Below are 144,179 nucleotides of genomic sequence, written 5' to 3' on the forward strand. Positions count from 1 at the left end.
ATCTAAGATTATATGCTCACTTAATTTGGCTAATATATTTCATATAATATCCGATTTATAAGCTTTTAAGCCAATCGAATTTTTGAAAATCCTATATTTAGCTATATGAGAGCTAGGGGAAGTTATGACCCGATTTTAACCATTTCTTTCCTCTGAATTAAATTGTTTTCGGTGAAAAATTACCATAAGGCAATGAGTTCTTCATATTCGATATCCGGGGCATTGAAAAGTTATAGTCCGATTTCGAAAATTTTTTCACAAGTGATGCCACAGATCATTTGCAGTTTTTCAAAGATTTATTCCGCTATCTTCTTTGGTACCTTATGTATATATTGTAAAGTGAAGGAATAAGATGGAATTCAAAATTGAGTTATATGGGAAGTTGTCGTGGTTGTGAAGCGATTTCATCCATTTTCCATACGTGTCATTAGGGTGTCAAGAAAATATTATATGCCGAATTTCATTGAAATCTGTCGAGTAGTTCCTGAGATATGGTTTTTGACCCATAAGTGGGTCCATTTTTCCATTTTGTAAAAATATCTGAGTGTTGCTTCTTTCTGGTTTTTTCTGCAAAGTGGTCCCAAGGAACATGTGTACCAAGTTTTGTAAAGATAACTCAGTTTATACTCAAGTTATCCGTTGCACGGACGGACGGACAGATATTCGGATTTTGACTCGTCTCGTCACCCTGACTTACAAACAAACGTTGTGTGAACACAACTATAATACTTTGTTAAGAGAGTATAAAAATGTACTTCAGGTTAGTGTTTATCCTGTAAAGAAGAAATTTAACATTTGTTTGTTTTGCAGCGTTGCTCCCGCTCGAGCTTTTTGTTACAGGTGCATACTGGGAAAAGTATTTGCTCTAAATATGAGTGAAAGCGAGGACAGATTTTTTTTTTCAAAACAAAAAAAATTAAAGACTGACTACACTTTTAAAATCACATCACATTAATCCTTTTAAATGTAGAGAAAGCATTTTAGAGTCAGCAAAAAGTTTTTCGAAAAGTTGCATCAATTACTAAATATAAGCAAAGCAAAACGAAAAATAACATTTCTCTCTAATTTATTTCCGTCAGAGTTCTGTCGAATATATAGAAGTTTAGATGAAATCAGCAATTGGAAAGCGACAGAGTTTAGACATTTCTTTTTGTATATAGGCAGTTGTTATTTGTCCGAAAGGATTACAGTGGTGACCAATATTACCATTTCCTCTTATTGCACGCAAGTATAAAGCTACTATCATGTAAGAAGCCTAAATATGCTAAGTATAGCATTGCAGCAAACGTTGCCCAATCTTGGAATAGTTCGTTGATTTGCTCGGAAATATATACGGATATATATACGGATATTTAGTTAGTTACAATATATGTACTTGTTTTACTTCATTTAACTGATTGAACTAAACAACATGGTCCTATAGATAAATTTTTCGCTTATAAGTTTGAAAATCACATGCAGTATTTAAAAAAAGACTTAAACCACGATAAGACGTCATTTGTTGTAGTTATCCGTACTTTGATACTAGTTACACGTCACAGAACGACATATACTAAAGACTAGTTTTTGTCATACTTCCTTGAGATGAGTGTATTTATATTGACGACAGAAGCACAAACTAATGGTATATGTGATCATTTCGCATGAATTATTATGTTATTATGGAGGGGTATTTTAGCGGCTCTTCTACGGATCAGTACCAATGTTTAACTAATTTGATTTACGTTTGCAAAATGTTGATGAATTCGAAAACTCTAACCATGCGATCGTAACTTCACCTATAACATTGCAATCAATGTGCACTAGTTCACTGCACCGTTTGCTCAACCATTTGTTACATCAATATTTGTTGTTATCATATAAAACGCATATTTGACAAACCGAGTGTCTGACGTTCCAAATCTTAGGACTATTACGAAGTGGTTCAACGAAATCTGCATTATTCATACAAATATGCATCAAGATTTGCTAAAAAAGGTGAAAAGGTGTGTTTATTTGTGTAAACTCATTCTTGCCATACTGTACACAGCTGTGAAAACTGACGTTGGAGAATACCAGATGCTCGATTAGAATTGGGAAGAACCGCTTCGAGCCGTTCAGTCAGCTATAATCGCGTAAGCTATGCCCACGTCATACATGGATTTAGGTTTGCGTATGTGTGTACACAAGTATTTATGTATACAGTAATTCCCGCTTAAGTGCCTCTTATTAACACGCAAGATTTTTGAGACACTTAAGCGGGAAAGCACTTAAATGAATCTCGCCTAAGTGCCTAGAGGTACTTACCAAGCTTTTTCTCCAATACTTCGATTTAATATTTTTTTCTTTTAGAATGAAAGTCACATTTAATACATAAATAACAAAAATACTTATTAGTAACAATAAATATGGAAACAACATAACAAAACTATGTATATGTTTTCCATAAGGCAATACTTAATCACTTAAGCGGGAAAAGCAATTAAAGCGGGAATCACTGTATCTGCATTCCATGTACATTATTGATAGCGAAATCAATCAGTGTGCATTTAAATCCCGTTGAAAGTCGACGCTTTTGAAATACGGTGCTCTCAATATCTACATCTTTTGATTGTAATCGAAGTTGCATGCATATAGAGATATACTAAGTATTTGGTTGTAACGAAAATGAACTCCTTAAGGAATATCACAGTTCTACTTGCATTCACTTTGAGTGTTTTCGGTGCAGTTTCTGGGGGTAAGATTTGTGAATTTCCGAACCGTGACTCTTTGAGCAATCTTAAAGCCATTAATGTCGTATCACCAATTTGTGTATATATGTATGTGAAATTTAAATAAAGTGTAAATTTATAAAGTGTTCATACAGTGCATTTGGAAATTGTGTAATGTAGTTACAAGGGAATGTTCTCTTTCTTAAATAAACATTAAAATATATAAAGGCACAATAGTTTAGTTTACCTAAAGGTTCTAATGATCAATGGGAGAAGACGAATCGAAATTGAGATACATATGTACAGTTGTAAGGAGGGCATGACCTATTCGTATCTATGCATATCTTATAGCAGTGACAGATAAGCAAAATTAATGCGCCTTAAAAAATGCTAATACGGATTGAAATTTTGTGGTGACAGACCGCAGATTTGTGCATTTATACAGCTGATTAATTGAAGCTGATCTTTTTAAAAAAGTAAAAAAATCAGCACATTTTTGTCGCTGGTTGTTGTTGAAACTGTTCGCTGTTTGCTTTCTGCCATTTCCAAACATTAAAATTTATTATTGTAAATACATATGTATATGTATATTTGCAGATAATTTAATTTGCAAATCAAATTCGGTAAATTCAGCTAAATGCTCGAAATTTTTGTGCATTACTAATTACAATAAAATGACTCAAATCCGCAAGCAAATCAAGCTCAGCAGATCTATCTAATTGCGAAGTAGGATTTACAATTTAATAAACTATAGGTAGTTAAATTTGCTTGTGTGAAGGCAAAGTATATAACGTTGCTAATTTACTAATTTATTAATTTTCATAAAAAGTCAGGACCTCTACACCCCTTGACAACAATTCTAATAAGTGGACTTTGGCGGGGTTTAGCGTTTTAAACAATAGCGCCCAATTTTATTATGGATACAAGTTGCTTTGGTACATGCTGTAATTTAATATAACTTAATTTTAATTAAAAAAAAACATTTAGATAACAATATCAGTTTTAGCAACCCAAAATTACCAAGAAATAGCCTCTAACATCACAGTTGCAAAATTACTGTAAACTAGTGTTATTTCCTGATACATACATACATATGTATGCACATACATATACGTATTACTTAGAAGGCGTCTATATATGTATATATAAAACTACAAATAGTTTTCTATATTAATTTATCACTTAAACATAAGAGAGTTATGGAGCTTGCCTAACACCAAACGGCGCACTAGGTGAATGCATGTTAATCCAAAAATGCACTGAACTATATAACACGGCCATAAAACCCAATTTAGAAGAAGCGGAAATGATATTTTTAAGACGGAGCAGATGTGGTGCCCTTGGCAAAAGTGTTCTGGTAAGTACAATACATTAATGCTCCAATGAGAAAACTTTGACGGTCGATTTTCTCGAGCTTCTCTAAAGGGGAAATTTTTCCCAGCAAAATCATTCGCCATGTTATTCAGTTATTGACCTAAAAAATCATATAGAATCATAGTCCAAACTTAGTTTGATAGGATGTGATGTCGAGTGGTACGTGGCACTTTATGTTATGAACTGTGCACGTAGTCATTCAGTATGCGTTCTCCGCAGAGTGGAATTGTCAAAATCGGTTTCGTGAAAACAGTTATTCTAAAGTGGGTATACAAAAAGTGTTCAAAAACATAAAAATAATTGTTTTATGTTAAAACAAAGTGAATTATATAAATAAATATAGATAAGAAAGTTATTTAAAAAATACAGTCATGAGAAAAGTGTTTAGTTTATTTATAATAATTTAATTTGTGCCTAAAAGCAACATCCTGTAACTAATGAACCAGGGTACAAAGGACTTTGAAATTTTTAACACTTCATATTTGAGTTAAGGCTAATATATGTATATCTGTATTAAAAAAATGTTACCTCCGCCCATTTTAATTTGGGCTTGAGAGGGTTAAGATGAATGCACTGCGACTTGTGGTCTATTGCGTCCGCACAATGCCTTGGATATGCAACACAGATATTGAGAGTAATTTGTCTTCTACTTTATAAAAAATAATATACATATCGCTCATTTACTTGAATAGTGTCACAACTCAAAAAAATCGATTTTTCAGGACAGCGATTTAAAGTTTTCAATTGTCTCTAATTTAGCAAACATAGAAAAATGCATATATTATATATATATACATATATTAAATACAATGTTGAGTATAAATGGACCAAATAGAGTGTACTAATGTTTTTTCTTGGGCATATAAATCAACAATGTCAAGTGACAATTATATTATTTCTAATATGTTTGCAGAATTCTTCAAATCCAATTATTGGTCAAACTATCCTATGAATGTGCCATATCATCAAGTGTTATGTCCGAGTACTGTAATTAATACACCAATTATTTCTGAAACAGATGTCTTAAATTATTTAGTTACGTTAAAAACTTCGTTTAAATATGGCCCTGATATGATTCCCTCAAGCTTTCTTAAAAATTGTGCAAAATATATCTATCTGCCCTTAACTAAGCTTTTTAACCTATTTCTTAAACAGGTATTTTTCCGTCAATGTGGAAAAACTCTTTTATATTACCTTTGCATAAAAGTGGAGTTAGATCATCTGTTGAGAACTATAGGGGGATAGCTAAAATGTCAGCTATACCCAAACTTTTTGAAGCTATTGTCACTGACCAAATAACTTTCTTAATCTCTCCTTTAATTTAATTTTCTCAGCATGGATTTTGTAAAGGGAAATCTACAGTAACAAACTTGCTTGAATTTGTAAACCATGTGTCATTGGGTTTTAGGGATAATAAGAATACTGATGTTATATATACAGACTTTAGTAAAGCATTCGATAGAGTAACCAATCAATTCTTTTGCAAAAACTGGATCTTTTTGGTTTTCAACCAAGACTTCTTGAATGGGTATCCTCATATGTTACTAACAGAAAACAACAAGTTTTATTTAATAATACATTATCCGATTCAATTAGTGTCACTTCAGGGGTTCCACAGGGTAGTCATCTCGGCCCGATTCTGTTCTTGTTGTTCATCAATGATATACCTTCTATGCGGATGATGTAAAACTTTTTAAATCATATACTTCTCATAACGAAAGGACTGAGTTGCAATCGGATTTAAATAATATAGTTACTTGGTGTCACAAAAATGATATGCCACTGAATCTTAAAAAATGTAAAACGATGTGCTTTTCCCGTAGAACTGTTGATCTTCCCCCCTATGTAATTAATAACTTCAGTTTAGAGCAAGTTTTGATTTAGGAGTTACTATGGACCCTAAACTAAATTTATTTCTCATGTAAATTCAATTGTCTTAAAAGCTAAAGGTGCTCTTAGCTTTGTTAAACGTTGGTCTAAAGAATTTAGTGATCCGTATATTACTAAAATTCTTTTTACAACATTGGAAGGGCCTATATTGGAGTACGGTTCTGTGGTATGGAATCCTAGCTATCAATCCCATTCTGATAAGCTTGAGTCCGTTCAAAAACAATTTTTACTTTTTGCATTAGGCCACTTACATTGGGATTCAAGTTTGAATCTTTTCCCGTATACTAGTCGTTTAAAACTTATAAATCTTCCCACACTCACTAGTCGCAGAGAAATGCTAGGTATAATATTCCTAGTAAAACTTCTGAATGGTTTAGTTCAGAGGTGGGCACAAGTTGATTTTCCTATGCACGCGTGCATAGGGCCTCTGCTGGGACGAGCAGAACAAAATATATCGCTATTTAATACGAATACGAACGATTGGTAGCCCTCGGCACAATGAAGACTGAATGCTATCATACCATTGGCTATGGGAAAGCAAAACAGTCGCATGCAAACACTTGATCAAGCAACACCACGCTGCGCTATTTCAAATATACAGTGAGAGCTAACAATATTTATGCGCGAATGGGAAAAAGATTTTTTCTTTATAGAAAATTTGGATGGAAGAGCACAATGTCTTATTTGTTACGACATTGTTGGTCGCAATTCTAAATTTTGTTTAAGCCGACATTATTTCTCTTGCCATACATAATAACAAGATAATAATATAATATAATAATGAGATAATAAGAATAAAAAGTAATAACAATCAATAATAATCATGAATAGCACATTTGTAGGTTAACTTGCAAGACTCAGTGTACACTGCTGTTGTAATAATGAGATAATAAGAATAGAAAGTAATAACAATCAATAACAATTATGAATAGCACATTTGTAGGTTAACTTGCAAGACTCAGTGTACACTGCTGTTGTGCCGAATGACATGCTCAACTTCGTGCTTTCGCTGCTTCACACACAAATAGTAATAGTATGCGTGTACAAATGTAACAATATGTGTGAGTGTCCACCTCTGGTTTAGTTTGTAGTTCATTCCTATTGTCTGATATTAAGTTTAATATCCCATTATGTTCAACTAGGCAGTTTAGAACATTACCTCTAAAATCTTCTAGAACAAATTTTGAGTTAAACGAACCATTCCGCCGAATATGTCAGGATTTTAATTCTCATTCCAGCACATTTGATCCATACTAATACATACATACAAAAAAACTATTTTGTCTTCTCTTAATAAGTAATATTCAGAAATTTTTAACTTTTTGTTTTTATAAATTTTTAAATCTCAGCTGTTGAAATGTTTCTTTCTGTAGTTGAGCCGTTTTTAGAACTGAACGCTTAAAAATCTCTTGCCTTTCTAGACTCGGCAAATTCCGCTCGTATGCGGACTGCGCCCCACGTGTCGCTTGGGCGGGAGGAGGGTAATCGTTTGGGTTTATTATTATAAATGTGACCCATTTTGAATTATGCCGTTATTTGTGAAAAATATAAATCAATTTCGCCGTCATAACATAACACAAAATGTGTCGTTATTTCGTAACAAAAATATAACTAATTCTGGCACTGAGAAGTGTCGTTATTGTGGTTAATAACTAATGCAACCTAACAAGTTTAATAAGGGCACATTTTTATTTTTCTTTTTTTATGTCATTACCATTTTTCAGTTGTAAATGTTTTGAGGGATACTATGCAAAATGTCGCGAAGGTATACAAATTTTTTTAAATGATATTCATTATTCGACAGAATTTTCAATAGTTTATGATAATAGCTTTATTGAGTTACTTACTTCCTTCCAGTTAGGGTGCCTGCAGGAACAATTTTATAAATACTTTATAATTATATAAAAAAAAATGGCAAATTACGCGATTTTCTCAATATAAAACAGAGCTGAACAATTTAACTAAGCTTCTCAGTATCAAAATAAAACAAATTAAAAATCAAAACATTTCGAGCTATATTAAGAAATTAACGCCAAACCAAAATACAGACTATTCTCTTTGAAAAGCTGTAAAAAATGCTAGAAAACCGATATTGTCAAATACTCCTCTCAGAAAACCCAACGGATCCTGGCCAGAGTTCTGTACACTGATCGGAACGAGTGGAATTGTGACTTCGTAGCTGAGCACGAAAGTAAAGATACCCAGTGAGAACTTTGTCACATTACATGTTTCATTATTTCATTGAACATGCATTTTCGTGCGTCTTTATTAATTTTCAATATATTACTATTAAAAGAAATATATTAGAACCTAGAAGTATTAACTTTACTGTCATTAATTAACTTAAAACATTAAATGTAATACACGACATCAAAGAACAAAACACGTCGTTAGTCATTTTCCGTCAGTTTTACTTTGATCATATTCGTATCACTAATTCATTTAGCTTTACTATTGATGTTTTTTTTGGTCTTATGGCTCATTTTGGTTTGACTTGTCTGATTTATTGGGTCATGAGACAATTGAGCACTTCAACGATACGTATGAAGAGAAATTTACTCCTTATTCATGCTCTCGCTTTGTGTGCTGTGCGTAAATGTGTTTTAGTGGATCTTAGTGTTGATGATTTTTTACTTATATGCACTAATACTACTTTTTGTGTTACTCAACCAATGACTCAAAAAAGGGAATAATTGCAGTTCTCTGATCCTGGCCTAAAAGCGACAAAGAAGAAACGGAAGTTTTTTCAGAGAAACTAACTAAAACGCTGAGTCCATTCACGTTCCAAATGCTTGCTTAAATCTTAAATAAGTCCCAATGTAATGGAAGGAAAAAGTGGTCATGAAGTCATATCGTCCAATTGCATTGTTTCCTATTTTGTCTAAGCTACTCGAAGCTGTCATTATCAGAAGACTTGAGAACATTATTGAAAAAAAGGTTATGCACGTATTCTTTTTTGACCATACTCCCGGACGTTAAAAGTAACTCCTGACAAAATATTGACATCGATGAGTCATCTAATTTACAATCGGATCACTTGTCTTGATTAATGCCATCTAAGGTTGATTGCCATGGAATCAGTAATTCCCAAATGGTTGATATTACAAACATTTTTTTAATTGATTCTGAGTAAGTATTTCTCTTCTCAGAACGTTTGTTTAATGCTGTATTAGTTTAGTGCTTCAGTGTTGTATTTCCTTGAGAAGTGTATGTGTTTTTGCAAGGTTTCAACGTCACAATTCGGACATGACCGTCATCTCTTGGGTGTGTTTCTGCGATTGTTTTTAAGGGACTTATTGTGGTTTGTGTATTCGCTCCTTTTCCAACGGCATACAGTTTGTCAACTAATTCTTTGCAGAATGCAAATTGATGCAAAAAATCAACTTTGACATTAAATTTTTTTAGCAAAGGTTTAGTTTTCTATGATTTTTCTATTACGGTATTATTATAAGATTTATCTAGTATCTGGAGGGTGGAGTCATATGTAGAAGTTCACGTAAGTGAGGAAAGTTTCTGACTGTCATTCACTTGGGAGTGGCCAGGAACGATTCGTTTGCATGGGGCTCAAGCAGCTCACGACTTCCGGTCTTGGTAGCCAACAGACATCCGTTTAGAGGCGAGCTAAAGTGAGAAGGCGAAACCCGCTTATGCGATTGGGTTTGGGACCCACCACATAAAAACAATGATGAGAAGGAAGCAACAGCCTCGGATGAGAGACCCCAATTTTGATGACGACCACTGCAAACTTATAAAGGACTACGAATTAAGGGCATGCACCTGGAATGTTCGGACCCTTAATTGGGAAGGTGCCTTTGCCCAGCTCGTTGATGCACTCGTAAGAGCAAAGGCTGACATCACCGCCATCTCAGAAACGCGATGGATGGGACAAGGCGGAAGAAGGTGGGTCCTTGTGACATCTACTACAGCGGTCATATAAAGGAGCGCCAATTTGGTGTTGGATTTGTGGTGGGAGAGAAACTCCGTCACCGAGTCCTGGCATTCACCCCGGTGGATGAACGTCTAACCACAATCCGCATTAAAGCGAGGTTCTTCAACATATCGCTTATTTGCGCCCACGCCCCAATGGAAGAGAAGGACGATGTGACCAAAGATACTTTCTATGAGCGCCTAGAACGCACCTACGAGCGTTGCCCCGCCACGATGTCAAAATCGTGCTTGGCGATTTCAACGCTAGGGTGGGTAAAGAAGGTGTCTTTGGCACAACAGTCGGAAAATTCCGCCTACATGACGAAACATCGCCAAACGGCCTGAGGCTGATCGACTTCGTTGAGGTCCGAAATATGGTCGTCCCTAGTACTAGATTCCAGCATAAGCAAATACATCAAGCTACTTGGCTGTCCCCCTATCGAATCACACGCAACCAGATCAATCATGTTGTGATAGATGGTCTCCAGTGTTTTTGATGAGCGTACGCTCCGTGGTCCTAACATCGACTCGGACCACTATCTTGTAGCAGCTAAGATACGCACCCGCCTCTGTGTAGAAAAGCGCACACGTCAACAAACACAAGGAAGGTTCCACGTCGAAAAGCTGCAATCGCAACAGACAGCCACGAAATAGCAGTCATCAGCATCTCGGTTAAGGGAACTGTGGAACGGCATCTCAAACGCACTGCGTACCGCTGCAGCCGAAACAATTGGTTTTCGACAACGACAAAAAACGAGTTGGTATGACGAGGATTGCCGTCTCGCAGTGGACAGAAAACAGACTGCCTACCTCGCAATGTTGCAAACGACCTCAACACGTGCGGGATGGGATAGATACCGAGAGCTGAAGAGGGAAGCGAGACGCATCTGCAGACAAAAAAAGAAAGAGGCCGAAATGCGTGAGTATGAAGAGCTTGAGAAGCTGGCTGAGGTAATGCTCGAAAATTTTATGAAAAAATGAAGCGACTTAACGAAGGTTTCAAGACCGGAGCATCCTCATGTAGAGACCAAGGTGGTAATCTGGTAACCGCTGTCCAGGGCGTACTGGGATTATGGAGGGAACACTTTTCGGACATGCTGAATGATAGTGAAAGTACAACACCAGGAGATCGCCATCTCAATCCCGATTCCCCAATCGATGATGATGGAACAGATGTTCCATTACCCGACCATGAAGAAATTCGAATAGCAATTACCCTCCTAAAGAATAACAAAGCGGCGGGGGCCGATAGATTACCGGCCGAGCTATTCAAATATCTCCTGTCATCAAACAAACAGTCAGCGCATTCGCGTCTTGGCTCCCACGTCCCTGTTGACAGTCATAACTTTGAAGTTGTAGATAATTTCGTATACCTGGGCACCAGCATCAACACCGATAATAATATGTAATAATATGTAGGCAATTGAAAAGTAAAGTCCTCTGTCGACGACCAAAAACCAAAATCTACAAGTCGTTTATCATTCCCGTCCTGTTTTATGGTGTAGAAGCTTGGACGATGTCAACATGAGATGAGACGACACTAGGAGTTTACGAGAGGAAAATTTTGCGCAAGACTTATGGTCCTCAGAACATTGGCTACGGCGAATACCACAGACGGTGGAACGATGAGCTGTACAAGCTATACGACGACATTGACATAGTTCAGCGAATAAAAAGACAGAGCCTAGGCTGGCTAGATCATGTTGTTCGAATGGACGAAAGTGCTCCAGCTCTGAAAGTATTCAATGCAGTACCCGCTGGTGAAAGCCGAGGAAGAGGGAGACCTCCACTCCGATGGAAGGACCAAGTGGTATAACCAATTGGCGCCAAAATGCCAGAAGGAGAGATGCGTGGCGCGCTGTTGTGGACTCGGATATAACCGCGTTAGAGTTGTCTGCGCCAGTCAGGAAGAAGAAGAATATCTAGTAATAGAATAGTTAAAAGAACCACAAAAGTAAAAACAAAAACATAAGATGGGCCTCAAATAAGCAAAAACAACAAAAAACCAATTGTCAATGAATTCTTTGCAAAGTGCAAGCACAATACCAAGAAGGAATTCATGAGAAATAACGGGTCATTTAAAAAAAAACAACATGTGTTCTTCTGGGAATATTGTGCCATATATTCATGTTACGAATTGCACAGATCTAATTGGAAATAAGAATTGTCATGAATATGAGTTCACGAGAAATTTAAACAATTGGTACATTTTTCATTATTGCAAAGGAAAAAAATAAAAAATAGGTATATAAAAACACCAAAAATTTTCCTGACAGAGTACGGAAAAATAAAAAAAATACTACAACAGCAACAGTAACCATAAGAGAAGTGGGCCCGCCCTCAAATAGGTTTTTTGTATATAACTCGCAAACCAATAAAGCTATATATACCAAACTTTCTGCAGTCGCCACACTTTTTTCTGCCACTTCTTAATACAGTCCAAAAATGAAAGAAATCGGATAATAACCACGCCCACCTCCCATACAAAGGTTATGTTGAAAATTACTAAAAGTGGGTTAACTCACTAACGAAAAACGTCAGAAACACTAAATTTCACATAAGAAATGGCAGATGGAAGCTGCACTCAGATTTTTTTACAAAATGGAAAATGGTCAAAAACCAGGAACTACTCGACCGATTTCAATGAAACTTGGTTTGTAATAGTTTCCTTGCATCCCAATGATATATTGTGAAAATAGGCCAAATCGGTTCACAACCATGCCTACTTCCTATATACCAGAACTTCGAAGACGATCTGAATCGTTTACTTTACAATATATGTACATATAAAGTAAGCACTAGTGAAGATATCGGTGCAGAACTTTGCACAAATACTACGTTTGTAGTGTGGCAGCCACAGTCTTAAAATCGCCAAAATCAGACCATAGATTTTCAAGGGCCCATATATCGAACATGACGACCTCGGTGCTTCTAACCTAATATCCAACTTTCAATGGGCTTTATACAATATATATGACGAATATGTGGATCAAATTGTGTATTATATAATATTAGTAAAGTTAATTAAATAACTTGCGGGAGTATAAAATGTTCGAGTGCACCCGAACTTAGCTCTTCCTTACTTGTTTTATTTTCTTTGAAATAATGAAAAATATACCAATTGGTTAAATTTCTCGTGAACTCATTTACATGGTAATTCTTATTTCCAATTAGATTGTGTAATTCCAAACAAATCTAAAAACATCGATGCATCGATGTCACTTTCAACGATGTTTTATGTCCATATTTTATATAAAACTTTTACCTGCACAATTTTTCGGGTATTAACTCCAAACCGTCTATTTGGATACGCTTTATTACATTGAATTCGATTTTTGCAAAATACGGAGAATTCGTTAAGGGAATGTGCGCTTGGACAATACTGCGGTTACTTTTATGATTTATTTATACAATTTAATTCTGGCGGAGGCTACTGCGTTAGATCAGAAATTCAAATTACTGCATTTTAAAGATGCTATGGCTAAAAGAAACACATCATAAAAGATTCAAAGAATCGCGCTGATACAACGCTATCTTCGGATGAGTGTGAAACAGAATACTAGTTTGATATTTGGAACCAGAATAAACATTTGGTCCACCAAAAGGTGAAATGTAAGTTGTTAAATTTATCTACAATTACAGGGAAGGAAGGTTGAAGAGAGTGTGTATCTCGGCAGTTATCCCTATCAATCAGAAGCCAATATGAATGAATGAATACTGTGTTTCCGGAGTTGTATAAATAGGCTTATTAATATTTACACATTGTGGCCCCTTCAGTGCCAAGTAAACGACTGTTTTCTAAACCCAGGGCAACTATCACGCAGAAGTAAAGTGAAAAAACTTTCCATGTTGTTGTTTTGAAATTCTGTTATTTATTAAGAAAAAACTTTAACAGACATATGTATAATGCTAAGTGAAATAAAATGTATCAACATAATACGCACTACATTTCATTTAATTATGCTCCTGCTTCTGTATCCCTTAGCTTTTCACACTAAATTTAAAATATGTTAAAAAAGTTCAAAAATACATCGATGTTTCGATGTATTGATGTTTTAATGGCCGATGTTTTTGATTTCGATGAGTTTTGAAGAAACATCGAAACCTTTGTTAAAGAAATTTATCGTCAAATTTGATTTGTGTATCAATTTGCATTGTGCAAAGAATTAGTTGACAAACTGTATATACAGTGGTACCTCGACATGCTAGTTTAATTCGTTCCGCAACCTTGCTCGTATCTTGAATTACTCGTATCTCGAAGCAAATTTCCCCATACAAAACAATTAAACTACCATTAATCCGTTCCAACCTCCAAAATATCACCCCAGTTATTTTTGTTACGTGGTTTTGAATAATAAAAACGTATTTATAAATATCAAATATTTATTACACAAAAACAAAAAAGAGAATGTAAATAAATAAATTAGATATCCTCACTGATCTTTGCCTTTTTCGCTACATTTTTCTCGCTTTCACCTGTAGGCAGTTTAGAAAAAACATGTCCAAGGAGGTTTGTTTCTTCCTCCCTCTCAGAATGTTCCGGAAATGAGTTAGGCAAGTGTCATTAAAAAGGTCAGATGCATAACCTGTTGCAACTTTTTCAGGGTGTTTTTTTTCCACGAACTGTGAAACTCTTTCCCACATTCCTATGATCTCCTTTATCTTACTTGTAGAAATAACCTCCTCCTCTGACTCCTCAAAACCAATTCCTTGCATAACCTCAGTATGCTGCTGTGACTGTAACTCTTGTATCTCCTCAGTCATCAGTTCCTGGGTGTGCTCCTCGATGAGCCCGTTCACGTCTCTCTCTTCCAGAGATACAATCTCCTCCTCTACTGAAACACCAGGTTCCAACTCTTCATAGACCCTTTCAGCTACAGCTTCAGACCACAACTTTTTCCATGCAGAGGTTAAGGTCCTCGTTGTAACTCCCAACCCGGCCTGATCGACAATTTGTAGGCAAATCGCTATATTAAAGTGGTCCTTCCAGAACTCTCGAAGAGTGAGTTTTGTGTTCTCCGTTACTTCTAAGCAGCGCCGAAACAGATGCTTGATGTATAGTTTTTTAAAATTAGAAATCACTTGCTGATCCATGGGCTGCAGGATAGAAGTGGTGTTGTGTGGTAAGCAGAGAACCTTTTGAATTTTAACTCCTCGAGGATGTCATCTTCGAGGTTTGGTGGATGAGCAGGGGCATTGTCGAGGATGAGAAGGGCTTGTACGGGTACGTTATTTTCCTGTAGATATTTCTTAATAGTAGGACCGAAAACCAGGTTTACCCACTCCACAAAGAACTTCCTGTTGACCCATGCCTTCGCGTTCGACCTCCACATAACTTGCAGTTTTCTTTCAAAATCTTGTGTGAATTAAATGCTCTGGGATTTTTTCAAACTAGCCCCTGCTGGCTTTAAATGTCTCTTCCGATGCCTCGTCGATGGAAGTCTGCGGGGTTTGCTTCAGCAAATCTCCGTAGATCGCTCTTGCCTTCTCGCAAATGATGGTCTGCGTCAAGGTATCTCCTTGGGGTTGCTTTTCTGTCACCCACACCATCAACAGTTTCTCCATATTTTCATGAAGGGAGGATCGCAGCTTGGAAATTATCGTAAATCCCTTAGCCGGCGTTACACTCTTTAACACAGAACATATAATGGAGGTACTACGGCCATACTGCCTCGACAAGTCAACAACTCGTACACCTTGCTCATGTTTTTCTATAATTTCACGTTTAAATTCAATACTCATCATCATTTTCTTAGCACTTGACTTTTTACAAACTTTCTTCCGACTACAACTGTAAATGTAAACGCAACACAAAATGCAAACACAGCCGCACAACTTATCACAGCGGAAGTACGCTGCTAACTGATCGTGATGGCGGGACTGCGTGTTACTACCGAACCGGACTCGTATCTCGAATTTCGCTCGTAACTAAAAGCAAAAAATTATTTGCTCGTCGGCTCGTATCTCGAAAAACTCGTATATTGGGGACCTGGAATGTCGAGGTACCACTGTATTTGTGAATTAATTATTTTTTTTATTTCTGTTATGTCAAACGTTTAAGTTCGTTGGTGTTCAGTTGTATCCACATATAGTTCCTTAGCAACTTCATATTTTACTGGGAAGCAATTTTCCTCTCTTGATACTTTATCAGAAACATTTACTGCTGTGACGTTTTTTAGATCTGTTAGAGGTTTAATGGTTTTCAAAAAAAATTATTTCATCATATTCAGGCATGGGCAAAGTCTTAGCAGGTGCTAAAAGATCGTAAGTTATCGTATACGTACACACACCGATTGTCACTAACACGCACAAGCGAAGAGCGTAAAACGAGCACCTACGATGGGACAATACGATAAATAAACGACGATAAAATCCGTCTGCAATCAGCAGTTGACTGAAGGTCGATGCGGTCGAAGTTATATATTTTACGTATGAAATGAAAACATTTTTTTTTATTATAAAATAGCACAAAATTACTTTTTTAAATTATTACACTACCCAATTATACTATTATTTATATTAAATATAAATTATATGTTTTGTTACAAAAAGTTCGCCATTTTGCCAACTTTTTTGTTGGTTGGAAAAGTGAAAAAAATTCTTTATATACGATTTTTTTGTACTATTGTTGTTTAATTCCGCCATTGCGGACTTCTTTTTCAAGTTATTACATTTTTCAGTTAGAATTTTAAATAATAATTAAGCACTAGCCTTGACTTCAGCTGTTTGTTTTGGTTTTATTGTTTTGTACCACCGTGCAATTTGTAAATTCTTCTTTTGCTTTTTGTATTGCTCGCGTGTTCGGGGTCGTGAAAGTTGTCACTCAACAGGAACTCAAAACCCAAAAAAGATAACTGTAAACGCCTGTCGTAATCTTGTCTTCTATCACTCTTGTACCACAGTAAGCGCACTAACACAATCTCATTTTGTGATGCTCGTTAGATTGTGGTGGTGCCCATCCCTGATCATATTGATAAGTTTCATATCTAATATCATTCGCCTCTAATTAGGCTGCAGTTCAGTGCTCGGCACAAGAGGATTTGTGACTGTGTAGGTGAACACGAAAGAAAGAATACCCAGAGAGAACTCTGTAACCTTCCATTTTGAAAATGTTTTTAATTTTTGCATAAAACACGAATTTTCGTACTCGTTTATTCATTTTAGTTATTTTATTAATAAAACAAATATATTTGAGCATAAAAGCATTAACTATACCGCCTTTAAACGGCTTAAAACCATAAATCAAATACATAACATCAAGCAACATTCATAACAGTAAGGCAGTTCGCGCAGGGCTCTTAGGCAAAGTGCCATAGCCATGCGCTGGTTGCTAGTTCGACAACGACTGAATAATAGAGCGTAAAGTTCTGAACAAATAGACGACGACAAGCGACGAGCGATATCTGTCAAATATTAAAATACACGCGTTCTTATGGGCACAGCGTTTTAGACAACAGCACGACTTCGCGACAAAATGGTTGAAGTCTTCGCTGTCGCCAAATTAGAAATTTTTGCATAAATAATTTCACTCTTAACTAAATATGTAAATTTTACTAAAGTGAAAGATTTTAGTACGGCAACAATGAAATTGCTGTTTGATATGTCGCTGCCGTCTTCAAAATGTCCAAGACGTTGGCTTCAAAGCAACATTTGTAGTCGACCGTCGCTACGTCGTGTCGTGTCGTCGTCTTTGTGTTCAGCACTTAAAGCTCCAGTTATGCATGTTTGACTTGACCTAGCCAGACTTGAGAACTGTCACATAAAAGATCTGTTTAATGGGCCTTGCATGTATTTGACTACCGAACGCTTCACTTGACTTGAAAATTACAGTGCACTCGCGGTAACGTGAACTAATTAAAACCAAGGGAGTTCACGTTAGTGAAAATGTTCACGTTAGCGATTGTCGAATTTGAAGACGCAAAATAACGTCAAATTGCTAAATTCAGGATTTTTACACATTTAAATGTAAAAGTATTTTATTATTGCCATTAGTATGTTCATGGGTATGAACATACATATTAAATTGCGAATAAAATTTCACATTAGATTTATTCATTAAAAAAATCCGTTATCTTTTTCTGCTGCTTTTTCCTTTCTAATAGCTGAAATAATGCTTTCTCCCTTAAGCGTCTAAGTACACTCATGTCGCTTTGATCAACCATTGCATCTCCAGCCCATTGCAATGCCTTGTTAAAGCTTTCAACTACCTCACTAATGTATTCAGTGTTGTCCGTATGTTAATAAAAAAAAAAAGTGTAGTGAACAAAAATTTTGTTCACGTTACTGAGCTTTCTAAGTAAGTTTGTTCACGTTACAGAGTAATCAATGTAAAAAAAAAAGTGTTCACGTTAGCCGGTGTTCATGTTAGACGGTGTTCACGTTACCGCGAGTGCACTGTATATGTTTTGTTAGAAAAAGTTTTCCATTTCGCCAACTTTTTTGTTGGTTGGAAAAGTAAAAAAAACTCTTTATATACGACTTTTTTACTATTGTTGTTTAATTCCGCCATTGGGGACTTCTTTTTCAAGTTATTACATTTTTCACTTAGAATTTTAAGTAGTAATTAAGCACTAGCCTTGACTTCAGCTGTTTTTGGTTTTATTGTTTTGAACTACCGTGCATTTTGTCAGTTTTTCTTTCGTTTTTTGTTTTGCTCGCGTGTTTGGGGGTCGTGAGTGCGTCACTCAACAGGAAATTAAAACCCAAAAAAGCTAACTGTTAACGAATGGCGTAATCTTGTCTTCTATCATTCTTGAGCGTGACAAAGGAGCTAGGTGCTACTGGTAAGTAATTGTTATTATTATTTATTAGATTGTAATATATTTTGTATTGTTTATGTTGGTTTATATTAACCCTTTAACCGGCGAGCCTGCATATAGACGGTGTATAATTAATATGTTGCTATGCTGCTCTTATATTTCAAATCTCTGTTCTAACGAAAAAAATCAGCAATTCTCTTATTGAAACAAATTACAGTAAGCATTCGTCATTTGATTGCAACTCGTTGAGTGCTAAAGTCAATTTTTTGACAAAGTGTGTAAAATAATTATTTGTGTATAAAGTGGAGTTTTTAAAATCGTGATTTGCGTGAACAAAAATTTTCTCATATGGGTAAATATAATTTCTTTTAAGTTTTGTGTTTTATTGTTAAGTTTTTAGCAAAACTTTGTTTGTAGCCGGTGAAAATTGAACACCGTCTAAAGGCGAGTCTGCCGGTTAAAAGCAAATTTTGCATACACGTGGCTCTAGTCCATTTTCTTTATCATTTCATTTTTCTTTAAACATTTTTGGGTTTTAAACATTCTGGGAAACAATTAGCAGTTTGAAAATGTTTTCACAAGGAAAAAATTTTAATTTCTCAAAATTAATTGATGAGGAAATTGAAGAACTTATGGCTGAATCGGTGGATGGCGCAGATTCAGAAGATGATTTGAAAGACCCATGATAACGATGATTTGGAAGACCCAGACTTTCAATTACCAAACGTAGACTTTGCTACGTTTCAAGAAGAGTTGGATATGCAGATAACAACGATTTTGAAAATATCTTTAGAAATTCAGAAGAGCATCTGGCGGAAGTGCATAACAATGTTGAGCAGTCTGACGAGTCTTTACCATCAAAACCTGGGAAAGCAAAAACAAAAAGGGCACGATCCCCTCTACCAGAAACTGAAGCTGGTCCAGTAATATTCAATGCGGAGGGGTTTAGCGGAAATATGAAAGATATTTCCCTCCAAAATACAGTTTCAGAAAAATTTTATGAAAAAAAAAAATTCTTGAACTTGAAAAAAAAAAATTTTTTTTTTATTACTTAATTTTTATTTACAATCTATCTACATTAAGATATTCAGTAAATTATATCTAGTAGGTAATGGCAGAGGTAGATTTGTCCTTGAGCAAATCTACATAAAGGATTACTTTTTTTGGTTTTTTACATATCCATAAGTAAAATATAATTAACTTAGGTTATTAAATACATCCATCAAATATTCATTTTCATTTACATTTTCATTTCTTTTTTTTTTTGTTTTTGCCAGTCTTAAATCTAAAAGAGTTTTAGAGAAATGGTAAATCTAAGATATGAGAACGTTTTAGCCGTATAGGTTCATAAGTTGTATCTAACTGACAAACAGCAATTGGGTTTATATGGCTTGAGAGACGTGCAAGATATCTAGCACTGTATTTTGGGATCTCATTTTTTATAAAGGGAATACCTAGGTCGTTATGGATAGCTTCATTGGTAACAAACCATGGGGCGTTAATAAGTGACCGCAATGTTTTTGATTGATAACGTTGCAAAATCTCTACATTGGACTTACTGGCAGTACCCCAAAGCTGTATGCCGTATGCCCATATGGGTTTGAGAATAGCTTTGTAGAGCCGTATTTTATTTTCTATGCTAAGTTGAGTTAGTTTTGATTTTTAATTGTTGTTGTTTAGCCTGAATATGACTTTTCCATGTAAGACGTCGATCCAAATGCATCCCTAAATATTTAACTTTGTCCCTAGTAGGAATCTGCTTATTATTTAAAAATACAGCAGGACACTCCTCTTTTCTTAATGCAAATGTGACATGAGTAGACTTTTCGGATGATGTAGTTTTTCAAGGAGACAAGGAACTGCCGCAACAATTCAAAGAATTAACCACACCATTCCGTTGCTTTAATTATTTTTTCAACGATGACTTGCAAAATGAAATTGTGTATCAGAGCAATTTGTATGCAAAACAGCAAGATGTTCCTACAAACTTTACTTTGACATCGTGTGATTTAAAAAAATATATCGGAATTTTGATTTATATGTCTGTGTACCGATATCCCAGTGTCGAGAGTTACTGGTCCAAACATTCTTTCGGGCCAGTTAGAAACGCAATGACTTCAGTTCTTTTCAATCAGAAAATATCTTCACTTTAATGATACCAAAAAATGAAAAAACCACAGGAAGCAGGATTTGATGAACTGTATAAAATTCGTCCACTTATTGATAGACTCAATATGCAATTTGATTCTGTGCCAAAAACAGCTCGGTTGTGCATTGATGAACAAATGTGTTCAACAAAAATGTTGTCAAAATTTCGACAATATATGCCCGCAAAGCCCCATAAATATGACATAAAACTTTTTGTTCTTTGTGACTAAGTGTAAATTAAATCTGTGCCTCTCAAACAATAACAAATGCTTTCAAATTTATCATCAAAATAATAAAAAGAACTGACTAAAATTTCAAGTAAAATCATCCTCTAATAAAAGTGTTTTATTACGTTACCAGGCAGGTCCGCCTTTTGGCGGTCAACATATTTTCTCACCTGGAAGGTAAGTTTAGATTTTTTTTTACCTTTTAACATTAACGTATGTTTTATTTAGCCAAAAACTACGAAAAAATTATTTTTTTAATCGAAATAAATTGGCCGGTTAGAGGGTTAAGAGGTGGCTGACTCTAAGGGAGAGATTTAGTAGGGAAGTAAGGAAAATGGAGTCACCATCAGGAAGTGGGCCGAGTAACACGGAAACTTGGCCATTGTTCGATAATGTGAGCTTTTTAAAACTATATACATATGTATACAGCCCAGACCGTAAGTTAATCTTTTTTTAATATTTTATACGTATTAAATATTTATTTCCCTTTTACAGAAATCGCTGCACCACAAACATTTTAGAATATATGTTTTCGCAGGAGCTGTTTGAGCCATTTAGTTTTGAATGTTCTCCGACTATTTTATCATCGCCTTCGGAGTTGTCGTCTTTAACTAGCATCCGGAAAAGGGTCATGAAAACAAACAGCGACGACGACAGCTGCTTCAAAGAACCGTGCGAGCTATACAAAAGTATGTGTGTAGAGAGGAGCAATTGTAGCGATGCGGTGAGGTCGTTTGGTGTTAATAATTTTTTAAATAGTTTTAAGAAGGTTCAAAACAGTTTTAAGAATGTTTTTGAAAAAATAAAGTAATTTGTTTTTATAACTCTTTAATTTTGTAAGGCTTTTATTTATTGTGTGCTATGTGGTTATGTTGGTAGTGATTAGTGATTGGAAGGTTGTTGTCATTGTGTAGTTGCAGAAAACATTCACAAAATATTTTTAAAGATTGATGGCGTTTTGATAGGGAAAACTTATCCTATTTTGCCTAAAGTATGTACTTGTGTATATACTGTAAGTTTAGTTGTATGTACATTTATTTGATTATACGGCCTATGTCTTATTTACTAATTACATACCGTCATAATCATGATTTATTGTCGGTAAATAAAATATTTATGTTTTCGTAAAATGCATTACTATACAGAATTCATTTGCCATATGCCTGTGTAATCTTCCTAATATAGATAATTACCATCTTTTTCAGTAAATAAAACAATATTTATAGATATATCCATACAATAATATAATACATAAAATACAAAAACATTGCTATACACTAAATACGATCTTGTTGAAATGAAACCGCTCCCTGATTTATAAAATATTCTGCCAAAAAATCCCTTACACGGAATGCGAAACTAGATGCATTGTGTCGAGTTGTACTTATTGAATTAATGCACCTCCAACAAATTGTGAAGAACCAAGCAGGTTAACACAATTGTTTGACAGTTCTTTGGGCTAAAGTCTATGATATAAGTAAATATTGAAATATTGCAAATCTTTTAATGTACCTCCGTCACTTTGTCCGCCATAGCTACCAATACTGGCAGAGGTGAACGTATACCTAGCGTCGCAGCATGCCATTAAAACTATACTATAAAACTTTTTATAGTTATAAAATAACGAGCCTGAATTTTGTGGACGAATAATAGCTATATGCTTCCCGTCAATTGCTCCGACACAGTTGGGTATATTCCACAGTTTTAAAAAATCTGCAGCAATGTCTTTATATTATGCGGTAGTTGGCTCGCTAAGGTATATCGGGCACAGATGTAACCAAAATATTTCACACGTCTCAAGTACGATATTCCACACTGTTGTTTTCCCTAATTTATGCATCGAGGCTATGATCTCAAAAGGTGTTCCATAAGCGAGGTACCCAAAAAATAAATGAGAATACAATTAAATGAATACGTTTCAAGGATTGTTTTAATTACATTAAAGTTATAACCACTCGCTCCTCGGCGCCAATTTGTTGTTTTGGTATTTAAAAACGGACTAATAATAAAATCGAAGAAAAAAGCCTCGGATCAAACACCCCCCTTTTGATGACGACCCCTGCAAACGTTTTAAGGATAATGATTTAAGGGCATGCACCATGAATGTCCGGACCCTTAATTTGGAAGGTGCCTCTGCCCAGCTGGTTGATGTCCTCATACGACTAAAGGGTGATATCACCGCCATCCAAGAAGTGCGATGGACGGGACAAGGACGGAAAAACGTGGGTCCTTGTGATATCTACTACAGCGGCCATATAAAGGAGCGCAAATTTGGTGTTGGATTTGTGGTGGGAGAGAGACTCCGTCGCCGAGTTCTGGCAGTCATCCCGGTGGATGAACGTCTAGCCACAATCCGCATAAAAGCGAGGTTCTTCAATATATCGCTTATTTGCGCCCACGCCCCATGTGGCTGCCCCGGCCACGATGTCAAAATCGTGCTTGGCGATTTCAACGCTAGGGTGGGTAAAGAAGGTGTCTTTGGCACAATAGTCGGAAAATTCAGCCTCCATGACGAAACATCGCCAAACGGCCTGAGGCGATCAGGCCTCGATGGGGCCCGAAATATGGTCGTCTGTAGAACCAAATACCAGCATAAAAAAATACATCAAGCTACTTGGCTGTCTCCTGATAGAAGCACCCGTCACCAAATCGATCATATTGTGATAGCCGGAAGACACGTCTCCAGTGTTTTAGCCGTGCGTACGCTCCGAGGACCAATTATAGACTCGGACCATTATCTGGTTGCAGCGAAGATACGCACCCGCCTCTGTACCGCAAAGAACGACCGTCAACAAACATAAGGAAAGGTCGACGTCAAAAAGCTGCAATCGCAACAGACAGCCACGAAATACTCCACTCGACTTGCACTCCTGTTCTCAGAGAGCACTCATCAGCATCTCGGTATAAGGAAACTGTGGAACGGCATCTCAAACTCACTGCATACCGCTGCAGCCGAAACAATTGGATTTCAGCAACGACAAAAAACAAACTGGTACGGAGAGGAATGCCGTCTCGCAGCGGACAGAAAACAGACTGCCTACATCGCAACGTTGCAAACGACCTCAACACGTACGGGATGGGAAAGATACCGAGAGCTGAAGAGGGAAGCGAGACGCATCTGCAGACAAAACAGGAAAGAGGCCGAAATGCGTGAGTACGAAGAGCTTGAGAAGCTGCCAGACAGAGGTAATGCTAGAAAATTTTATGAGAAAATGAAGCGACTTAACGAAGGTTTCAAGACCGGAGCATCTTCAAGTAGAGACCAAGGTGGTAATCTGGTAGCCGATGTCCAGGGCATACTTGGATTATGGAGAGAACACTTCTCCGACCTGCTGAATGATAGTGAAAGTACAACACCAGGAGATGGCGAAACCGATTCTCCAATCGTTGACGATGGAACAGAAATTCCATTACCTGACCATGAAGAAATTCGAATACCAATTACCCTCCTAAAGAACAAAAAAGCGGCGGGGGCCGATAGCTTACCGGCCGAGCTATTCAAATACGGCGGCGAAGAGCTGATAAGGTGCATACATCAGCTTCTTTGCAAAATGTGGTCGGAAGAAAGCATGCCTGACGATTGGAATCTCTGTGTGTTCTGCCCAATCCATAAAAAGGGAGAGCCCACAATGTGTTCCAATTACCGTGGGATAAGCCTCCTAAATATCGCCTATAAGGTTCTGTCGAGCGTACTGTGTGAAAGTCTTAAGCCCACCGTCAACAAACTGATTGGACCTTATCTGTGTGGCTTTAGACCTGGAAAATCCACAACTGACCAGATATTCACCATGCGCCAAATCTTGGAGAAGACCCGTGAAAAGAGGATCGACAAACACCACCTTTTTGTCGATTTTAAAGCTGCTTTCGACAGCACGAAAAGGAACTGCCTTTATGCCGCGATGTCTGAATTTGGTATCCCCGCAAAACTAATAAGGCTGTATAAGTTGTCGTTGAGCAACACCAAAGCTCCGTCATAATTGGGGAGAACCTCTCCGAGCCGTTCGATACCAAACGAGGTTTCAGACAAAGTGACTCACTATCGTGTAACTTCTTTAACTTGATGCTGGAAAAAATAATACGAGCTGCAGAGCTAGATAGAGAAGGTACAATCTTCTATAAGAGTGTACAGCTCGTGGCGTATGCCCATGATATTGATATCATCGGATAAGGAAGCGAAGCGAATGGGTCTGGAGGTGAATGAAAACAAGACGAAATATCTCCTGTCATCAAGCAAACAGTCGGCGCACTCGCGTCTTTGCTCCCACGTCACTGTTGACAGTCATAACTTTGAAGTTGTACATAATTTCGTATACCTGGGAACCAGTATCAACAACACCAACAATGTCAGCCTCGAAATCCAGCGCAGAATCACTCTTTCCAACAGTTGCTACTTTGGACTGAGTAGGCAATTGAACAGTAAAGTCCTCTCTTGACGAACCAAAATCAAACTCTACAAGTCGCTTATCATTCCCGTTCTGCTTTATGGTGCAGAAGCTTGGACGATGTCAACATCAGATGAGACGACACTATGAGTTTTCGAGAGGAAAATTTTGCGCAAGATTTATGGTCCTCAGAACATTGGCAACGGCGAATACCGCAGACGATGGAACGATGAGCTGTACGAGTAATACGACGACATTGACATAGTTCAGCGAATAAAAAGACAGTGGCTACGCTGGCTAGGTCATGTTGTCCGAATGGACTAAAACACTCCAGGTCTGAAAGTGTTCGATGCAGTACCCGCCGGAGGAAGCCGAAGAAGGGGAAGGCCTCCACTCCGTTGGTGGGACCAGGTGGAGAGCGACCTGTTTATACTTTACACTTGGGATCTCCAACTGGCGCCGAACTGCGAAGGAGAGAGAGAATTGGCGCGCTCTCATCGATTCGGCTATAACCGGCTAAACGGTTAAACGGTTCAACGCCAATCACACATACATAAACTAATAATATTTAAAAGAAGGTTGTATACTGGCCGATTCATCCGTGTTAAAACAAATAGTTGTTGGTCGTCTTCTTTTAATTTTAAAAAGTTCTTCCAGTAGAAACAATTTGGGTTTTAATCCCGATTCGCTGGATGAACGGACCAGCGGGGTTTACGTCTTCTTAATACTTTTCTTCTTTGAAGGCGAAGAATATTTAAATATAATAGTTCATGGAATAAATCGCTATCCATTATTAAAGTTAATATATTTGGCAAAACAATTTGTTTTAATATTGATTACATTTTCACAAGCTTCACAAATCAAGTAAAATTTCACATTTGTGTGCTCTCTCAACATTCAAAAACAGCTGATTTCTACGCGCAGTGTTTAGTATAATTGCTGAGTTGAGTCAAGCATGCATAACTAGAGCTTAAGCGTACGTGTGATGTGAGTTCGGCACAATTGTGCCAAGCAGTGCCGATCACTGTTCTAATTCCTCTTGAGCAGGTGCTTTATTTTGTAGTAAATATAGTTTAAAAAAAAACTAAAAAACACGCTTTTAAACCACATCAAACTAAAAACTTACAAATAATTCTTAAAATATGCTGACAAAAATAATTAACGAAACTTATTTGTATTTTTGGTTAAAATCGTGAGTTGCTCAATATTCGAAAAATATATTACAAAGCACCCTTTGTTGTATACTTTTAAGCACATCTTTTTGCTGAGTTGCTCACACTTTTCATCGCCTTCTTGCAGTGTCAGTACCACTGGAAAAAGTTACAAACATACGAACAAACATACATACCAGGGAACTGCATGAGTGCCTAATTTCCTTACTGAGAGTAAACATGCTTCAAAAGCGATGGCGGTGTCCACTCACACTCATAGACAAACATTGTGAGCTAACATCTACTCAAAGAACTATGAGTGGAGAAGCTACTGAGCCAGTCGTATACTTGCTTTTGCATATTAATTGTATTTGTTTTACACATTCTTCTTTTTGATTTTCACTGACAAGTGGTGATCTTACTCATGAGTCATGACCAACAAAGGAAAAAGCAAGAAACACTCATCACCAGTAGCGCGTGTACTTGAGTGCTTACTATTGTATTGTTGTTCGTGTATTATTTTTTGTCGTGCCTCAGTTTTTTGTGCGTCGCTTATTAGGAACTGCAAACTTTGTTGTTGCTTTATGTATGCTGACGCAATTGTGTCATTCGTTGTGGAACATTCCCTGCAAGAACAATGTCAACCTTTTGACTGTTCATAAGATAATTTGAATTGAAAAATTTTTTTAGCATGTAGAATTGAAATATTTATATCCCTTTTTAACATAGGCAAAGTTTGCTTTTGGAAAAAAGTGATTATTATTTCTTGTCCATGCATATACACACTAACTATTGTTTTGTTGATCATTTGAGCTTCAGCTGTTTCTTACAGGGCCTTAGCACATGGATGGCAGCGTTTTCGGCTGCTCGATCTGCCACTCGTGTAAATCACATACAAAACACACAAAACGAGCGTGCAAAGAACAACAAAATATTAAATGAACTCAATACTCAGAGAGTTGCTAAATTCTGAGAATGTCATTTACTCAAACCGCTTTATCTGTCTTGTCGCTCAGCTTAAGTAATAACATGAATAAGCAGAAGAGAGTTAACCCTGCAAAAATTTGAGGACCACGTAGTCCAATTAGGTGATGTTTCGTAGTAGTGATTATGAAACCTGGTTACATACCTAACCATATGTTATGCAGCAGTGGACCATGTCCAAAATTGAACATCGGCTTTTTCGTGATTGTTCGGCAATTTGATTCGGTTATAAGCAGCTATTTTAGCAATAGATATCATAAAATTAACGATATTTTTAAATATATTGTATTGGGAAATCGATTTATTTTTCCTAAAAAGTCATTGAATATTAAAATAACATTTCAAAAAACATATATTAATATTCATATTTCTTATTACGTTGAAGAATTTGTTAATGTTTACCACACTTTCTAAACCTTTTTTGTATTTAGTATTTACGGTTGTTTTCGTCAATCACATAATTCTTTTAATAACAAAAAACTAAATTACAAAAATATTTTAAATATAATATATACGTGTCTTCTAAGAATATGGAACAGTTGGTGTCCTGCAAAATAATAAATAAAAATCTAAGTATGTGAATGCGATCTTACTGCTTTTAAAAAAGCGATAAATCGTCTTATTCAAATTGTGTGTATCGCCCACCCCTATATTTACTCATGTGAAAATTGTTTTGGTGAACGCAAGAGCTAAGTGGAAAATTTTATATTCAACGTTTTCGTGGATTTTGGTGAGTATAGTGAGTGAAAAATTATATAATTATTTGAATAATTGTTTAATTAGTGCATTAATAAAATGAGTTGCTCAAAAAGGCACTTGAAGCGTCTTTTTAAAGCAAAAAAAGATTTATATGCACAGCAATTAGCTGTTACAAGGCGTCAATTCAAATTCCACGAAACAATGCCGCTACTGCGAATATTGCGCATTGCAATTCTATGCATAGTAATGATGCCACAATGGAAAAACTTCCATTACAAAAAACTTTTCGTGAAAAACTGAGAGCATGGCAAATTAAAAATAAAATCGGTCACAAAAGTTTACGAGAACTTTTATTTATTTTGAAAGAAGAAAATTTAGACGTGCCGTTAAGTCCGTCAGTTCTTCTGGACTTGAAGAATGAAGACGTGGGAATTGAACAAATTCCCCCGGGAGAATATGTTCATCTCGGCCTTAAAAATCAAATTAAAAAAATTGAAAGTAGTGTGTTAGAATATAATGAAATTGTATTTGACATTAATATTGATGGTTTGCCATTATTCAATAGTTCAAAAACTCAACTTTGGCCTATTTTAATACGAATAGTTAATATTCCAAATATATCTGTATTTCCTGTAGGTATATATAAAGGAAAACAAAAGCCAAGTGATATTGATAAGTTTTTGAGCTACTTTGTCAATGAGTTTCAGTTTCTCAGGGTAAATGGTTTAGAATTAGGCGGTAAAATATATAATTTAAAAATTAGATCGTTAATATGTGATGCACCAGCTAGAGCATTTGCTTGTGGTATTCCCCATCACACATCAGCTCATGGGTGTTCAAAGTGCACAGCAGAAGCAAAAAAAATTAGAAATACTCTAGTGTATCCCACGAAAGTAGGAGAAAGTGTAAGTGATGAAGATTTCGATCTCCGAAGACATATTGATCATCACCAAATAGGATTTCGCACAACTAAAACCCCATTTGAAAGAATAAATTTAAAAATGATAACTCAAGTACCTTTAGATCCAATGCATTTAATCGATCTTGGAGTTATGAAAAAAATTTTAATTAGAATTTGCAAAAATAAGTTAAGTTCTGAAAAGCGACTATCTGTAGCAAACAAAATAAAAATATCCGATCATTTGGAATTACTTAAAATTCACATTCCGAAAGAATTTGTTCGTCTACCTCGAAGTCTTGATGAAGTTGCACACTGGAAAGCTACAGAATTCAGACAATTTTTGCTATACACAGGTATTTTAGTTCTAAAAGATAAAGTCCATGAAGATATATATTATGAGTTCTTGTTATTACATTGCGCTTGTAGATTGCTGTCCTGCTCAAAAAATGTAAATTCAAATTTAAAAAATGCGGAAGACGCCTTGAAATTATTCGTTGAAAATTTTCCCAAAATATTTGGAGACGATAGTGTTTCATACAGTGTTCACAGTCTACTGCACTTAGCTGATAGTGTAAAAGCGTTAGGAGTTATTCAGAATTTTTCTGCGTATGACTTCGAAAATTTTTTACAAAACTTAAAGAAACAAGTTAGAAAACCTACACGAATTTTAAGACAATTAACTAATATAAATACATATTCCGACTTTATAGTTGAATCCAAAAAAACAGGATTTACAGAAAAAAATTCAAAAATTAATGCTTATTCCAATCTGCATTATTTTTTTAGCACAAAAAGTCCAAATAATATCTGTTTAATCTACCCTTTTATTATCATAAATTTCAGGCTTTTGAAAAATCGGAATCCGATTCTGGGATAATAATTGGAAGACGATATGTTAATATTACTAGTTTTTTCAAAGAACCCTTAGACTCTTTTCCCGCATTGGGTATATGCTTGGCTGATGCTGTACCCAGGACTGAAAATGAAGAATTTTCAGTTGAAAATATAAGTTGTAAAATGATATGTTTGCCACATAATGACCAATTGCTTTTTATACCAATATTACATGGCTGCACTAATTAAAATTTGCAATTTTGTTTTTATATACACATTTACATATTTGAAGTTCGTCAAAAAAGCAAAATGTCAAAGGTGGAAACAGCTGGAAAGCTTCGCCGGATGAACGCCGGAATACCACAATCATTTGTAGGTAAGTGAACTAGTGAATTTTAAATTTATACTGTTTGTCTTTGAATTATATTGGTAATTTTTATTATTTAGATAGCTTCAATAACAGTTGCAATAAATGCAACAACATCGAAAAATTATTGACGGATAAAATTTCTGAATTGACAGGTATGTTTAATACATAATATATTAATATAATTGTATTAAAATATAATATCATCAACATACCCACATTATATTTATTTTTCCAGAATTAGTTGAAAAACAAAATACTGTAATTATTGATATTTTGGCGGAGCATACTGTATTGTTAGAAAAGCTGTCTCAAAAAGAGAAGGGAACAAATTCAGCAATTTTGAAATTCCCAATTAAAACTGATGCTGATATAGCCAAGCTGGATGCTGATATAAATGACAACAATAGAGTTTGCTATGTAAGAGTCCTATTATTTTTATATTAAAATAACTGTTTATTTTAAAAGCCTGACACAATTTTATTTTATACTTGTTAGATTTCAGCAATCCAATATTTACTGCAAGGTCAAGTTAAAAAAAATTTTGAAAAGGTTTTGTCACGTCAATTTTGCCTCGAATATAATATTGGTGGAATAGCAAACAAAAAACGTTTAAAGGATTTCGGCAATGTTTATACCGTACTTAAAAGTAAGGACAAATGAAATATTTATTATTAACGAAAATTTTATATGTATACATATATATTTTTATTTATTTCAGAAGCAATTGGAAAAACAGCTGTAGATGCGGAAGCTGAAATAAGGAAGGCTTTTCAGGTGGTGAAAAAGAGGCACTTCCGGCAGGTTTCATTTAATAAAGTTACATAAAAATAATTTAATAACAAAAACCAGATTTAAGTTTTTAATAGTATTTTAAGTTCCAGTAAGAAATGTGAATTAAAATTTTTATAATAAAACAAAAGAATTTTTTTATTGGAAAAAGAGTAGCTATTGGTACTCCAATGTGGTCCATTTAGACCACAATAATAGGTAGTACACTATGCCATGCTCTAGTGTAAGTAGAAAATATGTTGGACTAGACGAAGTAGTTTGGTAGGTGGTCCAAAGTACAATGGTCTTGTGTAAGTATAATATATGTTGGTCTAAAGGGAGTAGTTTGTTGTGTGATCCTATGTTATGCAGCGTGAGACCAGATGTGGTCATGTCCAATGACATAGCAATGTTAATGTAACTATATTTTTCCCATATGTTTGGAACACTTCGGTCGCTAGTGTTGGTTACAACGTAGCGTGGTCTTGTCCTAGTACATACTGTGGTCCTACTTTTTGCAGGGAAGTGTCTTTTTAACCGCTTTGAGCTAAGTGGAAAAATTCTGTGAGTGTTAACCAGGGATGGGCACCACCACAATCAAACGAGCATCACAAAATGAGATTGTGTTAGTGTGCTTATTCAGTCTGCTTGCAGAGGTTGAGCGAGCAGGCCTATCAGGGATAAAGGGATGTACAACTTATTCCAGTGTGAGAGCGCCTCAAAATTTGCGTTTTTTATAACATTTTGCATTATTACCAGATCAGACAAAATACTAATTTTTGGTCATTTAAATTAAAATACTCAACATTTATTATGGTTAAAAATTATTATATACTGAATGTTTAATATAAAATAACTTATTTCAATTTCATTTAGCGATAAAATGGTATATTAAAATAGCCGCTTTTCGAAGTTTCAGTAATAAATAAGTTTAATTATAAAGTGTCAGCTGAAAATAAATCAATTTCTTTTACAATTTTCCATGAAAAATTAGTTTCTCGATGCTGCAATTTACAAAAATATTCTTAAAAATTAATAATAATTTATATTTTATATAAATTATAGTAAAATTGGGTAACATAATAATTTAAAAAAGTAAATTAGTGCTATTTTATAATGAAAAAATTGTTTTCATTTCATACGTAAAATATACAACTTCGTCCGCATCGACCTGCACAGTCAACTGCTGATTGCAGACTGTTTTTATCGTCGTTTATTTATCGTATTGTCCCATCGTAGGTGCTCGTTTTACGCTCTTCGCTTGTGCGTGTTAAGTGCTGAACACAAAGACGACGACACGACGTAGCGACGGCTGATCACAAATGTCGCTTTGAAGCCAGCGTCTTGAACATTTTGAAGACGGCAGCGACATATCAAACAGCAATTTCATTGTTGCCGTACTAACATCTTTCATTTCAATAAAATTTACATATTTAGTTTAAAGTGAAATTATTTACGCAAAAAATGTAAACATTGGCATACATACATATATGTATAAAAACTACAACTTTTCCTGGCAGGTTTCACAAAGAGGCTTAAAGCACTGGAGGCAAATTGGCTTTAAACAATCACAACAGCAATACCTTGTTACCCCTTTTATTTTTTGGGGACAAATTGAACACAATTTTCTTCCACTTGGTGGATTAGATTGAATAATTGGTGGAGGAGAGTGTAGATCTTAGTCCTCGTGGCAACCTTTCATTGTACACCCGGAATTTCATATGGTCTAGCACCAATTCACTTGCCAGATTGATCATAAATGTTTTTCTTTTCATTTTTACATCACTCTCAGTACCAGAGACCTGCAGAAGTGCACCGCAACTCAAAATACACCGCGTGCTTACTCGCATATTTCTCATACTTGTGTATCAAAAACACTTAGCCAAATATGTCGCGGTGGTTTAAACACTCACAGAATTTTTCCACTTAGCTCAAAGCGGTTAAAAAAACACTTAACTCTCTTCTGCTTATTCATGTTATTACTTAAGCTGAGCGACAACACAAAAAAAGCGGTTTGAGTAAATGACATTCTCAAATTTTAGCAACTCTCTGAGTATTGAGTTCATTTAATACTTTGTTGTTCTTTGCACGCTCGTTTTGTGTGTTTTGTATGTGATTTACACGAGTGGCAGATCGAGCAGCCGAAGACGCTGTCATCCGTGTGCTAAACCCCTGTAAGAAACAGCTGAAGGTCAAATGATGAACAAAACAATAATTAGTGTGTATATGCATGGACAAGAAATAATAATCGCTTTTTTCCAAAAGCAAACTTTGACTATATTAAAAAGGGATAAAAATATTTCAATTTTACATGCTAAAAATTTTTTTAATTCTAATTATCGTACGAACAGTCAAAAGGTTGACATTGTTCTTGCAGGGAATGTTCCACAACGAATGACACACTTGTGTCAGCATACATAAAACAACAAAAAAGTTTGCAGTTCTTAATAAGCAACGCACAAAAAACTGAAGCACGACAAAAAAAGAATACACGAACAACAATACAATAGTAAACACTGAAGTACACGCGCTACTGGTGATGAGTGTGTCTTGCTTTTTCCTTTGCTGGTCTTGAGTAAGATCACCACTTGTCAGTGAAAATCAAAAAGAAGAATGTGTAAAACAAATACAATTAATATGCAATAGCAAGTATACGACTGGCTCAGTAGCTTTTCCACTCATAGTTCTTTGAGTAGATGTTAGCTCACAATGCATGTCTATGAGTGTGAGTGGACACCGCCATCGCTTTTGAAACAAGTTTACTCTAAGTACGGAAATTAGGCACTCATGCAGTTCTCTGGTCAGTACACATTTGATATAAGACAAAGGCATTAACACCAACCATATCTGGTACTCTTTGAAATACTGCCATAGGCCATCGACGAGTTTTTCGACTGCATGAATATATCGAAAACTTTTTATCAATTTCGTCAACTCCTCCTTTTGTATGGTTGTAATCTGCTATCATAACAGGTTTTTTTGTATCAGTATCTATTTCTTGACAATGGTGAGAAGACGAGAAAATGTATATTTTTTTTCGGTACGTATGATAATAGGGTAAATTCTTTCGTAAAACCATACATTGAACTCCCGACTTCTCTAGTTTTGCACGGTAAGAAAGAAGATGGTTCTCAACTTTATTTTTTTTAGAGTTCCTAAGTAAGTCAATCCCTTTTTCAGCAGAGCTTCCATAAGAGGTATAGAGCTAAACCAATTGTCAGCCGTCATGTTCCGGTTTGAGTTTTCGACAACATTCACAAGTCTTAACACAGACTGATTTGGTACTGCCAATTTCCTTTCCTGTTCATTTAACCCTATACCGTCAGAATTTTTACCAAGATAAATATAAGCATTGTAAATGTAGTATGTGCGAGCATCGACTAACAACATTATTTTAATGCCATACTTTGCTGGTTTCTGAGGCATGTAAATTATAAACTTGCAGCGACCTTTAAACGGCAGTAACATTTCATCGATGCAAAGTTATGGTCCGGGTGTATATTGAAATTGACTGTTTAGGATAAATTTGTTGAAAAAATTTGAAATTAGTGCAAGTTGATCTTCTTTGAGACGCTCCGCTCTGGTAGTTGAATCGTCAAAACTAAGGCAGTTTACCAAAGAAGAAAAACGTAAATTTGACATCCCACACGGCCACTGCCATCGGTTGCGAATATTGTGCGAAGATCTGCGTCATTACATTTAAAAACTGAAGTGTAGTACAGTAGGCCATTGAATGCTTTCATTTCCGTTACATAAGTATCCGTAAGTTCCACCATTGTAGTATTACTACATTTAGCTCGATAGTTACAGAGTTTTTGATTAGTATATTGTACTGAACATTCCAACATGGATTCGTCAACAATTTTGGACCAAAGCTGTAAATATCCTTCAAAGGTAGAAGTATGCAGACGACCTGGTAGTCTAACTAAGTTATGGGATGCTGTTCTAGATGTTCTTGGTCGCTATCTTGCACTCCACAGAAATCCTTTCTTACCTTTGTAGTAGTTGCTTGTTGGGTGTTGATTCACTTCTTCACAAATATTTTGTGGCTCAGAGGTAGTCGCATGTTGTTCTTCATTGTCTTCATCATTATCCAAAAGTGCCGTTTCTGGCTGAAAATTGGGGTCATTGCATTCATAATCCATATCGCTGAACTCATGCTCTCTCTTCCTCCAGCCACTGTAGTATTACCTCATTTCGGCTTTCCAGATGAGGTTCTCTCAGAATAATGTTTCTCTTGCGATATGTTTGATTGCTCCATAATAACAAAACTAAAAAATAACAATTTTATTGACGCGTTGTTTAGGAGACACTATGGAAATATAACAAAAGAAGTAAGGAAGGGCTAAGTTCGGGTGTAACCGAACATTTTATACTCTCGCAATTTATTGATGTAATTTTATAAAGATAACACAATTCGACCCATATATTCTGAATAAAGTTCAATAGAATAACGAAAATCATCATAAATAGTATATGGGGACTGAGGTAATTCCTAAACCGATTTCACTCGTTTTCACCACCAAGATACAATGTATCGAAGACTATACGCTCACTTAATTTAATATTACTTATAATTAGGTATATGGGATCTGGGGGAAGTTATGACCCGATTTATACCATTACAGGTACAGAGAGAAACTGTTATAAGAAAAAAATTCAGAGGGAATGAATTACATTAAAATATCTGAGCGATTTACCTAAGTATATTTTCGGGAAAAATTACCCTTAGGCACTGAGTTCTTCATGTTCGATATCAGGGACCTTGAAAAGTCATGGTTCGATTTTGACAATTTTTTCACAAGTGATGCAACCGATCATATACAGTGTTTGTGTAAAGTTTTATTTGGCTATCTTCATTGGTTCCTAATGTATATATTATAAAGTGAAGGAATAATATGAAATTCAACAAGTAAGGAAGGGCTAAGTTCGGGTGTAACCGAATATTTTATACTCTCGCAATTTATTTATTTAACTTTGTTGATATTATATAATACACAATTTGACCCACATATTCGTCATATATATTGTATAAAGTCCATTGAAAGTTGGAAACGATAATATTAGGTTAGAAGCACCGAGGTCCTCGTGTTCGATATATGGGGCCTTAAAAACCTATGATCCGATTTCGGCGATTTTTAGAATGGGGCTGCCACACTATAAACATAGTATTTGTGCAAAGTTCTGCACCGATATCATCACTAGTGCTTACTTTATATATTGTAAAGTAAACGATTCAGATCGTCTTCAAAGTTCTGGTATATAGGAAATAGGCGTGGTTGTGAAGCGATTTGGCCTATTTTCACAACATATCATTGGGATGTAAGGAAACTATTACAAACCAAGTTTCATTGAAATCGGTCGAGTAGTTCCTGAGATATGGTTTTTGACACATAAGTGGGCGACGCCACGCCCATTTTCCATTTCGTAAAAAAATCTGAGTGCAGCTTTCATCTGCAATTTCTTATGTAAAATTTAGTGTTTCTGACGTTTTTCGTTAATGAGTTAACCCACTTTTAGTAATTTTCTACCTAACCTTTGCATGGGAGGTGGGCGTGGTTATGATCCGATTTCTTTCATTTTTGGACTGCATAAGGAAATGGCTAAAATAAACGACTGCAGAAAGTTTGGTTTATATAGCTTTATTGGTTTGAGTAAAAATTAAGATATCTTAATGAAACTTGGAACATATGTTCCTTGGCACCCTGATTAGAAGGTGGTACATAAGGAGAGATATTTCTATTTGGTTTTTGTTCAGGCTGTCTGAATCGGGATGAACTGTCAATGTACATCGGTTAAGGTGTAGCCTGTTTTCGAAATGGGCTTCTATTTTCCGATTTTTGTCTAAAGTGCCTTGGAGACGATCAAAAAATTGCGTCAAACACTTTAAGTGTGTTGGTGTCGTCGGCTCTCGTCGGCTCTCGTCGGCTACACGTACGCTACACCGACTTGTTGTCGGCTCTGTTTGATGAAAATCAAAAATTTTTGATATTTCTATTTGACGGACGATAATTTGATCGTCTCCATTCATGTTTGACAAGCATGAGCTCATTTGCAGGGAAAATTTCAAGCTGAGAGGACTAGAAAAGTGAAGTGAAGCGAAACGGAAAAAATAAAATAAAATTAAATAAAATAAAATAAAATAAAATAAAAAAATAAAATAAAATAAAAAAAAATTAAATTAAATTAAATTAAATTAAATAAAAAAATAAGATAAAATAAAAAAATAAAATAAAAAGATAAAATTAAATTAAATTAAATAAAATAAAAAAAATTAAATTAAATAAAGTAAAATCAAATATAATAAAATAAACTAAATAATATAAAATAATACAAAAATGGAGAAATTTTTTTTCATAAGAATTGCAGCACATGCCAATAATAGATAATCATCATCTGACGATGACATGATGACCGTACGTTACGAGCTCAAAACTAAACTGATGTTTGACGTGTTAATTTGAACGTTTGCGGGCAACACACTATTGAACATCACTAACACATATGCACTGTTTGACGAAATTATTTGATCGTCTCCAGGGCACTTAACAAAAAATGGATTTTTAGCCAGTTGCACGTTTTTATAGTCTGAATATAAGCTCTTTGGTTGTCGATGTTTATTTCGATGAGCTCTTTCTTCCAAGCATTTTGCAAAATTATTTGCGAATTAAAAACGTTCATGAATGAAGAATAGCCCTTAAATCTTTTTTCGAGCCTGAATAAATATCCTCAGTGCATCTGTTCTGTACATCTCGCATTGAATGTAGCCTTGGAAAGTCACCGCTATATGTACATACATATATAGCGAAGTTGATATATTTTGTAATATTAATGACAGATAGTGACAGTGTAATATTGAAGAAAAATCTAAAAGTGAAAGGTCTGGAAGTTCTTCAAATGCAGTATATTTTATTTTTTGCCCCTGAATAATATTGTACATATACAGAGGTAGTCAAAATTATTTACACATCGGACGTTTTTTTTACATGTTTCACAGAAAAAGCTTACGCTTGTTGTTGTTGTTGTTGTCGCAGGGTAACAAAATGCTATGGTGTTGTAAACCTTGATCTATTCCCAAGCGAATGAAGTCGGTTTGGCAAGAATAGCTAGAAATATGGCGGAGAAATAAGCAAATGAACTGAAGACTCGGAGTAGTCAAAAGTATTTACACACATTTTTTTTGCGTCAAAAGTATTTACACACAACATGAACTCTATTATCCTGTTCTTATTTAATGATAACTATAACATTTTAATGTTCAGTATAAATTCTTATTCTAAGGCGATAAATTCATAATGGGTTACATTACCATTGGCGTCAATACCAGCCTGCTTTATGGTCCGAATTGATTCAACACAATTGTGCGCTAAGTTAACAGTTAAATTAGACCAAATGTCGGTAATTTCGGCGTTTTCGGTTATTATATGAATTGTCCTTTGATATTTAACCAAAGACCAATCATTTTGACTAAATTTTTGGTCAGGGCTGTGCGGAGGTCAACTTGATTTGCTTCATTTAAAACTTTTGTAGGTAAAGATCCTTCATGAAATGGAGCATTATCCTGTTGTAAAATGTAGTCAATAGTTGGAAAAGACCGACGGACCACTACAATGGCATGGTCATGTGAATTCTGATATATCCGGATGATTTAGGGTCACTAAATTAGTACCAAATCTCCAAAACAGAAGTAAGGAAAATTTCCCCAAAAAATAAAAAAAAAAATCAAAAATCATCACTCCCGACTCTATTTAGCGTCTAAGCTGCATTATTCTTCTTCTCACGTGGTAAATGCATAAAGCGTTTACTAAAGAAGCCCTGGAACAAAAAATCAGCCTTATCTGTCCACGACAGGCTTTAGGATGCATTTTAAGGCAAATGAGAGGCATATCGCTTTTTTGGTTTCGGAAATAAAGCTTTTTTGGTTTCGGAAGTGGTCAACTTTATGCACAACGTATGTATTTATGTTACTATTTTTAAATGTCCTTAGCAGTGTAGCATCATTAGCTGTTCATGCAATATGCTGATTCGATGATGCTGCAATATTAAGAGGACTAATTGTGGGATTTTGTATGACAGTTCCTACTATTCTGCTGCATTCTCTTTGAGTTATCACAGGTTCCCGCCCAATTATCTTTAAATTGTCCTTGCAATACTTCGTGTCCTTCTTTTTAATAACATTATAAACAGTATTCCATCAAATTCTATAAATTTTAACTAACTCCGAAGCCGAAACCGCAGTCTTAAACTTAGTAACAGTCTCCAATCTAGTTATAATCGATAATTCCTTTGTTTTCGACATTTTATTTACCAATTTTTATATTTAAAGGCTGAGTTAGGTAGTTAAGAATGCAATAGAATCAAATTACTACTCTTGCTCAAACCAAATCCAAGGATAAAGGCTGAATCGCCGTGTGTAAATACTTTTGACGCAAAAAAAATGTGTGTAAATACTTTTGACTACTGCGAGTCTTCAGCTCATTTGCTTATTTCTCCGCCATATTTCTAGCTATTCTTGCCAAACCGACTTCATTCGCTTGGGAATAGATCAAGGTTTACAACAACATAGCATTTTGTTACCCTGCGACAACAACAACAACAAGCGAAAGCTCATTTGCATTACAATTCTGATTTCCAACACGAATATATACCATAATATTCCTAGAAGAATATTAGCTCTTCCTTACTTGTATTTTTTTTAAAGAATGTCCCGACTTGTGCTTGCATTTTGCAAAGAATTCATTGATAATTAGTTTTTAGTTGGTTTTGCTTATTCGAGGCCTATCTTATGTTTTTGGTTTTAATTTTGTTGTTTTTTTAACATATTCTATTACTAGATGTATTTTATAATAATACTATAAAAGAAAAATCATAAAAAACTAAACCTTTGCTGTAGAAATTTAATTTCGAAGTTAATTTTTTGTAACTATTTGCATTTTGTGAACAATTATGAAAAATGTAAAACCTGACCACGGTCCCTTTTTATGACATGATATCATATGATGCTTTATGAATTCAATTTCATAAAAGTTATGTATGTATATCTTTTTTAGCGCTTTATATCACTGAAGAATATTATTGATTGTCTTTCATTTACTTGTGTTTTAAGATTTGCTGCCCAAGATCTCTACAACCTCATAGCAATATTTTAAAAGGAAAACCAGGTTAGTGTAATATTATCTATCAATATTTAAATACAGCAATCCCCGCTTAAATGCAAGTCTTTTGAGACACTTAAGCGGGAAATGCACTTAAATGAATCCCAATTAAGTGCCTCGAGGTACTTACGAAGCTTGTCACTTAAGAGGGGATCACTGTATTATTAATATACATATGTAAATCAGTAGTTTCAAAAAAGTCATATTTATTTATTGGTTTTCAGCTGGCGATTCTTACAAACTCATAGAAAACAAGTAAGGAAGGGCTAAGTTCGGGTGTAACCGATCATTTTATACTCTCGCAATTTATTTATTTAACTTTATTTATATTAATAATACACAATTTGACCCACATATTCGTCATATAGTATAGTGCATAAAGTCCATTGAAAGTTGGAAACCATAATATTAGACTAGAAGCACCGAGGTCCTCGTGTTCGATATATGGGGCCTTAAAAACCTATGATCCGATTTCGGCGATTTTTAGAATGGGGCTGCCACACTATAAACATAGTATTTGTGCAAAGTTCTGCACCGATATCTTCACTAGTACTTACTTTATATATTGTAAAGTAAACAACTCAGATCGTCTTCAAAGTTCTGGTATATAGGAAGTAGGCGTGGTTGTGAAGCGATTTGGCCTATTTTCACAACATATCATTGGGATGTAAGGAAACTATTACAAACCAAGTTTCATTGAAATCGGTCGAGTAGTTCCTGAGATATGGTTTTTGACCCATAAGTGGGCGACGCCACGCCCATTTTCCATTTTCTAAAAAAATCTGAGTGTAGCTTCCATCTGCCATTTTTTATGTGAAATTTAGTGTTTCTGACGTTTTTGGTTAGTGAGTTAACCCACTTTCAGTAATTTTCAACCTAACCTTTGTATGGGAGGGGGGCGGAGTTATTATCCGATTTCTATAATTTTTACACTTATTATAAGGAAATGGCTAAAAAAAACAACTGCAGAAAGTTTGGTTTATATAGCTCTATCGGTTTGCGAGATATATACAAAAACCCAATTGGGGGGTGGTGCCACGCCCACTTCCCCAAAAAAATTACATCCAAATATGCCCCTTCATAGTGCGATCCTTCATGCCGAATTTTATTTCCATTGCTTTATTTATGGCTTAGTTATGGCACTTTATGTGTTTTCGATTTTCACCATTTTGTGGGCGTGGCAGTGGTCCGATTTTGCTCATTTATAGATATCTTAATTTTTACTCAAGTTACAGCTTGCACAGATCGACGGACAGACAGACATTCGGATTTGAACTCCATTCTTCACCCTGATCACTTTGGTATATATAACCCAATATCTAACTCGTTTAGTTTTGGGTGTTACAAACAACCGTTATGTGAACAAAACTATAATACTCTCTCCGACTTTGCCAAACATCAACGCTTCCAACAAATCCCAATATATTGAGTTCATTGCCCGCTCCGTAGCTCTCTTACCTTGTAATGTTAATAGTATTTGAATCTAAATTTAATAGTTATTTATCACTGAATAAGTCCTTTGATCATTCTGCGCGCCACTGAATATGGTTTTCGTCAAAGCTCAGGCGTTTGTCGCGTGCCACGTCGTCCTGTTCATTTTGATATGCATACATACATATGAACATATATAACTCCATTTCTACCTCTTTCAGTTTTAGATGTTACAAACAACTTTTAGTTCACAAAACTATTTTACACTGTGCATCATGCTGCGAGAGTATACAAATCCTTTATCCTTAAATACTTTTACACATGCACTTATAAGTGTTTGTACGAGCATCACTTCTAATCGTAATAGATTAATTTAATAATTATTCTTAATGTTGTAACTAACTCCTTTCTGGTAACAATATTAATCACCTCATATTCATTTCTCTTATTCGCCCTATTCCTTTTGATCATCTGACGAGACCACACGTGTTCTACTGCGCTTAACTTTAAATATCTTCGTAACCATATATATTAACATATAATATATTATATTTATAAATAATACTCGTGTGTAAATAAAGTTTATTTAATTAAGTTAGTGGTTAAATAGTGTTTCACTCAATAACACCCCAACCATTACTTTGGTGTGCCCGACGGTCGGAGTATTACCAACGCCTGAGGGCAAAATTTTAACCTATTGTGATTGAAAATATCAAATGCTCACAGCTGTTTTTCAATTAAATGTAAACAAAACGCATGCAATTAAATAGCTAAATTTTGCTGCAGTGGAAGTTCTAATAATAACGTATTTATGTATACTTTGTAGTAATTAGTGATTTTGTACTAATTGTGCGGCCAACAACCGCAATATTTGCTTTCTATCCAATTTTATTTTACCAAAATAAAAATATTATTGCCAATCAGCTGTTTATTGGAGTTATAACTCGCTTTGCTGCCGTCTGTCATCTACATATTTGGAACTGATTAAAAGCGCAGTTAATCGGGGTTAACTCTGCCATCTGTTTAGGCTATTACACAATCTCATCGCACATTGACGACGTTCTCATTGAAACTGATTACCGACGCAGAATCCATAATCGGCTTGATTTATGGACTAACCGTCACTTAGGAGCACACTTGACTCCAATATTTGCACCATAACCTCTACATTGGTGACTCCTTTACACCATAAAATACATTGGTGACACCGATCGTCAAAGTAAATCCGGATTAAGAAGTTGCACTTGCATACTCAAAAAATCACACCACGCGGCCTGAACTACAGAACAGTAAACTCGTCACATAACACCTGTATCAACTAGGTGGTACCTGACCTGATGACCAACGTAAAGCAGGCACAATCGGACAAATTTTACCTCGCGGTTTCAATCCTCGATACGCGACATGCTGCAGAAATTGAAGACTTCATAGTTGATCCTCCAACATCAACACCTTTCACTTCACTTAAAATGGCAATTATTAGACGTTTTTCTAAATCGATGGAAGCGAAGTTACAACAACTCCTCGATGGTGAGGAGATTGACGATCGGACGCCATCGCAATTCCTACGCCATCTCAAAGCGCTGGTTGCAGGTGTCGACGAAGATGCCAAATGGTTATCCGCCTTACCAAAGGACACTCTCGCCATATTAGCATTACAAACAAATACAATGTTGGCAAATCTAGGCGCTAGTGCAGACAAGCTTCACGTGATCGTACAAGGTAAGTACCTTTCATCAGTTTCCAAAAGCACCAACAACAGCACTATCAACCATTATTAACAAAGGGGAATCTAGGTCAACAACAAGACAGCTCAATAAGACGAGGTCACGAAGCCATTCCCAACAACGTCGGCTGAGCTCTGACGGTTTTTGTTACTCACCGTCTTTACATTAGAGATCGAACCTCTAGTACTAAATATTTGGTGAACACAGGTTCCGATCTAACGGTTTTCCCAAAAGAATGGTCGAGAAATACAATACTAACAATTGGTTACACGCTACAGCAGTAAATGGCTCCATCATCCACATGTATGGAAAAAGACTATGTCACTCAATATATGGCTTCGGCGTGATTTTTCATGGCATTTTATAATCGCCGATGTTACAAAACCAATCATTGGGTTTGACTTCCTAGTCGACCTCAAGCGCAAATGTCTACTCGACGGACGCACTGGTTTAACATTACCTGCACTCATTGCTCTCGTAATGGACACGATTTCCATTTGATCCATATATCACAAATTATTACGTAAATTTCCTAAGATTACAAATCCAGATGGTGTAACAAGACGGACGAAACACTTCACTTTCCACCACATACGCACATCCAACGGACCGCACGCCAAGAATTTGATAACATGATCAAACTGGGAATCGCTCGACCTTATAACAGCCCATGGCCCGGAGGATGGCGACCATGTGGGGATTACCACAGTCTAAATGCCCGCACAATTCCGGACAAATACCCCGTACGCTGTCTTGATCACTTTACCGCAACACTACATGGTGTAAACATTTTTTCAACTATTGATTTGGCTTGCGCATTCAACCAAATCCCGGTCGCACCAGAAGACATTTCTAAAACGGCCATTAGAACGCCTCTTGGACTATTTGAGTTTCCATATATGATGGTCTAAGAAACGCTGCTAAAACGTTCCAAAGTTTCTTCAATGAAGTTACACGAGATCTTCCATTTATATTCGTACATATCGAGGACATCCTGGTAGCTTCAGCCAACGAGCACGAACATTTGCAACATCTTAAAATTTTATTTAACCGCCTTCTAAATTATGGATTAGTCATCAATTTCACGAAATCGAATTTTGGTCTAACCGAAGTACAATTTTTGGGCCACACAGTCAACAAAAATGGTATCACGCCATTAAAAGATAAGGTTAACGCTATCCTAAGTATAGAATTTCCTACTACAATCAAATGTTTACGAAGATTTCTGGGCACAATAAATTTTTACAGGAAATTCATCAAACAATAATCTGAAATCCTCGCCCCACTTCAAACATCGTTCAACAAAGCTAAGCAAGCTCTAGCTCAAACAACATCCAGATTTGAGCACACAATGGGCCATTTTTACAGATGCCTCCGAACACGGCATAGGAGCTGTTCTACAGCCATATGTCATTACCACTTGGTAACCAATGACATTCTTCAGCAAAAAGCTGCCATCATCAATACAGAAATTATCTACATACATATGATCGCGACCTACATACAATATTCGAAGCTGTCTTTACAGACCATAAGCCACTACAGCATGCTTTTCAACAACACATTTCGGATATCAGACTCATTTCAGGACACCATAACATCGTTGCAGATACGCTTTCTCGCGTCAACGCGATTTCTGATTCAGTGAATTTAATGTCTAACGATAATTGATCGTTTCACACGCTTTCCGGATCGCACTGGATCGCTCGGTACGGTGTACCAAAACGAATCACATCTGATCAAGGACGACAATTTGAGTCCAAACTTTTTAACTCACTGTCAGAGATACTTGGCATTATACATTTAACGACTTCTCCATATCATCCGCAATCAAATTGGTTAGTCGAACGATTTCACCACCAACTCAAATCTGCACTCCGCTGGCATCGCGAAACTTGGTTGGACGCAGTACCAGTTGTACTACTTGGTCTTCGAACAGCATGGAAAGAGCCGAACTCGTATATGGTGAACCAATACGTTTGCCTGGAGAATTCATTGTTCCTACAAACAAACAAATAACTTCTGCCGAACTGCTACAGAATTTAAAAAATCATTCCAAGAATCTCGCATCTTCAGATATGCAAAGACATGGAAAGAGATCAATATTTTATTTTAAAGACTTAAACACCTGTTCTTATGTTTTGGTAAGAAATGATCATATTGAAATTTCATTCTCATCGCCCTACGAAGGACCATTTAAAGTCATCACACGTCACGACAAATATTTCGTCATAGATTATCGAGGCAACCCGACATCTATTTCGGTGGATAGACTTAAACCATTATACACTGCTGATAATAACGTAAACGAATTGGAATCCTCCACAGCAGCAGAGTAAACTTATCATACTACTCTTAGAGTAAAGTTTGGTAATAATATCATTTATATTTGCAACTACAGTGATCCCCGCTTAAGTGCCCCCCCGTTTAAGTGCCTTTCCCGCTTAAGTGACCATATTTTGCAGCATCGTTGTTTTTCTCTCAATTTACATATAAAATTCCCCGCTTAAGAGCCTCCATTTAAGTGCCTTTCCCGCTTAAATGCCTGCAATATTTAGGACACAAAAAATAATTGTTTGCAAATTTTCTCTTGTAAGTGAATTTTAATATTTTTGGCATTGAATACGCTGAGTATTGTCAAAAATAAAACATCTATTTAGTTTTGTAAGGTTTTTTTTCATATTTATTATTATTAATAAGTATTTTTGTTATTAAAAAGAAATAAATATGATTTTCATTCTAAGAGAAATATATTAGGTCGAAGTATTTGGGAAGAAACTTGGTAAGTACCTCGAGGCACTTCAGCGGAATTCAATGTATCAAAAGTCTTGCATGTTAAGAGGAGACACTTAAACGGGGATTACTGTAATTCACAAAATTTAAATTTATCTTAAAAACTTTAAATTTTTTTAAGAAGTGGAGTACTGTAGCGACTAGCATTACTCCTAATTGTAGTAGATTAATTTAGTAACTATTCTCAATATTGTAAATAACTCCTTTCCGGTAACACTGTATTCAGCAACTAAAATATTTAGTCGCGTTGCAATATTAATCACCTCATATTCACATATCTTATTCGCCCTATTCCTTTTGATCACCAGACGAGGCCACTCGTGTTCTCTGCGCTCAACTTTAAATATCTTCGAAACTATATATGTATATTAACATGTAATATATTATATTTATAAATAATACTCGTGTGTAAATACAGTTTATTTAATTAAGTTAGTGGTTAAATAGTGTTTCACTCAATAACACCCTAACCACTACATATACATATATAAGTGACATATCCTAATGTTGCATTGGAGACTAAAAGTATTTAGCATCAACTTAGGTAGGTTGTCCTTTTTTTGAATTTGTGGATTTGAAATCCACTCCGTGCAAGCTGCAACTTGAGTAAAAATTAAGATATTTTGATGAAACTTAGGAGTGAAATATCCTATTTTGTGTTCGACTCGAAACGATATATGAACTCTTTTGGATTGCATAAATCATGAAACAAGGGCATACAGGCGTCAAGAGCTAAACAAAAGCAAACTGCAAGAAATTTCAGAATTAATGTCCATAAAACTGTATGTCTATGAGTTTATATTTTACAGCATTTGAAAAAGAAAATATGTTTTAATCAACACGTCTACAAGTCGATATCTCTCTAATAGCCTTATCACATAAGAGCTAATTGATCAATTAACCGGTCTTTGCTCGATTAAAAAGAAAAATATATATTTTAATTCACAAATTTTAATGTGCGAAAAACATTATAATTTCACTTATATATGTACATATGTATATACATTTAACTTACAGAAGATGATTGCGAAACTCCGAATGGCAGAAATGGACGATGCATTTCCATCCTTGAAATGCCTTATGGTTCCTTACCACCATTTGTTCCTTATTACCATTAGTGAAAGAAAATTTATCGACAGATGAAAGAGATTTCTTAATCAAAAGCGTGTGTAGACAGTGAACACGACAGGTAAGATGATAAACTACATCTACAAAATTTCATTATAAAATTCATCAAGTTTTAAATTTATACCCCTCAAAGTTATTAGATTTTCAATTTAGTTAATTGATATACAATAATTATACTGGTAAAAGGGTAATACAAATACAATATATTTTCTTCTTGGTTTTTCACATATCGCCATGTCAAATACATCTCTGTTTCGTATTTCCTTAAATACCATATTACTATATTTAGGTGTGCTGCTCCGACCCACCGATGCATAATCGAGAAGAATTGCTTTTGCCCCCCAATTGTGGAAAAACTTCTTTAGCGGGGCGCATTTATGGTCGAACCGAGACCGATATTGATGAATTCCCATGGACTGCTTTGCTTATATACACGAAAGGTGAAAACACTCGTTATATCTTAATATATAAAAATCACGTGTCACGTTGTTTGTTTTCGATGGACTCCTAAACTACTGAACCGATTTTAATGAAATTTTTAACACTGTGTGCAGTTTGGTCCAACTTGAAAGATAGGATAGTTTATAACTCTCCTTATAGTCGCATTATTTATTTATTGCAAATTATTTGTTTATTATTAGCAAAGAGCTATCCACCAGTTGGTGGCGCTAAGTGCGCTATGTTACAGTAGATGGCGCTACATTTCTTTTTAAATTTTCATGGATTTAGGCTGTCATAACAAAAGCTGTCACTTGCTAAAAACATTAAATGAAAATGCGTTGTTTGAAGTTTATATGATTTGGATGTAAGTACATTCATTTGAATATTTGTACGTTAGTTTGTGGTTTGTCTTAGTTTTTTAGCGCTTTTGGATACATATTTATGCATTTGTATATTCATTTATACGTGTGTGTATATATGTGTGTTTTTTTCATAAAAATATTTCATTTTCAATATATGTTCGATTGTGTGTGTAGATAAAATTTGTCAGTACGTGTATACTTTTTCTGTAGTTGGCTTTGTATATTTTTACATTACCGCAAGTGTTTGAATCTGGCAACACGTCAAACTGTGAATCTAGGTCAACAACAAGACAGCTCAATAAGACGAGGTCACGAAGCCATTCCCAACAACGTCGGCTGAGCTCTGACGGTTTTTGTTACTCACCGTCTTTACATTAGAGATCGAACCTCTAGTACTAAATATTTGGTGAACACAGGTTCCGATCTAACGGTTTTCCCAAAAGAATGGTCGAGAAATACAATACTAACAATTGGTTACACGCTACAGCAGTAAATGGCTCCATCATCCACATGTATGGAAAAAGACTATGTCACTCAATATATGGCTTCGGCGTGATTTTTCATGGCATTTTATAATCGCCGATGTTACAAAACCAATCATTGGGTTTGACTTCCTAGTCGACCTCAAGCGCAAATGTCTACTCGACGGACGCACTGGTTTAACATTACCTGCACTCATTGCTCTCGTAATGGACACGATTTCCATTTGATCCATATATCACAAATTATTACGTAAATTTCCTAAGATTACAAATCCAGATGGTGTAACAAGACGGACGAAACACTTCACTTTCCACCACATACGCACATCCAACGGACCGCACGCCAAGAATTTGATAACATGATCAAACTGGGAATCGCTCGACCTTATAACAGCCCATGGCCCGGAGGATGGCGACCATGTGGGGATTACCACAGTCTAAATGCCCGCACAATTCCGGACAAATACCCCGTACGCTGTCTTGATCACTTTACCGCAACACTACATGGTGTAAACATTTTTTCAACTATTGATTTGGCTTGCGCATTCAACCAAATCCCGGTCGCACCAGAAGACATTTCTAAAACGGCCATTAGAACGCCTCTTGGACTATTTGAGTTTCCATATATGATGGTCTAAGAAACGCTGCTAAAACGTTCCAAAGGTTCTTCAATGAAGTTACACGAGATCTTCCATTTATATTCGTACATATCGAGGACATCCTGGTAGCTTCAGCCAACGAGCACGAACATTTGCAACATCTTAAAATTTTATTTAACCGCCTTCTAAATTATGGATTAGTCATCAATTTCACGAAATCGAATTTTGGTCTAACCGAAGTACAATTTTTGGGCCACACAGTCAACAAAAATGGTATCACGCCATTAAAAGATAAGGTTAACGCTATCCTAAGTATAGAATTTCCTACTACAATCAAATGTTTACGAAGATTTCTGGGCACAATAAATTTTTACAGGAAATTCATCAAACAATAATCTGAAATCCTCGCCCCACTTCAAACATCGTTCAACAAAGCTAAGCAAGCTCTAGCTCAAACAACATCCAGATTTGAGCACACAATGGGCCATTTTTACAGATGCCTCCGAACACGGCATAGGAGCTGTTCTACAGCCATATGTCATTACCACTTGGTAACCAATGACATTCTTCAGCAAAAAGCTGCCATCATCAATACAGAAATTATCTACATACATATGATCGCGACCTACATACAATATTCGAAGCTGTCTTTACAGACCATAAGCCACTACAGCATGCTTTTCAACAACACATTTCGGATATCAGACTCATTTCAGGACACCATAACATCGTTGCAGATACGCTTTCTCGCGTCAACGCGATTTCTGATTCAGTGAATTTAATGTCTAACGATAATTGATCGTTTCACACGCTTTCCGGATCGCACTGGATCGCTCGGTACGGTGTACCAAAACGAATCACATCTGATCAAGGACGACAATTTGAGTCCAAACTTTTTAACTCACTGTCAGAGATACTTGGCATTATACATTTAACGACTTCTCCATATCATCCGCAATCAAATTGGTTAGTCGAACGATTTCACCACCAACTCAAATCTGCACTCCGCTGGCATCGCGAAACTTGGTTGGACGCAGTACCAGTTGTACTACTTGGTCTTCGAACAGCATGGAAAGAGCCGAACTCGTATATGGTGAACCAATACGTTTGCCTGGAGAATTCATTGTTCCTACAAACAAACAAATAACTTCTGCCGAACTGCTACAGAATTTAAAAAATCATTCCAAGAATCTCGCATCTTCAGATATGCAAAGACATGGAAAGAGATCAATATTTTATTTTAAAGACTTAAACACCTGTTCTTATGTTTTGGTAAGAAATGATCATATTGAAATTTCATTCTCATCGCCCTACGAAGGACCATTTAAAGTCATCACACGTCACGACAAATATTTCGTCATAGATTATCGAGGCAACCCGACATCTATTTCGGTGGATAGACTTAAACCATTATACACTGCTGATAATAACGTAAACGAATTGGAATCCTCCACAGCAGCAGAGTAAACTTATCATACTACTCTTAGAGTAAAGTTTGGTAATAATATCATTTATATTTGCAACTACAGTGATCCCCGCTTAAGTGCCCCCCCGTTTAAGTGCCTTTCCCGCTTAAGTGACCATATTTTGCAGCATCGTTGTTTTTCTCTCAATTTACATATAAAATTCCCCGCTTAAGAGCCTCCATTTAAGTGCCTTTCCCGCTTAAATGCCTGCAATATTTAGGACACAAAAAATAATTGTTTGCAAATTTTCTCTTGTAAGTGAATTTTAATATTTTTGGCATTGAATACGCTGAGTATTGTCAAAAATAAAACATCTATTTAGTTTTGTAAGGTTTTTTTTCATATTTATTATTATTAATAAGTATTTTTGTTATTAAAAAGAAATAAATATGATTTTCATTCTAAGAGAAATATATTAGGTCGAAGTATTTGGGAAGAAACTTGGTAAGTACCTCGAGGCACTTCAGCGGAATTCAATGTATCAAAAGTCTTGCATGTTAAGAGGAGACACTTAAACGGGGATTACTGTAATTCACAAAATTTAAATTTATCTTAAAAACTTTAAATTTTTTTAAGAAGTGGAGTACTGTAGCGACTAGCATTACTCCTAATTGTAGTAGATTAATTTAGTAACTATTCTCAATATTGTAAATAACTCCTTTCCGGTAACACTGTATTCAGCAACTAAAATATTTAGTCGCGTTGCAATATTAATCACCTCATATTCACATATCTTATTCGCCCTATTCCTTTTGATCACCAGACGAGGCCACTCGTGTTCTCTGCGCTCAACTTTAAATATCTTCGAAACTATATATGTATATTAACATGTAATATATTATATTTATAAATAATACTCGTGTGTAAATACAGTTTATTTAATTAAGTTAGTGGTTAAATAGTGTTTCACTCAATAACACCCTAACCACTACATATACATATATAAGTGACATATCCTAATGTTGCATTGGAGACTAAAAGTATTTAGCATCAACTTAGGTAGGTTGTCCTTTTTTTGAATTTGTGGATTTGAAATCCACTCCGTGCAAGCTGCAACTTGAGTAAAAATTAAGATATTTTGATGAAACTTAGGAGTGAAATATCCTATTTTGTGTTCGACTCGAAACGATATATGAACTCTTTTGGATTGCATAAATCATGAAACAAGGGCATACAGGCGTCAAGAGCTAAACAAAAGCAAACTGCAAGAAATTTCAGAATTAATGTCCATAAAACTGTATGTCTATGAGTTTATATTTTACAGCATTTGAAAAAGAAAATATGTTTTAATCAACACGTCTACAAGTCGATATCTCTCTAATAGCCTTATCACATAAGAGCTAATTGATCAATTAACCGGTCTTTGCTCGATTAAAAAGAAAAATATATATTTTAATTCACAAATTTTAATGTGCGAAAAACATTATAATTTCACTTATATATGTACATATGTATATACATTTAACTTACAGAAGATGATTGCGAAACTCCGAATGGCAGAAATGGACGATGCATTTCCATCCTTGAAATGCCTTATGGTTCCTTACCACCATTTGTTCCTTATTACCATTAGTGAAAGAAAATTTATCGACAGATGAAAGAGATTTCTTAATCAAAAGCGTGTGTAGACAGTGAACACGACAGGTAAGATGATAAACTACATCTACAAAATTTCATTATAAAATTCATCAAGTTTTAAATTTATACCCCTCAAAGTTATTAGATTTTCAATTTAGTTAATTGATATACAATAATTATACTGGTAAAAGGGTAATACAAATACAATATATTTTCTTCTTGGTTTTTCACATATCGCCATGTCAAATACATCTCTGTTTCGTATTTCCTTAAATACCATATTACTATATTTAGGTGTGCTGCTCCGACCCACCGATGCATAATCGAGAAGAATTGCTTTTGCCCCCCAATTGTGGAAAAACTTCTTTAGCGGGGCGCATTTATGGTGGAACCGAGACCGATATTGATGAATTCCCATGGACTGCTTTGCTTATATACACGAAAGGTGAAAACACTCGTTATATCTTAATATATAAAAATCACGTGTCACGTTGTTTGTTTTCGATGGACTCCTAAACTACTGAACCGATTTTAATGAAATTTTTAACACTGTGTGCAGTTTGGTCCAACTTGAAAGATAGGATAGTTTATAACTCTCCTTATAGTCGCATTATTTATTTATTGCAAATTATTTGTTTATTATTAGCAAAGAGCTATCCACCAGTTGGTGGCGCTAAGTGCGCTATGTTACAGTAGATGGCGCTACATTTCTTTTTAAATTTTCATGGATTTAGGCTGTCATAACAAAAGCTGTCACTTGCTAAAAACATTAAATGAAAATGCGTTGTTTGAAGTTTATATGATTTGGATGTAAGTACATTCATTTGAATATTTGTACGTTAGTTTGTGGTTTGTCTTAGTTTTTTAGCGCTTTTGGATACATATTTATGCATTTGTATATTCATTTATACGTGTGTGTATATATGTGTGTTTTTTTCATAAAAATATTTCATTTTCAATATATGTTCGATTGTGTGTGTAGATAAAATTTGTCAGTACGTGTATACTTTTTCTGTAGTTGGCTTTGTATATTTTTACATTACCGCAAGTGTTTGAATCTGGCAACACGTCAAACTGTGAAGTTTAATTTTTTCTCGGTTCTTGAATTTGTGCTTAAATTTATTAATATAATTAAAGAAAGTTTACTTTTAATAAGTGTAATCTAAAGCTAAGTATTTGTGCTAATTTGCTTTTGTGTTATATTTAAATTTTAATTGTATTTTAACTATTTTCTTAAATTCTGGTGCCGAGTCTTTTAAATCATTTGTTGTTGTTATCAATTATCAATTTTATTTCCTACTTTGCAATTGTTTGTGCGATTGCATATTGTTTTTGTTTTAATTTGCTCTTTTTCTTTTGATTCGTCTTTTTTTTTCTTTCATTTTTGCTCACAGCTGTTTGCGTGTTATTTTTAAGTGGCTCAGTGCTTCTCAAACTGCTCACTATTATATTGGTTGTGATCTCGGCTAATTCAGTATAACTATTATTGTTTTTCTATTTACTATTATATCATATTTTAATTTTTATTATTATTTACTATTCTGTTTTTTCCTTCAATTTAAATTTTTTTTTTTTTTTTTTTCATAATGACTTGCAATTTTCCGAATTGTACTATTAAAGGCGATTCTGATCGTTTTGTTTCTTGTTGGCTTTGTGACGGGCTTGCCCATCTTAAATGTGCTGGATTGACAGGTAGAATCTTAGATTCTATTCTCGATGGAAAGGGTCTGCGCTGGTCGTGCTTAAAGTGTAGACCGACAGATATTGAATTATTTAAAGTTTTTAAACAGACGCGCAATAATTTTAAAGAAATCGGTCGAGAACTTCAAAACCTTACAGAAAAATTTAAGCATTATGAAGTGTTGTTTCAATCATTTAAATGCCTGAATGATCAAGATGATAATGCTAAGCCTTCATCAAAACGTAAACGTCCGTCTAATGAGGAACCTGCCACTTTGTCCGTGAAAAGTATGTCACCGGTGAAATTAGACCTTATTAATCTCTCATCTCCTTGCCCTCAAGGAGAGAAGCCTTCCTCTTCAAAAGTGCTTAATCCTCCGAAAACAATTAACGATAACCTTAAGCGGAAAACTATTCAGGATCCGCCTCCTATTAACTCTGAGTTTGTGGCAAAAAATTTGGTAGTAATACCTCAACGAAAATCAATTTTCGTTTCGAGATTCGCTTCGGATACCACAATCGAAGATATAAAGTTTTACATCTCGTCGAAATTAAAAATTAACGATATTGATATTGATGTCAGAAAATTTAACTTTAAATACGAAAGAAACATATCTTCTTTCAAGATTGGCGTTTCAGCTGTTAATTTTCAATTGCTACTTGATGAATCATTTTGGCCACCTGGTGCTTTCGTGCGCGAATTCGAGCAAAAGCAACAAAAACAAACTGTAATTGCTCATATTCCAAAAAATGCCGCGGATTCAAAAAACTAATTATAAAAAATTTCATTACAAATTCACTATCAAAATGTAAGGGGTTTAAATACAAAATTAAAAGAATTGTATTTGAACAGCACTAATTGTAATTTTAAAGTCATCGCTTTTACTGAAACTTGGCTTAAACCTCATATCTTTGATAACGAAATATTAAATAGTGAATTTCAAATCTTTAGATGCGATCGACTGAACAGAGTCGGGGGGGGTGTACTATTTGCTGTGCATTCTTCAATTCCATCTGAAGAAGTAGAAGTTCCTCATGCGGACTTTATTGAATTTAAGTGCATACGAATTTGTATTAATAAATGTTCTATTTATCTAACTTTATCTTATATTCCGCATCAATCGGACTTATCTGTATATACGCAGCATGTTTCTTTAATAAATAATGTTTTTTCAATTGCTAAGAATACTGATTACATAATTGTTCTAGGCGATTTCAATTTACCGTGTGTATCTTGGAAATCTGTTGACGATTGCATTACCCCTTTTTGCACTCGTTTAAGCTTTAATGAGTTTTTGGAAGAAATGTCTGGGATGGGTCTTAACCAAATTAACTTAATTCCGAACAAGTTTGGTAAATTCTTAGATTTGGTCTATGTTGATAAAACTTCAACAGTTTCTGTGGTCCGATCTGATCCTTTAGTTTTGCCAGAGGATTCTTATCACCCTGCCTTGGAAATTAATATCGAAATCATAGACGAATTACTTGTATGCAACAAACAGGACCTTTGTTCTCGGTTCAACTTTGCGAAAGCTAACTTCAAAAAGATTAATTGTGAACTTTCTAAATTGACTTGGCCTGATTATAGTGGTAATATTGAATTAAATGTATCACATTTTAATGAAACAATTTTTAATATTTTTGAAAGATTTGTTCCGAAATGTTTTATTATCAATAGAAAAAGTTTAAATTTGTGGTATTCGAATGAGCTATGTAAATTAAAAAATAAAAAAGCTCGTGCTTTTAAACTTTATAAAAGAACTGGAGCTCTTGTTGACTATTTAAAATATTCTAAATTGCGTCGTCAGTTTGAGAAACTTAACAAAAAATGTTATAAAAACTACATAATCAAAGTAAAAAATAATATTATTCGTAATCCGAAATTGTTTTATGGTTTCGTTAACTCCAAACGCAGGATTTCAAATTTTCCGTCCGCGATGAAATATAAATCAACAATGTCATGTGACAATTATATTATTTCTAATATGTTTGCAGAATTCTTCAAATCCAATTATTGTTCAAACTACCCTATGAATGTGCCATATCAAGTGTTATGTCCGAGTACTGTAATTAATACACCAATTATTTCTGAAACAGATGTCTTAAATTATTTAGTTACGTTAAAAAATTCGTTTAAATATGGCCCTGATATGATTCCCTCAAGCTTTCTTAAAAATTGCGCAAAATATATCTATCTGCCCTTAACTAAGCTTTTTAACCTATCTCTTAAACAAGGTATTTTTCCGTCAATGTGGAAAAACTCTTTTATATTACCTTTGCATAAAAGTGGAGTTAGATCATCTGTTGAGAACTATAGGGGGATAGCTAAAATGTCAGCTATACCCAAACTTTTTGAAGCTATTGTCACTGACCAAATAACTTTCTTAATCTCTCCTTTAATTTCATTCTCTCAGCATGGATTTTGTAAAGGGAAATCTACAGTAACTAACTTGCTTGAATTTGTAAACCATGTGTCATTGGGTTTTAGGGATAATAAGAATACTGATGTTATATATACAGACTTTAGTAAAGCATTCGATAGAGTAAACCACTCAATTCTTTTGCAAAAACTGAATCTTCTTGGTTTTCAACCAAGACTTCTTGAATGGGTATCCTCATATCTTACTAACAGAAAACAACAAGTTTTATTTAATAATACATTATCCGATTCAATTAGTGTCACTTCAGGGGTTCCACAGGGTAGTCATCTCGGCCCGATTCTGTTCTTGTTGTTCATCAATGATATACCTTCAGTAATTAAGTTTTCAGAAATTTTATTATATGCGGATGATGTAAAACTTTTTAAATCATATACTTCTCATAACGAAAGGACTGAGTTGCAATCGGATTTAAATAATTTAGTTACTTGGTGTCACAAAAATGATATGCCACTGAATCTTAAAAAATGTAAAACGATGTGCTTTTCCCGTAGAACTGTTGATCTTTCCCCCTATGTAATAAATAACTTCAGTTTAGAGCAAGTTTTTAGCTTTGTTGATTTAGGAGTTAATATGGACCCTAAACTAAATTTTAATTCTCATGTAAATTCAATTGTCTTAAAAGCTAAAGGTGCTCTTAGCTTTGTTAAACGTTGGTCTAAAGAATTTAGTGATCCGTATATTACTAAAATTCTTTTTACAACATTGGTAAGGCCTATATTGGAGTATGGTTCTGTGGTATGGAATCCTAGCTATCAATCCCATTCTGATAAGCTTGAGTCCGTTCAAAAACAATTTTTACTTTTTGCTTTAGGCCACTTACATTGGGATTCAAGATTGAATCTTCCCCCGTATACTAGTCGTTTAAAACTTATAAATCTTCCCACACTCACTAGTCGCAGAGAAATGCTAGGTATAATTTTTCTAGTAAAACTTCTGAATGGTTTAGTTTGTAGTTCATTCCTTTTGTCTGATATTAAGTTTAATGTCCCATTGCGTTCATCCAGGCAGTTTAGACCATTATTTCTAAATGATTTGTCATGATTTTAATTCGCATTCCAGCACATTTGATCCATCTGACTCAATATTTAGCATCAAAAAAACTATTTTGTCTTCTCTTAATAAATAATATTCAGAAATTTTTAACTTTTTGTTTTAATAAATTTTTAAATCTCAGCTGTTGAAATGTTTCTTTCTGTAGCTGAGCAGTTTGAGAACCGGACGCTTAAAAATCTCTTGCCTTTCTAGACTCGGCAAATTCCGCTCGTATGCGGACTGCGCCCCACGCGTCGGTTGGGCGGGAGGAGGGTAATCGTTTGGGTTAATAATAATATTTACGATTATATGTATATTTTCTCATTTGTTGGTTGGACGTAATTTGTTTCGTTATTATGGGTGGCGATCCTGTTGAAAATCGATCAATAAAAATCACACAGCAGGACAATACTCTCAGCATTATTTCAGATCTACATCGCTCATTTGACACACTTCAATATCCTCTAATATTTTGACAAGGACAGGACGAATATCATATAAATATATGAATTTTAATACAAACTATACATTTTATAACTATATTCTTAGGTAATAATTTAAATATATTAAAAAATAAAAAAATATATATATGTATATAAATTATTCACAGCAAAGCGTGCCCGGGTAGAAGATATTTATTTTTATACAGTATGTCAAGAAAGTGTTTTGGCAAGGGAAGTATGAGAGAAGTATTTATATATGTAGGTATATGATTAAAATTGGTATTGTAGCAACTTAAGCCGTGGTACATACACTGGCTCACAGATTATTTCTTTGCCCATTTATTAAAAATAAATTGTATTATATTTTTTGTATATATAATAGTTTATTTAAAAAAGACTTAAACGGTTATAGCCGAGTCCACAACAGCGTGCCATTTATTCCTCGCTTGAGCAGTTTGGCGCCAATTGGTAATACCAAATGAAGCCAGGTCATTCTCCACCTGGTCCTTCCACCGGAGTGGAGGCCTTCCTCTTCCTTAGCTTCCACCAGCGGATACTGCATCGAACACTTTCAGAGCTGGAGCACTTTCGTCCATTCGAGAAACATGCGTAGCCGCTGCCTTTTTATTCGCTGAACTATGTCAATGTCGTCGTATAACTCGTACAGTTCATCATTTGATCGTCTGCGGTATTCGCCTATGCCAATGTTTAAAGGACCATAAATCTTCCGCAAAATTTTCCTCTCGCAAACTCCTAGTGTCGTCTCATCGGATGTTGACATCGTCCACGCTTCTGCACCATAAAATAGGACGGGAATGATGAGGGACTTGTATAGTTTGGTTTTTGCCTACTCAATCCATAGGTGCTTACATTATTATATTATACGAAATTATCTACAACTTCAAAGTTATAACTGTCCAAAGTGACGTGGAAGCCAAGTTTGCTTGATGACAGGAGATATTTCGCCTTGTTCTCGTTCACCACCAGATCCATACGCTTTGCTTCCTTATCCAGTCTGGAGAAAGCAGAACTAACGGCGCGGGTGCTGTTTCCAATGATATCGATATCATCTGCGGCGTTCGCGGCGTTGTATACTCTTATAGAAGATTGTACATTCTCTGTTTAGCACTGCAGCTCGTATTACTTTCTCCAGCATCAGGTTAAAGAAGTCACACGATAGTGAGTCACCTTGTCTTAAATCTCGTTTGGTATCGAACGGCTCAGAGAGGTCCTTCCCAATCCCGACGGAGTTTTTGGTTTTGCTCAACGTCAACTTACACAACTGTATTAAGCTCCAGTTACCGATGCTTGACTTGACTCAGCTTCGAAAAATTTCGCTTGGAAAACTTAGATGCAGTTATACTTCACACAACTTCAACTTCAGCTGTTATTATTATAGTTTCTGGGTAGAGTTGCCAGATGTGCAGATTTAGCTTTAAAATTAAGTTTTTTAAATTAAAATATCACCAAGATTGAAGATTTCAAAACTAGTATACAAAAAAATCTTCACTATTAGGAAATCTGTGAAGCTCAGTTTTTCGATATGTAGAATTGTTAGAAGATGTAATAAATTGGAGCCAGCCAAGCGTATAAATGATAGGTGAATAAATAATTTATTCAATTTGTATTTGAACATTTACAATCAATTTTTCATTACATAAATTCGCTAAATATTTTTTTCTGAGCAGATCACCACAAATTCTTGCAGAGATTCGCAATAGTTATGTTTCTGTTGTAAAAATTACCCTCATATCGTACCTATTTGATTTTATATGTTTATTGCACTTAAAGTTAAACAAGTATTTGCGTTATAAATAAAATAAACGATTTTTTTATTAAACACTTTAAAAAATAATTGTTGTGAAAAAGGTATTTTCCTCTGAATTATCTAATTTTTTCTTTATTTGAAGATTTATAAATATTAAAGATTAGACTTTTAATATATTTCCCTGCATTAGCAAAAATTAATTTGTATGTTACTTTTGTTCGAAGCGTGGGAAAGAAGTAACACTATGCCCCTACTCGTTCAATGGTCTTCTCACTCTATCCAATTACATTTTGCATAAGTGGTCCCGTTCTACGATAACACTTATACTTGCCTCCTATTGGTCAAGTTTTGACAACTAACAGTCTGTTAATGGCATCATATATTTTCATATTTGGCATGTTATATATATGTTACCTCTGCTGAAGCATATGTTAGCACCTATGTTACCCCTATGTTATTCAGAACAGATGTATTTGTTACCGTACGGGTCATTATTTTGGTTAGCAGTTTGTTACCTATATTTGTTATATCTTTCCGCTAACAGGTAAAAACAATTCTTTTTTTTTTTGTTTTTTAATTTATTTTATTACATTTTCAATCATTACAAAATCAAGTATGTAGATAGTACAATCTTATAAACTTAAACAGTTTAAACTATTATTAATTTTTTACATTTGCAAGTTATTAACATTAAAATTATATTTATATATAAATTATTATAATTATGTAAATTATGTTCTAATTTAACAATTCAAATGATATATAATCTTATTTTATTCTTAATCTAAATATATGTATTTTAACATTGTTGGGTGTGGATAGGGATGGCAAAAAAATTTTTTTAATCGATTAAATAATCAAATGATTAATTGCAAGATATAAAAAAATAATTGCAATTAATTGCAATTAATGTAAAAAAATCGAGTAATCGATTAATTCCAATGTTTTCAAATAATACTAAATTGCATAAAGACCACCACCAAGTTTCAGGGCCGAATTTTGTATTATAATGCTCTATCACAGAGTCCGAGACATATCCTAAAAGAGAAAATGGTCTATATTTGAAGTTAAGTAGCACAATGGTATTAAATTTTTCAAAATATGTACAGCAATCTTAAAGTAAAAGAATTGCCTCTTACTTGAAAGACTATGTTTTGCAACTTTGCGTAAAAATAAAACCAATAAAATATAGGAGACTATATTCTTATTTCAGACATTCAAATTATGTTGGTATATACACAAAAACAAAAACGAAAATAAAATTAAAATATCGTATTAAAAATTCATTTGTCTTAGTATAAAGGAAAATATATTTATTGAAGTCAAGAAAATTTAGAAGTCTGTTCAACCAAGTTTGAAGAAAAAGCAATTTCGATAAACGTTTTGTTGTCAAACGATTGCGTTTTTCGGTCGCAGTTGCACCCGATTTTAAGAAAAACCGCTCAGCAGGTACTGAGGTACCAAGTAGATGACAATACTTTTTTGAAAGTCCGTACGGTTTTCATTTCTTCCCAAGCATCAATAGTGTTTCGAAGCTGAAGGGCTTTCATTAATTGGCTTGCTGCTGCAACTCGGCATTTCAATCATGGTGTCAGTGTCATCATCACTTAGGGGAACATTGTCGTTACTCCTAGATTTCAGAGTCTAATTTGTACACATATATTTATATATAACTAGAAGAAATTTAAAATGTAATACTGATTGCTCCAACTTACCACAATTTGCAGGCTACTGTTGCATGCTTTAATTTAAATTAGAAAATTTTAAATTTTTGCAGCAAAGTTGACATTTAACGTAGTTATTGCTATTTTATTAAAAAAATGTCCACACTTCGCTTTTAACTGACGCCATTGCTCTTCAAGCAACTGAACGTAAAATGCGTTTGACTTAACTGTAAATGCAGTGTTACCAGACATTCATTTGTTGATATTAAACTACGTTGACATATTAGAATTTAACTATGTTTACACCGTTTCCAGTCATTAATGACTGATGCGACCAATTTCGACCCTTGTACGCTAACTTAGATGAACATAAAATGTATTAAATTTCAAAATGCTGTTTGCGATTATTTTGCAATTACTCGAGTAATAGTCGAGTAATTAGAAAAGGTGTTTCGATGCAATTAAGTCGTAAATTGAATGAAAATAATCGATTAATTTAATCAAATGATTAATCGTTGCCATCCCTAGGTGTGGACTGGATACACCTTACGCAAACCTGCTCACGAAATACCAAGAAATTCCATTTCCTCAGACCTACAGGAAAATTTTGAGGCGAAATAAAGCCCTGTCGTCCTGTGCTCCTTGCAGGAATAGCAGGAACAACTATAATATATATATTGTTGCCTGGAAAATAAGAAAAGAATTAGCAGATTTATATATGCAATTAATTATCTCCATCCTATTACCCAAATTTCGATACGTTGCGTATAAATATTATAGCCTCCAAAGTAGCATCCATGCATCCAGGCATCTAACATCTAAAATAGAAAAACAACACGAATAATGAATATATGGAAAATAATACATAATAGAACTACACACTAAAAATTGATTCAGTAATAACAAAATGTTAATTTAAATTTATATTACATAAAATATATAAAAATGAAATTTATTATAGCAAATATATTTGAATATTTAAATTAAAACTAATATATACAACTTACAACTCATATATTCAAATAAATGTTGAATTAAAAATAAAATATATACAACTTATAACTAATATATACAACTAAATATTAAAATTAAAAGTAAAATATATACAACTTATAACTAATATATACAAATAAATATTAAAATTAAAAGTAAATCTAAGTAATTAATTTAGATCTAAGCTTATGTTTTTTTTGTTTAAATCTATTGTGGCTTAAGGCCACATAACGTCGCAGCTCCCCGTTAATTGTGTTTTTTCCTTTCTCTGGAAATACATCTAGAAAGAAAAATTTAATTAATTAATATTTCTATATTTATATTTAAAAAAAAACTTACCAAAAACCAGCCCTATGCTTTTCAGATCCAGCAAGGATTTTTTTTCTTTGCGCCCCTCAAGATTATAGTGGTACATTAAGTCATCTGCAAAGAGGCCACGCATTATGCCATCTACAGTGTCTTTAGCAACTTAAAAGATGGTATAGATTATATTTCAAATTTTAGTCGCAATGTTCATCCGACTGTCCATTCGGTCATGCGATAATTTGAATTGAAATCTTGATGCCCAAATGAAACTTCGTACACGCTACTATTCGCTATATCAGATTCTATTATAGATTGGCAAAACCGCACAAATGCAAAAAAATAAAAAAGAAAGAAAGAAGAAAGTAAAAAATAATACTTGCAACATTTATTCACAGCACGGAAGGGCATTTGGATTTATACACTTTCAGAAGAGATTTCAAAATACATATACTTTATCTACAGCGAAGCGAAAATATAGTTAAATCTCTAAATAAATTGCGAGAGTGTAAAATGTTCGGTTGCACCCGAACTTAGCCTTATATTTAGCACTTTTCTTTTAATATTAAGATTATTTAATTTAGCACTTGAATTTTTGTATATTATTATTTTATATTTAACCATTGAGGTTAATATGTTCAGCATTCTGCAAACGAGCAGATGCTGACATTCAAACGCATATTTAAATGAGTTGGGTACCAACCACTTATATATCCAATTCATTCCATATCCAATTTTTACCTACACACTTGAATATAATAATAATTAATTATGATAATATTAAAATAACTTACATTTTCTTTTGTATAAAATGAAGTCCCGGTCGTTGTATTTGCTTTGATTTTGCCTGCAATTTCATTAAAACTTTATTAGTAAAAACACACAAACTATTAAATAAACACAAATCACACTTACCTTTTAAAATTAATTCTTTTATATATCTCCTATATACAAAAACAAATCAATTAATATTAGCAATAAAATTTAACCAAAAAATAACCTTACCTTTTCAAGCCCAAATTTTTTTTAAAATGGCCAAATTGCCGCTTCAATTTCAGTTTTTCATTTTTTTTTTTTGTAATGTAATACCTGTCTTCTTTTAGCATGTTATTATATCAATATGCTTACAGTGGCAATATTTTTTCTCGTTCTAACTAAAGCTTTCTCCAATTCAATTCCAAATTGTAAACAAATGTAAGTGTGTAATTGTATGTGTAAACAGCTGAAAAAAGTTTGATTGTGTTTGTGCAGTTTGTTACCTCCGTCTTGCAGGGTTAATTTTAAACGAAAACATTCAGGCAACACTGGAATAGTGTCATAATGAGAATGAAAAGAGAAGCAGTGAGAGAGGGAGAGCAGTACAAATGTCAACGTAACTTGAAATTCTAAATTCAACAGACTTTCAAGTCAAGTCATGCGTTCGGTAATCAAATACATGCAAGGCCCATTAAACGGATCTTTTATGTGACAGTTATCAAGTCTCTCTAGGTCAAGTCAAGTATGGGTAACTGGAGCTTTAGTTTTGCAGATATACCAAATTCAGACATAGAGACAACTCCATCGCATGTATCGATCCTATTTTCAATTTGTTGACGGTGGCCTTTAGTCTTTCAAACAGTACGCTCGATAGATCCTTATATGCGATGTTAAGGAGGCTTATTCCACGGTAACTGGCACAGATTGAGGAGTCACTGAGAATTGTTTCCTCCACAAACTCAGTATACTCTGGTCATCAACAACTACATAGATCACCTCTGGGGGTCCTACAAAAAATATTGAGTAATTTGTTCTGAATATTTAATCCTGTTGATTTCTCGAAGTTCATAGATTTGATACCCAAAAATATGATTTTCAAATTGGAAGAAGTTATACTTCTTAGTGATATTCCAAGAAATGCATATCATTTTGTATGAAAGAAAACTAGCGAGAGGGAAAGGATAAAAATATGGTGGAGTGACCAACACATTCTTAAATTCACATTTGATAAATTTATTATGCACATTTTATAAAGCAAAGTCCAAATCAATTATCATTTCTGGGTTCTGACGGATTGATATCTATAATATTTACAATTGGATTATGATAACTAAAATGTGATATATCGCGAATACCGCATCAATAGTCGCTTCTGGCAATGAGAAATATAATGCGCAAGCATACAAACATACATATGCGTACTGTACTTATTATATATATATACTAGGGCAATTCACAATCTGGTGCAAAGGGTCTTGCATATTTGCAATTGCAAATGAGCGAGGCATATTGTTGCTTTTACACTAACAAAATATACAGCGAATTTGCAAATGCAAATATGCAAGACCATTTACATCAGATTGTGAATTGCCCTACTGTACTTATTGACTGCATTATTATATATAATTATTTGTATAAAACCTTGGAATTTATTCATTAAAATCAACACTCAGAAGTCGTTTTATCCGTTGTAACCGAGCGATCATCGAAGAAACATCATTTCTAATATGCCAAAAAAAAAAATTATAAATGAAGTTCATAAACCTCACGCTGTCAGATAAAACGGTATACCTCCTCATCGCGGGTGCTAATACTTTCGATTTGCAAAGAAAGTAAATGAAGACTGACTACAGAAATGATCCTGTGAAGTATAGTCTTAACTTTTCAACGGCCAACGCAGAGTATTTCAACCAAAAGTCACACAAAATTGTTGAGAATTCGCAGAAATGAAACAGAAACGAAAGAAAAATAATGCGCAAGCATACAATCATACATATGCGTACACATGTGAATATGTCACCAACCAAATATTTAAACCAGAGATAAAGAGATGTACAACTCTCATCTCACTGGAAGTGAGAGCGCAATATCAAACGTCAAAACCACCTAAACTTTGACAGTTTGTCGAGATGAGGAGGTTTTGACGTTTCGCAATTGGAAAAGAGGGACGGCCAGATTGAAATGTTGCCAAAAAATAATGCGACGGAGACATTTATAACCGCCGTGCAAGATCACTTATTAGAACTTAAAACAATAAATATAAAAGGAAACGCGAAATTTTAATTTTATTTGAAAAAATGTTTTGTGATCTGCAGCAGCGAGATTTTAGTTTTCCATGGAAAAAAATATTATTTGCCAGTTATTGATTTACTTTATTTACCACTGAAAGTTTGAAAACCGGTTGGTTTAATATACCATAATATCGCTAACCGAGATTTAAATAGTTATTATTTATATTAATCGTTAAGTGTAAAATAATTATTAGCCGTATTAAATGTTGGGTATTTTAATTTAAATGCCCAAAAATTTGTATTTTGTCTGATCTGGTAATAATGCAAAATGTTATAAAAAACGTAAATTTTGAGGCGCTCTCACACTGGAATAAGTTGGACATCCCTTTATCCCTGATTTAAACATTGTTCTACAAAAACAAGAATTGCTCAAATAGCATAAGTATGGCAAGTGCTTTAAGTTCTCTGCTTTACTCTCATTCACTCTCTCTCTCGCGTTAATTTTTCAACGCTATCCCCTCTCCACTGAAGCGTTAAACAATTATCGCAACCTTTTCCGAAGTCGTATAATAAGCATAACTTCAAAAATGAAGCGTTGCACATAAATAATTGCTATTCACATAGTTGGCAATCCAGAGATCAGTGGTTACAGAAGCATTTCCTTCATCAACAACTTTTTTTAAATATGCTTTAACTTTGTGTTTTTTCTCCGCAGCCATTTTACTAATCCTCCGCGATATAATAGCATTAGGAAGTAGATCATGAATATTAACATTTTCACCATATTTTGATCAAATTTTAATAAAAAATTCAGCAAAAAATAAATATGTAGCTGAAATTCCGTACATAATGAATAGCGCAAACATTTACAGAGAGAGAAGCAAGCCAAGTGGAAGCGGTGCGTGATTGTGAAACATATGCACACTCATTATTATACGGTTGCCGTTTTTAACCAAGTTTTGAGTTTGAGTTTTTAACCAAGTTTTCTTGGTCCATTGATCCATAACTTTGTGAAATGGTCTATTTTTAATGCAACATTTTATCCCATAAATGAACAGGGTTTTTCATTATCGCTACAAAACGATTTCAATTTAATCGAAAATCCGACGTATCAATTTTGCATTGACCAATTTCCTTAATTGGTATTGGTGATTGGAATGTAAACGAATCTCAATTTAATGTAGAACTTCTTTGAGAAGAGTAGGTTTCATAAATAATAGATTATTATAGCCGCTGCTTAGCGAAAAATTTTTGAATTAACAGCCGGTTTCACGAAACAAATTTCAGTGAAAAATAATTAATTTCAGTTTCACCATTAGACTTAATTTTTATTTAAGTGGTCATGCTTTGCCATTTAAATATTATTTAAATACTGTCATATGCACCTATATTTACGTTTTTCTACCAGCTGATTTGCAATTAGGAGCATATTTGTATATTTTGAAAAAATGGAAACTAACGATGAAAGTGACATGGAGTGCGAGGTTTTAATAAACATATTTATAAATCGTCGCCCTCGTATTATGAGGGAACGCAAAAATTGTTTCACGTATTACGATGAAGTTGATTTTCGATGCAGATTTCGTTTAACTAAACAGTCTGCATGGATGATCCTGGAGCTTATTAGGAATAAAAGTCAGCACAAAACTAAGAAGTAAGTATATGTAAGTGTACTTCCAATCAAAAATTATGTTATTCTTTTGGAAAACATTGTAGAAACGGTGCAATGTCTCCCGAATTAATGCTTTTATTAACATTGCGTTTCTTTGCAACTGGCTGCATGCAAAGAACAAGCGGTGACCTATGTTTGTTTCAAAAAGTTCTTCCTGTCGCGCAATAAAAAGAGTGTGTCACAATATTTCATTGTTAAGAAAACGCTTTATAACCATCCCCTTGGAATTAGACAGTCAAAGAGAAATTCACAAACAATTTTATAAAATATCAAAATTTCCGCGTGTGCTAGCTGCTATGAACTGCACACATGTAAGAATAATATCACCCGGTTAGTATAATCATTATAAATAATTTAAACTGATAGATTATATAAAATGAATAACTATTTAGGTGGCGATGAAGCAGAACTATTTCGAAACAGAAAAAACTATTTTTCAATAAATGTGCAAACGTTTTGTGATAGTAACCTGAACATAATGGATATCGTAGCCCGTTGGCCAGGCGCAATAATACTGAAAAATTCTCGAATATTTAGCCAATTTGAAGCAGGTAAATTCGGAAATTCCATAGTCGCTGCCGACAGTGGCTATCTTTGTAATCGGTGGATAATGACACCTTTATTAAAAGTGCAAACTCCGGAGGAGGCGCTATACAATGAGTCGCAAATCAAAACCCGTAATTGTGTCGAACGTCAGTATGGTGTGTGGAAACGACGATTTCCAGTTCTTGCGCTGGGAATACGAATGCGCCTTACAGTAGTAGAAAGTATTATTGTAGCAACCGCAGTTTTACATAATATTTGTAACTTAAATGGCGATTACAATGCTCCAGCAGTCTACGGAAATGATATAAATAACATTATAGATACAGTTGTTGAAGTGCCAACAATTTCGTCTTCAGGACGAAATGACAATTTGTATAGAAAAAATCTAATACAAACTTACTTTAAAAACTTGTAAATTCTTCACAAATACATAATTAATAAAATTAACATCTTTAATATAATTTTGTTTAAAATTCAGGAACACATTGTTATATTAATAGTAATACAATTGCACTTTGCATTGTTTAAAATTCAGGAACACATTGTAATATTAATAGTAATACATTTGCACTTTGCATTGTTTAAAATTCAGGAACATATTGTAATATTAATAGAAATACTGATAAGGCACATTGCAAAAGTTCAAAATTTGCGTTTTCACTTTGGTTTTAATTGATCCTCCAGTATCCGCATTTCAAGGACATGCTTCTCAATGATAAATTTTTGTTGTAGTTCATGTGCTTCTTTCATTTGCTGTACACGTAACGTGTGTTCGATTTTCGTAAACTCAATTTCTTCTTTCATCTTCTTTATATCTGCTAATTTAGCCCAGCTTGTATGTTTTTTATTTACACTTTCAGGGCACAACTTCCTGTTTTTTGGCGTTTTCAATTGCATTGGTGTATAGTGTTCCCAAGGTTCAAAATCTACTTGGAAACAATTTAATATTCATTCCGGCAGTTTGTAATAGCTCTTAATAAAAATATACATACCAATTTCTTCTTCCATCATTTGATCTTCCTTTATTGTCTTATTTTGTAGCTCAACTGTTAAAACAAATAACAGACACACATATTTGTAAACGATAATAAATATTTCATAATGTGTAAGTAACTACGTGTATTATCGAAATCCTCAACATTTATTTCTATGCAGTCGTTGTCATATGTGGAGTCCATCCCACGCACTTGTTTTTTTTGGCAATATTTCATTAAATAGTGTGTCAACTTCGGTATCAGCGGGGTCAGGCTCTTTGCTCTTTCATGTCTGCTTTTAAATTTAAATATTTCGTTCGCAGATTTTTTGTTGAACGAGGTGCTCCGGAGCACACCGAGTTGAAACTTTCTGTTATTGTTTCCCACACTTTGTCCTTTTGGTCAGGACGCACTTTTCCTGTTGCCTTGCTTTCCAAAATACTTGAATTTTGCTGCACTAGGCTTAGCAGTACTTCTAGCCGCAGTTTCCATTTTCACAAATAAATACAATTTATTTGTTTACATAAATCAGCTGTTATTCTTACTAACAACCCTGCCTTTTAATTTTTTGGTTGCCAAATGTCAATAATGGTGAAACGCACGAAACTTAAATGCAAAGTTAAATAAAAATTAAAATTAAAATTAAATGGAACTTAATTTTCAATTAAAAGAGTTCGTGAAACCGGCTGTAAGTCTAATAAAAACCAAATTAAGAAACCGGGGCACTCTCATTACATTTGGTCGGCAAAATATTTGTATACTCTCGCAACAAAAGTTGCTAAGAGAGTATTATAGCTTGGTTCACATAGCGGTTGTTTGTAAGTCATAAAACTAAAGGAGTATATCTGGGTTATGTATATCAAAATGACCAGGATGACGAGACGAGTTGAAATCCGGATGTCTGTCTGTTCGTCCGTCTGCCCGTGCAACGTATAACTTGAGTAAAAATTGAGATATCTTAACGAATATCATTGCCGCACAAAGTGGGCGTGGTCCCGCCCCAAAATCAGTTATTTGTATATATCTCGCAAACCAATAAAGCTATAGAAACCACACTTTCTGCAGTCGAACGTCGCGATCATATCTCTAACTATTATAGTTTTGTCACAATAAACGATTTTATATAAAAAAAATTAATTAAAGTACCACTACTTGACAAGGCTCTTTATTTGTACCTTAGGACATTCCATTCAAAAGATATCACGGGTTAAAAATTTTGAAAAGCCGCTCGGCGGCTAACTATGCGTTGTAGAGTTGTAGGCGTCACTCGGGCACTGAGGGATTTAAGATCACTCGCGCGGTCGGCTCCCTACTGAATGGTTGTGTGCGGAATTAAAAGAAATTGTCGCTTGATAATATAATATAAAAATGAATTGCTGTTCGTTTGTGCCGCAAAAAAACGAGAACGGCCAAACCGAGCTGGCTAATTTTAGTCTTGAAATATTCGTGGAAAGCCGGAAAAAGATTAGAAAGTGAGTAAATATGGAAAAATTGGGAGGAAGATAATAATAACAGAATTTTATTCGAGTTGACAAGAAAAATATAAAAAGAGAAAACAAAAAAATAATATTTTGAAGGTAATCATTGTTGCTTTGCAATTGTATAAGGTTGTGTCGATAGCCCAAAACAACTTGTAACAAATAAGGAAAGGCTAAGTTCGGGTCCAACCGAACATTTTATACTCTCGCAATTTATTGATGTAATTTTATTAAGATAACACACGAGGTTTTAATAAACATATTTATAAATCGTCGCCCTCGTATTATGAGGGAACGCAAAAATTGTTTCACGTATTACGATGAAGTTGATTTTCGATGCAGATTTCGTTTAACTAAACAGTCTGCATGGATGATCCTGGAGCTTATTAGGAATAAAAGTCAGCACAAAACTAAGAAGTAAGTATATGTAAGTGTACTTCCAATCAAAAATTATGTTATTCTTTTGGAAAACATTGTAGAAACGGTGCAATGTCTCCCGAATTAATGCTTTTATTAACATTGCGTTTCTTTGCAACTGGCTGCATGCAAAGAACAAGCGGTGACCTATGTTTGTTTCAAAAAGTTCTTCCTGTCGCGCAATAAAAAGAGTGTGTGAGTGTGTGTGAGAGTAAAAATGGAGATATCTCAATGAAACTTGCTATACGTGTTTCTTAGCACCATAAGAAGGTTAATTTCGGACCACTGACACGCCCACAAAATGGCGAAAACCCAAAACACATAAAGAGCTATGTTATAACTAAGCCATAAATTTAGCTATGAAATTTGGTACGAAGGATCGTACTGGGAAGGGGCATATTTTGATGTATTTTTGGAAAATTGGGCGAGACCCCGTCCCCTACTAACCTTTTTGTACATATCTCGTAAACTACAAAAGCTATATCAACTAAACTCTTAGGAATCATTTTCGTTAAGCATTTCCTTATACAGTCCAAAAATGGAAGAAATCGGATTATAACCACGCCCACCTCCCATACAAAGGTTATCTTGAAAACTACTAAAAATGCTTTAAATCAGTAAGGAAAACCGCTAGAAACCTTAAATTTCATTATTTCATCATCATTGGCGGTTAATGCCGCCACGCTTAATACAAATAAGCCAGGAAATTTAAATGGCAACAGATTTGCCATACTAAGCAATGGTTTGGACGACGATGCAATATATTTACGTGAGCGTAGCTCAAATGCACTTGTTGATAAACTCAGTGAAATTGTAGGTACCAACAATTTTCATATCGTGCCTTTGAAAAAAGGCAAGATAGATGAAACTAAAATACAATCATACACTGAGAAAAGTTTTATGGATATAGTGAAATTTTTGTCAAATAACAACAAGAATTATTATTCTTATCAACTGAAGAGCTCTAAAGGCCTAGTTGTTGTTGTAAAAGGCATTGAGTCTTCGGTAGAATCTAATGATATCAAAGAAGCCCTTGAAGAATGCGGCTTTGGAATTAAAAATGTGGTAAATATCTTCAATAGAAATAAAGTACCACAACCAATGTTTAAAATTGAATTGTTGCCAAACTCTAATCCATTAAAAAAGAATGAAACACACCCAATATACAATTTAAAATATTTACTCCATCGTAGAATTACCGTTGAAGAACCTCATAAAAGAAATGGTCCGGTACAATGCACTAACTGCCAAGAGTATGGGCATACCAAATCATATTGCACTCTACGCAGTGTTTGTGTGGTATGTGGTGATTTGCACCCAACATCAAAATGCACTCTTAAAAAAGAGGATACAAATAAAAAATGCAGTAACTGTGGAGGAAATCATACTGCTAACTACAGGGGCTGCCCTGTATATAAAGATTTGAAATCAAAATTGTCACTGGGAATTCAAGCTCGTCGTAACCAAATGTTGAATATCCCTTGTAACGAAAATGTAGTAATTACGGACCAGAGTTCGAAACCTGGTAATTCTAAGGATATCCTTGTCCAGGGAAGCTATGCAAATGTGGTAAAAGGCAACGCTGTGCAAATGCAACAGCCGCAAAATCCACCAAGTGGAGGTATTGAAAATATGATTCTTAATCTGACTCAATGTATGACACAATTCATGTCTACGATGCAAAACATGATCCAAGATTTGATCAAATCTCAAAATCAAATGTTACAAACCTTATTATCTAAAAAATTAGTATACTAAATATTTGTATATGGAATGCCAACGGTGTAAACCAACACAAACTGGAGTTAATACGATTTCTGACTGAAAAAAACATAGATGTTATGCTGATATCAGAAACTCATTTAACAAATAAAAACAATTTCTTAATAGCGGGATATAGACTTCATGTTACAAATCATCCAGATGGAAAGGCGCACGGTGGAACAGCAGTATTGGTTAGAAATCGGCTAAACCACCACGTTTTAGAACCACATGCTACAGCGCAGATACAAGCTACAACAATATCTCAATCTGACGGCTATATACTGTCCACCTCGTTTTAAAATTACAGACTGCGAATAAATATTAAAATATTGTTCATTTTAACTGCCGGGCACGTTTTTGGTCTTAGAGAAAATGTAACTTGCTTGCACTTCTGTTCGTTTACATTTATACGCCAGTTTGCTAGCCATTCTTCGACAAAAATCAAATGCGCTCCTAATACTTTTGATGCTATAATTGGGCATTTGTTTCGGCTCACTAAAGCTGTGTCATCCGCAAAAGTTGATGTCAAAATAATACTACCTGTTGGAAGGTCTGCTGTATATATTATGTATAGAGTTGGCCCTAAAACACTGCCCTGAGGTCAACCAGCTCTTATTGGTCGTTCTTCAGATATGAAGTCTCCTACTTTGACTGTAAACTTTCTATTTTTTAAATAAGACTCCAAGGTTTTATGCATTTCGAGAGGTAAGCTTTTTTTAATCTTATATAACAGCCCTTCATGCCACACTTTATCGAACGCCTGAGCCACATCTAGAAATATAGCAGAACAGTACTCTCTATACTCGAACGCCCTTCTGATTTCGTTAGTAATTCTATTTACTTGTTCTACAGTGCCATGTTTTGCACGAAAACCGAATTGGTGCGTTGGTATTACATTATTTTCATGGAGGAAAGGAGACATGTTTGATAGTAACACTTTTTCAAATATTTTAGAAAGACAGGGTAGAAGACTGATTGGTCTGTATGAAGACGGCTGTGTCAAGTCTTTACCTGGTTTCTCTATCATGATAATCTGCGACTTTTTCCATGAACTTCGATAGTACCCGAAACTGAGAATAGCGTTAAAGAGCAAGGAGAGTACTGTTAATGCAATATTTGGTAACTCAATTAGCATTTTTGGAGTAATTTTATCGTGTCCTGCCGACTTTTTAGGATTCAGCTCTTTTATGATTTTAATAATTTCAGAAGATGACGTTTGAATAGACCCAAGCGACTCGTTAGCGCTATTGGAGATGATTGGCAGCTGAAAGCTGTTCTTTGGGCAATTAGGTTGAAATACCTTTTCTAGGTGATTTGCGAAAAAATTTGCCTTATCCTCGTCACTTCGTGCCCAGTTTCCACCCAAGCCTCTTATAGGTAAGTTGGAGTCGACTGGAGGCTTCATTGACTTTTGGGCTTTCCAAAGAGAATTTCCTTTGTTTGAATTTGGACACAGTTTCTTTATATAATTGTGAGTGAGGTATTCTTCCTCACGTTTAAGCGCTGTTTTTAGTTTTCGTACAGCATATTTTAGTTGCAGATGAGTAGAAGGGGAGCGATTTAACTGCCATTCACGTCTAGCTCGCCTTTTTTCATTTACAAGCTTTTCTATTTCATTATTAGTGATTTTTCTGCGGATAATCGGTTTATTGCTTATGTTTGGTGTTGCTATGACAGCTGCATTTGATATTACATCATTAAATTCTCTTATACCTTTATCAATATCTCTTTCTGTATCTATTTTTACATAAATATTAATGTGGCTACTCTCATATTTTTTGTATTTTAACCAGTTCGTTTTGTGAGATGTTAGACCCACCTTTGGCTCAATGAATATGGATTCTTCACACAACTTTATTAGTACAGATATTAAGAGTCTCTGATATTAACATTACATCTATATTTTTTTCAGACAGAAATCTAATAATCTCTTGTTTATGTTGGTTAACACCGTTAGCGTTCCATATACAAATGTTTAGTATGCTCATTTTTTACTTAATAAAGTTTGCAGCATTTGGTTTTGTGATTTTATTAAATCTTGGATCATGTTTTGCATTGTAGACATAAATTGTGTCATACATTGCGTAAGATTTATGATCATAGTTTCAATACCACTATTTGGAGGACTTTGCGGTGGTTGCATTTGTACATTGTTGCCTTTTACTACATTGGCATAGCTCCCTTGTACAGTATTATTTTTAATATTACTAGATTTCGGAATATGGTCGGTCTGTGATATCTATAATGTCAGTACGGGGAGTATGTAACATTTGGTTACGTCTTGCTTGAATTCCCTGTGACAACTTTGATTTCAAATCTTTATAAACAGGACAACCCCTGTAGTTGGCAGTGTGACTTCCTCCACAGTTGCTGCATTTTTTGTTTAAATCCTCTTTCTTGAGGATACATTTTGAAGTGGGATGTAAATCCCCACATACCACACAAACACTGCGTAGAGTGCAATAAGATTTGGTATGCCCATACTCTTGGCAGTTGGTGCATTGTACCGGACCGTTTCTTTTGTGTGGTTCTTCTACGGTTACTCTACGGTGCAGCAAATATTTTAAATTATATATTGGAAGCACTTCGTTCTTTTTAAGCTGGTTAGAATTCGGCATCAATTCAATTCTAAACATTGGTTGTGGTACTTTGTTTCTGTTAAAGATTTTTACGACAGTTTTAACTTCGAAGCCACATTCTTCAAGAGCTTCTTTGATTTCACTAGAGTCTACAGATGACTCTATACCTTTAATTACTACAGCTAGGCCCTTTGAGCTCTTCAACTGATAGGAATAATAATTTTTGTTTTTATCCGACAAAAACTTTACAACATCCATAAAACTTTTCTCAGTGTATGTCTGTATTTTCGTTTTATCTATATTGCCTTTTTTTAAAGACACTATATGAAAGTTTTTTGTACCTACAATTTCGCTTAATTTAGCAACAAGAGTATTTGAGCTACGCTCGCGCAAATATATTGGGGGCGGTTTGGCATACGCGACTGTGGTGGTACCCTTCGCATCATCGTCAGAACCATTGCTAAGTACCGCAAATCTGTTGCCACTTAAAACGTCAGGTTTATTCTTGGTTGGCGTGCCGCCTTGAAATTTTTTAGGATTGACCGCTGACTTCACAGGACTTAATTTCCTTTTAATATTGACGTAGCGGTCAATGCCAATCTGAACAGATGGACCTTTTTTGATTTGTGCATTCTCACCCTGCGTTATACTTTTCTTCGCTGTCTGCTCGCTTGCAGGTACCTGCTTATTTGTTGATGCGTTCGTGTTTGTTGCTGGCCGTTGTTGGCTGCCGTTCTCTTTATAAAATAAATAGACTTCAATATTTAAGAACTATAAACTATTCTTTGATATCATGAGCAACAACCGCGTTAGTTCTGCTTTTTCCCGCCTGGATAAGGAAGCGAAGCGAATGGGTCTGGATGTGAATGAGCACAAGACGAAATATCTCCTGTCATCAAACAAACAGTCAGCGCACTCGCGTCTTGGCTCACACGTCACTGTTGACAGTCATAACTTTGAAGTAGATAGTTTTCTATACCTGGGAACCAGCATTCCAGCATTCCAGCGCAGAATCACTCTTGCCAACATGTGCTACTTTGGACTGAGTAGGCATCTTTATTATGTAAGTCCTCTCTAATAACTAACTAACTAACACTAATAATCGCTGGAGATTTTAACATTTGTCAATTTGGGACTACAATAAGATATAGTCTCGAAGAAACATTTTTAAGTTCCCTGCTTGATAAAAAACATTCAGCTGCAACTGCAGGTACACAAATTGTAAAAACCGAAAACACATAACGTGTCATAAATAAAGTTACAACAGTCAAATTTGGAATAAAGGAACGCACTAGGAAGGGGCATATTTGGATGTAATTTTTTTGGGGAATTGGGCGTGGCCCCGCATCCAAATCGGTTATTTGTATATATCTCGCAAACCAATGAAGCTATATAAAACAAACTCTCTGCAGTCGAGATGCAGACGTACCCCCCACACACCATGAAAATAGTTGAAATCGGATATTAACCACGAGCACCTCCCATACAAAGGTTAGGTTTAAAATTACTAAACGTGAGTTAACTCACATAAGAAATGGCAGATGGAAGCTGCGCTTAGATTTTTTTACAAAATGGAAAATGGGCGTTGCATCCCCACTTATGGGTCAAAAACCATAACCCAGGAACTACTCCACCGATTTCAATGAAACTTGGTTTGTAATAGTTTCCTTACATCCCAATGATAAGTTGTGAAAATAGGCCAAATTGGTTCACAACCACGCCTACTTCCTATATACCAGAACTTTGAAGACGATCTGAATCCTTTACTTTACAATATATAAAGTAAGCACTAGTGAAGATATCGGTGCAGAACTTTGCACAAATACTACGTTTATAATGTGGCAGCACCATTCTAAAAATCGCCAAAATCGGAAAATAGGTTTTGAAGGCCCCATATATCGATCCGTGCTTCTAACCTAATATTAGGATTTCCAACTTTCAATGGACTTTATACAATATATATAACGAATATGTGGGTCAAATTGTGTATTATATTATATAAATTAAGTTTAATAAATAAATTGCGAGAGTATAAAACGTAAGGAAGGCTAAGTTCGGAAGTAACCGAACATTTTATACTCTCGCAATTTATAGAAGAAATTTTATTTACATAACACACAAATTTACCCATAAATTAGGCATAAAGGTTAATAAAATAACGAAAATCGTCATATATAGTATATGAGAGCTGAGGTAATTCCTGAACCGAGTTCATTCATTTTCACCAGCAAGGTGCACTATATCCAAGACTATACGCTCACTTAATTTTGCTAAGATATCTCACATATTAACAAATACATATATGCGGAATAGTCCCACCGTATTTTTGAAAAAACTATAATTAGGTGTATGGGAGCTAGGAGATGTTATCACCCGATTTTAATAATTTTTGGAACACAACACTATTAGAAAAAAACAATTTCCTCTGAATTGCATTAAATTATCTAACAGATTTACCCATATTTTCGGTTAAAATTTACCTTTAGGCGGTGAGTTCAACATGTTCGATATCTGGGGCCTTGAAAAGTTATAGTCCGTTTTCGACAATTTTATTCACAAATGAAGCCAGAGATGATATTTGTGTAAAGTTTTATTCTGCTATCTTCATCAGATGGAATTTAAAATTGCGTTATATGGGAAGTAGTCGTGGTTGTGAACCTATTTCGACCATTTTTTGTCATCAGGGTGTCAAGAAAATATTATATACCGAATATATTAATATAGAAATCTGTCGAGTTGTTCCTGAGATATGGTTTTTGACCCATAAGTGGGCGACGCCACGCCCATTTTCCATTTTGTATATAGCTTCATTGGTTTACGAGATATATACAAATAACCGATTAGGGAGCGGGGTCAAGCCCAGGTGGCAGTGGACCGATTTTGCCCATCTTCGAAAGCAACCTCCTCAGGGTGCCAAGGAATGTGTGTTCCAAATTTCATTAAGATATCTTAATGTTTACTCAAGTTATCGCTTGCACGGACAGACTGACGGACAGACCTCCGGATTTCAACTCCACTCGTCATCCTGATCATTTATATATATATAACCCCATATCTAACTCCTTTATTTCTTGGTGACACAAATAACCGTTATGTGAACAAAACTATAATACTCTCTCTAGCAACTTTGTTGCGAGAGTATAAATAGGACATTTCAATATTTTCTACAATTCGAAAGTTTTACAGAGTACCGATTTCCCTTCGCAACGCGATTCTCTTTCGTAACGCATTTCTATTCGTAACGCCTTACAGAGTAATTTCAAGATATTCACCATGCGAATTCAATATTAGAATCCAAAGGAAATTTATACAGAAAAAGTGCAAATATACTTCACACAGCGCACAGAGAGCTCCAACTTCAGCTGTTTATTATTATGGTTTGTGGTAGTGTTGCCAGAAGTGCAGATTTACCTACAAAACCAAGTTTTTATACTCTCGCAACAAAGTTGCTAAGAGAATATTATAGTTTTGTTCACATAATGGTTGTTTGTAATACCCAAAACTAAACGAGTTAGATATAGGGTTATATATACCAAAGTGATCGGGGTTAAGAGTGGAGTTCAAATCCGGATGTCTGTCTGTCCGTCCGTCCGTCTGTGCAAGCTGTAACTTGAGTAAAAATTAAGATATCTTGATGAAACTTGGCACACTTATTTTTTGGCACCATATGAAGGTTGCTCTCGTAGATGGGCAAAATCGGCCCACCGCCACGCCCACAAAATAGAGAAAACTGAAAACACATAAAATGCCATAACTAAGCCATAAATAAAACTATGGAAATATGAAGGGGCATATTTCGTCGTAATTTTTTGGAGAAGTGGGCGTGGCCACTACTAAGTTTTTTGTACATATCTCGTAAACTACTAAAACTATATCAACTAAACTCTCGGGAGTCGTTTTTAGGGTATTTCCTTATATAGTCCAAAAATGGAGGAAATTGGATTATAACCACACCCACCTCCTATACAAAGGTTACGTTGAAAACTACTAAAAATGCCTTAATTCCGTAAGGAAACCCAAAAGAAAACTTAAATTTCATTATAAAGAGGTACAGTAGAGCAGCCCTCAAAATGGTATACAAAATTTTAAATGGGCGTGGTTCCGCCCACTAGGTCAAAAACCATATCTACAAAATTACTCGATCAATTTCAATGAAATTCGGTTTGTAATATTTCCCTTGCATCCCAATGAAATGTTGCGAAAATAGGCCAGGTCGGTTCACAACCACACCTACTTCCTATATACCAGAACTTTGAAGACGATCTGTGTCGTTTACTTTACAATATAGTAAAAGCAATATAGTAAAAGCAAGTAAGCACTAGTGAAGATATCGGAATAGAACTTGGGACAAATACTACATTTATAGTGTGGCATCGCCCCTCTACAAATCGTCGAAATCGACCATAAATTTTCAAGGGCCCATGTGTCGAACCGAAAAATCTCTCAGGTATTTTGAAGAAATTCGAAGGGAATATCTTTCCGTTAATAATATGTCTCAGTACCTAAAATACGTGAAATCGGGTCATAAATTCACCATATATCTAATATTAGGTTTTCTTTCAATGGACTTTTTATCACATATTTGACGAATATATGGGTCAAATGTTGTGTTTATTAATTAAATTAAATAAATAAATTGCGAGAGTATAAAATGTTCGGATACACCCGAACTTAGCCCTTCCTTACGGTTTCAATTAGGGGAAAATTTCCAAGTATCCTCGCGGAATTAATGCAAACAAGATTAAATGAGTTAACTTGATGGGCTAAATCCTGTGGATTAAGCCTAAACGCAAGTAAAACTGAGATAGTGCTGTTTACTAGGAAACACAAGAATCCAGAGTTCACACCTTCAATAAATGACACATCACTAACAATAAGTGAGAAAGCAAGCTATCTGAGACTAATTTTAGATAGGAAGCTATCATGGAAACCAAACTTGGGAGCTAGGGCAAGAAAGGCGGCTTTGGCCTTATACACCTGTAAAAGGATGGTCGGACCAAATGGGGACTAACACCCCGCGTATCGCATTGGCTCTACACAGCTGTGGTAAGGCCGATTATAACATACGGTACATTGGTCTGGTGGCCAATAATCGACAAGAAGTACGCAGTAAAGAGCATGGGAAGCCTACAAAGAGCGGCATGTATATGTATCAGTGGAGCTCTCAGAACAACGCCGACCCAGGCATTAGATGTTATACTGCACCTACTCTATAGACATATTCTGTAAGCAGCAGGCGGCGAAATCGGCAGTTAGACTGAGAGAATCTTCACTACTGCAAAACTGCAATAGGGGACATTCTAGTATACTCGGCAAGTTCCCATTTCTACCAAATAGGACGGATTTTCGCAATCCTATAGAAATGAATCTAAAATCTGAGCTACATATATCATTCCCCTCTAGAGAGGAGTGGGATATGGGAAAAGTGGACAAAGATTCAGTGATAAGTATCTACACGGACGGGTCAAAACTACAAACAAGTTGGAGGTGGGGGTATTCTCAGAGAAACTAGATACTAGAATCGCCTTCCGGCTACCGGATCATTGCAGTGTGTTCCAAGCAGAAATCACTGCAATTAAAGAAAGCCTTCTCGTTCTGTCAAAAAGAGTGTTAGCGACCAGACAAATATTCATATTCTCGGATAGTCAAGCGGCTTTAAAATCATTAAAGTTTGATAGAATATCTTCTAAGATAGTGAAAGAATGCTTGGATTTATTATTGACAATGACGTCATATTTCACGATACACCTGCAATGGGTCCCAGGACATAGTGACATCCCTGGGAACTGTGTGGCAGATGAACAAGCCAGATTGGGCCCCACACTGCAGTTGGAAGCCGATAAAGAGGCAATCTATATACATACCTCTGGCAACCTGCAAATATGTATATATATATATATTTGGCGTAGGAACCGCTTTAAGCGATTATAGCCGAATCCACCAGAGCGCGCCACTCGTTTCTCCCTTTTGCTTTTTGGCGCCAACTGGAAACATCAAGTGAAGCCAGGTCACTTTCCACTTGATCCTTCCATCGGAGTGGTCGTCCTCTTTCGCGGCTTCCTCCAGCGGGTACTACATCGAACACTTTCAGAGCTGGAGTGTCTTCTTCCATCCGTACAACATGACCTAGCCAGCGTAGCCGCTGTCTTTTTATTCGCCGAACTATGTCAATGTCGTCGTATATATCGTACAGCTCATCGTTCCATCGTCTGCGGTATTCGCCGTTGCCAATGTTTAGAGGACCATAAATCTTGCGCATAACTTCTCTCTCGAAAACCCCAAGAGTCGTCTCATCGGATGTTGTCATCGTCCACGCTTCAGCGCCATACATCAGGACGGGAATAATGATCGACTTATAGTGTTTGATTTTGGTTCGTCGATAGTGGACTTTACTTTTCAATTGCCTACTCAGTCTAAAGTAGCACCTGTTCGCAAGAGTGATTCTGCGTTGGATTTCGAGGCTGACATTGTTGGTGTTGTTAATGCTGATTCCCAGATAAACGAAATTATCTACAACTTCAAAGTTATGTTTGTTTGATGACAGGAGATATTTCGTCTTGTCCTCATTCACCACCAGACCCATACGCTTCGCTTCCTTATCAAGTCTCGAAAAAGCAGAACAAACGTCGCGATTGTTGCTTGCGATGATATCAATATCATCGGCGTACGCCAGCAGCTGTACACTCTTATAGAAGATTGTACCTTCTCTATTTAGCTCTGCAGCTCGTATTATTTTTTCCAGCAATAGAGTGAAGAAGTCGCACGATAGTGAGTCACCTTGTCTGAAACCTCGTTTGGTATCGCACTTTCGGTGTTGCTCAACGTCAGTTTACATAACCGTATTAGTTTTGAGGGGATACCGAATTCAGACAACGCGGCATAGAGGCAACTCCTTTTCGTGCTGTCGAAGGCAGCTTTAAAATCGATATCGATGAAAAGTTGGTGAGTATCGATTCTTCTCTCTCGGGTCTTTTCTCGGGTAATTACTATTCGAATTTCTTCATGGTCGGGTAATGGAACATCTATTCCATCGTCATCGATTGGGGAATCGGGTTCGCCATCTCCTGGTGTTGTACTTTCACTGTCATTCAGCAGGTCGGAGAAGTGTTCCCTCCATAATCCCAGTATGCTCTGGACATCCGTTACCAGATTACCTCCTCGGTCCCTACATGATAATGCTCCGGTCTTGAAACCTTCTGTAAATCGCCTCATCTTTTCATAAAATTTTCGAGCGTTACCCATGTCGTCCAGCTTTTCAAGCTTTTCATACTCAGGCATTTCGGCCGTCTGCAAATGCATTCATTGTGTTTATTGACGGGCGTTCTTTGCTGCACAGAGGCGAGTGCGTGTCTTTTCTGCTACTAGATAATGGTAAGAGTCAATGTTTGGTCCTCGGAGCATACGCACATCTAAAACACTGGAGACATGTCTTCCGTCTATTACAACGTGATCGATTTGATTGCGCGTGTTTCGATCAGGGGACAGCCACGTTGCTTGATGAATTTTCTTGTACTGGAATCTGGTACTACATACAACCATTTTTTGGGCCCCAGTGAAGTCGATCAGCCTCAGGCCGTTTGGCGATGTTTTGTCATGGAGGCTAAATTTTCCGACTGTTGTGACAAAGACACCTTCTTTACCCACCCTGGCGTAAAAAGCGCTAAGCACGATCTTGACATCGTGGCGGGGGCAGCGCTCGTAGGTGCGTTATAGGCGCTCATAGAAAGCGTCTTTGATCACATCGTCCTTCTCTTCCGTTGGGGCGTGGGCGCAAATCAACGATATGTTGATGAACCTCGCTTTTATGCGGATTGTGGCAAGACGTTCATTCACCGGGGTGAAGGCCAGAACTCGGCGACGGAGTCTCTCTCCCACCACAAATCCAACACCAAATTTGCGCTCCTTTATCCGAGGCTGCTGCTTCTTATTCATTGGTTATTCGTTTTTATGAGGTGGGTCCCAAACCCTACGCACAACCGCAGATATATATATACAGAGGATACTTGGTCTAAAACCGGCGGTCGTGAGATGCTTGAGTCATATGCAAAAGAATCCATCCTGGCCACTCCCAAGTGAATGACAATCAGAAACTTTCCTCACTTGCTTGAACTTCTATGTACATATGACCCCATCCCAACCTGCAAATACTTAATCGATAAACATGCAGTAGATGCGGCTTAATCACAATGGAAACAAGTAACGACTTGCTCCGTAAGCAGACAAACGTGGCCAGAGTGGAATAGAGCTGTACTTGTCGCTTATTGAAATTTAAGAAGAATGAAATAAGAACCCTTGTAGGGGTGTTAACGGGACAAGGGGGTGGATGCAAGGCTCTGTACAGAAAAAGAATCGGAACTATTGGACGCGGTTTTCTCGAAGATGTGGGCGAAGTTGCTCATGTCAAATTGTGTGAACTTTTTCACTTTATCAGGACCACAGGGTGGTTCAATGATGACTCGATAGTGTGAGGGATCTCAGTCCCAGTGGTATCACAATGGGCCTCCCAAAGGCCTAGGTGCGTAGTTTGACAGCCACTTAACCTAACCTAACATATTTAATTTTTAACGAAAACATTCAGGCAACACTGAATTTTCGCAATGGCGGAATTAAACAACAATAGTACAAAAAAGTCGTATATAAAGGGATTTTTTCACTTTTCCAACCAACAAAAAAGTTGTCAAAATGGCGAACTTTTTGTAACAAAATATATAATTTTAATTGTAAATAATTTTAATAATAAATTATTATATTGGATCATTTTATAGATGTTTTAAATTTCCGTTTTCCATTTGACAATTCTTCTGTTGTCTATTCCCATTCGAGGGTCGTGAGCGCGTCACTATGTCGTAATCTTGTCTTCTATTATTCTTGAGACATACCAATATATGTATGTACATACATAAATGCTTAATATACATAGTACATATGTATATGCAAGTTTAAGTTACGAAATATGTATGTAGTCCATTTTAGTGTTATACGAAATATATTTAATATAAAAATATATACATATTTTTATGAAAGTATGTACATATGTATATTATTATAAAACATTACATAAATATGTGGGACCGTTTGAATATGTTTAAATATGCCTCTGAAATCGCATAATTCATTTGAAATGTTTTCAATTGTGGATGCATGCATAAATATCAGCAAAACGAACTTCATATCAATTGTATATAGTAAGCATATAAATGCATCAACATGTAAACAAAAAGCCTAACATGCGTCTATAATAGCAATGTAAACCTCTGAGCATATTTTTCATTTAATACTCAGCTCTGCTAACGTATCACTGTTAATATTTCTCCTTCCGAGCCAGCCGTGGTGAAACTCGCTTTTGTTCGTTTTTGACAATTCACACGCTGGTCTGCAATTGGACCTTCTCTATATTCTCTGAGAGCAGCTCAAATGTCATCACAACTTACAATTCAAAGATCAATAGACTTCCAAGTCGTGTTATGTGTTCGGTAACCAAATACATGCAAAACCTATTCAACAGATTCTTTATGTGTCAGTACTCATGCAATGCTATGCCAAGTATGCATAATTGGGCCCTTGACGTTTGAAGTGATCCAACTATTGCCCTATAATCACCTATTGGGTAAACATGTTAGAGAGCTATCAGACATGTTTTCTATAATTCTCAAAACCGTGTATAATTGGTAAAATTTAGTAGAAAACAAGTAAGGAAGGGCTAAGTTCGGCTGTAACCGAATAATTTATACTCTCGCAATTTATTTATTTAACTTTATTAATATTATATAATACACAATTTCACCCACATATTCGTCATATATATTGTATTAAGTCCATTGAAAGTTGGACCGAGGTCCTCATGTTCGATACCTATTGAAAACCTATGGTCCGATTTCGGCGATTTTTAGAATGGTAAGTATTTGTGCAAATTTCGGCACCGATCTTCACTAGTGCTTACTTTACATATTGTAAAGTAAACGATTTAGATCGTCTTCAAAGTTCTGGTATATAGGAAGTAGGCGTGGTTGTGAACCGATTTGGCCTATTTTCACAACATATCATTGGGATGTAAGGAAACTATAACAAACCAAGTTTCATTGAAATCGGTCGAGTAGTTCCTGAGATATGGTTTTTGACCCATAAGTGGGCGACGCCACACCCATTTTCCATTTTTTAAAAAAATCTGAAAGCAGCTTCCATCTTCCATTTCTTACGTGAAATTTAGTGTTTCTGACGTTTTTCGTTAGTGAGTTAACTCACTTTTAGTAATTTTCAACCAAACCTTTGTGTGGGAGGTGGGCGTGATTATTATCCGATTTCTTTCATTTTTAGACTGTGTTAAGAAGTGGCTAAAAGAAACGACTGCAGAAAGTTTGGTTTATATAGCTTTATTGGGTTGCGAGATATATACAAAAAACCTATTTGAGGGCGGGGCCACGCCCACTTCTCCAAAAAATTACATCCCAATATGCCCCTTCATAGTGCGATCCTTTGTTCCAAATTTTATTTTCATAGCTTTATTTATGACTTAGTGATGTCACTTCATGTGTTTTCGGTTTTTGCCATTTTGTTGGCGTGCAGTGGTCCGATTTTGCCAAAGCAACCCTTTATATCATCCAGCTTTAAATTTGCGCACGTCAAAATTATTAGATTAACAATTTAATGAATAGTTTTACAGTAATAATATTGGTAATATATTTTCTTCTTGATTTTTCACATATCGTTGTCTTGTCAAACACATCTCTGTTTCCTACTTCCTTAAATACCATATTACTGTATTTAGGTATGCTGTCCCGACCCACTGACGAAAAATCGTGGAGAAAGTAAGTAAGTAAGAAAGAAAGAAAGTAAGGTTAGATAGGACCTCTTTGAGCCGTTCGGTACCAAACAAGATTTCAGACAGGGTGACTCTTTATCGTGTGACATCTAATCTGTTGCTAGAGAAAATAACAAGAGCCGTAGAGCTAAATAGATAGGCTATAAATGTTTACAATACTGTACAAACTGTACTGTGCGCCCTTAGTTCTGCTTTCTGCAGGCTTGACAAAGAAGCGAAATGAATGGGTTTGGTGGAGAATGAGGACAAGACGAAATAGCTCCTATCATTAAATAAACAGTCGGCACATTAACGGTTTGGCACTAACGTCACTGTTGACAGTCATACCTTTGAAGTTGTAAATAATTTCTTCTAGCTTGGAACCACTATCAACAACACCAATAATGTCAGCATCGAAATCAAACGCAGAATTACTCGGACTAAGTAGTCAAGTAGAAAAATACAGTCCTCTCTTGAGATATGAGAGTCTGTTTGGAATTAGCTGCCAATATATAAATCGCAAGGGTGAATATAGTAAGATGACCTCTTGACTTCCTGGAAATTGTGATGGAACATTTACTAAGCATACTATCATACTAGGGATTCCAAATAAATAATAAAGATTATAATTTCAATTTGGTATTTATAAAATGTTTGTGTAAATATACATACATACGTTTGAGTCTACAGTGATCCCCGCTTAAGTATCCCCCTGTTTAAGTGCCTTTCCCGCTTAAGTGCCTTTCCAATCTTTCTTTTTTAAGAGCCTTTTAATATTTTTGACATTGAATGCGCTGAGAATTGTCAAAAGGAAAACATCTATATAGTTTTGTAATGTTTTTTTTTTTCATATTTATTGTTATTAATAAATATTTTTGTTATTAATAAGAAATAAATGTGACTTTCATTCTGAAAGAAAAAATATTGGATCGAAGTATTTGAGAAAAAGCTTGGTAAGTACCCCGAGGCACTTAAACGGGATTAATTTAAATGCCTTTCCCGGTTAAGTGTCCTAAAAATCTTGCATGTTGAGAAGGGACACTTAAGCGGGGATTACAGTATATATATGTAACAATCACAAAGCGATTGCATTCGTGCCAATTTAATTTATTTGATTTAATCAGTGTGCATTTAAATCGCGTGGAGGGTCGACGCTTTTGAAATACAGTGTTCTGAATAAATATATATATTTTTAATTGGAATCGAAGTTACATACATACATACATATAGAGATATACTAAATATTAGGTTGTAACGAAAATGAAATCCTTAAGGAATATAGCTGTTTCACTTGCATTAACTTGGTGTGTTTTCGGTGCAGTTTCTGCGGGTAAGATTTGTGATTTGTGAACCGTGAAGCTCTGAGCACTCTCAAAGCCATTAATGTGTTTATCACCAATTTGTGTGTATATGTATGTGAAATTTAAATAAAGTGTAAATATATAAAGTAGACGGCACGAGAGATATTTTGATTGTGTAGGTGTGGACGAAAATAAGAGATATATATATAATTTTTCATGTTTATACTCTCGCAACAAAGTTGCTAAGAGAGTATTATAGTTTTGTTCACATAACGGCATAAAACTAAACGAGTTGGATATAGGGTTATATATATCAAAATGATCATGGTGACGAGACGAGTCAAAATCCGAATGTCTGTCTGTCCGTCCGTCCGCCCGTGCAACGGATAACTTGAGTAAAAATTGAGATATCGTAATGAAACTTGGAACACATGTTCCTTGGGACCGTGAGAGGGTTGCTTTTGGCAAAATCGGACCACTGCCACGCCAACAAAATGACGAAAACCGAAAACACATAAAGTGTCATCACTAAGCCATAAATAATGCTATGAAAATAAAATTTGGTACAAATGATCGCATTGTCTCAAAATTACTGTGAACTAGTGTTATGAGTTATTTCTTGATACATAGATTTATTACTTAGAATATACCTATATATATATACATAACTACAAATAATGTTCCATATTAATTTATCATTCAAACAAAAGAGAGTTATGGAGCGTGCCAAACGCCAAACGGCGCACTCGGCGAATGTATGTTAATACAGAAATGCCCCGAACTTAATGACATGGTTAAACCCAATTTAGAAGAAGCGGAAATGGTATTTTTAAGACGGAGTAGATGTGGAGACCTTGGCAAAAGTATTCTGGTAAGTAAAAAACAATGATGGCCCAATCAAAAAACTTTGACAGTCGATTTTCATAAACTTCTCTTAAAGCGAAATTTTCAGCAGCAAAAATCATTCCTACAGATTAAAACCGTTAGTAATCACTTGGTGCCAGATCCGAACTTTAAGGTTGGTAAAGAAACTTCCAACCAAGCTCACGTAGCTTCTAGCGCGTCTCTATCGATGTGTGCTACCTGACATAGGACAATGCCTAAAGAACACAATTCCTCCCTTATTGACCAAAGCTAGACGCTTCTGAGCGATCCCTTCATTCAGAGAAGATCCAATTGTCGACAATACAGGTCCGAATTTAAAGTTTTGCCGTATGGTAGCAGATTATAGTACATAGATGATTCTCTGCCAATCTGTCAATAGTATTTTTCATATTTTTGATTCACACGATGTTTTATTTATTCAAATTCTGAAGAGTATTATCTTTATCGCACTCGCGTCTTGGCTCCCAAGTCACTGTTGACAGTCATAACTTTGAAGTTGTAGATAATTTCGTTTATCTGGGAACCAGCATTAACAACACCAACAATGTCAGACTTGAAATCCAACGCAGAATCACTCTTGCCAACAGGTGCTACTTTGGACTGAGTAGGCAATTGAAAAGTAAAGTCCTCTCTCGACGAACCAAAATCAAACTCTATAAGTCGCTCATTATTCCCGTCCTGATGTATGGCGCTGAAGCGTGGACGATGACAACATCCGATGAGACGACTCTTGGGGTTTTCGAGAGAAAGGTTTTGCGCAAGATTTATGGTCCTCTAAACATTGGCAACGGCGAATACCGCAGACGATGGAACGATGAGCTGTACGATTTATACGACGACATTGACATAGTTCAGCGAATAAAAAGACAGCGGCTACGCTGGCTAGGTCATGTTGTACGCATGGAAGAAAACACTCCAGCTCTGAAAGTATTCGATGCAGTACCCGCTGGAGGAAGCCGCGGAAGAGGACGACCTCCACTCCGGTGGAAAGACCAAGTGCAAAGTGACCTGGCTTCACTTGGTGTTTCCAGTTGGCGCCAAAAAGCAAAAAAGAAGGAATGAGTGGCGCGCTCTGGTGGATTCGGCTATAATCGCTTAAAGCGGTTCCTACGCCAAATATATATATATTATCTTTATTTAGCGTTAATATTCACACACAGAAGAATATTATAGATTGGCTTTCATTTACTTTTGTTTTAAGGTTTGCTGCCCAAGGTCTCAACAAGCTCGTATCAATATTTTGGAAGAAAAGCCAGGTTAGTGTAATATTACCATCAATCTTTACCTATTATAACCCTATATATGAACATATATACATATATACATAAGTGCATACATTTATTTTACGGAAGATGACTGCGAAACTCCGAATGGCAAAAAAGGTCGTTGCATTTCTATTCTTGAATGTGGTTCCTTATTATCTTTAGTCAAAGAAGATTTATCGGCAAATGAAAGAGATTTCTTAACCAAAAGCGTATGTAAAGAGGGAAAACGACAGGTAAGATGATAAACTACATCTACAAAACTTCATCCAGCTTTAAATTTGCGCACGTCAAAATTATTAGATTAACAATTTAATGAATAGCTTTACAGTAATAATATTGGTAATATATTTTCTTCTTGGTTTTTCACATATCGTTGTCTTGTCAAACACAACTCTGTTTCCTACTTCCTTAATTACCATATTACTGTATTTAGGTGTGCTGTCCCGACCCACTGACGAAAAATCGTGGAGAATTACATTTGCCCCCGAATTGTGGAAAAACTTCGTTAACTGGGCGCATTTATGGTGGAACCGCGGCGGATATTGATGAATTTCCATGGACGGCTTTACTTATATACACGCAAGGTAAGAAAAGTCGTTCTAGATAAGATATATAGTATATACATATGTAAGTGCATATGTATGTTATCAGTTAATTAACGACGATACCTTTTGATTGGCGCTTGTTTAGAATAATAATAAAATTGTTAAATTTACCGTTAATTTTTCGTTTAAAATTTGGCAGTAAGTTTATACTATTTTTACTACTCAGTGTACCTAATTTTGTAGATGTGCAATTGAAATACTCCTTATATTTTGTCAAACATTAGAAGCGTTACTTAATACAAGGTGAATAAAGTGAATATGGTGCTATTTGAGTAATAATATGTATAATCGATTTTTAGTAGGTATATAATTTATATTGTGGAACATCACAAGCTGCACTCTAGCCCAGCCCCAATTTTGACTTTCACACGCTAAAAAGTCCTACAGTGAAATTTCAAAGCAATTCGAATGTTAAAAAAAGTCTTTGATGTCTTAAAGGACATGCAAAATTTTAAACCACCGTTGTTAATGTTGAACGTAAATAGACCCCGGAAAGTTCAGTAGAGATAGACCTCAAAATAGCTATCTTCTTCCGAAGAGACCCAAAAAAAGTTTAACTGGCATTTAAAGAAAAATTCAAGACGTATTTAAGTCTAGATATCCAAGAGAGCAAATGCCCGGCGTTTGATAGAATATTGTTTGCTTTATAGAGAAAAACGCAGGACGCCCCTTCTAACTAGAATTCAACGAAAACGACGTGTAGATTTTGTAGTGTCCCATTGATTTTGGACTGCAATTCATTTGGAGAGATTAATACACAGGCTTAGTGATCGATATTATTTTTGATTACCAAGAAATTAACAGTACTACTCTCACTATGTTTCACGCGTATATGGTGGTCGATGTGTTTTCTGGTATAGCGTTAGTCCTTACAATCGATGGAATTTTAAATAAGGAAAAATTCGTAAGTATACTAAAGAATGTTATTTTGTCGGGGGTTGAGAAAAATTTGACTGTTTTGAGGAAATTTCAAGGAATAACAACCCAAACCTCATGCCAAAGTCACAGATAATGTTTTGAATGAAAATTTCATCAATGTTTTGTCATAGCAACCATTTTGTTCTGACTTTAACGCACTAGAACATCTCTGAGGAGACATTAAAGAGCCGTCATTGGAGAATATTGATGTCTTTTTTGATAAAATAAGAACGACATGGGAATCAGTATAAGTGAAGCGTTGTGGTAAGTTTATTATATCAAGACGCAATCGATATACGGCAGTGTAAAAGTGTTATACAACCAAATATTAATTAAAAAATTAATGTACATATATTTTCTATTATCATTGTGTTTATCTCAAAATATATCTTCGTTTCCAATTAGTAGTCTCACTCAAATCGAGGATTTCACATGTTTTTGTAAAAAACAAAAATATTGAAACATGAATTTTGAATAATTTGTTTTGTTTTGAAATTGTCCATATGTTTAAACAAAATTAACGAAAAAAAATTTTGGTTATATGAGCGTTTTAGTGTAAAAAGATTATATACAGTAGTTTCCCGAAATAACGAACACATAAATTGTCAGGCCTGTTCGCTATATCGAATTTTTCGTTAATTCGAGTACTCACTTAGAGGTATTTTTATCACTAAAAATGAGTTATATATCCGTAAATTGCAGTTTAATAAATTGTTTTATTAATTATTTGTTAAAAAATTAAAAACCATAACAAAACAATTCAAACCCAATAAATTCTTCCAAAATGGACCAATTCTGACACTCACACTACTATTTGGTGCTGATCAATAATTTACAGTTTTTTATAAAATTCAACCTTTTTTTCAATTTGTACATTTCTTTTGAATTTTTTTCCAGTTTTATTTTTAATTCTGGTTCGATGTTATTTGATTTTTTCCTCTTTCTTCACATGTATGTCTTCTTCATGTTGTTCGTTAAACCGAGTACTTACAAATCCCCGATGTTCGTTATTTAAGGTACTCAATGTAACAAATTTGCTTGTTCGTTATAAGCGGTTTTCGTTAAAACGAATATTCGTTATTTCGGAAAACTACTGTATATTATATTAAGTTTCTTTGCTAATTAGCTGTATAAATTAAGCATCAACATGCACAAATACTGTATTTCTAGTGTGGCATCACCCATCTTAAAATCACTGAAATCGGTCTATAACATTTCAAAGCCCCAGATACCGAACATGAGGACCTCGGTGTTGGTGACCTATTTTGTACCATGTATAGTCGCAGCAGTGCAACTATTCGAATAATCGTAATAGAACGTGGTATTAATCTGTTAATATTCATACGAACAGTTACAAACCGGATATTCGAATAATCGGTTTTAAGGTTATTACAATAATTTTGAGAACCCTACTTTTTATGTGTATATACCGTATATATCAGTTAATATGTAAAATATCTTAGCAAAATTATGTGAACGTATACATATCTCGGATATGATGTAGGTGGTTGGTTAAAATGAGTAAAAACGTCTAGGAATTATCACAGCCCCATATACCATATATAGTGATTCTAGTCAATCCAGTGGACTTTATGCCAAATATATGGGTCGAATTGTGTGTTACTTTAATAACAATAAATATATGTACATATGTCTTGCGAGCGTATAAAATGTTCGAACTTAGGCTTACAAAGATGATAAAGGTTGACCCGATGAAAGTTCTGGTGTAACCGAATATTTTATACTCTCGCAATTACTTTATTTAATTTTATTAATATAAAAAATGGGGATGGGGTCATATGTAGAAGTTCACGCAAGTGAGGAAAGTTTCTGATTGCCATTCACATGGGAGTGGCCAGGAACGATTCTTTTGCATAAGACTCGAGCAGCTCACGACTTCCGGTTTTAGACCAAGTATCCCCTGGGTAGCTAACAGACATCCGTTTGGAGGCGAGCTAAAGTGAGAAGGCGAAGCCCGCTTGTGCGGTTGTGCGTAGGGCTTGGGACCCACCACATAAAAAAATCTCCCCAATGAAAACAAACACCGAGCCTCGGATGAGAAACCCCCCTTTTGATGACGACCCCTGCAAACGTACTAAGGATCGTGATTTGAGGGCATGCACCTGGAATGTCCGGACTCTTAATTGGGAAGGTGCCTCTGCCCAGCTGGTTGATGTCCTCATACAACTAAAGGCTGACATCACCGCCGTCCAAGAAGTGCGATGGACGGGACAAGGACGGAAGAAAGTGGGTCCTTGTGACATCTACTACAGCGGCCATATAAAGGAGCGCAAATTTGGTGTTGGATTTGTGGTGGGAGAGAGACTACGTCGCCGAGTCCTGGCATTCACCCCGGTGGATGAACGTCTTGCCACAATCCGCATCAAAGCGAGGTTCTTCAACATATCGCTGATTTGCGCCCACGCCCCAACGGAAGAGAAGGACGAAGGACGAAGGAGAAAGTCGTGCTTGGCGATTTTAACGCCAGGGTGGGTAAAGAAGGTGTCTTTGGCACAACAGTCGGAAAATTCAGCCTCCATGACGAAACATCGCCAAACGGCCTGAGGCTGATCGACTTCGCTGGGGCCCGAAATATGGTTGTCTGTAGTACCAGATTCCAGCATAAAAAAATTCATCAAGCAACGTGGCTGTCCCCTGATCGAAACACGCGCAATCAAATCGATCACGTTGTGATACACGGAAGACATGTCTCCAGTGTTTTAGACGTGCGTACGCTCCGAGGACCAAACATTGACTCGGACCATTATCTAGTAGCAAAAGATACGCACTCGCCTCTGTGCAGCAAAGAACGCCCGTCAACAAACACAAGGAAGGTTCGACGTCGAAAAGCTGCAATCTGCTGAAGAGGGAAGCGAGACGCATTTGCAGACGTAAAAAGAAAGAGGCCGAAATGCGTGAGTATGAAAAGCTTGAAAAGCTGGCCGACATGGGTAATGCTCGAAAATTTTATGAAAAGATGAGGCGATTAACAGAAGGTTTCAAGACCGGAGCATTATCATGTAGGGACCGAGAAGGTAATCTGGTAGCGGATGTCCAGAGCACACTGGGATTATGGAGGGAACACTTCTCCGACCTGCTCAATGGCAGTGAAAGTACAACACCAGGAGATGGCGAACCCGATTCCCCAACCGATGACGATGGAGAATTCGAATAGCAATTACCCGCTTGAAGAACAACAAACCGGCGGGGGCCGATGGATTACCGGCCGAGCTATTCAAATACGGCGGCGAAGAACTGATAAGGTGCATGCATCAGCTTCTTTGTAGAATATGGTCGGAAGAAAGCATGCCTGACGATTGGAATCTTAGTGTGCTCTGCTCAATCCATAAGAAGGGAGACCCCACAATCTGCGCCAACTACCGTGGTATAAGTCTCCTCAATATCGCATATAAGGTTTTGTCGAGCTTATTGTGTGAAAGACTAAAGCCCACCGTCAACGAACTGATTGGACATTATCAGTGTGGCTTTAGACCTGGAAAATCCACAATGGACCAGATATTCACCATGCGCCAAATCTTGGAAAAGACCCGAGAGAGAAGAATCGATACTCACCATCTTTTTATCGATTTTAAAGCTGCCTTCGATAGCACGAAAAGGAGCTGCCTTTATGCCGCGATGTCTGAATTTGGTATCCCTGCAAAACTAACAAAACTAACTAACGTTGAGCAACACCAAAAGCTCCGTCAGGATCGGGAAGGACCTCTCCGAGCCGTTTGATACCAAACGAGGCTTCATACAGGGTGACTCACTATCGTGCGACTTCTTCAATCTATTGCTGGAAAAAATAATACGAGCTGCAGAACTAAATAGAGAGGGTACAATCTTCTACAAGAGTGTACAGCTCCTGGCGTATGCCGATGATATTGATATCATCGGAAGCAACAACCGCGCCGTTTGTTCTGCGTTTTCCAGACTAGATAAAGAAGCGAAGCGTATGGGTCTGGTGGTGAATGAGGACAAGACGAAATATCTCCTGTCATCAAACAAACAGTCAGCGCACTCGCGCCTTGGCTCCCACGTCACTGTTGACAGTCATAACTTTGAAGTTGTAGATAATTTCGTTTATCTGGGAACCAGCATTAACAACACCAACAATGTCAGCCTTGAAATCCAACGCAGAATCACTCTTGCCAACAGGTGCTACTTTGGACTGGGTAGGCAATTGAAAAGTAAAGTCCTCTCTCGACGAACCAAAATCAAACTCTATAAGTCGCTCATTATTCCCGTCCTGATGTATGGCGCTGAAGCGTGGACGATGACAACATCCGATGAGACGACTCTTGGGGTTTTCGAGAGAAAGGTTTTGCGCAAGATTTTTGGTCCTCTAAACATTGGCAACGGCGAATACCGCAGACGATGGAACGATGAGCTGTACGATTTATACGACGACATTGACATAGTTCAGCGAATAAAAAGACAGCGGCTACGCTGGCTAGGTCATGTTGTACGGATGGAAGAAAACACTCCAGCTCTGAAAGTATTCGATGCAGTACCCGCTGGAGGAAGCCGCGGAAGAGGACGACCTCCACTCCGGTGGAAAGACCAAGTGCAAAGTGACCTGGCTTCACTTGGTGTTTCCAGTTGGCGCCAAAAAGCAAAAAGGAGGAATGAGTGGCGCGCTCTGGTGGATTCGGCTATAATCGCTTAAAGCGGTTCCTAAGCCAAATATATATATATATAATATAAAAAACACAATTTGGTATATACATACAGTGGCGAGCAATACTGGTCGGATTTTTGCCAAATTCCAACATATAGTGCTATAAAAAAGTAAATACCAATACGATTTGTTTAAAATTTTGGATTTTAAATCATTATTTATTTCTTTAAATGTAATGCAATGTAAAATATTAGAAAAGGAAACAAAAACCAATAATTTCATAGGAAAACCATCAAAAACTCATGCGTCCAGTTATGCACGCCAACCTCAGTATACTTTGATTTTTGAATTGCCGTTATTTTTTGGAAAAATTTAATGAGTTTTACAGCCGGTTTCACGAAATTTTTTAATTGAAAATTAAGTTGCATTTAATTTTTATTTTTATTTAACTTTGCACTTAAGTTTCCTACGTTTCACCATTATTGACATTTGGCATCCAAAAAATTAAAAGGCAGGGATGTTAGTAAGAATAACAGCTGATTTATGTAAACAAATAAATTGTATTTCTTTGTCAAAATGGTAAACAAATGGGAATTCAGCTGATAGAAAAGCGTAACCATGGTTACATATGACAGTATTTAAATAATATTTAAATGGCAAAGCGTGACCATTTAAATAAAAATTAAGTGAAATGGTGAAACTGAAATTAATTATTATACTTTCGCAACATGTTGCACAGAGTATCATAGTTTTGTTCACATAACGGTTGTTTGTGTCACCAAGTAATAAAAGAGTTAGATATGGAGTTATATATGTATATATAAATGATGAGGATGACGAGTGGATTTGAAATCCGGATGTCTGTCCGTCCGTCTGTCCGTCTGTCCGTGCAAGCGATAACTTGAGTAAAAATTAAGATATCTTAATGAAACTTGGAACACATATTCCTTGGCACCCTGAGCACCAAAATCGGTCCACCGCCACGCCCACAATATGGTGAAATTTTTTTGGAGAAGTGGGCGTGGCCTTCCCACAAATAGGTTTTTTGTATTTATCTCGCAAATCAATAAAGCTATATAAGGCAAACTTTCTGCGGTCGTTTCTTTTAGCCACTTCTTAATGCAGTCAGTGAAAGAAATCGGATAATAACCACGCCCACCTCCCATACAAAGGTTAGGTTGAAAATTACAAAAAGTGGGTTAACGCGCTAAGGAAAAATGTCAGAAACACTAAATTTCACATAAGCAATGGCAGATAGAAGCTGCACTCAGATTTTTTTACAAAATGGGAAATGGGCGTGGCATCGCCCACTTATGGGTCAAAAACCATATCTCAGGAACTACTCGACCGATTTCAATGAAACTTGGTTTGTAATAGTTTCCTTGCATCCCAATGATATTTTGTAAAACTAGGCCAAATGGGTTCACAACGACGCCTACTTCCTATATACCAGAACTTTGAATACGATCTGAATCGTTTACTTTACAATATATAAAGTAAGCACTAGTGAATATATCGGTGCAGAACTTTGCACAAATACTACGTTTATAGTGCACCGTATATTGAACATGAGGAACTCGGTGCTTCTAACCTAATAATAGGGTTTCCAACTTTCAATGGACTTTATACAATATATATGACAAATATGTGGGAGTATAAAATGTTCGGTTACACCCGAACTTAGCCCTTCCTTACTTGTTAGTTACGAGTAGTTTAACTTGGCATTTTTAAGTATTTTACTAAAGAGTACAATTAGAACGTTGCCAATCTAATTGTAGCATTTTATATAAAAGTTTAATTGAGGGGAAAATTGCACAGAATTTGGAAAACCGTATAATTGTATTATCTTAAACTAAAAAAACAACCTGAGAAATAACAAAAATAACCGGTAATAGTAAAACAATCGACAGAAAAGGAATAAGTTGGTGTTGGTGTATGCTATAAAACCCATTGAAAGTTTCCAAACCCTAACATTAGGTATATGGGAGCTAGTGGAAGTTATGACCCGATTTCACTCATTTTCGGCATGGAGACATATGTGTTATTAGAAGCAAGAAATTCTCTCCGAATTTCTTGAAAATATCTAAGAGACTTACTTATATTTTCGGTAAAAAGTTTATTCGAAACTCTGAGGTCCTCATATTCGATATATGGGTCTTTGAATACTTATGTTCCGATTTTGGCGATTTTTAGAAGGGCGATGGGCGAAGGGCCACACTATAAATGTAGTCTTTGTGCAAAGTTCTGTTCCGACATCTTCACTAGTGCTTACTTTATATATTGTAAAGTAAATGATTCAGATCGACTTCAAAGTTCATGTATATGGGAAGTAGGCATGATTGTGAACCGAGTTGGACTATTTACATAACATATGTATACCGAATAAACCGAATTTCATTGATATTGGTCCTGTAGTTTCGAATATATGGTTTTAGACCCATAAGTGGGCGGAACCGCACCCATTTAAAATTTAGTGTACCATTTTGAGTACAGCTCTTCTGTAACTTCTTTTTAGTAGTTTTCAACATAACCTTTGTATATGAAGTGGGCGTGGTCCGATTTCTCCGATGACTCCTGAAGTTTCGTTTTCGTTTCGCTTTAGTAGTTTACAAGATAAAAAACTTAGCGGGGTAAGTGTAAATACGTTATTTGTGCATATTAAAGCAAACTTTTTGGTTCAGATTAGAAGTCTTCGTCGTCTGGCGTAAGCCCAACACGAAGGGGGATCCGAAGAGTCTGCGATGTACAGTGAAGCATGGTAGAGCTCGTAATGGTTTGGGGCTGTATATCATCAGAAGATGTCGGAAACTTGGCTTCTATAGAACAAACTATGGATATAACTCTTTATTTAAATTTATTGAAACATAATTTATTCCAAAGGGCTTAAAATTGTGCATTCATGGCAGTTTTATGTTTTGCCATAACAATGATCCGAAGCTCAAATCGCAATTAGTGCTATCGTGTGTATGTGGAACTGTCTCTATGTGGTATAATCGCCCGCACAATCACCAGATCTAAATGTAATTGAACATTTGTGGAGTGTTCTCGAGCAAAAAATAAGAAAATATCACATAAGCAACAGACAAGACCTAGAAACAGCATTACAGGTGGAGAGGGAGAAAATGGGCCTAATCATTGAATCCGCAGTGAATTCGATTTCGATACGATACAGATTTTCGATCGAAAATGTTCATGCAATCATTGATTCCGTCGATACACTGCTTTACCACAAAGTGACAACGTAAAACTGTTTTATCGACCTTTATGATAAATGTGACAAATTTGATAAATAGTCTGTTCTTTTTGCTTTGTTCAAAAACATTTAAAACTGAAGTGCTGAACACAAAGACGACTACACGACACGACGTAGCAACGGCTGATCACAAATGTCGCTTTGAAGCCAGCGTCTTGAACATTTTGCAGATGGCAGCGACAAGTCAAACAGTAATTTCATTGCTGCCGTACTGAAACCTTTCACTTCAATCAAATGTACATACTTAGTTTAAAGTGACATTTTTTGTACAAAAAATGTATAAAGGTGTCGATTTATTTGTTTTAAATAATCGATTGCTATTACAAATGATATATCAAATCTATTTTACGGTTCTACTTGCAAAATAACGCCATAATTGTTAGAACTTTAAATAATTTTACATTTCACATATTAGTGGCAGCTCTACAGCGACCATTGTCGTCGGCAAAATTAGAAACATTTCTAATTTGGCGACAACGACAACTACATGCCTGTTGTCGCGTAGTCGCACATGCCCTTTAACTATTATGGAATTTCTTCCAAAAAATATTTAATTCGCCTGAGGCTCTTTGAGAAAATTGTTTCGCTATTTCGAGGGGGCAACTTTATATCCCTTTTAAACATCTTTAATTTATTTTTGTTAGTCTGTTTTTTTCTCTTGTCTCTAAAATACTCATTTAAAATATAATTTAGTCCGGCATCAGTAATTGTTTACATAAAAACTTCCAAACCATGTCTTTTAAATATCCGCAACTCATTCACCAACGGATAGATTTCGACCAAAATTTTCGTTTTTGCGGATTCAATGATTTCGTAATTAGCGACATCTATTAGCCGCGAAATGTATTTTTTCGAGTCGATAAGTGAGTTCAATGTGATCGTAGATTTTATTTTCGATACGATTTTAATGATTCCGACGTAAAATTTTTCGATCGAAACGAATTCAATGATAAGGCCCAATATCTTCCGAAAGCACAAAAAAATGTGTTGGCTCCATTCAATCCCGGCTTATATCTGTTTCAAAGCAAAAAGACTATCTTACGAAATATTAATTGAATTAAAAATTAATTGAATTCTCTGCAGGATTCATATATTTTTAAGTTTAGGTAGTCACACGGAATTATCTGTGAGCCACTGTATATTTTATTTGCAATCTATCAAGTGACAATCAGCAATTTTATAAATGCTATAATAATGGTTCCATTGAGACTAATCGATATGTATATTCGTCAATTACTTTAATTGCTTAAAATTTTCTTAAATCTACTTAAAATCTACATATATGGAAGATTCAAAATATGAGTTCGTTGTAAGCGACCAACATCCATAGTGTTGTCTAGTAAATTTATTACCAGTAAGATTTCGTGGAGGAGGATGGAGTCATATGTAGAAGTTCACGTAAGTGAACATTCACTTAGGAGTGATCAGGAACGATTATTTTGCAAGTGACCCAAGCAGCTCACGATTTCCGGTTACACTAAGTATCCTCTGGGTAGCCAACAGACATCCGTTTGGAGGCGAACTAAAGTGAGAAAGCGAATCCCGCTTATGCGGTTGTGCGAAGGATTTGGGACCCACCACATAAAAACGAATAACCAATGAACAGGAAGCAACAACCTCGGATAAGGAACCCCAATTGCTCAGCCCACGCCACGATGTCAAAATCGTGTTTGGCGATTTCAACGCTATGGTGGATAAAGAAGGTGTCTTTGGCACCACAGTCGGAAAATTCAGCCTTCATGACGAAACATCGCCAAACGGCTTGAGGCTGATCGACTTCGCTGGGACCAGAAATATGGTCGTCTGTAGTACTAGATTCCAGAATTAAAAAATCCATCAAGCTACTTGACTGTCCCCCGATCGAATCACTCGCAACCAGATCGATCATGTTGTGATAGATGGAAGACATGTCTCCAGTATTTTTGATGTGCGTACGCTCCGTGGTCCTAACATCGACTCGGACCACTATCTTGTAGCAGCTAAGATAGCACCAGCCTCTACGTAGAAAAGCGCACTCATCAACAAACACAAGGAAGTTTCGACGTCGAGGAGCTGCAATCACAACCGACAGCCAAACGATTTTCTACTCGACTTGCACTCCTGCTCGAGAGCACTCATCAGTATCTCGATATAAGGGAACTGTGGGACGGCATATCAAGCTCCTTACGTACAGCTGCAACCGAAACTTTTAGCTTTCGTCTCACAGTGGAGAGAAAACATACTGTCTACCTCGCAATGTTGCGATCGTATGCAAAACGTGCGGGATGGGATAAATAGGTAGATGGGAGCTGAATAGAGAAGCGAGATGCATTTGCAGACAAAAAAAGAAAGAGGCCGAAATGCCGACGACTAAATGAAGGTTTCAAGACCGGATCACGCTCCTGTAGGATCCCCAGAGGTGATCTAGTTTTTGCTGACCATAGTATACGGAGTTTGTGGAAGGAACACTTCTCCAGCCTGCTGAATGGCAGTGAAAGTACAACACCAGGAGGTGGTGAACCCGATTCCCCAATCGACGACGATGGAACAGATGTTCCATTGCCCGATCGTGAAGAAATTAGAATAGCAATTACGCGCTTTTTGCGAAATATGTTCGGAAGAAAGCATGCCTAACGATTGGAATCTCAGTGTACTCTGCCCAATCCACTATATGCGCCAACTACCGTGGGATAAGCCTCTTTAACATCACTTATAAGGTTCTATCGATCGTACTGTGTGAAAAATTAAAGCCCACCGTTAACAAACTGATTAGACCTTATCAATGTGGCTTTAGACCTGGAAAATCAACAACTGAGTGTCTTCCAAGTGAGTCGTCTGCCCAAATAAAGGCGATTCATTTTCAGGTAGTGTAGAGCCATTTAATGATACAGGGGTATCTCAGTCCTTAATGTAAACGTTATCTGAACGGATTTCTGTATATTTACATCTATCTTCCAATTCTTTAACAATTTTACGATAATATTAAGGTGTTTTTGTTAGCGAAGTGAGGCATCGCTGGGATTAAAACTTGTGGCAATAAATGACCGATCTTCAGCATAAGTTCTACCTCTAAACCATTAATGATCCCAAGACGCTACTTTGGGGAGCTCCAGCGCCAATCGAATAAAACTCAGAAAAAACACCTTTTTCCACGATCGCGTAAACATTATTTTATATGTAAGTAGATAGTCCATTTAATTATTTTATAAAGTAACTCTATTTAATAGTTAGTGTTTTTACCGAAAAAACAGCTGTCACTATTAAGGAATTATAATATATTAAGTCTTTTTATTTTGTTTTGTTTTTCTGTGGGTTGTAATGGAATTGTGAACGGATCTATGATTGTTCTCAATATGAGTCGTTTTGCAACTGATTCATGCAAATACGAGATATTTAAGGGAAGTGATTGTAATGAATACCAAATTCCTATATCTGCTTTTAGGAAATAAATGTAAGATCCGACTGTCTGACAGAGTTAGCACTATTGCACAGAGTATAATAGATTTGTTCCTTACATACAGCAGCTTACAGCTTATTTGACGCATTTCACATTTACAAGTTTAAAATGACATATGTGCCGGTATTCTGCTTGTCACATTTGTCTCATGTCTTTATTTGTCACAATTGCGAACTGGCGACCCTGTTAGTCAGGAAGTATCATTTTGGTATTCTGGCTGATACAGTCTCAAAAAAGTTCACCAAATAGTGTGGTGAAAAGAAAAGCAAGCTATCAGCTGTTTATTTTAGTTGATTAGAGATGAGTGCATGTTCACAATGATACTTTATGAATTGATTGCACGCAATTAGTTTTTTTTTTACCAAATTTCCGCAGAAAAATTTCTTGTAAATAATTGGATAATACTATTAATGAAAATAATACTGAAATAGTTTATAATAAATGCGTAATATATGCATTTTATCTGAATCAATTGTTAAGTAAATATGAAAAATGTTAACAACCTAACAATCGACTAACACATGTTCTCATCCTTACATTTGAGCATAATGGCAATCGAAGGTAAATAATTGTAAAAAATACAAATTCATTATTTTATGATTATTATATATTTTAGATTTTGGATATATATATACATACATATTTGTGTTTTGGAAATCGAAAGAATTTCCTAAACGTTTTTTCTTCATATAAAAAGTGATCTTCCTTGTTGCGCAAAATAGCCAGATTGCGCCTACGAGTGTAGCTAAAACATAGGTACTTTGTTATCCATTATTGCAAAATTACAAATATTAATACATTACCTCTCTTCTTCTCGTTTTTTTTTCATTATAATATATATTAGGCCAATTGCATCAACCATTATTGTGCTCTTGTTTTTCTGTGACCTGGTTTAAAGCACATCACAAATTAGAGACTGATATTGCTCAAATAGAGATGAGACAAACTCGCCAGAATACCAAAAAGTCACTATAGAGATTACACCACAGATTCGTCTCTATTAGAGACTTGAGACTGCTCGCAGAATACCGGCAATGAAATTCATATGAAAAAATTTGACAAAGGAAACTGTTCAAGGTTATTTTTGAAAGTAACGCAGCAATTTATTTGTTTATTTTTTTATAACATAACAATATTCATTAATTTCTTTATTATTTATGAAAAGAGAACAATTATTATTTAAATTTAAATATGAAAAAACCAATTAAAATAAAAAAAAGTACTGTCCCAAAAATCTTTTCACATTTCACCAATATTAAAGTTCAAATCAGTACTACTTCACATTTTTTATTTTAATATTTAAGAGTAGTTTTGTTGGCAGGACACTTTTTTTCCACCTTTTTTTCAAATGTGCCCATAAGTTTTCAATTGGATTGATATCTGGGCTTTTGGCAGAAGTATCTAACACTTTTGAGCAATTATATAATTTGTATTTAAATTCACCTTTGCTACATATACAACCCCATGCCATTACACCCATCTTCTCAAATTTTACTGTAGGAATAATATTCTTGTTTTGTAATGATGTTAGCGGCTTTCTCCAAACTCAGTTAGAGCAAAAGACAATCGATTTTCAATGTTAATTTGCGATAGTAGTGGCTTTTTCTTTGCACTTCTCGATGAATATTTGTGTTTTAAAAGAACTCTTCGCACTGTTTCCGCACAATATTATGTTCCTTCAACCCCGTGGCTATCATTCTAAGGCTGCAATGTGGTTTATTATTAATTTTATTATCATCCTTTCCATTCTTGATGTAAGCTTTTATGGTCTGCCACTGGGTTGCTTTAATCCTAACCGATTTTCGTTTTCTGCGCGATTTATGATATTGTACACTGTTCTAACATTTAGAGAAAACATTTCAGCCAATTCTTTTGATGATTTACCTTTCTGGTAATTATAATATACTAATGGTCCCCAATCGACGACGATGGAGCAGATGTTCCATTGCCCGACCGTGAAGAAATTCGAATAGCAATTACCCGCTTGAAGAACAATAAGGCGGCGGGGACCGATGGATTACCGGCCGAGCTATTCAAATACGGCGGCGAAGAGCATGCCTGACGATTGGAATCTAAGTGTACTCTGCCCAATACACAAAAAGGGAGACCCCACAATTTGCGCCAATTACCGTGGGATAAGCCTCCTCAACATCGCGTATAAGGTTCTGTTGAGCGTATTGTGTGAAAGACTAAAGCCCACCGTCAACAAACTGATTGGACCTTATCACTGTGGCTTTAGACCTGGAAAATCAACAACAGACCAGATATTCACCATGCGCATGCACAATTTTGGAGAAGACCCGTGAAAATAGGATCGACACATACCATCTCTTTGTCGACTTTAAAGCTGCTTTCGACAGCACGAAAAGGCAACCTTTATGCCGCGATGTCTGAATTTGGTATCCCCGCAAAACTAATACGGCTGTGTAAGCTGACGTTGAGCAACACCAAAAGCTCCGTCAAGATCGGGAAGGACCTCTCCGAGCCGTTCGATACCAGACGAGGTTTCAGACAAGGTGACTCACTATCGTGCGCCTTCTTTAACTTGATGCTGCAAAAAAATTATAAGAGCTGCAGAGCTAAATAGAGAAGGTACAATCTTCTACAAGAGTGTACAGCTACTGGCGTACGCCGATGATATCGATATCATTGAAAACAACACCCGCGCCGTTAGTTCTGCTTTTTCCAGACTAGATAAGGAAGCGAAGCGTATGGGTCTGGTGGTGAACGAGGACAAGACGAAATATCTCCTGTCATCAAACAAACAGTCAGCGCATTCGCGTCTTGGCTCCCACGTCACTGTTGACAGTCATAACTTTGAAGTTGTAGATAATTTCGTCTATCTGGGAACCAGCATTAACAGCAATAACAATGTCAGCCTGGAAATCCAACGCAGAATCACTCTTGCCAACAGGTGCTACTATGGGCTAAGTAGGCAATTGAAAAGTAAAGTCCTCTCTCGACGAACAAAAACTAAACTCTACAAGTCCCTCATCATTCCCGTCCTACTTTATGGTGCAGAAGCGTGGACGGTGTCAACATCCGATGAGACGGCACTAGGAGTTTTCGAGAGAAAGGTTTTGCGGAAGATTTATGGTCCCTTAAACATTGGCAACGGCGAATACCGCAGACGATGGAACGATGAGCTGTATGTGTATTTCGACGACATAGACATAGACCAGCGAATAAAAAAACAGCGGCTACGCTGGCTAGGTCATGTTGTTCGAATGGATGAAAGTGCTCCAGCTCTGAAAGTATTCGATGCAGTACCCGCTGGTGGAAGCCGAGGAAGAGGGAGACCTCCACTCCGATGGAAGAACCAGGTGGAGAGGGACCTGGCTTCGCTTGGTATAACCAATTGGCGCCAAACTGCCAGAAGGAGGGATACGTGGCGCGCTGTTTTGGACTCAGCTATAACCGCGTAAGCGGTGTCTACGCCAGTCAAGAAGAAGAAGAATTGTATTGTATTTTCACTCGTACGATAACCTGGCATTATTTCTAAAACTTTTTCTAATACATGCGATGTGTCTAAGCGCGAGAATAAATTTTAACTAACTGTTTTATGAACTCTAAGAGAAGCAACATTCAGAAATTTAAAAACAAATGAAGTACCGTTAACTGTCTGGTATTTTGTCTTGCGATTCTCCGAATTGTTGAGACAACGCAAAACATGACACATTTTGCTATTCGTCGTTGTTTTTGCATATTGCACATTCAAATAACGGTTTGTTTTCATATGATTAAGTAGCAAGCGCCAAAAATATGTATATTATGCTGTTGAAAAATTAGTTCAACTTAATTTTCAATAATCTAATATGCCAATAAAACAAAAAAATTCGTAAATTTTGTACTGTGAAAAGAATTATGAGACATGCTGTATCTTTTAAAATGAAACAGGAATTGAAACTGAAACGAAAAGTTATAAATAGACTATTAGTTCGGATTCATTAAGAAAGCACTGGTACGGTGATGGCAAGCCGCAAATCTATTGAACAACGAGAATTGTTTCTTCAACATCACAAAGAAGGATCTCGCTGAAAAAAAAAGGTGATATACAGTGATACCCGCTTAAGTGCCTTTCCCGCTTAAGTGCCCTAAAAATCTTGCATGTTAAGGACGAGCACTTAAGCGGGGATTACTGTAGTTAAAATACCAGATGACACCGTAAGGCAATAATCAACGGCTTCGTTTTTTACAATCGTGTGGAGAACAGTGGATAAAATGTTTTTATCTTCAAAATCTTAAGGATAACTTGACCCAAAGTGTTAAGTATAGAGTCCACTTTTCGCTTTTATCAGGATAATGATCCGAAGTACACTTCCGGAATTGTTCAAATGTGCCTCACATATGTCTGTCCCCACGTAATGAAACCACAATCACCAAATTTAAATGTTATTGAAAAACTTTGGGCTATTTTAGATTGCCCGAAAAGCAGGATATCGAATAACTAACGACTTAAAAATGGTCTTAATGGAGGAATAGGCTAAAATACTATCTACAACTACGAAGAAGTTAGTTGAATCTATCCCAAGACTTGTTATTTATGGACCAAATAGTGTAAAGTGGACCAAACCTAATTCGAAACCTAAGAAAGCGGGGGAGTGTCTAAGAAAAAAAAATTATTATTAATTAAATATTGCTCATTTACATGAATAGTGTCATAACTCAAAAACACGATTTTTAACTTGAGTATGTAGAAATTTGCATAAAATCATTGTCCATATAGTGTAAAAAATTCATTCTGATGTGTAGAAAAATAAACAGTTGAGATAAGAATGTGTTGTTATTCCACTTGTTATGTCGCATTGTTTTTAACCACAATAAGAAGACCTTTATACCCAAGAAAAAACTTAAGTACACTCCATTTAGTCCACTTATGCTCAGTAATTTATTTAATATATTACATGTCAATATTTTAGTCAATAAAATTATAGCATTCTTTATATATGCTAAATAAGAGACAATTGAAAACTTTAAACTACTCTCCTGAAAAATCCACTTTTCGAGTTGTGACACTATTCATGTAAATAAGCGATATATTTTTCCAAAAACGAAAGAAATATATATTCACAACACATTATTTAACAAAATGAAAAAAATATCGTTTGCCGACCAAATTTAATGAGGGTGCCCCGTCGAAGAACAGAGTTCCTTGGCCAACATTGTATTATTATATTTAACGCATTAAATTCAACAGAGTCATCACTAAGTAAAATTTCAATGAACAACATATCGGTCATTTACTTGAATAGAGTCACAACTCAAAAAAATCGATTTTTCAGGAGTGCGATTTAAAGTTTTCAATTGTCTCTTATTTAACAAATATAGAAAAATGCCATAAGTTTATTGACAAATCTAGTGACCTGTAATATATTGTAACGGATTTCCAAAATCTGTCGTTAACGCTGAAACTCTACCCTGAGTTCGATCACTGGATTGTCAAATAAAAGTCGCACTTTAATGGCTATACACTAAACTTTATTTCTAATTCCTTATAACTTAACATTTTAGTACTCAATACTCTACTTTACAACTCTAACTTATAACTTGTTTACACTTTGCTCGACAACTCTCTCCTTAGAATTGTCCTCACTCGACAACTCTCTTATCAGAACTGTGTGTTGCTGCCAGTCCGACAGCCCTTATATAGTCGATTGTAAGCGATACATCGTCACTCGAATATTCTGGCAACTACGAATATCGATCTCTAGATACATCTGGCAAGTTATCGATTTCGATTGTAGATTCTAGTTTGTTCTGGTGCCATTTTCGTTACAATATTAAATACAATGTTGAGCATAAATAGACCAAATGGAGTGTACTAATGTTTTTTCTTGGGCATAAACGTGACCCACTTTGAATTATGTGGTTATTTGTGAAAAATATAAATCACTTATGAAATGAAATTTTTATACAATATGGACGATGAAATTGCGCACATTTCTGCATACTCAACTCAAAAATTTTTTGAGTTATGACAATATTCAAGTTAATGAGCGATATGTATATGATTGCTATCTTATCGATCTTTGTTTTCATCTCTGCAGTATGCGAAAATAAATTTAGATTATACATCTAAAAATACATCAGTGAAATTGGTTTACCATTCAATTTCTTTTCCACAACTAAATTGCGTGAAATAGGTGAAAAAATCCAATTATGTTTCATAATGTAATATTATATTGGCGCACCTCGTAGTTTTTCCTAAAATTCATAGTGGTTTAGTGTTACCAGATTCGCTAATTCCAAGAACAGTCTTGAAACCAATTAACAACGCTGCCACTGAATGTTATTGAAGCGATAATGTAAAAACCCTGTTCATTTATTAGATAAAATAAATTGCCTAAAAAATTGCATTCAAAATGGACCATTTCACAAAACGATGACCCAATGGACCAAGACAAAAAAATTTACCAAAATTGGTTCAAATGGACCAAACGGCAACAGTGTTCCCTAGATATACTGTTTTTTTTCTCGCCTTTGATTCTGACATACAGCGATAGTATAAAATGTTCGGTTACACCCAAATGTATGTAGCTCTTACGTACGGGTTTTAATTATTAGTTTCGTTTCTTTTTTTCCAGCAAACGGTGAGAAAGCTTTTCTTTGTGGTGCCAGTCTCATTAATAATCGCTATGTTGTAACGGCTGCACATTGTGTTAACAATGAAATGCTCCCTACAGGCTGGCGCCTAACTGGAGTTCGTTTGGGTGAATGGGATCTAGAGACATCACAAGATTGCCAATTTGATGGAAAGGGCAATAAACTTTGTTCGAGTTCACATATCGATTTTAGTATTGAGGAAGAAATTTATCATCCACTATACAATGATACAATCAAAAGATATGATATAGCCTTACTGCGTCTTCAAGAGAAAGTCAATTACAATGATTTCAGTAGCCCTATTTGCTTACCGGTCAGCACAAGCTCTTCAGAAAGTAATTACGAGGGCGTAACTTTGGGCATTGCAGGTTGGGGACAAACGGAAACATTCAATAATAGCTTAAAGAAATTAAAAGCATTGATACGAGGACTAAAACTTGAAAAATGCAAAGCCAAGTACCATATGGACATAGATAACACTCAAATATGTGCGGGCGGTGAGAAAGGTGTCAACTCGTGCAAGGGTGACTCTGGTGGACCACTAATGTTTCTCCAATCATTCAACGGAAGGGAATCATTTTTTTTGATTGGTGTCCTTTCAATTGGGCCGAGAGTGTGTGGACAAGAAGATTTCCCCGCGATTTACACCCGCGTAGATACTTTCATTAGCTGGATACAAAGTACCGTTAGAAAATAAATTGCTTAATTGTAATATGCGTGTTGCGTCTAGGGATGCAAATATCGTGAAATGAAACATGTTCGATGTATCGATGTTTCTTCAAAACCCATCGAAATCAAAAACATCGGCCATTAAGACATCGATACATCGAAACATCGATGTATTTTTGAACTTTTAAACTTATTTTAAATTTAATGTGAAAAGCTAAGGGATACAGAAGTAGAAGCATAAATAAATGAAATGTAGTGCGTATTATGTTGATACATTTTATTTCACTTAGCATTAGATGTCTGTTAAAATTTTTTCTCAATAAATAATAGAATTTCAAAACAACGACATGGAAAGTTTTTTCACTGTCATTTCTTTTCGATTTTACTTCTGCGTGATAGTTGCCCTGGGTTTAGAAAACGGTCGTTTACTCGGCACTGAAGTGGCCACTATGTGTAAATATTAATAATCCTATTTATAAAACTCCGAAAACACAGTATTCTTGTCAATCCAAACTCTATTGGCTTCTGATTGGTAGGGGTAACTGCAGAGATACATTTATACGGAAGGTTGAAGCCGTCCCCGTAATTGTAGATAAATTTGACAGCTTACATTTCACCTTTTGGTGGACCAAATGTTTATTCTGGTTCCAAATTTTAAAAGAGTATTCTGTTTCACATTCATCCGAAGATTACGTTGTATCAGCGCGATTCTTTGAATTTTTTATGAAAAAAAAAAAAAATCTTTTAACCATAGTATCTTTAAAATGCAGTAATTTGAATCTCTGATCTAACGCAGTAGCCTACGCCAGAATTAAATTGTATAAATAAATTATAAAAGTAACCGCAGTATAGTCCAATATAGGGGTGTAGTGCAGGTCGCCTCCGAGTGGTGCACCCTGGGTAACGCTAAATGACCTGCGGCCTTCACGGCCTTACCAACCCCCCTTGATTGACGACCTTAGGCACGTATTCGGACAACGAGTAGGAACACCTTTTATGAATTGGTTGAACCCTGGGCTGGTGGGTGCGGCATTCTGTCACCTGAGTATGATGTGGTGACACACATCAGAAATGGCTGGCGGGTTAATGTCGCAACCGCCTCCGTCCCGTTAAAACCATGGCAGGCCTCGGAGTACGTTCCCCCCCGTCACCGTTCAGTTGGTGTGGTAGGTGTTGGTTGAGAAGACTCCCTCTTTACGCTGGTCGGCTCTGAACGCATAGCCCCATAAGGGAGTGCGTCAACCCTCGCCTTGGCCTCGTTTACGAGATAACCTTGGGACCATCAAAGGCGACTACCTCTCGGGGGGTGGATAGCGGCTCTGAGTGGGGACAACACACAACTAACGAGAACAAGAACGACAGCAATACATTGGAAGTAAGTCGGAACCGACACCTGGATGCATCCTGGTCTCGGGTGGGAGCTCGGCACCTGAGGTGAGGACGAAATCGTCCCCTCCCAGATTGCTCAACAGGAATAGGGCGGCCTCTGTCTCCGGGGAAACTACTGACGGACGGACGGGAGGTGTCGGCGGAGTCCAGCCGATTGCTGACCACAACAAGGCTGAGTTGCTTGGCGAGATCGCCAGCACTAGCAAAGGAACCTCTGCTAGACTCATGGCAGCTTCCACAGGAGCGAAAGGGCCGAAGAGAAACCAGAAAACTCCGGCTAGGAAATTGAAATCGGACCGACGTCTGTCCACCAAGATTGTGGAGCGTTGCGGGGGCAAGGAGGCCCCGTCGTCAGAGCATCATGCCGGCACGCTCGAATGGGCCAAGAAAGTGCTGAGCGAAGGAGGCGAACAGGAGGCGTCAGGGCAGAAGGCGGCCTCAACAGTAAAGCGACAAAGATCGCCGGAGGGAGAATCCTCTCTTGGAAAAAGGCCGCGAACGGGCGCAGCTCCATCGTTTAGCGAAATCGCTAAACTCGGCGTATTCGAACGAAGTAGGGAAGATGGATCCATCTCCCAGGACGAATGGAAAAGGGTGGCGGCGGCCATCTCCGCCGTTTTTATGAAGGTGGTCAAAGGGAACCCTGGACCACCACCTATGTGTGAAAGTGCCGGCTGGCACCACGGTATGCACAAATTAATAAGGTGCGCCGATGAACGATCGGCAGCGCTTTATAAGGAGGCAGTCTCTCGAGTGGGGGAGGTTTGGAAGGGAGCTAAGCTGGAGGCCGTGGATAAGGCAGATCTGCCGCTACGACCTAAGGCTCGCGTATGGCTACCTGCCGAACCCTCTTCCCCGGGTGAAATCGAGGAGATTATTCGGTACTGTAATCCCTCGCTGCCAACGCACAACTGGAAAGCGCTGATTCTGTTAAATGCGGAGTCTCTCGGTCCTCTAAAAGAAGCCAAGGGTGTCATAACCTATGGGTTTGAGAGAGTGGCACTAAAGATCCTCACTTTGGAACCCAAGGCGGATGGCCTCCAAGTGCGGAGAAGAAGGAGGAAGCGGATGGTCAAACGACCATGGAAGTGGAGCACGCACCTTCAGACCTGGCCAGCATCGGGGGCGGCTCATCGGCTGATGAGTCTGTCTTCGGCCTGGACCGGCTATTCGTCGCGGAGCAGAACGAAATCAGCCCAAGCGCTGAACTAGCGCTCTTGGAGGAGAGTCCGGAGAATGAAGTTTCTCCAGATTAACCTCCAACATGCAAAGGCGGCTTCCGCAGAACTGTTACTCCGTCTGGAACAGGAAGAGTCATAAGCTGCTAGCGGTATATGAACCAGGTAGAATCAGAGCCTGCATGCTAGTACGAAACGAACTAAAAGTGTTCCTCTTGTTCTTCCTAATTACAACAATGGAGACGTTGTGACGGCTAAGCTAGAGAGCGGTGAGGATGGACTTTGGCTGATATCAGCCTATATGTCTCACGAGGATGAGGTGGAACCACCTCCCCTGTTACTAAGAAAGGCCCTAGAGGAGGCCGATAAATCCGGAATCGGGGTCATCACAGGATGTGACGCGAACGCGCGACATCAAATCTGGGGCAGCTCGGTTACGAATAAAAGGGGTGAGTCACTTTTTGAATTCATTGTAGACGTAGATATTTTTGTCTCTAATAGGGGAAACACCCCTTCCTTTGTGACTGCGGGCAGGAAGGAGGTCCTTGACCTCACCCTTGCCTCTAATATGATTGGACCTATGATCTCGGGATGGAGGGTTCTAGAGAACCACTCTTTCTCGGACCATAGATACATCGCGTTTAGTCGTGATGAAGAAATTCCGCCCAGCAAAAGCTACAGCTACGGTAGGAGACTCCGACGTGCTCTACCAGTTGCGCCGAAGCGGGAATCCCTGCTCACAACGGATGCGGTGGATGAATACGTCGGAGTCTTTAGTTCCGCGTGTAATTATGCCCTGGAGAGCTCCTGTCCAATGGTGACACCGAAAGGCAGAGGGGAACCCTTCTGGTGGTCCTCGGAGCTCTCTAAAATTAGGGCATCTAGCCGAAGGTTATTCAACAAAGCTCGCAGAAGCGGGTTTGCAGGCGACTGGATATTGTATAAGAGCGGACTCGCGATTTACAAGTCCGAGATTAGGAAGGCTAAAACGTCCTCCTGGAGAGCCTTTTGTCAAAAGGTCGAAGGTTGCCGGGAATCTTCTAGGTTTAGGACCATTCTCGCAAAGAAACCCGTCCCTTTGGGGTATCTTAAGGACGGCAATGGAAGGTGGACTCTGAGCAGCGAGGAAACCCTCAATCTGCTCTTTGACGCTCACTTTCCGAGCAATCCTTCCCCTGGTGGAGCGCACCTTGGAGTGCTCCTCACTGACCATGCAGCCTTTCCGGACCTTTTGAGTGAACGGAACCATTCAAGTCCCCTGGGCTGGATGGTATCATCCCAGCGCAGCTGCAGCATGCAATCAAAACATCATACAGCTGGTTGGCCCCTATCTATGCGAACTGCATTAGACTGGGTCACATTCCGGGGGCTTGGAGGCAGGTTAGAGTTACGTTCATTTCCAAGGCTGGAAAGAGCTCGCATGTCGCGGCCAAGGATTTCAGGCCTATCAGTCTCTCCTCTTTCTTATTGAAAACTTTGGAGATGGTGATTGATCGGTATATCTGGGTAAGGATACCAGTAGATCTTTTATCTAGCGCGCAGCACGCTTACTGTAAAGGCAGGTCAGTAGACACCGCCCTACACACTGTGGTTACTTGTATAGAAAAGTCTATCGCACACAAACACTTTGCCGTGGGAACCTTTCTTGATATCGAGGGGGCTTTCAATAATGTTCTGCCGGAAGCGGTAATTGGAGCCCTGAATAGGTTCGGGGTTGAATCCAACCTTAAGCATCTCGTTTTCAGTCTGCTCTGCGAAAGAACGATCGTAGCGGACTGGGGCAGCGCGCGTGTAAACCGTGCCGTTAACAGGGGAACCCCCCAATGAGGAGCTCTCTCGCCTCTTCTCTGGATCATGGTCGTTAACGACCTGCTAGAGAAGCTTGCAGAGAGGGGCTGCCGGGTGGTAGCCTACGCTGACGACGTAGCTCTCATGGTCGAGGGGAAATTCCTAGGCACTGTGTACTTCTTCTTCTTCTTCTTAACTGGCGTAGAAACCGCTTACGCGGTTATAGCCGAGTCCACAACAGTGCGCCACGCATCTCTCCTTTTGGCGGTTTGGCGCCAATTAGTAATACCAAGTGAAGACAGGTCCTTTTCCACCTGGTCCTGCCACCGGAGTGGAGGTCTCCCTCTTCCTCGGCTTCCACCAGCGGGTACTGCATCGAAAACTTTCAGAGCTGGGGCACTTTCATCCATTCGAACAACATGACCCAGCCAGCGTAGCCGCTGTCTTTTTATTCGCTGGACTATGTCTATGTCGTCGAACAACACATACAGCTCATCATTCCATCTTCTGCGGTATTCGCCGTTGCCAATGTTTAAGGGACCGTAAATCTTCCGCAAAACCTTTCTCTCGAAAACTCCTAGTGCCGTCTCATCGGATGTTGACACCGTCCACGCTTCTGCACCATAAAGTAGGACGGGAATGATGAGGGACTTGTAGAGTTTAGTTTTTGTTCGTCGAGAGAGGACTTTACTTTTCAATTGCCTACTCAGTCCATAGTATCACCTGTTGGCAAGAGTGATTCTGCGTTGGATTTCAAGGCTGACATTATTATCGGTGTTAATATTGGTTCCTAGGTATACGAAATTATCTACAACTTCAAAGTTATGACTGTCAACAGTGACGTGGGAGCCAAGACGCGAATGCGCTGACTGTTTGTTTGATGACAGGAGATATTTCGTCTTGTCCTCGTTCACCACCAGACCCATTCGCTTCGCTTCCTTATCCAGGCGGGAAAAAGCAGAACTAACTTCGAGGTCGTAGATAATTTCGTATACCTGGGAACCAGCATCAACAACACGAACAATGTCAGCCTCGAAATCCAGCGCAGAATAACTCTTGCCAACAGGTGCTACTTTGGACTGAGTAGGCAATTGAACAGTAAAGTCCTCTCTCGACGAACCAAAATCAAGCTCTACAAGTCGCTTATCATTCCCGTCCTGCTTTACGGTGCAGAAGCTTGGACGATGTCAACATCAGATGAGACGACACTAGGAGTTTTCGAGAGGAAAATTTTGCGCAAGATTTATGGTCCTCAGAACATTGGCAACGGCGAATACCGCAGACGATGGAACGATGAGCTGTACGAGTTATACGACGACATTGACATAGTTCAGCGAATAAAAAGACAGCGGCTACGCTGGCTAGGTCATGTTGTCCGAATGGACGAAAACACTCCAGCCCTGAAAGTGTTCGATGCAGTACCCGCCGGAGGAAGCCGAGGAAGGGGAAGGCCTCCACTCCGTTGGAGGGACCAGGTGAAGAGCGACCTGGTTACACTTGGGATCTCCAACTGGCGCCGAACTGCGAAGGAGAGAGACAGGTGGCGCACTATCGTCGATTCGGCTATAACCGGCTAAACGGTTGCAACGCCAATCACATACATACAACGGCGCGGGTGTTGTTTCCGATGATATCAATATCATCGGCGTACGCCAGGAGCTGTACACTCTTGTAGAAGATTGTACCTTCTCTATTTAGCTCTGCAGCTCTTATAATTTTCTCCAGCATCAAGTTAAAGAAGTCGCACGATAGCGAGGCACCTTGTCTGAAACCTCGTTTGGTATCGAACGGCTAGGAGAGGTCCTTCCCGATCCTGACGGAGCTTTTGGTGTTGCCCAACGTCAACTTACACAGCCGTATTAGTTTTGCGGGGATACCAAATTCAGACATCGCGGCATAAAGGCAGCTCCTTTTCGTGCTGTCGAAAGCAGCTTTAAAGTCGACAAATAGATGGTGTGTGTCGATCCTTTTTTCACGGGTCTTCTCCAAGATTTGGCGCATGGTGAATATCTGGTCAGTTGTTGATTTTCCAGGTCTAAAGCCACACTGATAAGGTCCAATCAGTTTGTTGACGGTGGGCTTTAGTCTTTCACACAGTACGCTCGATAGAACCTTATAAGCGATGTTAAGGAGGCTTATCCCACGATAGTTGGCGCAGATTGTGGGGTCTCCCTTTTTGTGGATTGGGCAGAGTACACTGAGATTCCAATCGTCGGGCATGCTTTCTTCCGACCATATTTCGCAAAGAAGCTGATGCATGCACCTTATCAGCTCTTCGCCGCCGTATTTGAATAGCTCGGCCGGCAATCCATCGGGTTCGCCGCCTTGTTGTTCTTCAAGCGGGTAATTGCTATTCTAATTTCTTCACGGTCGGGCAATGGAACATCTGTTCCATCGTCGTCGATTGGGGAATCGGTTCGCCATCTCCTGGTGTTGTACTTTCACTGCCATTCAGCAGGCTGGAGAAGTGTTCCCTCCACAAACACAGTATACTCTGGTCATCAACCACTAGATCACCGCTGGGGGTCCTACAGGAGTGTACTCCGGTCTTGAAACCTTCAGTTAGTCGCCGGATCTTTTCGTAAAATTTTCGAGCATTACCCCTGTCGGCCAGCTTGTCAAGCTCTTCATACTCACGCATTTCTGCCTCTTTCTTTCTTTTTCTGCAAATGCGTCTCGCTTCCCTCTTCAGCTCTCGGTATCTTTCCCATCCCGCTCGTGTTGCGGTCGATCGCAACATTGCGAGGTAGGCAGTCTGTTTTCTCTCCACTGCCAGACGACAATCCTCATCATACCAGCTGTTTTTTTGGCTTTTCCGAAAGCCAATGGTTTCGGTTGCAGCTGTACGTAAGGAGTTTGATATGCCGTCCCACAGCTCCCTTATACCGAGATGCTGATGAGTGCTCTCAGAGCAGGAGTGCAAGTCGAGTAGAAAATCGTTCGGCTGTCGGTTGTGATTGCAGCTTCTCGATGTCGAACCTTCCTTGTGTTTGTTGACGTGTGCGCTTTTCTACACAGAGGCGGGTGCGTATCTTAGCTGCTACAAGATAGTGGTCCGAGTCGATGTTAGGACCACGGAGCGTACGCTCATCAAAAACACTGGAGACCATCTATCACAACATGATCGATCTGGTTGCGAGTGATTCGATCCGGGGACAGCCAAGTAGCTTGATGGATTTTCTTATGCTGGAATCTAGTACTACAGATGACCATATTTCGGGCCCCGGCGAAGTCGATCAGCCTCAGACCGTTTGGTGATGTTTCGTCATGGAGGCTGAATTTTCCGACTGTTGTGCCAAAGACACCTTCTTTACACACCCTAGCGTGGAAATCGCCTAGCACGATTTTGACATTGTTGCGGGGGCAGCGCTCATAGGTACGTTCTTGGCGCTCATAGAAGGTATCTTTGATCACTTCGTCCTTCTCTTCCGTCGGGGCGTGGGCGCAAATCAGCGATATGTTGAAGAACCTCGCTTTGATGCGGATTGTGGCTAGACGTTCATCCACCGGAGTGAATGCCAGGACGCGACGACGGAGTCTCTCTCCCACCACGAATCCCACACCGAATTTGCGCTCCTTTATATGGCCGCTGTACGAACTTACACAAAGTTATCTTGGCGTGGTATCGAAATGGGCTGCGGAATGTGGCCTTTCAGTAAAGCCAAGCAAAACTGAAGTGGTTCTGTTCACAAGACGGTACAAAATACCGGAAGCGCCCTTGCCATCGATGGGTGGAACTTGTCTCCGTCCAGCGGATAGAGTCAAGTACCTGGGGCTCATCCTGGATAGAAAGCTCTCATGGAAAGCTAATATAGAGGAGAGAGCTAAGAAGGCCTCGGTTGCCTTATATTGCTGCAGAGGCGCCATCGGAAAAATATGGGGTCTCTCACCTAAGGTGGTTGTTTGGCTATATGAAACTATAGTCAAACCAATAATGTTCTATGGATACTCGTGTGGTGGAAGTCTTTGGAAAAGACTTCACTAGTCAAAAGACTAGTAAGTGTTCAACAAGCGGCTCTCGTAAGCATGAGTGGCGGTCTCCGTACGACACCAACCTTGGCACTTAACGCCTTACTGCACATAGTACCCGTGGATATAGCTGGACGGTACTTGGCTGCGAAAGCGGCTGCTAGACTTGGGGAATTCGAGTTTTCAGGCGAGTGCGTGCCTGGGCACTCAAGTATCCTCACACACTTCAGCTTCATTCCGAGATCTTTGGATCACCTCCATGCCACCGAGCTCAGCCCGGGCAACAATTTCACTGCTCTTATTCCCTCAAGGGACGTTTGGGCGGGAAGGAGTCGCTGGAGGCGAGGCGCGGTGAGCTTCTTCACGGATGGGTCGAAATTGGCGGAAAAGGTTGGCGGGGGAGTTCACTGTCGTGAGCTCCGCATCAACCTTAGTTTCAGGCTTCCCGATTACTGCAGCGTTTTTCAAACGGAAGTGGCTGCTATTAAAGCAGCGACGTACATATTGCTTCGAAGTGCAACAACCTTTAGGGAGGTGGTGATCCACTCGGATAGTAGAGCGGCGATACTAGCTCTGAGTTCAGTGAACATGCGCTCAGGGTTGGTTAAGGAATGCCTATCCTCACTATCGGTGGCATCGCTATACTTTTCAATCAGACTAGTCTGGGTTCCTGGCCACTGCGGAATCGCGGGGAATTGTAAAGCTGATGAGCTTGCAAGGTCAGGGACGACGGACTCACTATTGGAAGCATGGAAGCATGTAGGAGCGCCATTGTCCTACTGCGGTCTGCTATTGGACAGATGGGCTTCGGCTGAGCTGGGTAGGCGCTGGTCAGCTGCCAACACATGCTTAGTCGCAAGATCCTTCTGGCCTAAGGTTAACCGCGGTAGGTCTGCTGAATTTTTCGCCCTAAGTAAACCTCACCTCTCCTTAGTCGTAGGGGTTCTCACTGCCCATTGCCCCATTGGGATCCACGCTGTAAGATTAAAAATCTTACCGGATGCTAGCTGTAGAAGCTGCATGGAGGAGGATGAGATGGAATCGTCTCATCACTTTCTTCTGGAATGTCCCGCCTTTGCGAGATCAAGAAAGAGATTTCTTGGCTCACACTTTTTGGAGCATGCTCGCGAAATAGCGAATATAGAGGTTAAGAATCTCTGCAGATTTGTAGTAGGTTCAGGGCGCTTCGTCGACTCCTAATTTTGTTAATCTAAGGGGGATCCAGGCTTCACAAAGGACTACATTTTAAAGTCTACGTGTGTTTTTCCATTTGGGAAACAGCCTTGCAACCTAACCTAACCTAACCTATAGTCCAAGCGCACATTCCCTTAACGAATTCTACGTATTTTACAAAAATCGATTTCGAATGTAATAAAGCGTATCTAAATAGACGGTTTCGAGTTAATACCCGAAAAAGTGTGCAGGTGGGAAGTAAAATTTTTATATAAAACACCGACGTAAAACATCGTTGAAAGTGACATCGATGCATCGATGTTTTTAGATTCGAGACATCGATGTTTCCAAAACATCGATACATCGTTTGCTTCCCTAGTTGCGTCAAGCGACATACATTTAGATGTTTTTAACCTAAAGCTAAATAAATAATAAATAAGAAACATTTAAAATTCAGGGCAAGTGTACCACTTAGCTGGGAGCTTGCTACCACTTCGACCCGATGATCACAAATTTCTGCAAATATATTTTATTGCAGATCCAGACACACAAGCATCTAAGCGGTGTTCAAGTGTTGCACAACCAATTGATAGAGATTTAATTAGATCTCTGCAAGATATGTTACATTCTCATAATTACTATATACAGTCTTTCAAAACTGCGATTGATAGTATTCCAGCAGATACTCCTGTCATTAATGTCGTAATCCATGCAAATAAAGTTCGTGTTGGAGAATACAGAGGACGATATAAGCGCCTGAGGTAGCAGTGGTGATAGCTGGACAGCAATTTGACAAAAGAGATATTATATTGCATAGTCGTGATGATAATTTGCAAACAATTTCAGAGTTACACAGATCTTATGACAGCTTACAATATCATTTGATACTATGTCGTGGAGAAAATGGTTATGCACTTAATATTTCTCAAAATTTCTGCGTTAAAAAGTGTCATGAATGATCTACGTTGAATGAACATGTCAACGGCATTGGTCAGTTAGTTATACTACCTTCATCATTCACAGGTGGACCTCGATATTTACACGAAAAATCGCAAGACGCCATTTATTTATAACTGCAACATGTAACCAAATTGGCCGGAAATTAAAGAAAATATTAACACTAATTTAAGTCCACAAGACAGATATGATATAGTTAACAGAGTCTTCCATTTAAAAGTACAGAAACTCCTGCACCTCATTAACAAGTCTCATATATTCGGTCCCCAGCGCTGTCATATGTACACAATATAATGGCAAAAACGCGGGTTGCCACATGTGCACCTGCTGGTGTGGTTAGTGAACAGAATTAGACCAAACCAAATTGACAAGGTCATTTCAGCTGAGTTGCCGGACTTTATCCGGCGATCCTATCCTGTACGAAATCGTAAAGAAAAATATGGTACACAAGAGAAATATCATACGATCAAACAAGACTTTTACAAAATATAGCTCAAGATGAGCCACGATTAAGGTTAGGTTAGGTTAAACTGGTAGGCCAATACGCCACACATAGACCTATTTAGGTCCTTTGCGATACCAGATGGAGTGCCGTCACGTTGTCCATGAGGAGTAGTCATCCCTTAGGATGCCTGCGCTTGACGCGAATTTTAAAAGCATTTGTGGCTTCACTTTCGATACCTTAGATTCTCATATTGTGAGGCCCCCAAGTAGCGAAGTCTCTGCCTTGACAATGCAGGGCAGGTACACAGAAGATGCTTCATTGTTTCTATTACACCTTGCTCTTGACATTTCCTGCAGTTATCTCGATCTGTAAGTCCCATTTTGTAGGCATGTGCCGCCACCAGACAGTGACCCGTGAGTATTGCCACCAAACTCCTACAGTCCCTTCTATCGAGTGACAGAATGAGTTTGGTGTACTTCTGGTCTACGGTTTTACACATGGCTTTAGCCGTTTTACACCCCGGTATATTTGTCCAACGTGCTAGGATTTTTCTTTTCATGCCCCTGTCCAGATCATCGAACAGATAGTGCATGGGTTTTCCAATGTTATTCGCGTTTCCGGAAGACAGTTTTACACCATTCTTTGCAATTTCGTCCACAATCTCGTTGCCTTCAATGCCTCTATATCCTGGCACCCAATAGAAGCGAAGACACGTGCCACGATTAAACATCGATCAGAAAAAAGTATTCACTGCATTACTATCAACAATTGATAACAATGAAGGGAAATTTTTTTCCTTGATGCCCCAGGAGGTATAGGAAAAACATTTTTAATCAATCTGCTTTTAAAACAAGTAAGGAAGGGCTAAGTTCGGGTGTAACCGAACATTTTATACTCTCGCAATTTATTTATTTAACTTTATTTATATTATATAATACACAATTTGACATTTGACCCACATATTCGTCATATATATTGTATAAAGTCCATTGAAAGTTGGAAACCCTAATATTAGGTTAGAAGCACCGAGGTCCTCATGGTCGATATATGGGGCCTTGAAAACCTATGGTCCGATTTCGTCGATTTTTAGAATGGGGCTGCCACACTATTAACATAGTATTTGTGCAGAGTTCTGCACCGATATTTTCACTAGTACTTACTTTATATATTGTAAAGTAAACGATTCAGATCATCTTCAAAGTTCTGGTATATAGGAAGTAGGCGTGGTTGTGAAGCAATTTGGCCTATTTTCACAACATATCATTGGGATGTAAGGAAACTATTACAAACAGTTTCATTGAAATCGGTGGAGTAGTTCCTGAGATATGGTTTTTGACCCATAAGTGGGCGACGCCACGCCCATTTTCCATTTTGTAAAAAAATCTGAGTGCAGCTTTCATCTGCCATTTCTTATGTGAAATTTAGTGTTTCTGACGTTTTTCGTTAATGAGTTAACCCACTTTTAGTAATTTTCAACCAAACTTTTGTATGGGAGGTGGGCGTGGTTATTATCCGATTTCTTTCATTTTTGGACTGTATTAGGAAGTGGCTAAAAAAACGACTGCAGAAAGTTTGGTTTATATAGCTCTATTGGTTTACGAGATATGTACAAAAAACTTAGTAGGGGGCGGGGCCACGCCCACTTCCCCAAAAAAATTACATCCAAATATGCCCCTTCATAGTACGATCCTTCATACCAAATTTTACTTCCATAGCTTTATATATGGCTTAGTTATGGCACTTTATGTGTTTTCGGTTTTCGCCATTTTGTGGGCGTGGCAGTGGTCCGATTTTGCTCATTTTCGAAAGCAACCTTCCTATGGTGCCAAGAAATAAGTGTGCCATCAAGATATCTTAATTTTTACTCAAGTTACAGCTTGCACAGACAGACAGACGGACGGACGGACAGACAGACATTCGCATTTGAACTCCACTTTTCACCCTGGTCACTTTGGTATATATAACCCTACATCTAACTCGTTTAGTTTTGGGTGTTAAAAACAACCGTTATGTGAACAAAACTATAATACTCTCTTTAGCAACATTTGTTGCGAGAGTATAAAAAAGTGAGATCTACCGGAAAAATTGCGTTAGCTGTTGCGTCATCCGGCATTGCCGCTACGCTTTTAGAAGGAGGTCGAACCGCACACGCTACATTCAAGCTCCCGCTGAAAATCGCCACCGATGACAATATCAGCGTCTGTAGTGTTTCTAAACAGAGAAATACAGGAAAATTGATGCGTGACTGCTTATTAATAGTTTGGGACGAAGCTACCATGTTAAACAAGTCGTCTGTGGAAGCACTGGATAGGGCAATGCGCGATATGCGCAACAAAAATTCACCTATGGGTGGATGTACAATTCTGTTTTCAGGAGATTTTCGACAAATCCTACCAGTTGTGACTCGAGGAACACGTGCTGACGAAATAAATGCTTCCCTAAAAAGATCAAACCTTTGACCACATGTCAATAAATTAGAGCTTAAAACTAATATGGGGGTTTCGTCATCTTCACGTGAGAACAGGCTATTTCCAGAGATGCTGCTTAAAGTTGGCAATGGAGAATTAACACAAAGTGAGGGAAGGATTAACCTTGAAAATATTTGTTTTTTGATAGACAACATCCAAAGTCTATCCTGACATTGATGACATAAGTTTCAAGACAATATCTTGGTTTAAAGAAAGAGCGATTCTGTCACCAACTAATGAACAAGTAGATAAGATAAATAACTTGATTCATTCAAAGATTGATGCGCCGACGAAAATATACTACTCGGTTGATACTGTTCTCGATTTGGAAGAAGCTGTTCATCTTCCTATAGAGTTTCTAAACTCTTTGAACCCGTCTGGACTCCCTCCTCACAAAATGGTGTTGAAAGTAGGTTGTCCTGTTATTTTATTAAGAAACCTGAATCCACCTAAACTTTGCAATGGCACGCGTTTGCTGATAAAATCACTGAAAACTTTCATAATAGAGTGCACAATACTCTCGGGATGTGGTACCGGAGAAGATGTATTGATTCCCCGAATCCCTCTGATACCATCGGATTTACCCTTCCAATTTAAACGTTTACAGTTTCCGGTAAAGACATCTTTTGCAATGACCATTAATAAATCGCAAGGTCAAACCTTCAACGTTGCAGGCTTAGATTTGAGCGTTGACTGTTTTTCACATGGCCAACTGTATGTCGCTCTTTCAAGAGTAACCTCAAGAGAAAACATGTGTTGTCTAATGACAAGGAAGCTGTGAACGTTGTGTATAAAGACATCCTGTAATATATTAATTGTTGTAAAAATAAAATAAATACCTAGGTAAAAATGTAAAAAGTAAATAAGTAAAAATGTGTAATGTAATAAAAATTGTATGAATTTAGATATTCCAAAGATAGCAGGAAATCTTCATAGTAAGTATAGGGAAAGATGAATTGTTTTACTCCAAATTTAATGCGTGCAGGCCAAGGGCAGTAATGAATGAATCAAAAATACTGGATCGATTTTAATCATGTTTTCATTGAGTGACATAGGCATACATATATATTTTATGCCCGTGCAAAGTCGGAGCGGGCCGCTATCTTTTTATATACAACGTTCATAGTTTTTCTGTAGTGTATTTAATTTAGTATCAACATTGCACCCGTGCGAAGCCGGGGCGGGTCGCTAGTATTGTATAAAAATTTCATTCCGATGCGTAGGAAAATAAACCATGATATAAGAATGTGCCGTTCTTAAACTTGTTATGTTACATTAGTTTTCAACCACAATAACGACACTTCTCAGTTGTGCCAGAATTAGGGATGGCAAAAAAAAAAGTTTAATCGATTAAATAATCAAATGATTAATTGCAAGATATAAAAAAATAATTGCAATTAATGTAAAAAAATCGAATAATCGATTAATTCCAATGTTTGCAACTTTGCGCAAAAAAAAAAACCAATAAAATATAGGAGACTATATTCTTATTTCAGACATTCAAATTGTGTTCGTATATACACAAAAACAAAAATGGAAATAAAATTAAAATATCGTATTAAAAATGCACTAGAGTGCACAAAATGGTGTCAGTGTCATCATCACTTAGGGAAACATTGTCTTTACACCTAGATTGCAGAGTCTAATTTGTACACATATATTTATATAACTAGAAGAAATTTAAAATGTAATACTGATTGCTCCAACTTAACACCAATTTGCAGGCTACAGTTGCATGCTTTAATTTTAAATGCTGCAACATATTTGATGTGTTATTAGAAAATTTTAAATTTTTGCAGCGAAGTTGACATTTAACGTAGTTATTGCTTATTTTATTAAAAAAATGTCCACACTTCGCTTTTAACTGGCGCTATTGCTCTTCAGACAACTGAACGTAAAATGCGTTTGACTTAACTGTAAATGCAGTGTTACCAGACATTAGTTGATATTAAACTACGTTGACATATTAGAATTTAACTATGTTTACACCGTTTGCAATTTCGACCCTTGTAGCTAACTTAGATGAACATAAAATGTATTAAATTTCAAAATGCTGTTTGCGATTATTTTGCAATTACTCGAGTAATAGTCGAGTAATTAGTAAAGGTGTTTCGATAAATTAAATCGTAAATTGAATGAAAATAAACGATTAATTTAATCAAATTATTAATCGTTGCCATCCCTAGCCAGAATTAAGGATGGTTTCTTTTCAGAAATAACGACATATTTTGTGTTCCAACAAAGGTGAATTTTATATTCTTTTGAGTAAGAACGACACATTTTGTATTACAACGATATTGTGGCAGCCCCATTCTAAAAATCGCCGAAATCGGACCATAGGTTTTTAAGGCCCCATATATCGAACATGAGGACCTTGGTGCTTCTATGGTTTCCAACTTTCAATGGGCTTTACACAATATATATGACGAATATGTGGGTCAAATTGTGCATTATATAATATAAATAAAGTTAAATAAATAAATTGCGATAGAATAAAATGTTCGGTTATACCCGAACTTAGCCCTTCCTTACTTGTTTGTAGTTACAATACAAATAAAATTCCACTACTATTACGACTGTTATTAGTATTCGAACATTAATTTGTATATAGGTGTTAATTTAACAATATTTTATATTTAAATTATGAATTAGTAAATGAATACATTAGTACTAAACGCGAACGATTTCCTTATGACTATCCATAAGGACGAAACTAACCAACCAATATTGTTTGATGTCAATTCCACACAATCCTATCCCAGATGTACATCAACAAAGGGTTCAGCTCGTCGGAAAGAGGTTGTGCAACTGCTAATCTAAATGTCCGATGTGATTTTTTTGTTGTCTTGTTCATCATGCCTGAAAAATACAGAACAATTTGTTCAATTAAAAGAATACCGTATAAATGAACAGTTTCTTCAATTACAGGAATCACTCTTATTTAGACCACCTGGTGAATTAAAGGATTAGAGATTCAAAATTTGATTTTTTTTTGTCTTATTAAATAGTACAATATTAAAATGTTATCCAAAATTATGAAATATATATATATATATATATTTGGCGTAGGAACCGCTTTAAGCGATTATAGCCGAATCCACCAGAGCGCGCCACTCATTCCTCCTTTTTGCTTTTTGGCGCCAACTGGAAACACCAAGTGAAGCCAGGTCACTTTGCACTTGGTCTTTCCACCGGAGTGGAGGTCGTCCTCTTCCGCGGCTTCCTCCTGCGGGTACTGCATCGAATACTTTCAGAGCTGGAGTGTTTCCTTCCATCCGTACAACATGACCTAGCCAGCGTAGCCGCTGTCTATTTATTCGCTGAATTATGCCAATGTCGTCGTATAAATCGTACAGCTCATCGTTCCATCGTCTGCGGTATTCTCATTTGCCAATGTTTAGAGGACCATAAATCTTGCGCAAAACCTTTCTCTCGAAAACCCCAAGAGTCGTCTCATCGGATGTTGTCATCGTCCACGCTTCAGCGCCATACATCAGGACGGGAATAATGATCGACTTATAGTGTTTGATTTTGGTTCGTCGAGAGTGGACTTTACTTTTCAATTGCCTACTCAGTCCAAAGTAGCACCTGTTGACAAGAGTGATTCTGCGTTGGATTTCAAGGCTGGCATTGTTGGTGTTGTTAATGCTGGTTCCCAGATAAACGAACTACAACTTCAAAGTTATGACTGTCAACAGTGACGTGGGAGCCAAGACGCGAGTGCGCTGACTGTTTGTTTGATGATAGGAGATATTTGTCTTGTCCTCAGACAAACGGCGCGGTTGTTGCTTCCGATGATATCAATATCATAATAGATTATGAAATAGATACGATTAATCTACGAATTTCAAGAGATATAAGGAAAATCCTACCATCAGACTACTTCAGTATGATTGTAAAACTTTAAACGGGTTTATCTCAAATTCAATTTTTTGATGTCAATGGACATAATTTCTTGATTTTATGAATACATACATACATGTATGTACATCTTCCCAGCAGATTTAAAAGCGAGATCTCCTGAAAGGATGAATGAAGGAGTCCTCCTATTGTCCTCTTTTAGGAGCAGTAAGGGAGAGGGTTTTTAATTTTGTTCTTATATTGTGTTTTTTTATATTTTATTTTAGTGTTGACCTCCTTTTGTCATCTTTTAGGAGCAAAAAAGGGGATTTTATACTTTTATTGTGATTCTTTTTGTACTTCATTTCAGTATTGATCTCCTTTTGTCCTCCTTTAGGAGCAATAAAGGAGATTTTTTAATTTTTCGTAGCTTAAAAATCGTACTTTTGATTCAAAAATTACGATTTAACGGGAAATAATAACAGTTAATTTTTGTCTTCAAGCAATTGTTCATTTCAACTGTGTTTTTTAAAGCGTGCAGACATAAGTGTTTTATATCTATTGAGTATTAAATATTTTAAATTGATAATTAAATGTTCTCTAAAAGGCATTTAAAACGCCTAGTGAATAAAAAATTAAATAATTTATATAAAAAAACAAAATAATAATACACAAAATGAAAATGATGTGGAAAGTGAAAATGATGTGGAAAGAAAGAAACATGGAACAAAGAATACGGAAGCTTGAGGAAATATCGGCGCAGAACACTATACTCCTGGAGCGGATTATTGACATATTTCCACCGATGAAGATTGAATTAATGATACTTCCTATTAAAAACATGAATGATTTAGCATCTACAGAATCCTTGCTTTTGAATAAGCCTGAGGCAGAAATTGTGAGTATGATAAAATACATTTGATAAGATGTTACTAAACAATTTGAGTTTATTATAGGTGGCGTATCTGAAGCATTCTAAAAGTGAAATTTGTCATCCTCGTTAGAAGTTTTCACATCATCATCATACTGAAACGACTTTGATCAGGCGCCCCAAAAATAGGAATGCGACGCTTAAATTGTTTTTGTTGCATCATGAAACATTTAAATGTTCTAATAAGAATACATATGTAGCGCAAGCGCAAATATTGACCACTCAGGAAGAGCTTGCGCATACGATTGATTGTTGTTTGTGTAATTTACGCAAATGTTTCATTTTTTGCAAGTAAACGACAGAATGAATTGTGAGGAATATATGTTTGTACATCTCTTTAGGCATTAGAAAAAAGAAGGAATTCGGTGTAATATTTACATATGTACATACTTATGTTTGTGGAGTAAAGTTGAGCCATATATGAATTTGATCTGCCCATTGAAAAGTAATATGATCAGTGGACCTGTTCGTATAGGAGAACTTTATGTTGCAACTTGGAATATTTTGCCGAAGTTCAAATCCCACCCGAAATTATACAATTTTCTATTTATATTTTTTGTTTTTGCTTTTGTTTTTGTTTTACTTTTTTTCAATATAATTATTAGTACCTTGATTATTTTAATATAAGTTAATTGCTTTTTGTTATACATTTTTCTAAAATTCCCTCATGAGCATGTGCAAGATCAGCTGCGCAAGCAATCTCTGTTTCCACGTTCCTTTATATTGTGGTAAACACTTGGTTGGTTCCCTTATCGAGTGGTAAACATTTGCTTTGTCCCCCTTTAGAGTGGTGTGTTCCTTTAGGCGCCTGCTACACCTTCAATATTTATCGTGATATTTGGATCGCGATCCATATTGAAGATTGATGGATTTCTTGAGACTGCTACACTTCAATATTTATTGCGTCAATATTTATACGAGTCATGCTTTCACAAGAAAGATTATTTAAAAATAGTATTTATTTAATTTTCGTACGTTTGTTATAAAATGTCTCAAGAAAACCCAAGAAAAGCGTGTTTGTCTATTATTATTGCCTTATCTTTGGAAAAAAAGTTAAAAGAAATTATTGGAGTAAACAATGGTTCCTAGATCGGGAAGAATTCACTCATTTAAATTTAAGGGACAGAATTATTCTATATAAAGAAATGACGGATTTTGAAAATTATTTCCGAATGTCCATTGACAATTTCTAATTCCTCCTGCAGTCAGTCGACCCATTTTTAAAAAATCAAGACACCGTAATGAGGAAAGCAATTAAAGTAAGAGAAAAATTAGCACTTACTCTGCAAGACACGTAAGTATCTATAATTTACTTTTCATTTCCTACCTTGATAATTTTTTTATAGATAATTTCAAAACGAGAGGTTTACGGCCATTATGTCGCGGCAGTCAATTAGTCAGGCTATTGAAGATACATGTCAAGCATTAATATACTATATATGTATGTATGTTCTTAAGGATTATATAAATGTAAGTTTTTTTATTCAATAAAAAATCAAATTTATGTACATTTCATTTCATATATTTGATATTACAAATAACTAGGATATCATTGAAATTAAACTAATTTTTATAATAAAAATGCATGTCCATTAGTTGAAACTCGAAAATAAAAAAGAGTTCGTGGAGTCCCTACGCGCGGATGAAGTTATACTTCTTAGTGATGTTCCAAGATTCCATATTTTGCGCGTTTATAATTACGGAGGGATCACTTGAAACGAATCTGTAAAATTCGATGTGTTGAAAAATTGATGGCCGCCTGCGCGACACTACATTGCGTTGTTGGTAGAAAATCGGCTTGTCGTAAATACATATGTATGAGCATGCAACAAACATATCGACATAAATTTTTGGCGCCTTCTCGTTTCTGTAGAACATTGCTTTTGATTTTTGCTGTTTGACAAACTTACGTGCACGCATATACAAATGTAAGTTTGTATGTTTGTATGTTTGTTCAATGACATATAAACATGAACATATGTATGTTTATGCATAATGATGCTGTTGCGCAACAATTATCGCAACTGTTCCGAACTCGTATAAGAAGTATAAGGGTTAGTTCGTAAACGCAGTAACTTGGTTGCACTACATATTTGCAGGGGTAACGCGTTCGTCAAAAAAAACTGCGGCAATACTGCTCTTCGTCAACAGTTTTTTAATGCATGCAGTTGGCAGCACTTCGGCAAATTGTCGCAGCCATTGCAGTAATTTTTTTTAAACGGCGTAAAACCAAAGGCGAAATGGAAGAGTGAGTAAAATGATTTCTAATTCTACATATGTCTTTAATTATTAATATGATTATATAATAATAATAGGCCTTATTTAGTATAGATAGTTTTTTATTATATTCAGGTAATTGCTCACTTTTGGTACGGACCACCTTTTCTTTTTTAAATAACTTTTTAGTAAAAGATTTCTTCTCTTCACTTGTTTAATCCTTTTTTTTATTGTAATTCAATAAAATATTCTCACTCTGAGTTTCCTGGTTATCAATAATTACGTTAATTAAAAATTCCATTTTTCTGGCGTTCGTAAATGCGAAAAAATTCTTCGCAGCACAATCGCAATGGCAAGGCAGTAGAATCAGCTGATTGTGCAGTAGCAACCACAGCCGGCAAAAATGCAGCAGCGTTGCACAAAATTACTGCGTTTACGAACTAACCCTAACTTCAAAAAGAGATTGATGAGGATTAATACGTCTTGTGTTACACCTACGTTGTTTTGGTAAATAACCACCGGCGATTGTGTACATGAACCCTTGTCTTGTAAACTGTTGTAGCTATTAGGTTGAGCTACAAAAATATTACAGCCAGGTGAGGGTGTATATGAAAATATATCTCTTTCTGCTGAATTGTACCTATTAGGTAATACTTCCTATTGCACATTTTCATTAGGAGAATCCGGTGAAAATGATATGTTCATATCCATCCCTGGAGAAGACACCCTTGTGTACTCATTTCTTTGCACCGAAATTCTATTCAAGGTGCCCTATTAAGCTTCAAATAAAATATCATTGATTGCCTTTTCTGCAAACAACTTTTGGGTTGAATCAATTTTCTCCAATTTTTCGGTCCAATATAAGGCTGTCGCGTGAATGATCTTTAGTTCCTTGGGCGTTTCTGACAACAATGAGCATGCCTTTTCACTTAAATCCTGCTATTTTTTCTCCAACGCTCCTTTTGCTCTTTTCCTCGGTGGAGGTACAGCATTAATAGAAGAAAAGGATAATTCGTCCAGTTCCTCTATCGTATGGCTACCAGTAACAGTGTCTGCGTAGTCGACCTCAAAATCAGAATCCAAAACCTTTAAGCAAAGTACGAAATATATATAATTATTTCTTTAAATAAAATACCAAAAAAATGTATTAAATTAAATAATAATGATAAAGTAATATAAGCATATTAATATATTGTTTAATTTGTTAGATGCCAGCAACAACAGAGAAGTGGATAATTGTTGCTGACGGTTTTAAAAATTTACATAATTTTTATAACTGCGTAGGAGCAATAGACGGGAAGCACATTAAAATAAAATATCTATCCGGTACAGGCTCTTACCAATATTGTAAAAAGAATTTTAGTAATATACGGATCACTAAATTCCTTAGACCAACGTTTAACAAAGCTAAGAACACCTTTAGCTTTTAAAACTATTGTATTTACATGAGAATTAAAATTTAGTTTAGGGTCCATAGTAACTCCTAAATCAACAAAGCTAGATACTTGCTCTAAACTGAAGTAATTTATTACATAGGGGGAAAGATCAACAGTTCTACGGGAAAAGCACATCGTTTTACATTTTTTAAGATTCAGTGGCATATCATTTTTGTGACACCAAGTAACTAAATTATTTAAATCCGATTGCAACTCAGTCCTTTCGTAATGAGAAGTATATGATTTAAAAAGTTTTACATCATCATATAATAAAATGTTTGAAAACTTAACTACAGAAGGTATATCATTAATAAACAATAAGAACAGAATCGGGCCGAGATGACTACCTTGTGGAACGCCTGAAGGGACCCTAATTGAATCGGATAAAGTGTTATTAAATATAACTTGTTGTTTTCTATTATTAAGATATGAAGATACCCAATTAAGTCTTGGTTGAAAACCAATATAATCCAATTTTTGCAATAGAATAGAGTGGATTACTCTATCGAATGATTTACTAAAGTCTGTGTAAATAACATCGGTTTGTCTCTAAAACCCATTAACACATGGCTTACGAATTCAAGCAAGTTTGTTGCTGTAGATTTCCATTTACAGAATCCATGCTGAGAAAATTAAATTAATTGAGAAATCGAGAATGTAATTTGGCCAGTGATAATAGCTTCAAAAAGTTTGGGTATAGCTGACTTTTTTGCTATCCTCCTGTAGTTCTCAACGGATGATCTAACCCCGCATTTATGCAAAGGTATTATGAAAGAGTTTTTCCACAATGACGGAAAAATACCTTGTTTAAGAGATGAGTTGAAAAGCTTGGTTAAAGGTAGATAGATATATTTTGCACAATTTTTAAGGAAGCATGAGGGAATCATATCGGGGCCATATTTAAACGAACTTTTTAATGTATCTAAATGATTTAAGGCATCTAATTCAAAAATGATTGGTGCCTTAATAACGGTACTCGGACAAAACACATGCTGATATGGCACATTCGTAGGGGAGTTTGAACAATAATTAGACTTAAAGAATTCAGCAAACATATTAGAAATAGTATAATTGTCACATGACATGGTTGAATTATATTTCATCGCGGACGGAAAATTGGAAATCCTGCGTTTGGAGTTAACGAAACCATAAAACGATTTTGGATTGCGAATAATATTATTTTTAACTTTATTTATGTAGTTTTTATAACATTTTTTGTTAACTACCGCAAATTCTCGGCGTAACTTACTATATTTTAAATAGTCACCAAGCACTCCAGTTTAAAAGCACGACCTTTTCTATTTTTTAGTTTACATATGTAGCTCATTCGAAAACCACAAATTTGAGTTTTTACTTCAATTACTTCTTCAATTTTATTTATAAGAAATTAGTATAAACAATGAATTGAGCGCAATTGCGTTTCGCCTTCGCACCGTTAAATCACAAAATATGCTACACGTTCAATATTTATCTCCGCGATCCACGATCCGCGATCTGGATTTCAAAATATTTAAATATTTTGTGATATGGGTCGTGATCCATCAATATGGCATGCTAAACGTTCAATAAATATCGCGATACTGGAAATATCACGATAAATACTGAACGTGTAGCAGGCGCCTTATAGTGTTCGAAATTTTCTCGATGTTCCCTAAAGTCACTTTTCTATAACATTTTGGCATACATAGCTAATATCCTTGCACCTTATTATTATACATTCTTTGCCATTACACTCTTCGTTGTCATCGAATTTTTCAAATTCTTCTCTTAAATTTTCGCGAAACCAGAGACCTGCAGAAGTGCACAGCCAGTCAAAATAGACCACGTGCTCACTCTCATATTTTTCAGACTTGTGTATCAAAAACACTCTGCCCATATACAATCAGAGTCATTAATATTCGGTGTTGTCATACTCGTCTATTCAAACTATTCCAAAAATTAAAAAAAAAAATTAAAATTTGGTTTTGTTTTTTTTTATTATGTAGATCAAATCAACAGAAAATAATATACATAAAAAAAATAATACAGAATTCCATTCTTAAGAAAAAAAAAAAGCAAATAACTTCAGGTACACATAAAACGAGCCTTCATTAATATTCGGTTTTTTGGTATTTAAGGCACAAAATTATTCGAAAAATAAAGACCAAAAAACATTAGTATTTGGTGGGATATCCCTTATGTTTCAGCACCTCATTCAAACGATTTGGCATATTTTCAACAATTTTAGCCGGCGAAATTTTATCTCATTCCTGTTGCAGCCTAATCTTCAGGTCGGTGACTGACGAAATCGTATGTTTGCGAATTTGACGATCCAATTCATCCCACAGATTTTCGATGGGATTAATGTCCGGTGATTGGGGGGGTGGATGGAGTACTTTGGGGCAATTATAAAGTAGCCACTCTTGTACTAACCGAGGTTTATGTTTCGGGTCGTTATCTTGATAAAATTTGAATGACTCTAAAATACCGACTTTTTCTGCGCTACTTTTTAAATTGTTTTTTAGGATATTAAGATACGACTCTTTGTTCATTATCCCATCTATAAAAACTAGTTTCCCGACCCCGTTTACTCCCATACACCCCCACACCATAACGTGACCATTGCCATGCTTTACGGTAGGCCTCAAATTTTGCGGTTGTAGCTCTTCGTTAGGTTTTCGCCATACTTTTACACGTCCATCCGAGCCAAATACGTTGAATTTACTCTCATCAGCAAATATAACGTCATTCCACCAAATCGTTGGTTTAGAAATATGGTCTTTGGCGAATTTTATACGTGCTTGTCTGTTTTTTAGCTGGACCAAAGGCTTACGTCGAGCAACGCGGCCATTATACCCCCTGGCATTAAGAGTTCTTCGAATGGTAGACGACGAAACCTCTTTACCAAATTCTTCCGCAATCTCAGTGGCAATTTTTGGTGCACTTAAACGTGGATTAATCTTAATTTTTCGCACCACTGCCTTAAGCTCTCTCTCACTGAGCTTCTTTGGCTTACCAGTTTGTTTCAACAAATATTCTCTTCCTTCATTTTTGTAACGCCGAACAATGTCTCCCACTGTATTGACTTTCATATTGGTCATTTCTGCAATTTTTTTATAGGTTTCTCCATTCTTATGATGAAAAATTACCAACTTGATTTGCTCCAAAGTAGAATTTTTTCCTTTCCGTCCCATTGCAATTTTCTGTTCGAAATCAAACTATTTGAAACCTTTCTAGTGCATAATTAATGTTTATTTATAATACCTCAAACAAATTTTTTCATAAAACCACTTTCAGCTTAGTTTTTACAATTGTGAATTCCAATCGCGGGGAAAAACCGAATAATAATGACGCGTCGTATTTTTAGGTAGTTGTAAAAATTACACCGTTGTGTTTTACAACGTGATTTAAATACCCCAAAAAAAGTAGTAAATAATAAGTACATTCATCATTCTTTAATTTTCTAAAAAAAAAATTAACGCATTTAGTACTTTTATTTAAGAATATAGGGGCATTAGCTTAAAACAAAACTAAAACCGAATATTAATGACTCTGACTGTACATATGTCGCGATGGTTTCAACACTCACAGAATTTTTCCAATAAGCTCAAAGCGTTAAAAAAACACTTAACACACTTCTGCTTATTCGTGTTATTACTTAAGCTGAGCGACAACACAGGAAATGCGATTTGAGTAAATGACATACTCAAATTTTAACTTTTTGAGTATTGAGCACATATTTTACTTTGTTCCTCTTTGCCCGATCGCTTTGAGTATTTTGTATGTGTATTAAGTGCTGAACACATATACGACGACAAGCGACGAGCGACATTCGTCAAATATTAAAATACGCGTGTTCTTATGAGCAAAGTTTTTTAGACAACAGCACGATTTCGCGGCAAAAGGGTTCAAGTCTTCGCTGTCGCCAAATTAGAAATGCTTCTAATTTTGCTGCCATTAATATGTGAAATGTAAAATGATTCAAAGTTCTAGCAATTATGAGGTTATTTTGCCAGCAGACGCGTAAAATAGCTTTGATATATCATTTATAATAACAATCGATTATTTAAAACATGTGGTAGGCACTGCTTGGCGCAACGTGTCGACTTCACATCACACGTACGCTTACGCTCTATCATTCAGTCGTTGCCGAACCCAAAGATAACATGATACGAAACTCTTTCATTCGAGAGAGAGCTGTTAAAGTCCGCATTTTTTATAACATTTTGTGGTGCCACTGAGGAAAATATAAGTGTGGAGATTTTTATTAGACTTCTGGGTAGATATTTTATTTTATGAAATTTGATTTTTAAACGATATTGCCAATTTAAAAGTTCAAGTAATTGAGATCTTCGAGTTATGGAAATTCCACTGTATATTGTTTATTTTTTATATAAAAATAAAATTACGTCATTTAGCGTTCTTATCTTATTTTTTAATAATAATTATATTTTTTCCAAAGCGTTTTAACGGCAAATCAAAATAAATTTGAACAAAATGTCTGAAAGCAGATTCCACAACAACCCTGATTATTTTATCCATTTTCCGTTTCTTTTTATACATATTTTCTTCAATTTCTTTATTCAGTTTTCTTATTTTAAGAAACATTCTGGCGAGGAAAAATAGTTTCTTCATCTTATCGCTACAAAGGTTAGGTTTCGATACATTCAGGATCAAAATCAATTATTTCTAAGAATGAGATCAAAATAATACTAATGAAAAAATATTTATTTTTAATTTTCAATTACAATTATCTTGAGTTTCCATATGTTCTCCGGACAACGGACTAACTGTTTCCTTTGTTCATTGGTTTCCAGAGGAGCAGGTAGTCGTTTCACAGTAGGTACTGCATCCCGCTTCAGCAACAGTCTATTAACAATTCCTTAAATTAAATAACGTTTACTATGTATTTTATTACATTATTATCTTAATAAATTATTTCATATCGAACTAGATTTTTATAATCGTCATCTACAAAATGATCCCTGCAAATAACATAATCTTTATAATTAATATTGTCTGCTTTATCACAAAAAGCTAGCCATTTTACAGCCCGTTTTTTGTTGTTTGGAAAAGTGAAGTAAGACTTTTTGCACGACTTATTATTTTTACTGTTAGTACAACCAGGCACTGTACACTTCATTTTAACGAATAAATATATTTTGCACTTATTTTTTATATAAAAGAAAAACGAAAATTTGGTCCTAATGGAAGATCTCCGTCAAAGTGGGAGTTCTATAATAACGTAAATAAGGTGTTGGACGGTTTTAAAACAAGTAATTTAATTGAAGTAATGGACGAAAGTATTATTTACGGTAATTCTAAATAACTCATTATTTAAAATAAAGAATTTATATAATTTACAATTTAAAATGCCAGATTTATAAAATTTTCTTAATTTTTTAGAAACCAAATCAGGAGAAATGGAGGTGGTAAGCCAACATTCAATGGCAAATATATATGTATGTATATACGAAACCATCGTTCGAAGAAATACGGGGTGACGAAGAATCGCCCGATCAACCATCAAGGAGTGATATTTGCAGAAGAGCACAAAAAAGAAAGCAAACTGAAGATCGTTATTTTGAACTATTGAATGATGAACAAAAAATTATGCAACATTTTTTGGTAAAATCGCACGAAAATGAAAATAAAGTTATAAAATTACTCGAAGAAATTAATATGTTACTATCCGCTTTAATAAATAAATAAAAAATTTAAAACAATTGTACTATCTTGTAATAAAATAATTCATTATTGCATTTATTATAGGAATTCCACTATTGATTGAATGACCAACGGTAATGCTTCTTTGAGGCTGCTGCCTAGCACTATCGCTGTCTGAATGCCGAATCCAACACTGATTGATTTTATCGTTTCTGTTGTTGCAAATATTATGCACAATACAACAGGCTTTTATCACTGTGTTCACATTCTTTATATTAACCCTCCATTACTAACCTTAGGGTCGAATCGACCCAGACACGCAAACTTTTTAAATTAACAAAAAATAATGAATATTTTTTAACGCAAGATATGTGTGTAATCTAAATTTGTACATATTTAAACGTTTATAAACAATAAGAATAAGAAACATGTAAAATATTATGCCTAAAAAATTGTTTTAAAAAATAGCCTGGGTCGATTAGACCCATAGTTAGCAACAGTGTAATAAATATTATGGGTCTATTAGACCCAGGTTAATTATAACGTTTTAAAAAAAATTACGAAATAAATAATACACATCATATACAATAAATTAATTACATAATTTCATAAATTTTCAATAACAATTGCATGAAATTTTACAACTGTGGCAGTTTTATAACAGTGGATGAGAAATTGGAAAGCTTCCGCGGAAGATGCAGTTTTAGGCAATACATATGTACCAAGTAAGCCAGCAAAATATGGTATACAAATTTTTGCAGCATTTGATTCGGAAACTTACTACACATCTAAGTTAGAAGTCTATTATTAAAAAACAAAAGAGTCTTGCCACCCATATTTCCAAACGCTAAAAATCGCGAAGAGTATTCAACAATCTTTGGCTATACAAAAAAATCTACAATTCTCTCTTACATACCAAAAACAAATAAATGCTTCCTTCTCCTCTCAACGTTTCACAAGACCGGTAAGGTATTAGATGGCCCTAAGTGCTTGCCAGAAATTAGTCATACGAAAGGAGGAGTGGATGTAACTGATCAGTTGGGTGCAGGATATAGCGTAGCCAGAAACTGTCGGCGTTGGCATTTAGTAATATTTTATTCACTTATGAATATGGCTGCTATAAATGCTAGAGTTATTTTACTCTGTACTCAAGCAGCAGAGTACAAAAGAAGATCTGTTTTTATAAAGGATTTGGCAATGGATATTGTACAGGCAAATATTCAAAAACGTTATAAAATATTAACTTTGTCAAAAAATCTGAAAGCAAGCTGCTCAAAATTTGCAAAGCCATCGAAGGAGGTGGAGGTACAAGAGCCACCTACGAAACAATTGAAAAGAGGCCGCTGCCAGATTTGTGATTACAAACAAGATCGAAAAACCAAAACCACGTGCTCAAAATGTGGAAAATATATTTGCCAGAAGCACTGTTGTACTGTGCTCAAATTGCATTGCTTCCCCCCAAGAGAAAGACGTTTATGACGATATGTTCGATACAAATTCCGAATAAAAGGTAACATTTTCAGTACATAATTGAAAAATTTTTGCATTAGTCATTCCAATTTTTCTTTTTAACATTTTACTTTTATATTTCAGGTTTCAATTGCACTTTATTTGAAGTCAATATCTTTAAAACTCATCATTTTATGCGGAATCTGGCTGGATAACTTTTTTTTTAACTTTTTTAGCTATATATGTTGTAATGAATACAAACTTAATTTCAATTTAAGTATATAAATTAATTTTTTAACACATAATTTTATAAATTTAACAATAAAATACTACAATATACTAAAAGACGTATGTATACGTTTTAGCAATTTATAAGTTTAAACGATTTTAATAGCTAATACAAAAGAGAGCCGATAAGACCCATGGTTAGTAACCATGCGACATGATTTGAGGTTAGTTAAGCAGGGTTAACTTCCAAACCTTTTCCAATTTTGCGAAATCGTGCTTTTAGATGACCGAATGCTTTCTCAACAACACGGCCGGCAAGAAGATAACTTTTAATTGAATATTTTTTCACTTTCTGTTTGGTCACCCAAAAACGGAAACGGTTTCATCACGTATGGCGAAAGTTTAAACGCTGAATCCGCAATGAGTAAAATCGGCACTTTTACGCCGTTTATGAATTTGGAATGCCTTTCGAATAGTTCATTATTCATGTGATAAGCCTTTAGTGCCGAACACTCAAAAATATAAGATTCATTTCTTCTTCCAGGCACTCCGATGTTTATGTAGGTAAATCTATAACGATAGTCTACAGCAGCAAAAAGGAATACCATCCTTTAAAGTTATAATAATCAGAGACTTCACATTTTTTAGATTTCACTTCAATGTGACATCCATCAATCACCCAATAACATTGAGGGAACCCCAGTACTTCAAAACCATTTAAAATTTCTTCGATTTTTGCTTGTATTGGTGGATATGTATCAAAGATTGTCTTTTGAAAAACGGTACAAATTTCTCTACACATCTCAAGAACTATTTATCCGATCTCCCAGAAACTTGATTTCTTCACCTGTGAAGAAGGGGAAACTTTAGTATAGTATCCCCCGATTTCAGGGTTGAAATAAGTATGGTTGGTTGCTTATTTAAAGCAAATATTAAACGAATTGATATAAAATAAATATGTAGAAACAATGTAATGAAGTGTTAGTGTATAATAAGCGCATTACATAAATTTAAAAGTTAACTAATAATCGAATATCGCCACATAAAATTTGTGAAATTTTCAACTTTAAATGCGTATATTATCTCGGAAACTATAAGTTTTTTGCGGCTACAATTATATATATTCGTAATCTGGAGATCCTCTTTCCTTACACATGCCCAGAAACGCCTATATTTGTCATGCATTTTTTTCAAAAACGACAGGATCTTGTACCGCTTTATTTTATGGTGAGCTTGTAAGGCACACTTTTGTTTTTTTGTGGAGACAGTGCATGATTTTTGCATTATTTGCAATAATATAACTTATTTTCTCCTCAATATACATATTTTTATTGTTTATAATTTTTTGAAATATCAAATGTGTAATATGTACATATGTATTAGTGATGAGCGATATTTCACTACCTGATTTTTGCACTATGATTGAAAAATCACATATAGCGACTGCGATCAATTTTTGTAAATAGCAGTGATTTACAATCGCAATTGTATTTCATGTGCTAAACACATAGAAGACGACAAGCGACGAGCGACATCTGTCAAATATTAGAATACTAGTGTTCTTATGGGGACAGATTTTTTGACAACAGCACGACTTCACAACAAATAGGGTTGAAGTCTTCGCTGTCGCCAAATTAGAAATGTTTCTAATTTTGCCGACGACAATGGCCGCTATAGAGCTGCCACTAATATGTGAAATGTAAAATTATTCAAAGTTCAAAAAGTATGACCTTATTTTGCCAGCAGGAGCGTAAAATAGCTTTGATATATCATTAATAATACCAATCGATTATTTAAAACAAATAAATCGACCATTTTTACATTTTTTGCGTAAATAATTTCACTTTAAACTAAATATGTAAATTTTATTGAAGTGAAAGATTTTAGTACGGCAACAATGAAATTGCTGTTTGATATGTCGCTGCCGTCTTCAAAATGTTCAAGACGCTGGCTTCAAAGCGACATTTGTGATCAGCCGTCGCTACGTCGTGTCGTGTCGTCGTCTTTGTGTTCAGCACTTCAGTAATTTGAGTTCGATCACAGTAGCTGTAGAGAAGTTCAATTTTAGGTACGGTGATTACAAAAGCAGTTAAATGTACCCAAAATTTATTAATTCGTTAATTGCGATTACAAAAGCAGGTAAATTTTGGACATGTATTGTTAAAATTAATAAAAATATATACAGTGGCTCACAGCTTATTTCGTGTAAGCAACATTTTTGATAATACTGATATGAAATTAATATTTTTTGCTCTGAACTAAATGAACGAATGATGCAATTATATTGATAATTTAGTTTTAAATACAAAACATGTAAACAAATTTACAAAAGTATTCAAATTCAATATTTTATTAAACAAAAACCAAAAACACTGATAATTCATGGGTATAAAAATTCTTACTAAAAAGTTATAAAAAGTAAACAAAAATAAAATTTCAATATTTTGTGGAAAGGCCTTTTTGCTCGATTACAGCTTTTATGCGGTTTTGCATTGATTCCACCAATTTTTTTGTATTATCTGGCGATATTTTACCCCACTCTTCCTTCAAAGCCGCTTTTAGTGTTTGGCCGCTAGAAATGTGGTGTTTTCTAATATTAATTTCCGGAATGTGCCATACATTTTCAATAACGTTCAAATCTGGTGATTGTGCAGGTGTTTGGACGAGGTGTGGACAATTCCAAATGAGCCAAATTTGTACAAGACCAGATTTATGTTTAGGGTCGTTGTCCTGGTAGAAGCGAAAAGTGTCACGTATACCCAGGTCTTCTGCACTTTGAAGGAAATTTTGCTTCAGTAAGTCTAGGTACACTTCTTTATTCATAGTGGAGTCTATAAACTCCAATCGACCAACGCCTGCCGATGACATACACCCCCAAACCATGTTTTACTGTTGCGCGTAAATTTTTTGTTTGAAGCTCAGTATTTGGTTTCCGCCATACGTATGCTTTACCATCTGACGCAAAAAGATTAAACTTGCTATCATCGGCGAAAATAACCGTATTCCAAAAAGCATTGTCCTTGTTTAAATGGTCTTTTGCGAACTGTAAACGGGCTTTTTTATTTTTCTTATTTATAAAAGGCTTATTCCGTTCTGTTCGCCCATGAAAATTGGAATCCCTTAATATTCTACGCACAGTTTCTGGATGACATTTTTTGCCGAGAAACGTTTCAACATCTTTGGTCACCGCTGGAGCACTTAACATTGGTTCTTTTTTAATATTTTTTAAAATCCACCTCTCATCCGTTTCATTAAAAATTTGATTAGGAGCCTTTCGACCCTTGTTATGCACGCGATTTTCACGTACAAAGCGCTGAATTATATATTGAACTGTAGATGAACTTAAATCAACCATTTCAGCAATTTGTTTTTGCGTTTTTCCACTTTGAAAATGTTTAATAACTAATTCGCGTTTTTCAATTGAAGTGCGTGGACTCATGTTGATATACCGCGTAATTGCAACTGATCTGCATTGTTTTTAGAACATAAACTGTTTCTTAAGTATTCATAGTACACACTTTGATTTACCGTTAGTTTTCTGCATCCGTTATTTGCATGTATCACATGAACGAAAATCAACACACGAAATAAGCTGTGACCCATGAATTATGAGTGTTTTTTGTTTTTGTTTAATAAAATATTGAATTTGAATACTTTTGTAAATTTGTTTAAATGTTTTGTATTTAAAACTAAATTATCAATATAATTGCATCATTCGTTCATTTAGTTCAGAGCAAAAAATATTAATTTCATATCAGTATTATCAAAAATGTTGCTTACACGAAATAAGCTGTGAGCCACTGTATGTAAAAAATGTGGAGTACAAATTATCATAAATTCGTTTTTTTGTTACGATCGCAATAGCAATATGAAATCACAGTGATTTAAAAATATTAACATCCCTCATCACTAGTATGTATGTATATTGTACATGTGTTGTAACGACAAATTGAAACCGCAAAATTGTTGTAAAACAGAAATAAAAATATTTATTCAATATTAAACTTAGAAATTATATAGAAGATTATCTTATACAGTAATATATCTACGCTTGTACATTGTATGTATGCATGGTTTCAATAAAAAAATATTAATTTATTGTCTAAAATTTTTATAAAATCAATGTAGAAAAAGTAAACTATTTAATGATGTTGACCCTAATCGGTTCCGCTTCTCAGTCATAATATTACCTGTCAAGTTTAGATAATCTACCATTATGTTTACACCAATTAAATATTACGATATCTTCCGTCATCACTTGCTCTCGTCAATATTTTTTCACTTCTGCCAACGGAGGTTCTGCGTTTCAGACGTTGACGTTTGAATTAAATTTAAGGAAAATAATTTGTTTTTTGATATTGATGAAGCTAGCTCCAAAGAAATTTCAGATGATGATAAAGCAAAACTTTCTGGATTAGAAAACTTTTTGATACGTCTAAATTTAAAGAAATAGGCTGGGTTAAGAGTGAAACCTTTTCATATTCTTGATTAATTTTTACTTGGCTGATGCACAATTCTTTGATGCTGCTTGGTTAGTTTGATTGCAAGCCTGCAGCTAGTGGATGTAGAAACAATCATGCCTTATGCCACATAGACACGTTTTTTCCCAAATCGAACTAATATTTAGGGAAACAGTTTGCTTTAACACAGATATGATAAATGTATCAGAATCATTTGGCACGCATATGTATATTTTTACTTTTTTATATTGAGGGTAATACGAAACGAATTTTAGGGGAACTGGAAGTTTGCATATCCTTAAAAACAGTTTCGAAATCCTTACAGAGATCAACTAAAGCTCATAGTCGGTGATTCTCTCCACGTTATGTAAAGCGCCAAATACACGACACGAACATTTCCGCGAACATTCCGCAATCTTGTTCGCAGCTTTGGCCATACACCATACGAACTTTTGGCCGAACACTATGTGCTGAACACATAGAAGACGACAAGCGACAAGCGACATCTGTCAAATATTAAAATACACGCGTTCTTATGGGCACAGATTTTTTGGCAACAGCACGACTTCACCACAAAAGGGTTGAAGTCTTCGCTGTCGCCAAATTAGAAATGTTTCTAATTTTGCCGACGACAATGGCCGCTGTAGAGCTGCCACTAACATGTGAAATGTAAAATTATTCAAAGTTCTCACAAGTATGACGTTATTTTGCAGAAACGTAAAATAGCTTTGATATATCATTTATAATAACAATCGATTATTTAAAACAAATAAATCGACCATTTTTACATTTTTTACGTAAATAATTTCACTTTAAACTAAATATGTAAATTTTATTGAAGTGATAGATGTTAGTACGGCAACAATGAAATTGCTTTTTGATATGTCGCTGCCGTCTTCAAAATGTTCAAGACGCTGGCTTCAAAGCGACATTTGTGATCACCCGTCGCTACGTCGTGTCGTGTCGTCGTCTTTCTGTTCAGCACTTTAGTTCTCTTTCAGACAGCGATGAATACGGACAACAATTGTGCTACAGCAATATTGCTCGCTGTGGCAATTAAGCGTAGAAAAAAGAGAGAATATTTGCTTTTTACTTGCCACAATGATGGCAAAGATTTATACATTTCAATAAATGCACTCAGAAATTTTTTATTGTCCATTTTACTTTTCCGAGCACGTCTGTTCCATTCAGAAATTACTAGGATTATGAGCTATTTCGCCATACACGCACGAACAGTTCGCGCA

General features: G+C 36.3%; 3 protein-coding genes and 1 non-coding gene across 8 annotated transcripts; 2 read left to right on the forward strand and 2 right to left on the reverse strand.

The window, feature by feature from the left end:
• The first annotated feature begins 2,503 nt into the window (after nt 1-2,503).
• On the forward strand, nt 2,504-40,196 carry LOC105220024 (uncharacterized). Of its 2 annotated transcripts, none has more exons than XM_054227164.1 (6): nt 2,504-2,716; nt 30,259-30,342; nt 30,414-30,488; nt 30,572-30,753; nt 30,832-30,982; nt 31,055-40,196. In XM_054227164.1, exons 1-6 carry the CDS (start codon nt 2,647-2,649, stop codon nt 31,159-31,161), a joined length of 669 nt encoding a protein of 222 aa, XP_054083139.1. In that variant the 5' UTR covers nt 2,504-2,646; the 3' UTR covers nt 31,162-40,196. The 2 variants fall into 2 exon arrangements, with proteins under 2 accessions (XP_054083139.1, XP_054083140.1); XM_054227165.1 differs by having other exon boundaries at nt 2,556-4,047.
• A 24,814-nt stretch (nt 40,197-65,010) lies between these two features.
• LOC128920798 (small nucleolar RNA U3) lies at nt 65,011-65,224 on the reverse strand. The gene has a single exon (XR_008470687.1). It is a non-coding gene; the product is annotated as a small nucleolar RNA U3 (small nucleolar RNA).
• Nucleotides 65,225-68,452: 3,228 nt separating this feature from the next.
• On the reverse strand, nt 68,453-69,044 carry LOC128920246 (uncharacterized). Its single transcript, XM_054227166.1, has 3 exons — nt 68,913-69,044; nt 68,788-68,841; nt 68,453-68,721 (listed from the first exon to the last, which is right to left on the reverse strand). Exons 1-3 carry the CDS (start codon nt 69,004-69,006, stop codon nt 68,453-68,455), a joined length of 417 nt encoding a protein of 138 aa, XP_054083141.1. The 5' UTR covers nt 69,007-69,044.
• Nucleotides 69,045-86,927: 17,883 nt separating this feature from the next.
• On the forward strand, nt 86,928-109,707 carry LOC105220023 (serine protease easter). Of its 4 annotated transcripts, none has more exons than XM_054227160.1 (7): nt 86,928-87,135; nt 87,817-87,977; nt 89,193-89,247; nt 89,344-89,489; nt 89,690-89,840; nt 90,045-90,104; nt 90,161-99,176. In XM_054227160.1, exons 1-6 carry the CDS (start codon nt 87,066-87,068, stop codon nt 90,083-90,085), a joined length of 624 nt encoding a protein of 207 aa, XP_054083135.1. In that variant the 5' UTR covers nt 86,928-87,065; the 3' UTR covers nt 90,086-90,104; nt 90,161-99,176. The 4 variants fall into 4 exon arrangements, with proteins under 4 accessions (XP_054083135.1, XP_054083134.1, XP_011194702.1 ...); XM_054227159.1 differs by having other exon boundaries at nt 90,164-99,176; XM_011196400.3 differs by lacking the exons at nt 90,045-90,104; nt 90,161-99,176 and adding an exon at nt 108,674-109,707.
• Nucleotides 109,708-144,179: the final 34,472 nt, after the last annotated feature.

This window comes from Zeugodacus cucurbitae, chromosome 3 (genome assembly GCF_028554725.1).
Source record: "Zeugodacus cucurbitae isolate PBARC_wt_2022May chromosome 3, idZeuCucr1.2, whole genome shotgun sequence".
NCBI classification, from domain to species: domain Eukaryota; kingdom Metazoa; phylum Arthropoda; class Insecta; order Diptera; family Tephritidae; genus Zeugodacus; species Zeugodacus cucurbitae.

Coding starts and splice junctions, on each gene's coding strand:
- LOC128920246 (XM_054227166.1), bottom strand. CDS start 69,006: ATGAAATATTGCCAAAAAAAACAAGTGCGTGGGATGGACTCCACATAT. Junction 68,842..68,912: donor TGAGGATTTCGATAATACAC/GTAGTTACTTAC, acceptor TTGTTTTAACAG/TTGAGCTACAAAATAAGACA. Junction 68,722..68,787: donor AATGATGGAAGAAGAAATTG/GTATGTATATTT, acceptor GTTTCCAAGTAG/ATTTTGAACCTTGGGAACAC.
- LOC105220023 (XM_011196400.3), top strand. CDS start 87,066: ATGAAATCCTTAAGGAATATAGCTGTTTCACTTGCATTAACTTGGTGT. Junction 87,136..87,816: donor TTTCGGTGCAGTTTCTGCGG/GTAAGATTTGTG, acceptor TTCAAACAAAAG/AGAGTTATGGAGCGTGCCAA. Junction 87,978..89,192: donor ACCTTGGCAAAAGTATTCTG/GTAAGTAAAAAA, acceptor TTTTGTTTTAAG/GTTTGCTGCCCAAGGTCTCA.
- LOC105220024 (XM_054227164.1), top strand. CDS start 2,647: ATGAACTCCTTAAGGAATATCACAGTTCTACTTGCATTCACTTTGAGT. Junction 30,489..30,571: donor TAAAATTTCTGAATTGACAG/GTATGTTTAATA, acceptor TTATTTTTCCAG/AATTAGTTGAAAAACAAAAT. Junction 30,754..30,831: donor ACAACAATAGAGTTTGCTAT/GTAAGAGTCCTA, acceptor TATACTTGTTAG/ATTTCAGCAATCCAATATTT.